The following is a 123615-nucleotide window of genomic DNA, read 5'->3' as shown; positions in this document are numbered from 1 at the left end:
AGAGAGAAGGCAGGGAAATAGTAACATGTCAGCCTGACATTGGTCGTTGGAATCTATCATACATGATGCGGTCAAGGCCATTAGAAAATAATTATGTGATTCAGCAGAGACAACATTGATTTTTGAAAGGAAAATGATGTTTGACTTTAAGGATTGACGTTCTTTGAGGAAGGAGCTTGTGGATGTGGAGTATTTGGATTCTAAGAAGGCTTTTAATGAAGTTGCACACAGGGTTGCTGAACAAAAAGCACATGGATAGACCTCAAAAGCTGGAGTAATAAGTCAACGGGACAGGCAGCATCTCTGGAGGGAAGGAATGGGTGACGTTTCGGGGCGAGACCCTTCTTCAGTCTCGAACCGAAACGTCACCCATTCCTTCCCTCCAGAGATGCTGCCTGTCCCGTTGACTTACTCCTGCTTTTTGTGTCTATCTTCGGTTTAAACCAGCACCTGCAGTTCCTTCCAACACAAAAAGCACATGGAATTGGGTGGCCTTCTCAGTTTGGCTGCTGTGACTGGTCCAGGGTTTTTTTTTTTGGGGGGGGGGGGGGGGGGGTGGGGGTGGTGGGGAGAAGAAGGGTTTAAGTTTTCACAATCTAGCTCAATGATTTGGCTAAGGGAATCAAGATTGCTCCTCTGCTCGGGGAATTTAGAAGCAAGTGACGTGAATTTTCTCGGTGCTTGCCTGGGGAGTTTTGTTGTCTGCATAACTCGCTTACACCAAGCCCACAGCCAACAATGGACTGTTTCCTTGATCATCGCTACGTTTTTGCATATCTTTCATTCATTTGTTCTATATCTCTCTCTCTCTATCACCGTCTAGTTGTGTAGGAAAATAACTGCAGATGCTGGTACAAATCGAAGGTATCACAAAATGCTGGAGTAACTCAGCGGGTGATGCTGCCTGACCCGCTGGGTTACTCCAGCATTTTGTGATACCTTCAATATATCGCCCTCTATATCTCTCGTTTCCCTCTCCCCTGACTCTCAGTCTGAAGAAGGGTAACGACCCAAAACATCACCTATTCCTTTTCTCCTGAGATGCTGCCTGACCCGCTGAGTTACTCCAGCTTTTTGTGTCTATTTTTAGTTTTAAAATATGGGTAAGCCATTTCGAACTGGTATGAAGAGCATTAACTGTCCCTGCAGAGAATGGTGATTTTTCTTTTGGAGATCTCAACCCCGGGGGCTGTGGAAATGTGGTTATTATTTTGATTTGAAGCCGAATGTTTGATTGTTGGAGGAATAAAATGATATGTAGACAGTGCAAGCAAATGGAGTTGGGATAGATCATTTGTGATCTTACTGAATGTTGGAGCAGGCTTGAAAAGCCAAAAGGCCCATATCTCCTATTTCTTGTCCCTCTGCAGCTTTATTGATTTGTGCGAATATTGTAATGTGTAAAATAAATCGTGCCCATCCCTACTTTCACCAGTGAAAGATTATTTAGAAAGATTTTCTACTTGTCTGGAGGGAATATTTCCTTGTTGCACTTGGACAGCAAAATATTTCCCAACTGGATATTTCATCGACTGTAGTACATAATCATCCTGCTAGTAATTATTTTTGAACTGTTTTAATGGCAGCTGTACAGATCTGATCAAAGGGAGATGTTCTAACCCATGCTGACAGGAGCTAGATTTCCAGGCGGTTGACTAAATGTTCATAACGCAGCTATGTATCTGGTATGTAGTCGGACGAAAATGTATTCGTTAGTGCTGTAAACACTGGCTTGGTTAGAGTGCTCTCTGGTGTCTACTGTGGCTCCTGGCATTCTCCCAGGACCAGCAAAAGCCAGCGTAATTTGGAGCTCGTTAAGTCTATAGCGTTTCCCTTCATGTTGCCAGCGAGTGCCATTTGAATCTGGCCTGGCAAAGCTGAGAAGCTGCACAACGTTGAGCAGTGCATGGACTTTCACTTGTTGACTCGGTTTGTTTAGAAAAATGGTGCACTTCGGAAGAAAGAACCATGTCCGTGGAGTTGCACATCAAGATATGTAGTTTTTTTGTTGCAAAGGTGGAATAAATGGAAAATAACTGTCAAAGGCAAAACTTGTATAGCATGGTATTTTACTGTTTGTTATTGTCATGTGCAGCAAGATACAGTGGGAAGCTTTGCTTGCGTGCTATCCAGTCAAATCAAACCATGCTATACGTGAGTAAAGTCAAGCCATTTGCAAGTACAGCAGGTCGTGCAAAGAGAAAAATACCAGAGTGCAGAATATAGTGTTACAGCATTATTGCATTGCAGTTATAGAAAAAGTGTTGATTAAATAAAAGTGTATGGTCAGAAATGAGGTTGGTTGGAAGATTGTGACTGCACTCTCATTTTGATGCTCAGTGCCCTGACTGATAAAAGCCAATGAACCGAAATCCTTCCTGATTACCCTCTCTACTTGTGACACCACTTTCAAGGAACAGTGTACCCTGCTCTCCTAGATCCCTCTGCTCTATAAAAATCCTAAGATCCTGCTGTTCACTGGGAAAGTCCTTCCTTAGTTTAACTTCTCAAAATGCAACACTACGAACTTCTCTGCATTAAATTCCATTAACCATTCATCAGCCCCCTTGCTCAACCGACCAAGGTCCTATTGTAATTTCTGATAACCATCTTTCAATATCACCCACTTTAGTGTCACCTGCAAATGTTCTAATCATGCCTTCTACATTCTCAACCAAATCGTTGATATAAACCACAAACAGCAATGGGCCCAGCACCGATCCCTGAGGCACACCAGTAGACACAGGCCTCCAGTCCGATAAACAACCTTCCACCATCACCTTCTGCTTTCTTTCATAAAGCAAATTCTCAATCCAGTTGGCTAACTCTCCCTGGATCCCAGGTGATCTAACCTTCAATCTACCACGCTGAACCTCATTACAGGCCTCCATATGGACAATGTCCATGGCTTTGCCTTCATCAACGTTTTTGGTTACTTCTTCAAAAAACTCAGTCACATTTTCAATCACGATCTCCCACATACAAAACCATGGTGACTATTCTAACCAGCCCCTGTCTACCCGAATGCATATATATCTTATCCCTCAGGATACTCTCCAGTAAGTTGCCTACTACAGGCGTTAGGCTCACTGGTATATTGTTCCCAAGCTTCTGCCTTGCAGTCATTCTTAAATGGAGGCCAAGCATTAGCCAGTCCTCCGGCATCTCATTTGAACACAGTGATGATTCATATATCTCAGCTGGGGAGCCTGCAATTTTTTTCTGTAGCTTCCCACAGTAACCTTGGATATATCTGATCAACCTTGGGAGATTTATCCACCTGCATATGCTGTAGTACATTCAGCACCTCCTCGACCATAATACGGACTGTCCTCAGGACATTTCCATTAACCGTCCCAAGTTCCCCAGTCTTCATTGTCTTTCCCCAGTGTAAAAACAGGAGAAAGACTCAATGAGGAAAACCGCTACGTTCCAAGGATCGGTGTGTAGGACCAGGGAGATGGAGTCTGCCATAGACCTGTTTCCATAGACTGAGCATGTGAAATACTGAAGATAGACATAAAAAGCAGGAGTAAGTCAGTGGGTCAGAAGATTGTTGAAAGAGACTCTAGGTTGAAAGACTGGAGCAACTAGGCTTGTATATGCTGGAATTTAGAAGGATGAGAGGGGATCTTATCGAAACACAAGATTATTAAGGGGTTGGACACGTTAGAGGCAGGAAACATGTTCCCAATGTTGGGGGAGTCCAGAACCAGGGGCCACAGTTTAAGAATAAGGGGTAGGCCACTTAGAATGGAGATGAGGAAAAACTCTTTCAGTCAGAGAGTTGTAAATCTGTGGAATTCTCTGTCTCAGAAGGCAGTGGAGGCCAATTCTCTGAATGCATTCAAGAGAGAGCTAGATAGAGCTCTTAAGGATAGCGGAGTCAGGGGGTTTGGGGAGAAGGCAGGAACAGGGTACTGATTGAGAATGATCAGCCATGATCACATTGAATGGTGGTGCTGGCCTGAAGGGCTGTATGGTCTACTCCTGCACCTATTGTCTATTGTCAGGCAGCATCTCTGGAGAAAAGGAATAGATGACGTTTCAGGTCGAAACCCTTCTGCAGTCTCACTGCGAAATACAGCGCTTTTGTGAAATACTGCATTTTCACCCTGGTGCGCTTATGGGTTACTGCCAAACTATTGTAGCTGAGGCATCTCCTCACTGTATTTTTTTCACAAATATGTTTGATAGTGAGTTTGTGATAATATTGGAACACTGCAACATCGACTGAAACATCCAATGAAATGTGTGGTTTAAATAATCCTTGTGCTTCTGGGTTAGTTAAACAGAAAGAAAAAAGATCAATTGGGTAAAGGCTGAACTTAAAAAAACAACTGAGCTCTAAAAATGCCTGGCACTTAAAGAAGGTAGGAAGGTAGATGAGTGAAAGGCTTGAATTCTGCTCCTGTATCAGAGTTTAAACCCGTATCTTTTCTCTCATTCTGCAAAATAGCCCACAGATGTTGTTAACTTTTAATCCTAATTGCTATTGGAATTGGTTATTTTTTGTGCTTCATTGTCATTCGGTTGTAGAGAGTCATTGAGTCATACAACAGGGAAACTGGCCCTTTGGCCCAACTTACCCATACCGACCAAGATGCCCCATCTACACTAGTCCTACTTGCCTGCGTTTGGTCCATATCCCTCTAAATCTTTCCGATCCATGCACCTGTTCAAATGCCTCAACGACCTCCTCTGGAAACTCGTTCCATGTACCCACCACCCTCTGTAAAAAATGTTGCCCCTCTGAGCCCTTCCGATTTTATCCATCGGATGAAAATATACATCTTTTTCTGACATTAACATCAAATTATAGACTTGACATAGGCAACGAGGAAAATCACGCACATAACAGTATAACATAACAGGTATAACAGAGCTTTATTTGTCGTTCGGTACCGAAGTACCGAACGAAACTACATAGCAGTCATAGAGAAAAAAAAAAAGAACACAAGACACACAACCCCAACACAAACGTCCATCACAGTGACTCCAAACACCCCCTCACTGTGATGGAGGCAACAAACTTCCACTCTCTTCCCCACGCCCACGGACAGACAGCTCGTCCCCGACCGACCCGCACAGTCCCCGCACCGGGCGCTGAAACGTCTCGCGGCCGAACCGGGCGATGAAAGGCCCGCGACCAAGCCTTGCGCAGCTAAGTCCCGTGGTCGAGCCGCACCGGGCGATGTGAAGTCCCGCAGCCGAGCCGCACCAGCGATGAAAAGCCCCGCAGCCGAGCTGCACCGGGCGATGTAAAGCCCCGCGGCCGAGCCGCACCGGGCGATGTTAAGCCCCGCAGCCGAGCCGCACCAGCGATGTAAAGCCCCGCAGCCGAGTTGCACCGGGCGGTGTTAAGCCCCGCAGCCGAGTTGCACCGGGCGGTGTTAAGCCCCGCAGCCGAGCTGCACCGGGCGATGTTAAGCCCCGCAGCCGAGCTGCACCGGGCGGTGTTAAGTCCAGCGGCCAAGCCGCACCGGGATGTAAAGTCCAGCGGCCAAGCCGCACCGGGGGATGTTAGGCCCCGCAGCCGAGCCGCACCCCGCGCCGTGAGGAAGAGAAAAGTTTCCCCCCCCCCCCACACCCACCCACACCACCACCCCCTCCCACACATACACAACCAAAAAAAAATATATAAAAACCATCCCAACACCGACACACAACAAAAAAAGGAAAAAAAAAGACGGACAGACCGCTAGTCAGCCGCTGCCGTTAGGCGCCGTCACGTCACATTGTACCCCAACTAAAGTTTATCATATGGTTTTATTACTTTCTGTTAAACTTTAATTCAAGGCCAGCAGGGTTATTTAATATGTGTAGAAAGGAACTGTAGCGCACGGTACGGTACGGTAGCGCATCGGTAGAGTTGCTGCTTTACAGCGAATGCAGCGCCGGAGACTCAGGTTCGATCCTGACTACGGGTGCTGCACTGTAAGGAGTTTGTACGTTCTCCCCGTGACCTGCGTGGGTTTTCTCCGAGATCTTCGGTTTCCTCCCACACTCCAAAGACGTACAGGTATGTAGGTTAATTGGCTGGTAAATGTAAAAATTGTCCCTAGTGGGTGTAGGATAGTGTTAATGTACGGGGATCACTGGGCGGCACGGACTTGGAGGGCCGAAAAGGCCTGTTTCCTGGCTGTATATATATGATATGATATGATATGATATGAACTGCAGATGCTGGTTTATACCGAAGGTGGACACAAAGTGCTGGAGTAACTCGGCAGGTCAGCCAACATCTCTGGAGAAAAAGGATGGGTGGCCTACCAGGTTGGTCTGACAAAGGTTCTGACCTAAAATGTCACCCATCCTGTGTCTCCAGGAATATTTAATAGTTCAGAACAAGGTCCAAAGGAAGGATGAAGTATCCACCCAACACTTGCCAGACTTTGCCCCTGGCCCATCTTTCTTTTCCAACTTCCTCCCTCCAATCTGTTGTTTGGAGGGTCCCTCTGGCTCTGTTTATTGTGTGGTGCCCAAGGATGTGACGTTTCTGCACCTTTTCTGGGTGCCGTTGCAATGATGATGAGGAACGCTTGGAGTGGTAATAGTATAAAGAGTCACGGAGTTGTACAGTTGGGTGGCACGGTGGCGCAGCGGTAGAGTTGCTGCCTTACAGCGATTACAGCACCAGAGACCCAGAGATCCCGGGTACGGATGTTGCCTGTATGGAGTTTGTACGTTCTTCCCGTGACCTGCGTGGGTTTTCTCCGAAAACTTCGATTTCCTCCCACACTCCAAAGATGTACAGGTTTGTAGATTAATTGGCTTGGCATAAATATAAAAATTGTCCCAGGTGTAGGATCGTATTAATGTGAGGGGATCGCTGGTCGGTGCGGACCTGGTGGGTTAAAGGGCCTGTTTCTGCACTGTATCTCTAAGGCAAGTGGGACTAGTGTAGGTGGGACATGTTGGCCAGTGTGGGCAAGTTGGGCCGAAGGGCCTGTTTCCATACTATATCACTCTATGACTCTAATACATGATCCACAGTGTACACATAAAGGGCAAGATAAAGTGCAAGATAAAGCCCAATCAAAGATAGTTTGAGAGTCTCCAATGAGGTGGATAGCAGCTCAGGACTGCTCTCTAGTTGTTGGTCGGATGGTTCAGTTCAGTAAGTTCTGGAGAGCCTGTTACTGTGCTGTTTGACTCAATAATCCCAGTTTGTTAAATCTCCTTGACTATGGGTGGTGAGGTTAATTTGAAAGTGAATAAGGAGGAAATATTCCTCTCGTTGGGGGGGAGTCTAGGACAAGGGAACATAACATTGGGCCACAAACAATTCTTCAACAAAGGGGAATGAAAGGCTGAGGCTATCCAGCAAAAGGCAGGTGGTTGCTGGAGGTCAGGTCATTTCAGCCTGAGAGTGATGTACTGGCGTTGGACAGGCGTGCGAGGAGAAATGTCGGATTAGAGACACAGCGTGGAAACAGGCCCTTCGGCCCACCGAGTCCACGCTGACCTGCAATTCCTGCATACTAACACTATCCTACACATACGAGGGACAATTTACAATTTTACCGAAGCCAATTAACCTACAAACCTGTACGTCTTTGGAACGTGGGAGGAAACCGACGATCTCTGAGAAAACCCATGCGGTCACGAGGAGAACGTGCAAACTCCGTACAGACAGCAGCCAGTCAGGATGGAACCCGTGTCTCTGGCGCTGTAAGGTAGCAACTCTACCGCTGCGCCACCGTGCCATCCAATTTATATTTAGCTAGATATTTAGCTGTGGTGCTTCCAAGTTCCAACTGAGGAGTAAATGAGGGACTGAATGTTTGTCTACCTCTGTGGGCTCAGGAGCTGAAAGAAGGGGGAGGAGGCAAAAGAGGGAGTGTGAGTGACGGTCCTCTTAATGCCACATGCGTGAACTACCTTGGTGAAGTTCAAACAGAATCCCACATCAAAGGCGATTCCTAATTCAGTGCAGATGGGGATGGTTCTGACAGGGGAGAAACTCAACAGGAAATTAGTTCAGAGATCCATTGAGTGTGGTCCAGCCGTGTTTGTTTCTTCTGCCCTCCTGCAGTTGTGGATACATTCCAAGTAAAACATTCTTTGGAACCAGTAAGGACGATTCATGTGATCAGCAGCACAGGTTTAAGGTTGGAATGCTTGTGCTTATTGTGAAGTTAATCGAACAGTCGAACTGAAGTTGAAATGTCCAGGGAGGAATTTGGGAGAAACGTGCATCCGAGAATGGCGAGGATCTGATGCTGCCACCATGAGGAATGGGTCAAACGCAGTGAAGAGACAAATAAACTGAAGGAGATGTAGACAGACACAAAATGCTGGGGTAACTCAGCGGGTCAGGCAGCCTCTCTGGAGAAAAGGAATGGGAGAGACCCTTCTTCAGACTGAGAGTCAGGGAAAAGGGGAACGAGAGATAGAGAAGGTACTTAGGGCGTTTGAATGGAAGTGTAAGAAAATAACTGCAGATGCTGGTACAAATTGAAGGTATTTATTCGCAAAATGCTGGAGTAACTCAGCAGGTCAGGCAGCATCTCGGGTGAGAAGGAATGGGTGACGTTTCGGGTCGAGACCCTGAAGGACCCTGAAGGGTCTCGACCCGAAACGTCACCCATTCCTTCTCACCCGAGATGCTGCCTGACCCGCTGAGTTACTCCAGCATTTTGTGAATAAATACTCACAATTGAATGGAAGATACGCAGAAAGCAACGATAATCGATGAAATGTGGAGCCCACAATGGTTCATTGTTGGCTGTGGGACAGGTGATAACGAGTTAATATGGACAGTGTAACTCAACAGGACGACAGTGAAACTAGTATGATGACTATGGTGGGGGAGGGACGGAGAGAGAGGCGATGCAAGGGTTACTTTGAAGTGAGTAGGTTGAGTGGGCCAGAGCAAACTTGGAGGAGGCTCACATGGAACATAAACTCCAGCTTTGGTTTGTAGGCCAAAGGGGCTCTTTTATGTGAACCAGAGTAACTTTTAAAGGACAGTTCTCAAGCGATTAGCTGTAGACGATGCAGTCCATGTGATTCTACAACTTTTCAATTGCTGAGATCCAACGATTCTTTCGCTCCCACAGGGCAAAAATCTGTAGGTGCGGAAGTCTGAAATCAAAACAGAAGATGTTGCAAATTCTCAGCAGGTTAGGCGGCATCTGTGGAGAGAAGAATAGAGTTAACGTTTGAGCTTGATGATCTTTGAGCTAAATTTTGTTCAAATTTTTTAAAATATTAACTCCACACGTATTTTCAAGCTAAATGTGCTGCAAGGCAAACAATTGATATTTGCTTTCTGCAGGGCAGGTTTCACGGTGACATTAAACTTAAATTGATGTCACCTGCCCTGTGTAGGAAAATAACTGCAGATGCTGGTTCAAATCGAAGGATGTCACCTGCCCTGTGCCTTGTTCATATGTAGCGGCACGGTGGCACAGCGGTAGAGTTGCTGCCTTACAGCGCCAGAGACTTGGGTTCGAACCTGACTATGGGCGCTGTCTGTATGGAGCTTGTATGTTCTCCCCGTGACTGCGTGGGTTTTCTCCGGGTGCTCAGGCTTCCACCCACATTCCAACGACATGCGGGTTTGCAGGTTAATTGGCTTCTGTAAATATTAAATTGTCTCTCGTGTGTAGGATAGTGCTAGTGTACGGGGATCGCTGGTCGGCATGAGCCTGGTGGGGCGAAGGGCATGTTTCCGCACTGTATCTCTGAAGTCTAATGTCTAGCACCAGAGACCCAGGCACGAGTCGTGGTCGAGCAGGAAGAACTGTGCAGAATGCTGTTGTGGGTCAAAATATTCTTGGATGAGGGAGTGCAGTGAAGGGTTTCTGGTTCCCGCTCACTGGAGAGGGTGTGGTGGAAGAGAGGTGCATCTTGTCCTGTTGTGCTGCACGCTTCTCTGCAGTATTCCGCAGTCCTACCTCGCAGGCGATAAATGGTCACCGATCATTAATTTAACATACCTGACAATTGTTCTGAGTCTCGCGGCAGAATAGGGGCGGCACGGTGGCGCTAGAGACCCGGGCTCGAACCTGACTATGGCTGCCGTCGGTATGGAGTTTGTACGTTCTCCCTGTGGTCGCGTGGGTTTTCTCCGGATGCTCCAGTTTCCTCCCGTACTCCAAAGACGCACAAGTTTATAGGCTAATTGGCTTCGGTAAAGATTGCAAAATGTCCCCAGTGTGTGCAGAATAGAGTTAGTGTGCGGGGTGATCGCTGGTTGGTGTGGACGGTGGGTCGAAGCACCTGTTTCCACATAGTATCTCTAAACTAAACTAATGGGCGACCATTTTGCTTTCCAAAAATCCCCATTCGTTCTTTGCACGCAGCCTTGAAAATGTTCCTCTTTTTAAAATTCTATCTCGTTGTGTCTGAGCAACAGACAGCTTCCAAGTGACAGCTGTCGTCTTGTAATTATTGGAGCAAACGGGAGAGAGAACTTGTCACACCCATCCAGTCTGTTCTTGATTCCTGCAAGGGCAATTATCTCTTAAATGGCTGCAGGGAAACTAGGGAGGGGCATTAATTATTGCCATGTCAGCATTGCCCAACAACAGTTTTAATAACCTTGTTCTGGGAGGGGCCTGTCATTTTTCCACAGTTGTATTTAAGTGCTGCCAATACTTTGTCACTCTCAGTGTAAATGTTGCTGTACACAGCATGTGTTGCTTCACACATGGAATTTTAAGATCTTGAAGCTAGCAGAATCCAAGCAATGGCCAAGTGTGAGTGTGTGTTAATCTTTGTGGAGTGATACAGCTGGAAACAGGCCCTGAGGCCCATCAAATCCTCACGGACCATCGGTCACCCATTTTTGCATGAATCCTGTTTAGTTTAATTTAGAAATATAGCATCGAAACAAGTCCTTCAGCCCACTGAGTCCAGCGACCATCGATCGCCAGTTCTATGCTGTACCACATTCTCATCCACTCCTGTTACGTCAATGGAAAATTTCAAACTGTGATTGATTTCTTGATCTCAGTATCCACGGGCATCAGGAGTTGTAGAACAAAGATGCAGCTGAGTCGTGGTCTAATTGAAAGGTGTCTGGGGTAGCTGTTCAGAGTCGTAGAGTCATACAGCATGGAAACAGTCCCTTCGGCCCAACTTGCTCACACTGACCAACATGTCCAGCCAGTGTCCTGTGTTCATTCTCCTGTATGATTTGTGTGGTGTTTGTTCATTTTCCATTGACCGCTTGGGTTTCTTCCGGGCGCTCCAGTTTCCTCCCACATCCCAAAGACGTGACCTCTGACATCTGACCTCTGTAAATTGTCCCGAATGTGTAGGGAGTGGATGTGAAAGTGGGATATCATGGAACGAATGTGAACGGGTGATCAGCGTGGATTTGGTGATCCGAAGAGCCTGTTTCCGTGCAGTATCTCCAAACTTAAAAAAATAAAACCCTCAGTTGGCAGTGAACTTCCATGCTGCATAAGTGAGGAAAATGGTGGCTCAAAAAGGGTTCCAGGCAGTAGTTCTGTGCTGAACCTTTGGAGTATGGGAGGCACATTCCCAATCTCGTTGTACCCCTGTACAATGACAATAAAGATATATTGTAGTGTATTGTATTGTATTACATACACGCTGGTCCAATCTTTAATCCCAAATCTCTGACACCCACTTCAAAATGCCTTTCAAATCCAAGGTCTTGCTCGCCTCCTCCCCTGACTTTCTGTTGGTTTTAGTCCACCAGCTCTCCTGTGAAATGCATCAGACCCCGTCACTAAAGCAAGGAGTGACGTCAATTCATATTGACCTTTGTGAACCTCATTACTACTACTCGGTCAATGAACAATAGCCTTGTCAATGCTGTGCACGTTGCAAAGAAGTCAATCCAAACCCCCCCCCCCCCTCAGTTTTTAGGAATTTCTGCAAATAAAATGAGAACAGGTGCTCACTTTTTTACGCAAACTCTCTTTTAGTTTTTAAATATGTTTTTACGTTCTCGCATGTTTGAATCAGAAGAAGGAAGATATATATTTTTTAATGAGGATGTTGCCTTGACAAGGATGTTGCCAGGACTAGAGAGTTTGAGCTACAGGGAGAGGTTGAGCAGGCTGGGACTCTGTTCCTTGGAGCGCAGGAGGATGAGGGGTGATCTTATAGAAGTGTATTAAATCATGAGAGGAATTGATCACGTTGATCCACAGAGTCTCGTGCCCAGAGTGGGGGAATCGAGGACCTGAGGACATAGGTTTAAAGTGAAGGGGAAAAGATTTAATAGGAATCTGAGGGGTAACTTTTTCCACACAAAGGCTGGTGGGTGTATGGAACAAGCTGCCAGAAGAGATAATTGAGGCAGGGACTATAAACAGCGTTTAAGAAACAGTTGGACAAGTACATGGATAGCACAGGTTTGGAGGGATATGGGCCAAATGCGGGCAGGTGGGACTCGTGTAGCTGGGACGTGTTGGCCGGTGTGGGCAAGTTGGGACGAAGTGCCTGTTTTCACGCTGTATCACTCTATGACTCTAAGCAATCAATGAGCATGAAGCAAGTTATTTTGCGTTCGTTATTTTGGTATCTGGGCCGGCTGGCACGACTGGCATTTACTGCCTGTCCCCATTGCCCTTGAGAAGGTGTTGAGCATCGCCTCTCAAAGTCCCTCTGGTGAAGGTGCCTCCTCGGGTGCCTTCCAGCAATGATGAAGGATCGGCAGGCAATACACTTCGAAGTCGCGGTGAAGTGAAGGGATCGCGATGGCCTTGGAGTTCCGGGCGCCTGCTGTCTTTGTCCTTCATGTTGTTGGAAATCAGTAGTGTGGGAGAGAAAACTACTGGAGTAATAACGGCAGTGCGTTTTGTAGATGTTGCACATTGCAGCTGCTGATGTAGTATTAATTCTGCACATAAAGGGACTGCCTATTCTCTCACCTCTTCTCTCATGTTAATTATAATTATGCAGCTTTTCTCAACAATCATTGATGGGCAGAATTATAATTTTCAATATGCATTGAAGATTGCAAAGCTACAGTCTCTCATCAATGAGACACTCGGGTGTTTTTCATCAACCAGCATCTGCAGTCCTTTCCTACACATATTGCTATTAGATTTACCCTTGGTTTGCAAACAACTCAATTTAGGAAGGATTTTGGAAAGATCAGACACCTTGTTCTAGGCAAATGAATCTTGAGCATCCTGCGGTAGCCAGAATTGAGGATACAGTCTCCTATTTGAATGATGAGGCATTGATTTTGTTGCTCATGAAAGGGTTTCAACCGAATCTGTTGGTCCTGTGTAGCTGGAAACCTCCTCCAATTCCTGTCAATTCCACAGCAGCGTTGGTGGACATGAAAGGGAAGGAGCGGCATTGCATCGGTTATGTGGCCACTTTCTCCATCCTTCCATTGCTCTTGACCCTAACACCAAACGTAATCCTCTCCTAGATAGTCACAAGGTGACACAGTGTGGAAACAGGCCCAACTTGCCCACACCGGCCAACCTGTCCCAGCTGCACTAGGGAGCAGACTATGTGCCGAATGGCCTAATTCTGTTCCTATCACTTGAATAGGAACAGAATCATGAATTCATGAACCTGAACCGCTGCCGCTGCAAGGTGGCGCGTCTATTGTTTCGTAGTCCAAATTGCAAATGTCCTCTCTGGTCTGGGCATTTCACCTCAAATTAGTAAATTCCCTCTTGGATAAAGCAACCAAAAAAAATCTAACGCTGCCTTGAAAATATTCAAAGATTCTGCTTCCACCACCTTTTGGAAAAAAATAATAATTCCTCATCTCAGTGTTAAATGGGGATTGCTGTTGTTTCAGACAGTGATTCTTTGCTAAGACTCCACCCCCCCCCCCCCACCCCCACCCCCACAAGAGGACACAGTTTCTCCAAGTCCATCAAGTGAAGAACCCTCAGGATCTTGTGTGTCTGAATCAAGTCTCCTTTCATTCCTTTATCCCCCTGCATGTACAGGTATAAGCTTTCCAAACATTTATCACGAGACAGGTTTCCTCCCACACTCCAAAAACGTACAGGTTTGCCGGTTAATTGGCTTGGTAAAATTGTCAGTTGTCTCCAGTGTGTGTAGGATAGTGTTAGTGTACGGGGATCGCTGGGCGGCACGGACTCGGTGGGCTGAAGGGCTTGTTTCGGCACTGTATCTCTAAACTAAACTAAAAATGTTCACAGCTACTAATGAGACAACGCCAGTTACTGTCAGTCAAGTAGAGCTCTGAATTGCTTTCGTATCCTTGGTTAAGTAGAAAACCAACACTGAACACAGTACTGCAGATGTGATTTCAACAGTGCCCTATATAACTGAAATATAACCTATATTTTTTAATTGAATGTAGGACAAGGGCATAATCAGTGTGCTCAATCATTCTTTCTCACTCACACAAGTCCAAAACATTTTTTTTTCCCCAAGTAAAATGTAGTTGGGAACAGAAGCCGTCAGTTGATGCCCATTGATTTGCCTTGTGCAGCAGTGTGGCACGAAGGAGCAAGAAAAGCTTTCATTCCCGCTGTCTAAACGAGATGAATTTAGTTTTCTCCTGTGTTGTAGAGAGCCTTCATTTCTATTATCTTTAGACGTGCAGCACGCCATCTGCTGCAGGCAGGGTGGTTGGGAGGGCGAGGAGATTGATTACAGGTTAGGCAATTAAATTAATTTGTGACAGATTAGTGCTAGGTTCTTGCCACAGAGGTAAGTGGAGCGCTATCAGCATCTCCACGTGAGTCTTGTTTCCCACACCGAATGCTTCCCTGCAGGCTGGTGCTGAGCAGCCAGAGGTGGAATGTTTGTCACTGCTGTCTGGTCAAAGCGCTGGGAATCGTAGTTGGGTGAACTCGCACAACAGGCTTCATTTCCAACAGCAAACAAAAGCGTGTAGAGAGTCCCAGTTTACACAAGGGAGCAGTCCCTTGTCGTCAGTGGGGAGGATTCACCCCAACAGCTTCCCTCCCTTCTCTCCTTCTCCTTCTATCTCCCTCCTTCTCCCTCTTCCCCCCCTCCCTCTTCCCCCCCTCCCTCTTCCCCCCCTCCCTCTTCCCCCCCTCCCTCTTCCCCCCCTCCCTCTTCCCCCCCTCCCTCTTCCCCCCCTCCCTCTTCCCCCCCTCCCTCTTCCCCCCCTCCCTCTTCCCCCCCTCCCTCTTCCCCCCCTCCCTCTTCCCCCCCTCCCTCTTCCCCCCCTCCCTCTTCCCCCCCTCCCTCTTCCCCCCCTCCCTCTTCCCCCCCTCCCTCTTCCCCCCCTCCCTCTTCCCCCCCTCCCTCTTCCCCCCCTCCCTCTTCCCCCCCTCCCTCTTCCCCCCCTCCCTCTTCCCCCCCTCCCTCTTCCCCCCCTCCCTCTTCCCCCCCTCCCTCTTCCCCCCCTCCCTCTTCCCCCCCTCCCTCTTCCCCCCCTCCCTCTTCCCCCTCCCTCTTCCCCCCTCCCTCTTCCCCCCCTCCCTCTTCCCCCCCTCCCTCTTCCCCCCCTCCCTCTTCCCCCCCTCCCTCTTCCCCCCCTCCCTCTTCCCCCCCTCCCTCTTCCCCCCCTCCCTCTTCCCCCCCTCCCTCTTCCCCCCCTCCCTCTTCCCCCCCTCCCTCTTCCCCCCCTCCCTCTTCCCCCCTCCCTCTTCCCCCCTCCCTCTTCCCCCCCTCCCTCTTCCCCCCTCCCTCTTCCCCCCTCCCTCTTCCCCCCTCCCTCTTCCCCCCTCCCTCTTCCCCCCTCCCTCTTCCCCCCTCCCTCTTCCCCCCTCCCTCTTCCCCCCTCCCTCTTCCCCCTCCCTCTTCCCCCTCCCTCTTCCCCCCTCCCTCTTCCCCCCTCCCTCTTCCCCCCTCCCTCTTCCCCCCTCCCTCTTCCCCCCTCCCTCTTCCCCCCTCCCTCTTCCCCCCTCCCTCTTCCCCCCTCCCTCTTCCCCCCTCCCTTTCCCCCCTCCCTTTCCCCCCTCCCTTTTCCCCCTCCCTCTTCCCCCCTCCCTCTTCCCCCCTCCCTCTTCCCCCCTCCCTCTTCCCCCCTCCCTCTTCCCCCCCTCCCTCTTCCCCCCTCCCTCTTCCCCCTCCCTCTTCCCCCTCCCTCTTCCCCCCTCCCTCTTCCCCCCTCCCTCTTCCCCCCTCCCTCTTCCCCCCTCCCTCTTCCCCCCTCCCTCTTCCCCCCTCCCTCTTCCCCCTCCCTCTTCCCCCTCCCTCTTCCCCCTCCCTCTTCCCCCCTCCCTCTTCCCCCCTCCCTCTTCCCCCCTCCCTCTTCCCCCCTCCCTCTTCCCCCCTCCCTCTTCCCCCCTCCCTCTTCCCCCCTCCCTCTTCCCCCCTCCCTCTTCCCCCCTCCCTCTTCCCCCCTCCCTCTTCCCCCCTCCCTCTTCCCCCCTCCCTCTTCCCCCCTCCCTCTTCCCCCCTCCCTCTTCCCCCCTCCCTCTTCCCCCCTCCCTCTTCCCCCTCCCTCTTCCCCCTCCCTCTTCCCCCTCCCTCTTCCCCCTCCCTCTTCCCCCTCCCTCTTCCCCCCTCCCTCTTCCCCCCCTCCCTCTTCCCCCTCCCTCTTCCCCCTCCCTCTTCCCCCCTCCCTCTTCCCCCCTCCCTCTTCCCCCTCCCTCTTCCCCCCTCCCTCTTCCCCCCTCCCTCTTCCCCCCTCCCTCTTCCCCCCCTCCCTCTTCCCCCCTCCCTCTTCCCCCCCTCCCTCTTCCCCCTCCCTCTTCCCCCTCCCTCTTCCCCCTCCCTCTTCCCCCTCCCTCTTCCCCCTCCCTCTTCCCCCCTCCCTCTTCCCCCCTCCCTCTTCCCCCCTCCCTCTTCCCCCCTCCCTCTTCCCCCCTCCCTCTTCCCCCCTCCCTCTTCCCCCCTCCCTCTTCCCCCCTCCCTCTTCCCCCCTCCCTCTTCCCCCCCTCCCTCTTCCCCCCCTCCCTCTTCCCCCCCTCCCTCTTCCCCCCCTCCCTCTTCCCCCCCTCCCTCTTCCCCCTCCCTCTTCCCCCTCCCTCTTCCCCCTCCCTCTTCCCCCCTCCCTCTTCCCCCCTCCCTCTTCCCCCCTCCCTCTTCCCCCCTCCCTCTTCCCCCCTCCCTCTTCCCCCCTCCCTCTTCCCCCCTCCCTCTTCCCCCCTCCCTCTTCCCCCCTCCCTCTTCCCCCCTCCCTCTTCCCCCCTCCCTCTTCCCCCTCCCTCTTCCCCCCTCCCTCTTCCCCCCTCCCTCTTCCCCCTCCCTCTTCCCCCTCCCTCTTCCCCCTCCCTCTTCCCCCCTCCCTCTTCCCCCCTCCCTCTTCCCCCCTCCCTCTTCCCCCCTCCCTCTTCCCCCCCTCCCTCTTCCCCCCCTCCCTCTTCCCCCCCTCCCTCTTCCCCCCCTCCCTCTTCCCCCCCTCCCTCTTCCCCCCCTCCCTCTTCCCCCCCTCCCTCTTCCCCCCCTCCCTCTTCCCCCCCTCCCTCTTCCCCCCCTCCCTCTTCCCCCCCTCCCTCTTTCCCCCCTCCCTCTTCCCCCCCTCCCTTTTCCCCCCCCTCCCTCTTCCCTCCCTCCCTTGTCCTCCTCCCTCCTTCTCTCACTCCCTCCATCCATTCTCCCTCCTTCTCTCTCTCCAGCTCCCTCTTTCTACTTCCTTCCATCTTTCCCCTTTTGCTGGAAGTCCTGGGTTAATAAGGTGCGGGGCTGACAAGGTGCGGGTGTTGATGCAGGACTCACTAACTGGACCCAGCTGTGGCTTACCTGACTATCGCCTCAGCTCAGTTCAAGGTGCCGGTGTTTTGGCAAGATGCTGGCGCTGTTAGCTGGCTTCTATTGGCCTGTTTGCTGGTGACAGGAATCGGATCGGAGCACCTGGAGATAACCCACATGGGTCACGGCGAGAACAAACAAACTCCGTACAGACAACACCCATCGTCAGGATGGAACCCGGGCCTCTAGGGGTGTAAGGCGGCAACTCGACCGCTGTGCCACTGTGCTGACCTGAGTGAGGTGCCTTCAAGCCAGGGTCAGCTGAATGGTGGGGATGGGCCAGAGCACTGCCTTCCTTTTACTGTGATCCAAAGATGATGGGATCAGGGTGAATAAGTTTCCAATGACTATTTCCATATGTAGGTGGAATCTGGGGCATGCAACTGGATGGAGAGGTTGAGATTCATTCAGGGAGAGCTTGGCTCAGTCCATGAAATAGATCGAAATACAAGGAAATGTGGAAATGAGGTGAAAAAGAGTTGGAGGCTGCTCACGTTGGACGTAAATTCTGGAATCTGCACCAGAGTGGTGTCTTATGTAGAACCACAGCCTCACAGCTCCAGCGTCCCAGGTTCAATACCTACCTCTGGCACTGCCTGTAGTTGGTCTTCAACATTCTCCCTGTGTGGGTTTCCCCAGGGTGCTCTGATTCTCTCCTACATCGCAGACGTAGGTTAATCGGTGATGTGTGCTGGAATCGGGGAAGAGTTGATTGGGTGTATAGCTCACAGGGCAAAGTAGTTGGGAATGGGATTGCTCTGTGAACTGGCATAGACTGTGCGGCACAGTGACGCAGCTGGTGGAGCTGCTGCCACACGGTGCCAGAGACCCAGGTTCGATTCTGACCTCGGGTGCTGGTTTGGCTGTGTGTGGGGAATTTTGCATGCTCTCCCTGTGACTACGTGGGTTTCCTCCGGGTGCTCCGGTTTCCTCCCACATCCCAAATACGAGCGGGTTTGTCGTATAACTGGCTTGTGTAAATTGTCCCTAGCGTGAAAGCAGTGGATGCAAAAGTGGGATAACATAGAACTAGTGTGAATGGGTGAGCGATGGGTGTCATGGACCTGGTGGGCCGAAGGGCCTGTTTCCATGAGGGGGGAGGGAGGGAGGGAGGAGGGGGAGGGGGGGGAGAAACTAAAACGGAGACTTTCATATTGTAAGGCCATATAAACATGTGGGCTGCACAGGCTGTTTCCCAATAATTTGATATCATTCTGTGTATTAATGCTGCTTTTCTTTGCATTGTCTGCTAGGTTAAACATTCTGCTGGGCGGCATGACCCCTCTGTATTTCCACATGGTCAACGTGGGCCTCCACTGCACCGTGACGTCACTGCTGCTCCACACGTGTGACAAAGCCGTGTTCCGGGACACGCGGCCCGCGCTCCTCGCTGCTCTTCTCTTTGCAGTGCATCCTGTCCACACTGAAGCTGTGAGTGGCTGACTGGTATCCTCCTGTAGGATTAGCACACTTTGGACTTAATCCTGTTTTATCGGCTCATAACCCTTTACAACCATGTCTTTAATAGACCCAAAATTAATTCCAATGCTTTGCTTTCCCCCCCTCCCCCACTCCCTCCTTCCATCCCCCTCCCCCCTCCCTCACTCCCTCCCTCCATCCCCCTCCCCCCTCCCCCCTCCCTCCATCCCCTCCCCACCTCCCTCCATCCCCCTCCCCCACTCCCTCCCTCCCTCCAACCCCCTCCCCATTGCTTTATTAGACCCAAAATTAATTCCAATGCTTTGCTTCCCCCTCTCCCCCTCTCCCCCTCTCCCCCTCTCCCCCTCTCCCCCTCTCCCCCTCTCTCACTCACTCACTCACTCACTCACTCACTCCCTCCATCCCCCTCCCCACTCCCCCTCTCCCTTCCTTCCTCCCCCATCGCTTTATTAGACCCAATATTAATTCCAATGCTTTGTTTTCCTCCCTCCCCCTCTCCTCCTCCCCACCCTCCCCCACAAGAATGTGCAAACTCCCCACAGACAGCACCCGAGGTCAGGATTGAACCCGGGTCTTTGGTGCCGTGAGGCAGCAACTCCTGCTGGTGTGCCACTGTGCCGCCACAATAATTTCAAAGAAACATAGAAAATAGGTGCAGGAGAAGGCCATTTGGCCCTTCGAGCCAGCACCGCCATACATTGTGATCGTGGCTGATCATCCACAATCAGTAACCCGTGCCTGCCTTATCTCCATATCCCTTGATTCCACTAGCCCCTAGAGCTCTATCTAACTCTCTTTTAAATTCATCCAGTGAATTGGCCTCCACTGCCCTCTGTGGCAGAGAATTCCACAAATTCACAACTCTCTGGTTGAAAAAGTTTCTTCTCACCTCAGTTTTAAATGGCTTCCCCTTTATTCTTCGACTGGCCCCTGGTTCTGGACTCCCCCAACATTGGGAGCATTTTTCAGGCTTTGGCAAGACTAGGCGCGGCTGGAGTGAGGTGACACTGAGTGGTCACACTTTCCAAGGAGGAAGGTACTTGTGATAGAGAGAGTAGGTTCACCAGATTAATTTAGTTTATTGCCACGTATACCGAGGTACAGTGAATAGATTTTGTTGCGTGCCACCTCAGATTGATGCCTGATTTGGAGGGTATTGACCTAAGGGGAAAAGTGATTCTGCCTGGATTTATCATTGTCAGTGTAGAATGAAGAGAGGTAATCACATTGAAAGTTCCAAAATTCTTATGGGGCTCGACAAAATAGATGGAATAATATTTTCTCTGGTTGGTTGTGTCTGGAGCCTGGGGTCACAGTTTTAATATAAGGAGCTAGCTTTTCTGGATGATATGTGCCGTGCACATGGAAAGAATTAATCACTGGATGTCTAGCTTGTTCATAAAAATGTCCCCGTACAAGATGCCATGAACAGAACTGCTGGAAGCTCTCACCCAATACTTCAGAGTATCATTTTGTTATTTTGGATATTCAGCAATGCAGCTTCTGGCTCCCTGCTCACGGTATCCCTGGGGAAATCTGACCAGCAGCAGCGATAGGAAGACGAGCGGAGGTCTCGGTCGAGGGTAAAAGAAAATAATTTCAAGGAAAACATAATTTTGACCTTGTAATAAAAATTCAGAATGGTTTCAGTTCTGAAGTAATTGGCTGCAAGCGGAGCTATTCCCGAGAGAGCCCATGTTCCAATTCCAACAGTGCAGTCTGCTCCAGGTTGTGTTCGGCAGTATGGTTGTCGGGTTAGATCGCAGGGGATCCAGAGAGAAATGGCCAACTGGATACAGAATTGGTTTCAAGGAAGGAAGGAGAGAGTGTGGTGGAATGGTGCTTTTTGGACTTGAGGCCTGTGACTTGCAGTGTGCCTCAGGGATCGGTGCAGGGCCCATTGCTGTTTATGGACAATTTAGATGGGAATGTACAAGGCATCATTAGCAAGTTTGCAGATCACCCTCCAGTGTGGAAGGCAGATGATCGCGTGGATGGTAAAGCGTGTGGTAATGTAGACAGAGAAGATGAGAAAACATTTCTTCACACAGAGAGTGGTGAGTCTGTGGAATTCTCTGCCACAGAAGGTAGTTGAGGCCAGTTCATTGGCTATATTTAAGAGGGAGTTAGATGTGGCCCTTGTGGCTAAAGGGATCAGGGGGTATGGAGAGAAGGCAGGTACAGGTTACTGAGCTGGATGATCAGCCATGATCATATTGAATGGCGGTGCAGGCTCGAAGGGCCGAATGGCCTACTCCTGCACCTATTTTCTATGTTATCTTGGGCATGCAAGCAAGGAATTTTACAGTGCCTTGTCACATGTGACAATAAAGCATTCCATTCCAAAATTACAACAGGATCTTAATCAGCTGGCCAAGTTGGCTGAGGAATGTTTAATGGATAAGTATGTGAGAGTTTGGGAAGTCAAACCAGGGTAGGATCGTCACAGTGAACGGTCGGGCCCTGGGGAGTGTTGTAGACCAGTGGGATCCAGGAGTGCAGGCACAGGTAGACAGGGTGGTCAAGAACACTTTTGGTACGTTGGCTTTCATCAGTCAGGGTATTGAGTACAGAAGCTGGGATGTTATGTTCCAGTTGCATAAGACATTGGTGAGGCCACATCTGCAGTATTGTGATTAATCTTGCTCACCTTGCTGCAGGAAGGATGTCATTAAGCTGGAAAGATTGCAGAGAAGAACTATGAGGAGGTAATTGTAACTTTCCCCATGTATGTAGGTGAGTGTTAGAATCTGGGAGGAGTTGATGGAAATGTGTGGAGAATAAAACATGGGATTAATGCAGAAAGTTCCCTCTCACCACCAGCTGAGCAAGCCCTTGGTGAGGAACTTTGGGAAAGTTGATGGGAACGTGGAAATAATTATTTTTTTAAAGGATTAATATAGGATTAGTGTGAATGGGTGCTTGATGGTAAGCAGGGATTTGGTTGGCTGAAGGGCCTTTATCCGTGTTGCATGATTCTTTGACTCGACTTCCTTCATCAAAACGTTCAGGATGTTCCACCATCTGCTCTTCCTTCAAACTGTTGTTTTCCCTCTCATCCCCACCTCCTTACCCCCTTCATCATAACCCATGCTTTCTTTGCAAATACCCAGGGAATTTGCAGGCTTAGTCGGTGACTGGGCAAACTCCAGTGTGGCCTGCAACATGATCCAACAAGTAGTCTTCCTGCGATAAACAGGACACGACTATTTTCCTTCAAACCTGGGTACCAGGCAACGATGAGAAAAGGTGTCCTTTCCAATTAAGTAATGCAGCCTTAGTTTAGAGATACAGCATGGAAACAGGCCCTTCGGCCCACCAGGTCCACGCTGACCAGCGATCCCCGTGCACTAGTTCTATCCTACACACAAGGGACAATTTAAAGAAGCCTGCAAACCTACACATGTTTGGAACGTGGGAGAAAACCAGAGCACCCGGAGAAAACCCAGGCGGTCACAGGGATAAAGTACAAACTCCATACAAACAGCTCCCGTAGTCAGGATTGAACCCGGGTCCCTGGTGCTGTATGCCTTGACAGTATGAAAAATACAATAAATGTTCGGTTTAGACTGGTACAATATAACTTTCTGCATCAATTATATATCACACCACAAAAATTAAAGAGAATAAATTCAAGTTTATCTGACCAATGTTTTCGGTGCAATCAAGAAATTGGTACTTTTTTTCATTCTACTTGGTCCTGTTCAAAAATACAACCTTTTTGGACAAACTTAAGAAGTTTTCTAGAACAGATTATCGGAATACAACTTCCATACAACCCAAGATTTTTGTTATTGGGTGATGTTGGAGGAATAAGACCACAACTTAAAATGAATAAATATCAGAAAGAATTTACAAAAATTGCATTAGCAGTAGCCAAAAAAACTATCGCAGTTACTTAGAAATCAGATTCCTATTTAAGTATGGACCTTTGGAATAATGAAATTTCTAACTGTATCCCACTTGAAAAAATTACTTATAATTTAAGGAACAAATATGATACTTTAAAAAAAATATATCTGGCGTCCTTATCTACAAAAGATGGGCCTATATATCTAAAAGAATTGTTCATATTCTCAATGTTTTTTTTGGGAGAGATGTACATATATATACAGTTTATTCTGTTTGGAATTCTGTAAGGCAGCAACTCCACCATCGCGCCACTGTGCCGATAGACACAGTGGAATTCCTTCCCTTCCCTTCCCCGAAAGGAGTTCACGTTTTCTTGGATATTTGGTCTTTGAATTGTTCCCAGGAAGTGCAGAACCTTGACAATTCCAGGGACCTCCACACAGAGAGTGTTCTTGTGCTGCGGGCACAACCATAGCTCTTTGTGTGACTATATTATGCTGCATGAACTAGCTGAACCTTATTAAAGTTGCTGATGTACGACAAAATATTCCCCAGGCAACATAACCTCCATCCTTGCAAATTATTCCCTTGTGCTCTTTGACATCCATTTTATGAAACATCCTCCTATTATTTTTTCTGACTGGAAGGATATACGTATAAATGGGCAGACGAAAAATAAACAGACCATGGTACAGATAGCGGGGATACTCCTGTGTTTGATGGGTGGGGATCCATCCATGATTTCCTATCCGATTTTGAATGTGATTTATGTCTACAGAAATGGATTACTTATGTGAGGGGAACTTGTTATCGGGCAGCCTTGCTAACCTTTGGTCATGTCCATGGATACATGGTACATGATACGAGGTACATGGATAGGACAAGTTTGGAGGGATATGACAGGTGGGATTAGTGTAGCTGGGACATGTTGGCCGGTGTGGGCAAGTTGGGCTGAAGGGCCTGTTTCCACACTGTATCACTCTATGACTATGATACTATGTTATTCGGTAGCGAGACTGCATGCTCTTGCTGGTATTTTGAGTTAATGGTGTATGTGACTCTCAGATGTGCTGTTGGTTGCACCAGGTAACGGGAATCGTGGGCCGAGCTGATGTCTTGGCTTGTGTGCTCTACCTTCTGGCTTTCCTCTCCTACCTCAGGTGTGTATGACTGTGTCTTCTCTTCATCAATGAACCACATCAATGCACGACAGTGTTGTAAACTGACTTTTTTTCTTACGCATCTTGTTTACAGTGACTAACTATCCCGAAATTCAATACAAAATTTAGATTTAACGCTATTTTTTAATACGTAATTAAATTCAGTATTCTAAAAGTTCATTCTAAATTCCATCTTGAAGTCAACCTGCCCACTGTGGACATATTGAGCCTTTGAAGGTGCCGACCTTCTCGTTTTCAGTCCAACGGTGTTCATTTACTCAGTCAACATGTCCAAGTGTTTCATTTGAGATAGACTCAAAATGCTGCAGTAACTCAGCGGGACAGGCAGCAACTCTGGGGAGAATGAATGGGTGCCATTTTGGGTCGAGGCCCTTCTTCAAAGTGTTTCACTTGATGGCAGTTAATTGCTAGTTCAGTGCGTACCTTAGAATCTGACATATGGTGTATGTAGCTAATACCTAGATGAAAAGTTTGAATGGAACCCATTAGGCTTTTAACTCCCAAGCCATGAAATTCAGGCCTTGTACAATTCAGGCCTGACTTCTTGAGCATGTGCTGATCCCAGGATACTAATACTGTCCTGGGATAGCTTGTTTACAGGCTAGTGGGACATATTGTTATTCATAGATATACACAAAATGCTGGCGTAACTCAACGGGACAGGCAGCATCTCTGGGTAGAGGAAATGGGTGACGTTTCAGGTCGAGGCCCTTCTTCAGACTTGAAATTGGCTGGTTCTGGGGTCTGAAGAAGGGTCTCAACCCGAAACGTCACCCATTCGTTCAATCCAGAGATGCTGCCTGATCCGCTGAGTTACTCCAGCATTTTGTGCCTATCTTTGGTTGAAACCAGCATCTCCAGTTCCTTCCTCCAACATATTGTTATTCTCCTCTGTTTTAACTAATGACAAGGAATACGCTGATTTATAATGCAATTCTTAATCTATTGGTTCACGTTGTCTGTGAAAAATGAATAGCATGTTGTTGTGGAATAGGCTGACTCTACCAGGTGGAGTGAACCAGGTGGCACTATAATATAATGGCTGTTTGCCCCCCACATAGGGTTGCCAACTGTCCCGTATTAGCCAGGACATCCTGTATTTTGGGCTAAATTGGTTTGTTCCGCACGGGACCGCCCTTGCCCAGTATTAGGCGAGGGTCACTGTAGGCCCGGACGTTGTAGACCACGACAATGTAGGCCCCGGCGCTGTAGGTCCAGACAGTTTGGGTCCCGACACTCTAGGTTTCCAACATTTTAGCTCCGGACAGTCTAGGTCCGGAGGCCCGGGCGCCGCCTAACGGAGGTTGCTGAGCAACCCGCCTCCCAGCCCGGGCAGCCGCCATTGGTGGAGCGGGAACACGTGGCCGCTGGCTGGGTGAGGTCACGTGGGGCGCGGGGTGGTGACGTCACCTTGTCCTGTATTTGGGAGTGAGATAGTTGGCACCCCTACCTCCACATTTCACCTCCACAACCCAAATTCCCCACAATTGTTTAATACACCATTGATGCAGTGATGGATTATTCCTAACTAAGAAACATCAGGCCAACTTGTAGTCAGTGAACAGTGCTGGTCAACACAGGAATATTTGGGTTCTGAGAGCATTTAAAAGTAGGCCCAAAATGTGAACTTCCACTTTTTTCAGTCTCTTGAGTAAATCTGAATTTGCCCAGCAGTAAGACGGGAGCTATGATTCTGGGCAGAGTTAGTCAAATCCTACCAACCCGAGACCTGCTACTTGTCTAATACAGACCATGTGTGCATTGCTGCAAGGGATGAAAACCCTTGGTTTGATTAAACTGTCCTAAGGAAATTTGTTAATTGAATATTAGTGTAATTAGTAAGAAACTGCCAAAATGGAGGAAATAAAAGTGAAAATATTAAAACTAAATTACTGATGATAAAGAAGGAAAATTGGTATATATTCATGGTAGAACAAACTAACGGCTTTTCCAACAGTTCTATCTTTCTTTCACGGTGCTGTAGGATTTATATTTCCTTTTGATATTGCCGCAGAAGAATATGTGTTAAAATCATCAAAACTTGGCGGCTTTTGCATGTGGACTCAGTGAGCTGTTTCTATACATTCTGTACTTAATCGAGGACTGTACTTATGTATCGCAATAATCTTTCTGATCCTTTATGCTTCAAATGAATTTCACTGTACCTTGCTAGACGAGATAACAAAGATCCTTGGACCATTGATATTGCCACAGTAGATTACGTGTTAAAATTAATTTTAAAATAACTTGAACCATTGCACCAAATGCTTGAATAGTCTTCTCTTTGCAGGAGTGTGAATTGCAGTGACGTTGGAGAAAGCTTTCCGCCGACCAGCTCACCAGTCTACCTGCTGCTGAGCTTGTTCTTTGGCACCTGTGCCATGTTGGTCAAAGAGACGGGAATCACAGTCTTTGGAGTGTGTCTTATCTACGATCTTCTTATTCTGTGTTCCAAAAGACTTCTGACGTAAGTTTGAATAACTTTCTGTCTATCCGAGTGGCAAACACTTTCATAAAAGATGTTGTTTCACAAAAGATAAGATGCAGTTCACCTGGGCGCTCGAGTGAAGCCATCAATTTTTGCTGCATCAATTGCCAAACTGTAGACAGGACAGAAGCATTGAAGGGGAGGGTCATCATGTCTATTTTTCCCGTTGATGAAGATTCACTTTAACTCTGAACAAACTGGCTTCATTTGCTGAATGTGCCGCACTCTTTTCAGAAAGCCGTTTCTATCTGGCTCTAATATGAAGCAAAAATCGCCAGTCGACGAGAAATCCAAGATCCATCGGGATCTTAGTTTGTGCCTGGCATAGATTGTAACTGTTGCCCGATCCTTTCTGAATCCCAACGTCCATATGCCGTGTAGGGCGGCACGGTGGCGCAGCGGTAAAGATGCTACCTTACAGCGCCAGAGACTGGGTTCGATCCTGACTACGGGTGCTGTCTGTACGGAGTTTGTATGTTCTCTCTGTGACCACGTGAGTTTTCTCCTGGTGCTCTGGTTTCCTCCCACACTCCAATGACATGCGTGTTTGTTAGTTAATTGGCTTTTGTAAATCGTCCCTGGTGTGTAGGATAGACCTGGTGTATGGGTGATTGTTGGTCAGAGCGGACTCAGTGGGCCAAAGGGCCTGTTTCCACTCTGTATCTCTAAATTAAACTAAACTAATCTGCCTCCAGATCTCTTTGGGGAAGAGAGTTGCAAAGCCTCACAAACCTCTAATAGATAAATGGGTGAGCTTATTCTTTAAACAGTGACTTCCAGGCATAGATTCTCCCACAAGAGGAAACATCCTCTCTGCATCCACTCTATTCAGAGCCCTTGGGATAGGAAATGTTTTAACCGCGACCCTTTGCACTCTTTCATAAACCCCAGTCAATATAAACCGAACCTATCAATCCTTTCGGCACGGCACAACCCATCAATTCCAGTGAGCATCTGAACTGTTGCAACAAGTAACATCTGTCTTTAAATGAGGAGAACAATAAGTGCATGCTGTGTGAGCCGTGGTCTCGCACATAGATAGACACAAAATGCTGGAGTAAGTCAGCGGGACAGGCAGCATCTCTGGACAGAATGAAAGGGTGACGTTTCGGGCCAAGACCCTTCTTCTGACCTAGCACGCTGTCACTGTTGAGCAGGTGCTGATGAGACTAAACGTATTTCCCACATCTAGTCTAGTTAAATAAAATCCAGGTGGCTGTCCAAATTATGTGGTTGATTATTACACCATGCTGAGAATGTGGAGCAGATTAAGCTCTGAACTGCTTGACAAACAGCGGTCCACACCCCCCAAATGTGAGCTGGTCTCAGTCCGCCGGACTTGTCTGGCTTCTGGAAATAGAGTCACGGTTGTTCTGTTGCCTTAATGCACACCTAAAGGCCTTAAGAAGCCTGGAGAAACCCCCCTTTGCACACAACATAGTGCAGTTATGTTACAAACGTGGCAGGGGAGGCTGGAAGCTCACCACAATTGTTCATAACCTGCAAGGTGTTAATGCATAGGTTTAGCTATACTGAAGCTCAGTTCATTTCCACATTGCAGTATGTGCTAACTAATAATCATCAGGGTTTAGTGCAGTTATGTTACACGCCGTAGGACATGTACTAGTCCCCATTCTACTGGGATCAGGCAAAGTGAGGCAGGCAGAAATCACACCTGTCATCTTAAGATCAGCACATGCCCGCCTTTCTCTCTCGCAACTTTTTATCTCTTTAGCCGATGAACAGAGCTTATCCTGCACCAGATCGGTGGTATAAGATAGTAAACAAAAGTCAGTCCAGATATATTGTAAGTACTTTATTTTAACTAGCTGGAGTAACACAGCGGGACAGGCAGCATCTCTGGATAGAAGGAATGGGTAACGTTTCGGGTCGAGACCCTCATTCAGTGTTTCTTCACCCTTCTTCACCCATTCCTTCTATCCAGAGATGCTGCCTTTCCCGCGGAGTCACTCCAGCATTTTGTGTTTATCTACAATTTAACTAATGTCTACCCTCACACTTCTGACCAAACCTTTTCACCTGGAATTCCCTCTTCCACCAGAGGGTTGTGAGGACTCGCTCCTTGCATATATTCAAGGCACAGGTTTATACATATCGAGATATTAAATAAATCGACGATATGGGGTTAACACAGGAAAATGGCACTGAGGGACAAGTGAGCGGAGGCTGATTATGTGGTGGAGCGGGCAAGAGGGGGGCAGAACGGCTGACCTCTGGAGAGAAGGAATGGGGGACGTTTCGGGTCGAGACTTTTTTCTCCAGAGATGCTGCCTGTCCCGCTGAGTTACTCCAGCTTTTTGTGTCCATCTTCGGTTTAAACCAGCATCGACACATGATGCAGTCACTTTCTTTGTTTGAAGCAGGGTGTGTGACTGGGAATCCGTTGTCTGAAAAGGCGAGTTGGACAAATATTTTGAAGGGAAAATAATGAATTGGCTGTGGGTAAAAGAGCAGGGGAGTGTGGTTAATTGGGTAGCTGTGCCAAAGCACAAGCACGGCTATGATGACTGTTCACTGGCCTCCTGACCTGAATCATTCCATTGTTTGTGTGCTTTATATTTGCATAATGAGCAGGCTTCTTGCCTGTTAGGCCCTTGAGTGTTAAATGCATGTTAAATGTTTAAAAACACTGACATAATCATGATTATGATTGGATGATAGTTCATTGCTTGTATGAGAAGCGATGTTGTCACTGCCCCGCTCTCGACCAGCCATGCTGCCAGGAATTTGTGAGGAAATGCCGGGGATTGTTTCACTGCCTGGGGAACGGGAAGAGGTCAAATGCTGCAGCCAGTGCTGTAGTTTGTCGACCCTTTCAGTCAGAGTTGGCGATGAGCCCGGAGTCTCGGACAGATGACCTCAAAAGTTTCTGACAGCTAGCTCAAGGCCTGATCGTGTCGCCTTGCGAGAAGCCACTCGAACGCTGTTTGTGAGCTTTCCACATTCACCGGGGTCTTGCAGCAGCGGATCTGAGCTCCAAACAGCTCAAATCCATGTACATGAGAGACTTCGGGCGGATGAGTTTATTGTGGTGGACTTGGATCGTTTTTGTTTCCTGCCTCCTCTCACCTCCTCTCAAGTCCCGGTCGGTGAAAGTCTCCAGGGCTTCCTCCTAACACTTGCAGATGTCCAGCCACACCCAAACAGATCGCTGACTGCACGTTCGCAAACACCTTGCACCTGGGTGCCCACGATTACTGAGTCATGAGATTATGGCTTCATTTTAACTTGGAGACAGGAGTCGAGGCAGACACTCCTGAAGGGAGTGCCACACTGCCAGAGGTGCAGGTTCTCAGCTGAGACATTCATCCATTAAATTGCCCTCAAAGAGATGTAGAAGAGTACAGAAGGGGACATTTTCCTGGTGTCTCTCCAACATGTGTTGGAAGGAACTGCAGATGCGGGTTTAAACCGACGATGGACACCAAAAGCTGGAGTCTGGAGAAGGGGTCTCGACCTGAAAAGTCACCCATTCCTTCTCTCCAGAGATGCTGCCTGTCCTGCTCAGTTACTCCAGCTTTTTGTGTCTGTCCAACATGTCTGTCCGGCCTGCTCATTATGCAAATATAAAGCACACAAACAATGGACTCAAAAACAGTTTCTTTCCCTGGGCAATAAGAACAGTGAACAGAAGCACATGATTCGGCTACTATCATTTAAAAAAAAAAGAAACTTTCTTTTAAGAATTTTTAAGTATTTAACCCACTCATTATTTATTAGGTTTTTAAATCGGTTTTTATATGATACTGGCATTTGTTGTGTTGGTTCGTATGTCTGTGCAATTGTCTCTGCACTGTCGCACTATTATCAGTTGTAGCATTTCTAATTTCGTTGTACCTTGTGTACAATGACAATAAAGGCATATTATTATTATTCAGATCAGCCGTACTGAATGAAGCATATTGGAGAGTCATACAGTACATAGAACTTGGAACTAGAACAGTACAGCACAAGAACTGATCCGTCGACACACAATGTCCATGCTGAATATGATGCCAAGTTCATCTCCTCTGCCTGCATGTGATCCATGTCCTTCTACTCCCTGCGTATCCATGTGCCTCGCCAAAAGACTCTTCAAATGCCACTATTGTAGATCCCTTCACCATCGCCTTTGAGTTTCGTTTATTGTCACATGTTCCGAGGTGCAGTGAAAAGCTTTTGTTGGTTGCTAACCAGTCAGAGGAAAGACATCAGTTTTACTTTAGTTTAGGGGATACAGCGCGGAAACAGGCCCTTCGGCCCACCGAATCCGTACCGACCAGTGATCGCCACACATTGACAGTCCTACACACACGAGGGACTATTTACACATACACCAAGCCGATTAACCTCCATACCTGGACGTCTTTGGAGTGGATTACAATGGAGCCATCCACAGTGTACAGATACACGATAAAGGGGATAACTGACTGCGTGGGCTTTGTCCGGGTTCTACGGTTTCCTCCCACATTCCAAAGACATACACGTTTGTAGGCTAATTGACTTCTGTAAGTTGCCCCTGGTGTGTAGGATGCAAAACTGGGATAACATAGAATGTGTGATCGGGCGTTCGTCGGTCGGTGCATACTCGGTAGGCCGAAGGGCCTGTTTCCACGTCTTTTTTAAAAAAAAAGACATTATTAATTGACCATATATATAGTATAAGAAAATAACTGCAGATGCTGGTACAAATCGAAGGTATTTATTCACAAAGTGCTGGAGTAACTCAGCAGGTCAGGCAGTATCTCGGGAGAGAAGGAATGGGTGACGTTTCGGGTCGAGACCCTTCTTCAGACTGAAGAAGGGTCTCGACCCGAAACGTCACCCATTCCTTCTCTCCCGAGATGCTGCCCGACCTGCTGAGTTACTCCAGCACTTTGTTATTAATTGACCATCTGTGTTGGTGAATACATGAATCAGAGCACTGTCTCCAGTGACATAAGATAAACTTTGCCATCGCAAGTCCTAGGGGCGGGAGGTGGGAGTGACGCTGCAGATCTGTGGCAGCTGAGTGCTGGCTGTTACTCTGCACAGTGGATCAGGAGCTGGTGTTCAGCCCTTGCGTCTGCCAAAGCCCAGATCAATACAGGAAGCCCAGATGAATACAGGGCATGTTTGGAAGGCTGAACCTTGTCAGTATTGCTCTAAAGGTAGCTTAACAGTTGGTAGAGTTCATAAGTTCACATGTTCTAGGAGCGGAATTAGGCCATTCGGCCCATCAAGTCTAATCTGCCATTCAATCATGGCTGATCTATCCCTCTCAACCCCATTCTGCTGCCTTCTCCCCATAACCTCTGACACCCCTATTTTAGAGCTGCTGCATCACAGCATCAGAGAGCCAGGTTCGATCCCGACCTCGGGTACTGTTTATGTGAAGTTTGCCCATCACGTTCTGCCCGTGACCGCATGGGTTTCCTCCAGGTGCTTCGGTTTCCTCCCACATCCCAAAGACGTGCGGGTGTGTAGGTTAATTGGTCCTCTGTATATTGCCCCTGATGAATAGGGACTGGATGCAAAAATGGGATAACATTGAACTAATATTACGCATGTGAACGGGTGACCAGCGTGGAGTTGTTGGGCCGAAGGGACCTTTTCCATGCTGTATCTTTCAAGGATAAACCAGAAGAAATCTGAATTAATGACACTAAACATCCAAAACCCCTTACCAATCCAAGTGAATGGAAACGACCTTCCCATAACTGAGGAGTTTATTTATCTTGGTCGTAAAGTCAGATACGATGGCGGAGCACAAAATGACATTAAGAACCGGCTAAACAAGGCTAGGAATGATTTCAGAATGCTAAACAATGTATGGAGGTCCCAGCATTACAGCACCAAGACCAAGCTGAAGATATACGGGAGCTGTGTCCTCTCCACCCTCTTATATGGCTGGGAATGCTGTGGAATGACAGTGAGTGACATCAAGCAGCTGTCAGTCTTCCATACTAAGAACCTGAGAAGAATCCTTTTGGCCAAACACCATATCCAACCAAGATCTCCTTGCTCAATGCCAGCAAGAGAGTACGGATACCATCATCATGAGAACGCGCTGGAACTGGATTGGCGCTATACTGAGAGGAGAACCAGACAGCATCCCAAGAATAGTCAAGTCAAGTCAATTTTATTTGTATAGCACATTTAAAAACAACCCACGTTGACCAAAGTGCTGTACATCAGTTCAGGTACTAAGAAACGAACATACAATGGCACACAAACATAACAGCACATACATAAACAATTCACAGCGCCCCCTCTCAGAGGGCCTCAAACGCTAGGGAGTAGAAATAGGTTTTGAGCCTGGATTTAAAGGAGTCGATGGAGGGGGAAGTTCTGATGGGGAGAGGGAATAGTCCTGCACTGGACACCAGAAGGGAAAAGGAAAAGAGGGAGACCCAAAACCACATGGCGTCGAACTGTAGAGGAGGAAATGAAAACTATGGAATTGACCTGGGGTAGTGTCCAGAAACGAGCTCAGAACAGACAGGAGAGCCTTCGTTGTTGCCCTGCATGCCATGAGGCATAATGGGCAGTAAGTAAGTAAGTATCTTTCATTTAGAACTAAACCTAAGTGTCCCAGCATCTCGGCAGGGGATCGCAATTTTGGGGAAACTATGGTGAGATTTACCTCTCCATCTTGCATTAAAGTTGAAATAATCTGCGTTTAAAATGGAATATATTCAGGCTACGGTTTCTTGAGCTTTGTGTGTGTGTGTGTGTGTGTGTGACAGCTCCTGTAAAAGCATTTTATTTTTTTAAACTGCAGCTCATGGAAAAAAACTTTCATTAAAATTGGTTGCAAAGATTGAATTTCAAGATGCCATATATAATTTAAGATGTTTTATCAAATCTCCCAGCATGCTCTTGGTGTGCTATAAATATTCTGGCTTGAGGCTTTTCTCTGTGAGAAGGTTGTTCCTGTTGAAAGGGGGACTGGTTCTTGTCAACCTGGCACGTATGAGCAACTAGGCAGCTTGGGGGGAAGGAGAGGTTGGAGCATCAAACTGCTGCGTGCTTGCTCGTTTACTTGGGTAATCCACCGGCAGTTGCCCTGTTATCACTCGGGAATGAGTGGGTTGGCATACGATGAGCATTTGACAGCACTGGGCCTCGACTCGCTGGAGTTTAGAAGGTTGAGGGGGGACCTCATTGAAATATACAGAATAATGGAAGGCATAGATAGAGTGGATGTGGAATGGATGCTTCCACTGGTGGGAGAGTCTAGGACCAGAGGTCATAGCCTCAGAATTAAAGGACGTTCTTTTGGGAAGAAGATGAGCAGAAATTCCTTTGGTCAGAGGGTGGTGAATCTGTGGAATTCTTTGCCACAGAAGGCTGTGGTGGCCAAGTCAGTGGATATTTTTAAGGCAGAGATGGATAGATTCTTGATTAGTACAGATATCTGAGGTTATGGGGAGAAGCTAGGAGAATGGGGTTAGGAGGGAGAGATAGATCAGCCAAGATTGAATGGCAGAGTAGACTTGATGGGCCGAATGGCCTAATTCTACTGCTATTCGTTATGAAAGGTGGGGCCGACAGTGGTCCATTGTTGGGTGCGGGCTAGGTGTCAACGAGTTATACAAATAGTGAAACTTCAGTTTAGTTTATTGTCATGTGTACTGAGGTACAGTTTTACTCATTGTTGACCTGTGGCCTTCTCATTTTGTGACATTGACTTATTGTTAGGTAAACTGATCCCATTAAACACTTTAGCTCCTGGCTCAATTCAAAATAAAAAAAACAAAAGCAAATTGCCTTTCTATATCGGCAGCCATAACCTCAGAACACTTTACAGTCGATTGACCACTCTTAACGTGTAGTCCCTGTTGTAACAGAGGAAACTCTGTGCCCAATTTGTGCACTGCAAGATCCCATTAGTAGCTGTTTTGGAGATGGCCAAACAACCTCTGCTTTCATGCTGTGAGTTGAGGGATAAACACTGTCCAGAATACAGTCCCCATACCCCCCTCCCTCCGCCGAGGTTACAGCAGGGTACGGTTCCTCACAACTGTTCGTTACTGGCATGTGGGTGGCACAGCGATAGAGTTGCTGCCTCACAGCGCCAGGGACCCGGGTTCAATCCTGACTACGGGCGCTGTCTGTTTGGAGTTTGTACGTTCTCCCTGTGACCGCGTGGATTTTCTCCGGGTGCTCCGATTTCCTCCCACACTCCAAAGACGTAAAGGTTTGTAGGTTAATTGGCTTGGTACAATTGTAAATGGTCCCTCGTGTGTGTAGCATAGTATTAGTGTGCGGGGATCGCTGGTCTGCATGGACTCGGTGGGCCGAAGGGCCTGTTTCTACGCTGTATCTCTAAACTAAGCCAAACTAAACTTGAATACGAGTCGGAAATGCAGCCATGTACCATGTTCATAAGATCATAAGTGATTGGAGTAGAATTAGGCCATTCAGCCCATCAAGTCCACTCCATGTTTCAATCAAGGCTGATCTATTTCTCCCTCCTCACCCTATTCCCCTGCCTTCTCCCCATAACCTCTGACACCGTACGAATCAAGAATCTATCTATCTCTGCCTTAAATATATCCACTGACTTTGCGTTCACAGACTTCTGTGGCAAAGAATTCCACAGATTTACCACCCTCTGCCTAAAGAAATTCCTACTCATTTCCTTCCTAAAAGAACGTCCTTTAATTCTGAGGCTATGACTTCTAGTCCTAGTCTATTCCACTAGTGGAAACATCCTCTCCACATCCACTCTATCCAAGCCCTTCACTATTCTGTACGTTTCAACAAGGTCGCCCCTCATTCTTCTAAACTCCAGCGAGTGCAGGCCCAGTGCCGTCAAACGATCATCATATGTTAACCTACTCATTCCTTGGATCATTCTTGTAATCTCCTCTGGACCCTCTCCAGAGCCAGCGCATCCTTTCTCAGATACGGTGCCCAAAATTGCTCACAATATTCCAAATGCTGCCTGACCAACATCTTTCAGAGCCTCAGGACACATGTTCCCAAACGACAGAGGTTGCCTGCAGCAGCCGGCAAATCCAACCCCCTCCCATCCCGAATTCCCGTTCATATCTACAGGCTGGACGTGACTTGGGCATTCGTAAACTGCAGGGGACCTGCATAAGGAACATACTCTTGGTCTTTAAACTAATCCCGTGCAATCTTTTACATTTGACGGATAAAACAAAAATACACTGGCATTTGCAGGATTTTGTGTGTAAATCTAAGGAGTGGGAGTGAGGGAGCTATCAATAGACAATAGACAATAGGTGCAGGAGGAGGCCATTCGGCCCTTCGAGCCAGCACCGCCATTCAATGTGATCATGGCTGATCATTCTCAATCAGTACCCCGTTCCTGCCTTCTCCCCATACCCCCTGACTCCGCTATCTTTAAGAGCTCTATCTAGCTCTCTCTTGAATGCATTCAGAGAATTGGCCTCCACTGCCTTCTGAGGCAGAGAATTCCACAGATTCACAACTCTCTGACTGAAAAAGTTTTTCCTCATCTCAGTTCTAAATGGCCTACCCCTTATTCTTAAACTGTGGCCCCTTGTTCTGGACTCCCCCAACATTGGGAACATGTTTCCTGCCTCTAACGTGTCCAACCCCCTAATAATCTTATAATAATCTTATAATCGAGAGATGTCATGTCGCAAGTGTGTACCGCACTGCTTAATAACGTGCGTGTGTGTGTAAGAGCGTGGGCAGTCTGTCTCTTCCAATAAAAATTTGATGCAGAGTAAGTTTCTGTTCATGCAGTCTAATCAATCGGCGAAACGAACACAGACACAATGCAGCGCGAGATGTTTCCTTTCACCTTATGATGTTATTCCTTTGTCCAGAAGGAAGTAATCCGGTCGAAAGGAGCCTATTGAGACATAATATCATTTTAAGTAGGGTTGATTTCTCTTTTGATGGTCAGAAGCTTCCAATAAGATAATAAGTACTTCAGCGTGATTTGACACAGTGCATCAGAATGGCTTCTTACTGTTTGCTGACCACAACATCATTAAAAAATCATTTTCTAAATTGAGCGAATATTTTAAAAAAAAAATTAATTGAATCATTTCCTCCAGTCACGTACCATAGAACAGAAAGCAGTAACAGAGCAAGGAATCGCATAGACTTTCTAAGCGATGCTCAAAGTGATGTGTGTATAAATATTTATAAGGATTGCCTGGAGCTATCATTGGTAGCTTGATTTGCAGCTCTGATTTAATATATCCCTTCTTGGGAAGAGCTGGGAATTGTCCAACTCCTTTTTGGTCATCGTTGGTGTTTCGTTTAGTTTAGTCTTGAGAAACAGCTTGGAAACAGGCCCATCCGCCCACCGAGTCCACACGGACTTTCAATCACCCACGCACGAGTTCTGTGTTATCCCAGTGCACAAAATCTACTGTACACCCGTAGAAGTCCAAGCGAATATTTGTCGACATACGGAATCTCCTCATTCTTCTAAGGCAGACATGTCCAAAGTCCGGCCCGGGGGCCAATCGCGGCCCGAGGTCAGATTTTATACGGCCCGCAGCTTCCGTCTTAAAATGTATTATTTATGGCCCGCCGGCACTGTCTAACAGAATGAAGGTAGGGGGAAGGGGGGAGAGGAGAGGGCGACCATACCTCCCGGCGGTCAGCGCTGCCCGACCTCCCCCGCCCCGCCCCGAGCGGGCGAGGCGACGGCGACTACACTTCCCGGCGGTGGGGTTGAGGGCGTGCGAGGGGGGACGGGGGAGACGGGAGAGCAGCAGCTGAGCTCTCATCACCCCGCACGCTCATTGGCAGGCTCTCCCGTCAGTCGGGCGGGTGCCGCATCCTCCCCCAGCGGGAGAGGCGACGGCGACTACACTGACTACACCTCCCGGTGGTCAGCGCTGCCCGAACTGCGGATTGTCATACGCGAAGTCCGGGGGGGGGGGGGGGAGGAGCGCATTAGTTAAAGGTCCGGGGGGGGGAGCGCATTAGTTAAAAGGTCCGGGGGGGGGGGGGGGGGAGCGCATTAGTTAAAGGTCAGGGGGGGGGGGAGCGCATTAGTTATAGGTTCGGGGGGGGGGGGGGGGGATTGGCCCTTGGGTATTTTCACATTATCAAATCTGGCCCTCTTTGAAAAATGTTTGGACACCACTGTTTTAAGGCGTTAATGGGCTTTCTTTATGTTTGCCACAATGTGTTGAGTCCAGGACTCATTGGCCTGGAATCCAGTCCAGTCCGGTGGCCCCACACTCTGCTCCCCAGCACTACTCAACACCCTGCCATTTAGTGCAGCAGCTCAGTGTAAAGAGACACAACGGGCCGAGACAGACAATGGGTTAAAGTGGACAATAGGCTAAGGCTGATCAGCCCAAGATGCAAGATGATTCTTAAGCTGGGTCAAGGGCTTCACTGAAAACTTGTTGAAACTGGATTATACCAATCTTGGAGATCAGTTGCAAATAAAGTGACCTTAAGTGAGCCCATGGCTGGGCACCTCCGAGCAGCCACTCCACAGACTCCAGGGGAGGGGAATGTAGATTAGGGTTGGTATTCAAAGTAATGATTGTGTTGCTTCTGTGAACATCTGCCATAGGACAGGAGAGCATCTGTCCCAGGACACATATATCCCAAATTGCGCAAATTTGTAATATTGAGTTTAGTTTAGAGATACAGCATGGAAACGGGTCCTTCGGCCCATCGAGTCCACGCCATCCATCGACCATTCATTCCAGTTCCCATGTTTTCCCATTTTCTCATCTACTCCCGAGACCAGCGTTTCTCAACCGGGCTTCCCAGGAACCAGGGTTCAGCGAGAGGTCGCCAGGGGTGCCAAGAGAAATAGTGATAAATAGGCTAATCATATGTAAATGCATTTTTGAGTCATTTTTTGTGTTTATTTTATGTTTATTTTTGTTAGTTTATGAAAAGTTTTGGTTTGTGTATGTGTTTGTTAGTTTATGAAAAGTTTATGTGTGTTGTTTGCCTTATGAACTTTAAGTTTATGAAAGAGAAAGAAAAGAGATTAATAAAGACATATAATAATTTTTATGTAGGGGTTCCCTGAGACATGAAAATTCTTTCAAGGGTTCCGCAAGGGTAAAAAGGTTGAGAAAAGCTGCCCTAGACACGATAGAGGCCAATCAACCAACAAACCCAATGTGTAGGAAGGAACTGCAGATGCTGGTTTACACCGAAGAAAGACACAAAGTGCTGGAGTAACTCAGCGAGACAGGCAGCATCTCTGGATGGAAGGAATGGGTGTCGTTTCAGGTCGACACCTTTCTTCAGACTGAGAGTCAGGGGAGAGGGAGACACAGAGATAAGGACGGGTAAGGTGTGTAAACGAGACATCAAAAGAGATGGAGAACAAGGAAAATGTAGAATAGATCATAATTAGCTTGGAGAAGGTGACAACGAGGCATACAGAGATAAAATTTAATCGGGGGGACTGTCTCCCTGTCTCCCTGTCCCCGACTCTCAGTATGAAGAAGGGTCCCGACCCAAAACGTCACCACCCATTCCAGCATATTGTGTCAACCTACAAACCCATACATCTTTGGGATGTGGGAGGAAACCTAAGTGGTCACAGAGAGAACATGCATACTCCGCGCAGACAGCACGCAAGGTCTGGATTGTACCTGGGTCTCTGGTGCTGTGACTAGCATGCAGAATTCACCAGTTCATTCGGCCCATCAAGGCCTCTTGGCCATTCAGTCATGGCTGATCGATCTTTCCCTCTCAATCCCACTCTCCTGCCTTCTCAACCATGACCTTTGATATCGTTACTTATCAAGAACCCGTCAATCTCTGCTTTACAAATACCCATTGACTTGCCTTCCACAGCCATTTATGGTAATGAATTCCATAGATTCACCAACCTCTGACTAAAGAAATTCCTCCTCATCTCCTTTCTAAAGGTACGCCCTTTTATTCTGAATTGCCCTGGAACACCAGTCTATAATTTGTGCTTTGGTTCCTGGGTCAGTCTTCAACCAACAGCCTTGGATTTGGGGGCCTTTCATGAGATTTTGCTCTCAAGCCTCTGATGGTCAAATTGTTAATTATAGCTCCAGCCTCTGGCAGCTGGGACAGCCATCCTGTGTTTAGTTGAGTTTTGTTTTGTTTAGTTTAGAGAGACAGCATGGAAACAGGCCCTTCGGCCTACTGAGTCCGTGCCGACCAGTGATCCCCGTACATTGGCACTATCCTGCACACCAGGTCACCGAAGCAAATTAACCTACAAACCTGTATGTCTTTGGAGTGTGGTAGGATCTTCTCCGAAGATCTCGGGGAAAACCCACGCAGGTCATGTGGAGAATGTACAAACTCCGTACAGACAGCACCCGTAGTTAGGATTGAACCTGGATCTCTTGAAACATATAAGATAATTAGGGGATTGGACACATTAGAGGCAGATAACATGTTCCCAATGTTGGGGGAGTCCAGAACAAGGGGCCACAGTTTAAGAATAAGGGGTAGGCCATTTAGAACGGAGATGAGGAAGAACTTTTTCAGTCAGAGGGTGGTGAAGGTGTGGAATTCTCTGCCTCAGAAGGCAGTGGAGGCCAGTTCGTTGGATGCTTTCAAGAGAGCTGGATAGAGCTCTTAAGGATAGCGGAGTGAGGGGGTATGGGGAGAAGGCAGGAACGGGGTACTGATTGAGAGTGATCAGCCATGATCGCATTGAATGGCGGTGCTGGCTCGAAGGGCTGAATGGCCTACTCCTGCACCTATTGTCTGGCGCTGAAAGGCAGCAACTCTACCGCTGTGCCACCATGCCCTGTGGCTCAACTCTGAGATGTGGCTGATCCTCTGAGGCAGTGTGTAGCAGAGATGTGAGATCAGACGCCTTTGTTCAATTTGATCTCCATTGGTTTGGCAGCACAGTAACAATTTTGTCAGTGAAGCGAAAACGCTATGGAATCCTGCCCAGAAACACTGATTCTGTGAGGAGGTGCCAGCATTTTTATTTTCTGTCAACAAAAGAAAAACAAGACCTTGATCTTTTAAAACAAAAGCAGAGCAACGTGTTCGGTGTTGTGTGGAAGTAGGATAACATAGTACGGCACAGAAGTGCAATGGTAGAAGCGCCAAAGACCCGGGTTCTGCACGGAGTTTGTACGTTCTCCTCGTGACCGCGTAGGTTTTCTCCAGGTTCTCTGGTTTCCTCTCACACCCCAAAAACGCACAGGTTTGTAGGTTAATTTCACTTCGGTAAAATTGTAAATTGTCCCTCGCGTGTAGGATAGTGATCATGCACGAGGTGATTGCTGGTTGAATTGCTCAACCAGGTGATTGCTCATTGGCGGTTGAATATCCTGCATTGGAGCAAGGGTGTGGACTTCAGATATACTTTATTGGTCAATGAGCATGCTGGCACATAAAAGAAGCTATAATCTATATTTCCTGCTTTGATCTGTCATTTTCACACTTTACCCTTCCGTATCTCCAGACTTCCCCGTCCCCTGCCTCTCATTCTGAAGAAGGGTCTCGACCCGAAACATCACCCTTTCCTTCTCGCCAGAGATGCTGCCTGTCCCGCTGAGTTACTCCAGCATTTTATGTCTGTCCTATATAAATGAAAGCTCTCCAATTCATCCCTTCTATATACTTCCATTCTCTGCAGATCTAAAGGTTGTGTGGTCTTGCAAACAAGAGGGAACCCATGTTGAGTGGAGGGAGCTGTTGCAGGGCTTTGTCACCAAGCCTTTGATTTCCTGTCTTGTCCAAGGAATTTACTGAATAGTTCCCCCAAAGGATTGGCTCAAAGAAGCACAATCTTTCAAAACTAAATTGTATTCATCCATTTTTTTAAAAAGTTGATTTAATTTCACATTGTGCTATAATTTCATCAGTGCATTGTTTAGTTCTCAACATGTTGACTGTCCCTGGAGACTCATCCCATGTTTTCATCTGGGGTCGCCAATGTTGGATTAATTCTTCAGCCTTTACATTTAAACAGGAATCTTTCAATGCGTCATTGAGGGAGGGGTTGATCCATGGAACAGGCTCCCTGGCAAAACATTAAAAAAGCAAACTCAATATCTTGTACTTCATGACGGTGCCAAAACAATATCAGGAAAAGGGAGTGCACCACAGCAGGTTGTTCTATTGGGGGGGCTCCCAATCTGGGCTGGAAACCGATGAACACTTGGCAATTTTCAAAGTTCTCTCTTTGAGCAGTGATTCAATTCAGCAGAGAATATATTGAAAAGCTGGAGTAACTCAGTGGATCAGGCAGCATCTCTGGAGAAAAGGAATAGGTGACGTTTTGGGTCTCGACCCGAAAGGCCACCTATTCCTTTTCTCCAGAGGTGCTGCATGACCCGCTGAGTTACTCCAGCATTTTGTGTCTATCATTGGTTTAAACCAGCATCTGGAGTTCCTTCCCACACGGAAAATATGTTTAGTTTGGTGGCAGCCGTTTGCATTGGACAGGCACCGATCATCTTCGTGGAATTAAACAATTTGCCTCCCTGGTTTTATAAAAGGGCGGCACAGTGGCTCTGCGGTCGGGTTGCTGCCTTACAGCGCCAGATACCTGGTTTACTCCTGACTACGGGTGCTGTCTGTACAGAGTTTGTACGTTCACCCCGTGACCATGTGGGTTTTCTCTGGGTGCTCCACATTCCAAAGACTTGCCGGTTTGCAGGTTAATGGTTTCTGTAAATTGTCCCAAGTGCGTAGAATAGAACTGGTGTACGAGTGATAGTTGGTTGGCGCGGACTTGGTGGGCCGAAGGGCCTGTTTTCCACGCTGTGCCTCTCAATTAAAGCAGCAAAGCCCTGAATTTACTTTGAACTCCCATTTACTGGGAGATCGACCAATCTTTAATTTAACATATGAAAAAAAAAATGCATAAGTTGGCAACGATATGGGCACTGAATTGTAAGAGAGATTATTTTGCATTAGAAATAAGTAAGGCTCTGATAGAGTAAAGATGTGTTGATCGTCTGAAGAAGGATCTTGACCCGAAACGTCACCCATTCCTTCTCTCCAGAGATGCTGCCTGTCCTGCTGTTACTCCAGCATTTTGTGCCTATCTTCGATTTAAACCAGCACCTGCAGTTCCTTCCTACACATGTTGATCGTCACATTGGTCTTAAAATTATTTCTCGGTTTTTAGTTTATAATCCCGATGTAGATGGTCTTAGGAATTGCACGTCGGTGGGAATATGTAATAGCAGGATGTTGGAAGCAAACCTGTCCTGGGGACAGTGTTGGGAATGAAATCCGAGTAAACTTGCTGAGGATGTGAATCGTTCCAAGGGTGTCCAGTGCTTGGTCTGGAGGAACCAAGGCTTCAGCTTCTAAAGGGTTTTTGCAGCTGGCCGTATCGCAGGGCTCATTAACTTCCACAGATGCTTCCAGGAGGGGGGGGGGCGGGAGGGGGCGGGAGGGAGCGGGACTGAGAGTTGAAAGTATCCACATTGGGGTCGGATGCTGCATTTCAGCAGAACATGTGCCTCGATAGCGTTACACAACCCTGAGAAGGGGCCATGTGTAACTCTGCCGCCCTGCTGTGTTATACTTTGATGAGTGCTCCTGCCATGCAACCTTCTCAGAATTTATTGAACTCGGCTTCAATTAGACCTCGTGTTTCTAAACTGGAATAAACTCGATTCTGATGCAAGATGCCGTTGGTGCTGAACTTTATATCAGTCAGAAGATGGCTCCGTGGCAATGGATGGAGAAGAGACACTTGCGTTAAGGAAGAGTAGAGAGAAGCAAATAAAGGTGATTTTACGTGTGAACGAAGGATTTAGGAATGACTCATTCCATGCAAAATATTTATGTCAGGAATATATTTGTGTACCAACCTTTGGTGCACCACCAAGACCTCTGGGTATGAGGTTCTATAGGTTTAACAAGGTGATTATTCAGCAGCAATGTAACTCAAAAATGCGAAGGGAAATGACATATGATGGTGAGAAGCAATTTGTAAATGCCTTCTACGTGAATGGTTACTATCTCAAATCTGCCTGGCGAGGAGGTGAAAACTCACAAAACAATCAATAAATAAGCTCAGAAGATAGACACAAAAAGCTGGAGTAACTCAGTGGGACAGGCAGCATCTCTGGAGCAAAGGAATGGGTGACGTTTTGGGTTGAGACCCTTCTTCAGACTCTGGCTCAGTCAGTCAGTTCAGTTTATTGTCACGTGTACTGAGGTACAGTGAAAAGCTTTTTGCTGCGTGCTAACCAGTCAGCAGAAAGACAATACTTGAAAGACAATAGACAATAGACAATAGGTGCAGGAGTAGGCCATTCAGCCCTTTGAGCCAGCACCGCCATTCAATGCGATCATGGCTGATCACTCTCAATCAGTACCCCGTTCCTGCCTTCTCCCCATACCCCCTCACTCCGCTATCCTTAAGAGCTCTATCCAGCTCTCTCTTGAAAGCATCCAACGAACTGGCCTCCACTGCCTTCTGAGGCAGAGAATTCCACACCTTCACCACCCTCTGACAATCGATCCATTTACAGTGTGTAAATACATGATAAGGGAGTAACATTTCGTGCAAGGTAAAGCCAGCAAAGTCCAGTCAAGGATAGTCTGAGGGTCTTCAAAGAGGTAGATAGTAGTTAGGAAACTGGAGAGAGAGACCTCACAAGTCTGATTTCCATTTTCCTCAACCGTGAGTGTTTCTGGCTGTGTCGCTATTCTGGGAATGTGGGCCAGATATCTCAGCCAAGAACAAATTCTTAGGAAGTGTCCAATTGTCAAGTACAGGGTTGGGTGAATGTCTTCCCCAATGGTTATTTGAATAGGTTGCAGGGCCCCCGCAGTTAGAAACATAGAAACATAGAAAATAGGTGTAGGAGTGGGCCATTCGGCCCTTCGAGCCAGCACCGCCATCCAATATGATCATGGCTGATCATCCAAAATCAGTAAACGTTCGAGTGAGTGGCACCACAAGTCATATTAGCTCCTTCCACCTCCACCCTCAGTGGCTCAGGAGTCCGTGCCAGTTGCATCCATTGGTGTTTCTGAGTCGAAACTCAAAAGGAAAGTTGGAACTTTACCAGCTGATCTTTCCAAGTTTTATTATTCTGACTCGGGGGGGGGGGGGGGGGGGGGGGGAAAGCTGGAGGCAAAGCAACAAGGAAATCCGTTTCTAAACTTCCTGCCAAATATATTATCGGAATTGTATAGCAGCAATGACATGGAGTCAACAGTAAAACCTCTCAGTTTGGCCACTGGGACCAGAACTGTTTGGAATGGGGAGGTGAGGGATTTGATAGGAATATGGATCCAGGGAAGGGGAGGGGGAGGGAGGGGGAGGGAGAGGGAGGGGGAGGGGGGGGGGGGGAGGGAGGAGGGGAGGGAGGAGGGAGGAGGGGAGGGAGGAGGGGGAGGGAGGAGGGGGGGAGGGAGGAGGGGAGGGGGAGGGGGGGGGAGGGAGGGAGGGAGGGGGAGGGAGGGGGGGAGGGAGGGAGGGGGAGGGAGGGAGAGGGAGGGAGGAGGAGGAGGAGGAGGATTATTATTATTATTATTATTATTATTATTATTATTATTATTATTGATGGTGATTGATGATGGTGGTGGTGGTGGTGAGACAGAAGGCTGGGAGGTGTAAGGTGGTACAGACAAGAAGGTGCAACTTTAGGCAGATGGAGCCAGGTGGGGGAGAGGGAAAGGAAGGATGGAGGCAGTAGATGGCAGGTAGAGCAACATAAGGGAGGAACGATCGTGCAGATAGAAGCAGGTAAGGAGGTGATGAGTATTTGTAAAGAGTTGGAGGGGTGTGAGTTGGAGAGATGGAAAAGATAAATAAAGGGAGAGAGAACCTGAGTGGACTGGTGGGAGCCAGATATGCAGACCAAGGTGATCCTGGTGGCAAGAGTTGCTTTTGGTGGAATAAATGCTGGGTCATCACAGTTGCTCTGTCGGGAGGAGTGTATTTTGAAGAAAGTGACTGAGGATGGCCGGAGAGAGAAACAACGGCTTGGAAACCTGAAACGAAAGGGGATGGTGAAAATATTCAGCAGATCAGCTGACTAGTATTAACCTCACTCAAAACGGGGGGCAACTGGACTGACGACTAGGGTACGAGAGGGGCATTGGGCCAAGAATCTCATTGCCAAATCTTACCCTCCAACCCTTGGTACAGGCCAACATAGTGTGTGTGCTCTGTGATGTTCCCTCTGTGGTGCGGCAACCTCGTGTCACGAAGGGAGCTTGGAGGCGGCTGCCACATAGGTTCATAAGTCATAGGAGTGGAATTAGGCCATTCAATCCATCGAGTCTACTCCGCCATTCAATCATGGCTGATCTATCTTTCCCTCTCAACTCCATTCTCCTGCCTTCTCCCCATAACCTTTGACACCCGTACTAATCAAGAATCTGTCAATCCCCGTTTTAAAAATACCCAATGACTTGGCCTCCACAGGCAATGAATTCCACAGATTCACCACCCTCTGGCTGAAGAAATTCCTCCTCATCTCCTTTCTAAAGGTTTGTCTTTTTATCCTGAGGCTGTTTCTTCCTGTCCTAGTCTCTCCCAGAAATATCTCCTCCACATCCACTCACTATTCAGTAAGTTTCAATGAGGTCCCCCCCTCCCCCCCACTCTCATGCTGCTCAACTCCAGCGAGTACAGGCCCAGCACCGTCAAACATTCATCATACGTTAACTGAATCATTTATGGGACCATTCTCGTAAGCCTCCTCTGAACCCTCTCCAACTCCAGCACATCCATCCAGAGATATGGGGCCCAAAACTGCTCACAATAACTGTCCGTCTAGTCCTTGGTCGTTGCCATTGGCCAGTTCTGTTCAGGGGGAGGTGGGTAAAAGAGCAGCAATGGAGATGTGCTGTGCAAATGTTTTTAACACAAGAGCTAGCAAAGAAGCGCAGGGGCCCATTTAACAGAAATCACACAATCTAATCATCATGTGAAGACACAAGAGAACGGATGATACAAATGGGACAGAACAATCTAACTATAAAGAACACATTTTCCCTCTCATAACCTCATTTTTAGCTCAATTGCATTCTATTATCTGACTGCGTTTCAATTCAGTGCAGTGTTACGTGTTATCTTGCAGTGCGAATAAATGGTTGAGTGGGATGCTGCAGGCGAGAGCATTCAGGAGCTTTAATGACTGAATCTTTAAGATAACTTTTGAAAAGGTCTAATTAATTGAGTGCTCTGCCCCTGGGTGGCAAGTGCGGCTGAAATGTCACCCTTGGTTGGCCGACTCTTGGTATCTGAATGATGCTGACTCCCAGCAGGGCGGATGGCCACAATGGTCCCAACATTTAGTTGGAGACGGTAGCACAGCTTGGCTCCAAACGCGTACCTTTTGTTTTCAAATCCCTCTTTCAAGCTGCTCTCATCCCCTCTCTAATCTCCCCTCACATTTCTCTCGGCTACTGGGCTCTCACCAATGCTGGCCTCTTGACCGCTCCCAGTAATAATCCCGGATGAAAAGACCCAAGGCTCTGGAATTCGCTCTCCTAAAGCCCGCTCCTTCCTTGAAGAGTAAGAAAATAACGGCAGATGCTGGTACAAATCGAAGGTATTTATTCACAAGGTGCTGGAGTAACTCAGCAGGTCAGGCAGCATCTCAGGAGAGAAGGAATGGGTGACGTTTCAGGTCGAGACCCTTCTTCAGACTGATGGCGAGACCCTTCTTCAGACTTCTTGAAGATATTCCTTGAAGATATTCCTTGAAGACCTTCCTTGAAGATATTCTTTTAAAACCTGCCTCCCCGATCACATGTGTGGGAAGGAACTGCAGATGCTGGTTTAAACTGTAGATAGACACAAAAAGCTCGAGTAACTCAGCGGGCCAGGCAATATCTCTGGAGAGAAGGAATGGGTGACGTTTCGGTTTTTGTGTCTCTCTCCGATCATATGTTTGCACTGGAGGGCAAAGCTATAAGGTGATAGAAGGAAAGTTTAATGGAAGATAGACACAAAATACCAGAGTAACTCAGCAGGGCAGGCGGCATCTCTGGATGGAAGGAATGGGTGACGTTTAGGGCCGAGACCCTTCTTCAGAAAGTTTAATGAAGATGTGTGGGGCAAGGTTTTTTTTACAGTATGTGGTGGGGGGGTGGGGAAAGCACTGCCAGCGGTGGTGGTGGAGGCATATACGATGGTGGAGGTTTAGGGACTTCTCGACAGGCACATGGAAGTGCAAGGAATATGGGGATATAGATCACGTACAGGCAGATGAGATCAGTTTAATTTGACATCATATTCAGAACAAACATTGTGCGATTCGGTGTCAGCTTTTGCTAATGATCTCTCAAAGCTTCAGTTATGTTGCCGTGCCGAAGGTGCGATATAAATAGAAATGATTGTTGACCGTGTTCAGATGCAATATTCACAGTGTGCAACAGCAATAAAGGTGGCGGTGACCAGAAGGGTTAGTATCATAATTGCATTTGTAGGAGGCCATTCACCCCCTTGTCCAAGCCTGTCCTTTGCAGAGCACAGCAGTCAGACCCACTCCCTGCATTTTAGAAACATAGAAAATAGGTGCAGGAGGAGGCCATTTGGCCCTTTGAGCCAGCACCGCCATTCATTGTGATCATGGCTAATCATCCACAATTAGTAACCCGTGCCTGCCTTCTCCCCATATTCCTTGATTCGGCTAGCCCCTAGAGCTCTATCTAACTCTCTTTTAAATTCATCCAGTGAATTGGCCTCTACAGCCTTCTGTGGCAGAGAATTCCACAGATTCACAACCCTCTGGGTGAATTTTCCCTGCAAGGTTCTGTTGTATTGTCAGGGTGGTGGTAAAGGCAACGTGATTGTGGTGTGAATTTAGAAGGATGAGGGGGGATCTTATTGAAGCATATAAGATAATTAGGGGATTGGACACAGTAGAGGCAGGAAACATGTTCCCAATGTTGGGGGAGTCCAGAACAAGGGGCCACAGTTTAAGAATAAGGGGTAGGCCATTTAGAATGGAGATGAGGAAGAACTTTTTCAGTCAGAGAGTGGTGAAGGTGTGGAATTCTCTGCCTCAGAAGGCAGTGGAGGCCAGTTCGTTGGATGCTTTCAAGAGAGAGCTGGATAGAGCTCTTAAGGATAGCGGAGTGAGGGGGTATGGGGAGAAGGCAGGAACGGGGTACTGATTGAGAGTGATCAGCCATGATCGCATTGAATGGCGGTGCTGGCTCGAAGGGCTGAATGGCCTACTCCTGCACCTATTGTCTATTGTTTAGTGGTTTTCAGACATGGATATCCAGAGAATGGAGGGATATGGATCACGTGCAGGCAGGTGAGATTAGTTTACCATGACATCATGTTTAGCTCAGGCATTGTGGGCCAGGGCACCTACTGTTCTATGTTCCATGCAGCCTTTGTCAGACCTGGCTACTGTTCTCGCTGCACCTACATGCAATATGTTCTGAAGCATCTCCATCTGATGTTCTCATCGATGCGATTTCCCTGGCTCATCCTCTGATCTCGACTACAAAGTGCTGGAGTAACACAGGGGGTCAGGCAGCATCTCTGGAGGACAGATAGGCAACGTTTCGGGTCGGGACTATTTCACTGAGTTACTCTGAGTCACTTTGGGTTCTACTCAAGATTCCAGCATCTGCAGTTCTTTGTGTCTCTCTCATCTATACGATGGTTAGGCCTGGCCTCAACCGTTCCAAAGCAAACCTTTCAGATCCTAACATTTGGAGAGGTTTTTTGGTTTGGTGTCTAACCTTCATAATCCTGTGACGTGTCCGTGGGTGTCAGGGGCTCTGGAAGAAGGCAGGAGAATGGGGTTGAGAGGGAAAGATTGATCAGCCATGATTGAATGGCGGAGTAGTCTTGATGTGCCGAATTACTTAATTCTGCTCCTATAACTTATGAACTTATGAAACGGCTTGGATGTCGTGCTATGTCACAGACACTGTTGCGGTTGTGGGTGTCATCCTATTGGACTCGACCAGTGAACTTCTCAGTGCCTGTTTCTTTTGGCACTGATGTGGGAACATTCCTCGAGCAAGCAAAGGATATTTCCCAACAACAACATGCTTTAATCAAACAGGCCTGATTACATTATTTTACTGTTTTCACAAACACTCACGTGATATCTGTTTGCTGGCAGTCCTGAGATCGAGCTGTTAACCCGTTCGTTTTGATGTTGTGCAATAGACTTTTCCTCGTCAACCGAAATCTGAACATGTCCCAACTATGGCAGTGTCAGTTCATCTCCTCAGTAATACAGGGAAAGAAACTAAAGAGTGACAGAGACAGAAAGAACAAAGCACATGCATCCAAAGAACAACTTGCCTGATCTCAGGTTAGCCTGGTGCCTTCTGATGGCAATTAAATACTTGTGGCGAATTTAAAAAAAAGACACAAACTGCTGGAGGAACTGAACGGGACAGGCAGGCAGCATCCGTGGAGAACATGAATAGGTGATGTTTCAGGTCGGGTCCCTTCTTCAGACTCGTAGTCAACTGTGCTCAAGTTGTGTGCACCAAGAAAATTAATCACCAGATCATTTTCTATTTGTTATTAACGCTGCAGGCTGTCTCAGTCGAAAAGTGTTGCTGAGGGAAAAGAATATAATATAATCGGTTATGAAGACACAACTGAGAAATATCCCACAAATGAGCTCCGATCATATCATTAAATTTAAAGGTCTGATGTACATACCTACAATCATTCCAACAAGCAGTAGATTTTTTTCTTCTTTCTCTTAATGATTGTTCTTTCTCTCTCCACTTTTAATAACTGTTCTTTCCCATCAGTCATCTGTGCATTTGATGCCATTCATTACAATACTATGGAGTTATGATCACTATGAGGCGTGTTTATTGTGTATTTTCCGACATACGGACAAAATCAACTGAAGGACGTCTGTAAAAATGGGCCCCGTATGTTGCCTCGGTACGGCTTGTAGTTGAGGAAGTCAGGCCACAACCAACCATTTATCGACACAAAATGCTGGAGTAACTCAGCGGGACAGGCAGCATCTCTGGATAGAAGGATTGGGTGCCAATTTGGGTCGAGACCCTTCTTCAGACTGAAGAAGGGTCTCGATCCAAAATGGCACCCATTCCTTCTCTCCAGAGATGCTGCCTGTCCGATGAGTTACTCCAGCATTTTGTGTCTCTCTTCGGTTTAAACCTGCATTTGCAGTTCCTCCCGACAACCAATCCCATTTGATCTCAGAAACAATTTATGTTGTGGATTGCTTGGTCCTCGGGTGGGAGACTGGCCAAGAATATCAGGTGGTGTCATCTGTAGCTAGAGATGTGGTGAGAGCCACTAGGTCACCTGCCCTGAGAGGGGGTTACTTGAAATTCTACTTCACTGATGACAGGACTCATCTCCATTTGATTGTGGGGGTAAACCACACCACTTGTTGAAATAAAGATCGAGACCAGTACACAGTACTGAGCTGCACTGTCCAAGTTGTGGTCCTTCAGATGAGATATTAAAAATAGATTTCATCTGCCCTCGCCGCTGGATGTATGCAGGCTCGGTTCTAGCTCGGTTCTAGTTCTCGGATCTAGCAAGAGGATTTGAGTTTAGGAGCAGGGAGGTTCTGCCGCAGTTGTACAGGGCCTTGGTGAGACCGCACCTGGAGTATTGTGTGCAGTTTTGGTCTCCTAACCTGAGGAAAGACGTTCTTGCCTTAGAGGGAGTACAGAGAAGGTTCACCAGATTGATCCCTGGGATGGCGGGACTTTCATATGAGGAAAGACTGGATAGACTGGGCTTGTACTCGCTGGAATTTAGAAGACTGAGGGGGGATCTTATAGAAACATATAAAATTCTTAAGGGGTTGGAGAGGCTAGATGCGGGAAGATTGTTCCCGATGTTGGGGGAGTCCAGAACCAGGGGTCACAGCTTAAGGATAAGGGGGAAGTCTTTTAGGACCGAGATGAGAAAACATTTCTTCACACAGAGAGTGGTGAGTCTGTGGAATTCTCTGCCACAGAAGGTAGTTGAGGCCAGTTCATTGGCTATATTTAAGAGGGAGTTAGATGTGGCCCTTTTTGCTAAAGGGATCAGGGGGTATGGAGAGAAGGCAGGTACAGGCTACTGAGCTGGATGATCAGCCATGATCATATTGAATGGCGGTGCAGGCTCGAAGGGCCGAATGGCCTACTCCTGCACCTATTTTCTATGTTTCTATGTTTCTATGAAATCTTCCAGCTGCACGTTGAAGAAGGGAAAGTGGTTCTTCGTAGTTACTTGGACTATGCGTGATGCATGTCGATGTATGTCCATGACTGTTTCAGGTCAGCTTATTGTTTTACAAGGTCCTTGGAGTCCTTTACTCTTTCCAAGTGCAGACTTTGTAGAGACTCATTGTTCGCAGTTACTGCTAGAAAAAAGATTTGTGAGATTTCAGGGACCTTTAATCCCTTATCCACTATCCATTTAAAAAAAAGATCTTGGCAATATCTTCCTTCATGGAGAGGTGCCACAGCCTGCCCTGATCTCGCACTGGTCTGCATGCACCAGAGTGTTAGTGATGACGATCAAGAACCAGGCCTGGCTGACATTCCCCTCTAGTTTAGTTTAGTTTAGTTTACTTTAGAGATGCAGCGTGGAAACAAGCCCTTCGGCCTACCGAGTCCACGCCGACCAGTGATCTCCGCATACTAACACTATGCTACGCACTATGCTACACACAATTTTACCAAAGCCAATTAACCTACAACCCTGTACATCTTTGGAGTGTGGGAGGAAACGGGAGCACCCGGAGAAAACCCACACGGTCGCAGGGAGAACGTACAAACTCCGTACAGGTAGCACCCCGTACTCAGGATCGAACCTGGGTCTCTGGCGCTGTAAAGCAGCAACTCTACCGCTGCACCACCGTGCCCAGGATTAGTCAGCGGAGGCTCCAAACAACAGCACAGTGAGATTAGCCCAATGAGTGCTGCACATGAGTGAACTCTTATCTGTGTGGATCGGTTGCATGGAGATCTGTTTGGGTTAATCGGTCTGGTAGAGTCCTGGCTGCAGGCTTAATACCCGATTCATGATGCCAAAGACCAAAATGTTCTGTTTTGACAGGCCTTCCTCCACAGACTGTAGTAATAAGGTACTGCAGATGCTGATTTATATCAAACATGGACACAAAATGCTGGAGTAACTCAGCGGGTCACGCTGCATCTCAGGAGAACACGGATGGGTGACGCTTCAGGTCGGAACTCTTCTTCCGAATGATGAAGGACCCCGACCCAAAATGTCACCTATCCACGTTCTTTTGAGATGATGCCTGATGTCTGTGACTCCAGCATTTTGTAGTCGATCTTCCCCCTCGGACATTCTGTTTATTATAAATCAATCTTGTTTTTCCATTTCAGAAGCCTGGCAGCTGAAAGGACCAGAGGAATCCTCAAAGTCTCTGCGCCCTACCTAAAGAGAGCTGTGCTGGTAACTCTGTATGTAAGTGCCGGCTATTGTTATTTTATTTGTTATCTTAATTCAAACCTAAGCATTCATCAATTTAAATAGCAAGGGAAAGGAGATTGAGCAACTTTCTTGAGCGAAATTTGGTTCTGATTTTCAGGGAGCGATGTTTTCAATTTGTAACTGGTTAATCCTCTGGTAACCCTCTCCTAATCTACTAACCCTCTAATCTGGTAACCCTAATCTGGTTACCCTAATCTGGTAACCCTCTCCTAATCTACATGTTTAATTTCCTAAATTCTGCTAAACCTGGTCTTACCACCTGTTCTGTCCTTCTGGTGAATCTGCATTGAACTTTTTTACATTGCTGAGGAACCTGAGCAGGCGAGTTAAACCATAGATCTCGTTTCCTCTTTCAGTTAGATCTCAGCTTTAGATTTTACTTTAAACTTTTGTGATACAATGCGGAAATAGGTCCTTCGTCCCACCGAGTCCTCACCCACCAGCGATCACCCATTACACTAACGCTAGGGACAAATTATTTTACAACTTACCGAAGCCAATTAACCTACAAACCTGAGGTAGACACAAAATGCTGGAGTAACTCAGCGAGTTAGGCAGAGTCTCAGGAGAGAAGGAATGGGTGACGTTTCGGGTCGAGACCCTTCTTCAGACCCGAATCGTCACCCATTCCTTCTCTCCTGAGATGCTGCCTGACCCATTGAGTTACTCCAGCATTTTGTGCCTGCCTTCGATTTAAACCAGCATCTGCAGTTTTTTTTCCTAGACAACCTACAAATCTGCGCGTCATCGGAGGGCGGGAGGAAACCCATGCTGGCACAGGGAGAATGTACACATGACACCCGTAGTCAGGGTCGAACCAGGGCCTCTGACGCTGTAAGGCAGCAACTCTACAACTGCGCCACTGTGCGGCCAGTATATCCTAATCCACTTTTCCTGACTTTGCTTCATGTCTACTGTTCACAAAGAAATTCATCTTGTTGTAGAACTGATGAACTCAGTCGCTTATTTCTCTTAGAAACATAGAAAATAGGTGCAGGAGGAGGCCATTCGGCCCTTCGAGCCAGCACCGCCATTCATTGTGATCATGGCTGATCATCCACAATCAGTAACTTGTGCCCAACTTCTCCCCATATCCCTTGATTCCACTAGCCCCCAGAGCTCCATCTAACTCTCTCTTAAATTCATCCAGTGATTTGGCCTCCACTGCCCTCTGTGGCAGAGAATTCATTAGAAATAACTCATTTTCGTTCCTTTGTTCTTCTCCTGATAAAGTTGTGAAAATCCTGAGGCAGTTTCTTGTGATGACTTCGGCTGTTGTTAAAAAAATGAATTCAGACCGTTTCTACCTTCATCGCCACCAATAAGTAAAGAGCCAAGCAAATACTTTCTCCGATGGTTGTAGCTCTCCCAGCTCCGATGATTTCACTGCCTTTCACCCTCAGGGTGTAGATAAAACTTGCTCCATTGACTTGGATTCAATGGTGCAATTCCTGCATTGCTGTCTACCACTTAGATTCACACAGCACAGATACAGGCCCTTCAGTCTACCAAAAGCCTTTTTTACCACCCTGTCTACTTTCAAGAAAGGAGGGAGAGAGAAAACGGGTAATTACAGACCAGTTAGTCTGACATCAGTGGTGGGGAAGATGCTGGAGTCAATTAAAAAAGACGAAATTGCGGAGCATTTGGATCGCAGTAACAGGATCGTTCCGAGTCAGCATGGATTTACGAAGGGGAAATCGTGCTTGACTAATCTACTGGAATTTTTTGAGGATGTAACTAGGAAAATTGACAGGGGAGAGCCGGTGGATGTGGTGTACCTCGACTTTCAGAAAGCCTTCGACAAGGTCCCACATAGGAGATTGGTGGGCAAAATTAGAGCACATGGTATTGGAGGTAGGGTACTGACATGGATAGAAAGTTGGTTGACAGACAGAAAGCAAAGAGTGGGGATAAATGGGTCCCTTTCAGAATGGCAGGCAGTGACTAGTGGGGTACCGCAAGGCTCGGTGTTGGGACCGCAGCTATTTACAATATACATCAATGACTTGGATGAAGGGATTAAAAGTACCATTAGCAAATTTGTCGATGATACAAAGCTAGGTGGCAGTGTGAACTGTGAGGAAGATGCTCTGAGGTTGCAGGGTGACTTGGACAGGTTGTGTGAGTGGGCGGATGCATGGCAGATGCAGTTTAATGTGGATAAGTGTGAGGTTATCCACTTTGGTGGTAAGAATAGGAAGGCAGATTATTATTTGAATGGTGTCAAGTTAGGAAAAGGGGACGTACAACGTGATCTGGGTGTCTTAGTGCATCAGTCACTGAAAGGAAGCATGCAGGCACAGCAGGCAGTGAAGAAAGCCAATGGAAAGTTGGCATTCATAACAAAAGGAGTTGAGTATAGGAGCAAAGAGGTCCTTCTGCAGTTGTACAGGGCCCTAGTGAGACCGCACCTAGAGTACTGTGTGCAGTTTTGGTCTCCAAATTTGAGGAAGGATATTCTTGTTATTGAGGGCGTGCAGCGTAGGTTTACTAGGTTAATTCCCGGAATGGCGGGACTGTCCTATGTTGAAAGACTGGAGCGACTAGGTTTGTATACACTGGAATTTAGAAGGATGAGAGGGGATCTTATTGAAATGTATAAGATTATTAAGGGGTTGAACATGTTAGAGGCAGGAAACATGTTCCCAATGTTGGGGGAGTCCAGAACCAGGGGCCACAGTTTAAGAATAAGGGGTAGGCCATTTAGAACAGAGATGAGGAAAAACCTTTTTAGTCAGAGAGTTGTGAATCTGTGGAATTCTCTGCCTCAGAGGGCAGTGGAGGCCAATTCTCTGAATACATTCAAGAGAGAGCTATATAGAGCTCTTAAGGATAGCGGAGTCAGGGGGTATGGGGAGAAAGCAGGAACGGGGTACTGATTGAGAATGATCAGCCATGATCACATTGAATGGCGGTGCTGGCTCGAAGGGCCGAATGGCCTACTCCTGCACCTATTGTCTATTGTCTATTCACGGAACTATGTACCTGTACTCCTAGATCCCTCTGGTCTACAACACTCCCCAGGGCCCTACCAATTTAACCACAGTTTGTGGAGCCCACTCTGTTCTACACTCCATGATAGGGACTTCCAGAAGAAATTGGCTGTAATACAATGGAGACATTTTTTCCTTTCTTGATAGGAAATGCTGAGTTCAGTTCTGATTATCTCAGCTGCTGGGGAGGTGGGACTTGCTAACTCGATACAGGCCAAAGATTAATCTGTGACTGCACTTTCCCCTGATGTAATGAAATGCTCAGTGGCCCATGAATGATTGAACAGACATCACATGGATCTGTAAGTCATTTTCTTCAGCAGGCAAATGGATTCGTCCTTTCTGCTCAGTGGATTTAATTCCATTCCAGTCTGTCGATAAACCTTGAAATTAATTAAGTTTCAGAAAAACTGTGGGACTTGAACTTCCGTCAGAATTCCAAAACATTGGGCTGCCTTTTGAATCTCTCCTCGGAGCGCAACAGATCTGTGAGAAATGTTGGAGTCCATAATGGACGGAAGAAAGAATTGCATTAATGTCTGTCCTTTTCATGGCCTCAAGCATTTTTACTATTCAGCAACTTTATTACTCAGCAGCGAATGGATAGAACAGGTTGAGAGGGACATGAGCCAAATGCAGGCTGATGGGACATGTTGGTCGGTGTGACCAAGTTGGGCCGAAGGGCCTGTTTCCACACCGTATGTCCAAAATAAACTAATACTCTGCGAGCAGCTACCTTTTGTGACGTAACAATGTAGGGAGCCAAAAAACTAACACCAAGTACTGGAGTAACTCAGTGGACCAAGTACCTTCTCTGTAGGACATGGATAGATGACGTTTCGTGTCAGGGCCCTCAGTCTAAAGAAGGGTCCTGACCTGAAACGCCACCTACCCTTGTCGTCCAGAGATGTTGCCTGACCTGCTGAGTTACTCCAGCACTTTGTGTTGTTTTTGTAAACCAGCATCTGCAGTTCCTTCTGTCTGAGGTGCAGGGAGCCAATTTGCCCCAACCAGTATATGCAATCATGGCTGAAAAATGTATCTTAATTGTAATGGCTTTACCAGCAGAGCTACTTTTCTCCAAGCAGCTTTCTTGTCCATCTGGAAGCAGATAAGACCTTGATTTCACATTTCATCCAAACGGCGATGCCCGTCTCAATACAGAATTCCTTCAGTGCAGTCTTGGGGAGATCAGCTAGACCTCCGAGCTTGGGCTCTCCTATCTCGTGCTTGGGCCTCTGGAAGTGGGACGAGGGGCTTTGAACGTATGCCTTTGACCTCAGCAGTTGGTGTGCGGCAGATTGAGCCGCAGTGCTGACACCAGTGCCACAAGCTTGACTTTGCTGCAGTGTTGACACATAAAAGAGCAATGAACTAAAAAAACGGCGTTTCTAAATCCACAATCGACAAACTTTCAATTGCCTAGGAGGCCACAGTCTAATTTTGAAATATTCTCTCAGCTGATGAATTGTCAGGATATTTCTTGTCAGAAAGGCGATCGTAACTCCCGTAACTTCCGCTCAGTCAAAAGTTCCCATTCTTAAACATGAGATGTGCTGGTTTTATCCAAGGATCTGCATTTTGCTGCATGCCTCAACTTTTGCTACAATTACTTCACCACTTTACTGTGAGTCCAGCAGAAATAAACTGCTCAAAGAAGTCCGCCTTTTGATCATGACTTCTCCAGTGCTTTTAACACCATCCGCCCTGCACTGCTAGGGAGCAAACTGACGAAGATGCGGGTGCATGATCCATTGGTGTCCTGGATCACCAACTACCTGACTGGACGACCACAGTATGTCAGGGTACAGAACTGTGTCTTGGACATGGCAGTGCGCGGCACAGGGGACGGTCCTCTCTCCCTTCCTGTTCATCATCTACACCTCGGACTTCATATACAACTTGGACCCCTGCCACCTGCAGAAGATTTCGGATGACTCTGCAACTGTGGGCTGCATCAGCGAGGGGAGGGAAGCTGAATATGTAGAAACAAAGAAAATAGGTGCAGGAGTAAGCCATTCTGCCCTTCGAGCCAGCACCGCCATTCAATATGATGATCGTGGCTGATCATCCAAAATCAGTGCCCCGTTCCTGCTTTTTCTCTATATCCCTTGATTCCGTTGGACCTAAGAGCTACGTCTAACTTTCTCTTGAAAACATCCGGCGAATTGGCTTCCACTGCCTTCTGTGGCAGCGAATTCCACACATTCACAACTCTCTAGGTGAAAAGGTTTTTTCCTCATCTCAGTCCTAAATGGCCTACCCGTTAGGCCATCCTGTGACCCCTGGTTCTGGACTCCCCCAACATCGGGAACATTTTTCCTGCATCTAGTCTGTCCAATCCCTCAACAATACAGAGGTATAAACAACGACTTTGTTGAGTAGTGTGCGCTAAGGAGTTAGTGGTGGACTTTGGGAGGAGAGAAACATCCCTGCCCCTGTCTCCTCATGGGTGTGGATGTGCAGGTTACCAAGGAGTACAAATACCGTGGAGTTTACCTGGACAGTAAACTGGACTGGTCCAGGAACGCTGAGGCCCGGCTCAAGAAGGGACAGAGCCACCTGTACTTTCTGGGGAGGCTCTGCTCTTTTAACATCTGCAGTAAGATCCTGCAGATGTTCTATCAATCAGTGGTGGCCAATGCCATCGTCTACGCTGTTGTGCGCTGGGGTAGCAGGGCGAAGGCCGCGGATGCCAACAGAATCAACCGGCTCATCAGGACGGCTGGCTCGGTCCTGGGAGTGGAGTTGGATTCATTGGAGGTGGTCTTGGAGGAGAGGATGCTTCTCAAATTGCGGAGCATTTTGGACAATACATCTCACCCCCTCCACGACACACCGGTCAACCTAAGGAGCAGCTTCGACTGGTCCCACCAAGGTGCAGCACGGAAAGCCACAGCAGATCCTTTTTCTCTGTGGATATCAAACCGTCTCAACCAACCTGATCTCCCGGTGGCTCAGCACTTCAACTCTCCCTCCCATTCCCAATCTGACCTTTCTGTCCTGGGCCTCCTCCATTGTCAGAGTGAGGCCCAGCGCAAATTGGAGGTACAGCACCTCATATTTTGCTTGGACAGTTTACACCCCAGCGGTATGAACATTGACTTCTCTAACTTCAGGTAGTCCCTGCTTCCCCTCTCTATCCCCTCCCCCTTCCCAGTTCTCCCACCAGTCTTCCTGTCTCCGACTGCATCCTATCTTTGTACCGCCCCATCCCCTGACATCAGTCTGAAGAAGGGTCTCGACCCGGAACGTCACCCATTCCTTCTCTCCCGAGATGCTGCCTGACCCGCTGAGTTACTCCAGCATTTTGTGTCTACCTTGTACAACTCCTCCCTCTCCTGTCGTGGGGTAGACTGACTCCCCCTCCCCCTCCCATCTTTGCACATCCCTCATCCTGGGCTTTTCCACTCGACACCGTTATTTCCTGTTTGTGCAATATTACACGTGTGCTGTGCAGTAACTGGTCACTTTGATTTCATTGTTATTACAATGCACACCACACTTTCAATGCCTTGGCAGACCAATTTCCCTCCGGAAAAAATAAAGTTATATCATATCGTATTGTATGGTAAGCCCTCTTGTGGCGGGAATCTAGCAATGGTCTTATGATGTTCACAGCTCCAGGACGTGTCAGTCCACTTCACCTCCAATGAAGTCTGAAGAAGGGTCTCCATCCGAAACGTCACCCATTCCTTCTCTCCCGAGATGCTGCCTGACCCGCTGAGTTACTCCAGCATTTTGTGTCTACCTTGACCTCCAATGAAACACTGTCAAACTGCTGCACAGGAAATGTTGCCAGCCAAATTATGAACATAGAAACATACAAAGTAGGTGCATGATTAGGTCATTCGGCCCTTCGAGCCAGCATCGCCATTCAATATGATCATGGCTGATCATCCAGAATCAGTACCCTGTTCCTGCTTTTTCCCCCTTACCCCTTGATTCCTTTAGCCCTAAGAGGGGAAAAAAACCGCTCCCTTGAATAGATTCCAGTGAATTGGCCTCCACTGCCTTCTGTGGCAGAGAATTCCACAGATTCACAACTCACAACACAGTGTGGTTCCACAAAAGGCAAGATGCTGATCAGAAATATACCGTACACCCCATCAGGCACTGAGAAGGGGTAGCAGATTCCAAAGGTTTGAACCTCCCACCCCCCTTTATTTTATGAGGAATATGTTTTGAGGTGCAGACATCAGCAAGGTCGTAGGATAAATCCCTTACTCTTCCTCAGGATAGTGCCTTGAAAAAAACCGTGCTTAAAAAAAAGTTTTGCACACCCTGTTACAGGAAAGATGTCGTTAAGTTTTAGCACCCTGTTATGGGAAAGATATTGTTAGGTTTTGGTCCTGTGGAATCTGTGGAATTCTCTGCCTCAGAGGGCAGTGGAGGCCAATTCTCTGAATACATTCAAGAGAGAGCTAGATGGAGCTCTTAAGGATAGCGGAGTCAGGGGGTATGGGGAGAAAGCAGGAACGGGGTACTGATTGAGAATGATCAGCCATGATCACATTGAATGGCGGTGCTGGCTCGAAGGGCCGAATGGCCTACCCCTGCACCTATTGTCTATTGACTATTGTCACCCTGTTATAGGAGAAATATTGTTAGGTTTTGGTCACCCTGTTTTCAGAAAAATATTGTTAAGTTTTGGTCACGCTGTTATAGGAGAGATATCTACAAAATGCTGGAGTAACTCAGCGGGACAGGCAGCATCTCTGGAGAGAAAGAATAGATTCCTTCTCTCTAGAGATGCTGCCTGCCCCACTGAGTTACTCCAGCATTGTGCGTCTATCTTCGGTGTAAACCAGCATCTGCACTTCCTTCCTACACATAGGAAAGATATTGTTAAGTTTTGGTCACCCTGTTAATGGAAAGATGTTGTTAGGCTGGGAAAGGTGCAGAAAAGATTTTCGAGGGTGTTGCCAGAACTTGAGACCCTAACCCAAGGTGGGCCCAAGATGCACATCTGTGCTATTTGCTTTTGCCCATGTTTGACACACATTTTCTTAAACCTTTCCCATCCATGTACATGTCCAAATGTCTTTTAAAAATGTTGTTATAGTGCCAGCCTCAACCACTTCCTCTGGCAACTCATTTGTTAGTTTAGAGATACAGCGTCGAGACAGGCCCCTTCGGTCCACCGAGTCCGCACCAACCAGTGGTCTCCGCACTCTAACTCTATCCTACACACACTAGGGACTATTTACATTCATACCAAGCCAATTAACCTACAAACCTGTATGTCTTTGGAATGTGGGAGAGAACCGGAGCACCCGGAGAAAACCCACACAGGTCACGGGGAGAACGTACAAACTCTGTGCAGACAACACCCATGGTCAGGATCGAACCCGGGTCTCTGGTGCCGTAAGGCAGTAGCTCAACCTCTGTGCCACCACGCTACCTTGTCGAAATGCACCATAACTGCGACTTGTCGGTCTTGGGAAGGTAACGTTGATTCTTGTCTTTAAATTCTCTGCTTGCCGACGGGATGCTGCCCACTGTGGGTTGTGCGGCTTCAACCATCTCTTCCCTCTCCCTCTCCTTCCAGGTGCTTCTCATCCTGTTTTTACGAGTGTGGATCATGGCCGGCTCCATGCCCAACTTCTCCGAGCAGGACAACCCAGCATCATTCTCCCCTCACCTCCTCACCAGGTACTGTGCTGTACAGCCGCAAGGCCTCTGCTTTTCCAAAACTTCCACATCTGGAAGCGGGTTGCCACGTTGGAGGCATGCGCGATCCCATTGGAAATTGCACACTCCCTTTCTTTTTTTTCTCCCCCTCAATTTCCACTGCATTTGAATGAGGCATAAATCAATCTCATCTTTGTAGCAAGTAGTCAGGAAACTACCAGATTATTATTAAAAACCCAGCAGCTGACTGCAGAAGGAAATTGGTCTGTCTTGCCCCTTGGCCAACATGCTACTACCGGCCCACATGTCTGATTGATCCAATCTGGTTCCTCAGTTCAGATGTGTTTGGCGATGAGGAATAAATGCTGCCATTGCCAGTGACGTCCACGGGCGAGTGGGTAAATCACAAAAAAGATTGGGGTTGTGTGCTCCTCAAGTAAACATAAGGGATGGTCCCAATTGTTTGAGGATGCGGGGGATCTCAGTGAGCTGGCCAGAGTTCGGCAAGGTTTTCTGGCCGTCGTTGAGAGGTTTGTCTGTGGCAGAGTAGCTGGCACATTGCCCACGTTGCACCTTTTGACGTACTTCAGTTTAGTTTGGCATGGAAACGGGCTCTTTGGCCCACCGAGTCCACGCCGACCATCGACCACGCCGACCAGTTCACACTGGTTCTATGTCGCGCCAATTTCCCATCCCCACTCCCTACGCACGAAAGGCAATTTCCGGTGGTCACTTAACTTACAAAACCACATGTCTATGGGATGTGGGGGTAAACTGGAACTCGAGGAGGAAACCCACGTGGTCACGGGGAGAATGTGCAACCTGCAAACAGACACAGCACTCAAGGTCAGGATTGAAGCCGGGGACTCCATCTCTGTGAGGCAGTAACGTTGTCGGCTGCATCATTGTGCCACCCACGTGATGGCAGTAAGATGCTTTTGGAACCATGATCTCATGGAAGACCTGGTAGAAAGTTCACTCTTCCTTTCTGTTTGTGCCGCAGGTTTCTTACCTACTCTTACCTGCTGACCTTCAATGCCTGGCTGCTGTTGGCGCCCATCACGCTCTGCTACGACTGGCAAGTGGGCAGCATCCCTCTGGTGGAGTCTCTCTGGGATGGGCGCAATGTGGCAACTGTGGTATTCGGTCTGGTCATGGTCCTTCTGACTCGGAACTGCCTCCTCTCGCTGCTGGTAAGTGTGAAGGGGACGCAAGGATTTGCTTTCAGTCTCTGTTGAGCTTCCATTTCCCACATGGTTTGTGTATAAGATCATGAGAGGAATAGACGCACAGAATTTTTTACCCAGTGTGGGGGGATCAAGAACCAGAGGACATCAGTTTCAGGTGACGGCGGAAAGAGGGGCAACTAGCTTGAGGGGCAACTATTTTTTACACTAAGGGTGGTGGGTATGTGGAATGAGCTACCATAGGAGGTAGTTGAGGCAGGTATTACCACAATACTTAAAAAACATTTGGATAGGTACATGGATAGGACAGGTTTAGAGGGATATGGGCCAAATGCAGGCAGGTGGGACTAGTGTAGATGGGACATGTTGGTTCGAATGGGCTGTTTCCAGGCTCTATGACTATATGATATGGAGCATCTTTGTGCACTCATCAGTAATATACCTTGCTATCACTGGCCTCCATTCTCCTATCATCCTTGAGCTTGCTCCCATCGCGACTCAAGGCAGGAAGCTTACTGCCCACGGCAGCTCCTCGTCTCCCAGTCTGGCACCGCCTTGGTTTTTAAATTCTGGTACTTGTTTTCAAATCTACTGCCTGACACTCAAACATTTTCTCCTCTGGATCTACAGCCAATCCAACATCTCAAGAGTGTTCTAGTTCGGCCCTCTCATTACCTCTGATTTTAGTTGTTCCACCATGAATGGCAATGTTGGCACACCTAAACACTGCCACTTATTGTAGGTCAGGGACACAGGATTGAAACAGACCCTGCAGCTCACCAAGTCCACGCCAACCATTGATCTTACCCTCACACCAGCCCACGGCAGCTTCTGCCTCTCCTTCCCTGCCACTTCCTAGACACTCGGGCCAATTCAGGTGCGGTCTATGTGGGGTTTTGTGGGGATTTACAGACGCCTGTGTGGGGATTTACAGAGGCCAATTAACCTACAAACCGCACGTCTTTGGGACGTGAGAGGAAACCCATGTGGTCACAGGGGGAACCCCGTGCAAACCCCACACAGACCGCACCTGAGGTCACGATCGAACCTGGGTCTCTGGAGCTGTGAGGCAGCAGCTCTACCAGCTGCGCCACCGTGCCGCCCTTTCCACTGTCCCTCTGTTACGTTCCTTTATGATAATTATTATAACCTTCCACTCTGACCAAGTCCTAATATGCGATGAGGTGATAGATTTTAAAGTAATTGTAATGCGTCTTAAGTTTTTTTTATAAAGAGTCTTAACTGGCATCAGATAAGCACAATGTGTCGTTGTTGTAATGCGTCTGCTCGGCACCACTCCATGCACGGCGTGGGGCAGCTGGCGTTTAGTCACAGTCATCCTCGAACTAGAGGAACAGCACACAGAGAAAAAAGCTGCCCTGGTGGGTCACTTGGAGAGGTTGACTGAGCCACTCACAAAGCAAAAGCTCGTGCCTGATTGCTGTTCTGCACCAAGTGGCTGCCGTCTGCCATGGTGACAGCAGGAGGTTCCCCACAGCTCAGCACGTCTCGTCTGGCAAAGGCAGCACTGAACAGAAGCATCTGTATTGCCACTACACGGCAAAACAATAAAACCTTACAGCAGCAGCGTGCTGAAATGTATGCAGTGATTTTCCATACATGCCTTTGCATTAATTGCCTGCTCTAATTTTTCTTCAGTTCTTGCGACACACACTCACTCCCTTTTCCTGTTTGTGCTCCCGTTCGCTCTATCTGTTCACCCCTCTATCTTTCCCTGTGTGTATGTCTCCACATCTGTCTCTCTTATCCCGATTCACTCTCTCTCTGGGTCTCACTTCTGTCTCTGTCTGTGTGTCTGCCACTCTGCCCCCTTCTCTCTCTGCCCATCCCTCCCTCCCTCTGACCGTCCCATCCCTCCGTCTCTCTGCCCCTCCCTCCCTTCCTCCTTCTGCCTCTCCTTCCCTGCCACTTCCTCCCTCCCTCTCTCTGCCTCTCCCTTCCTCTGCGCCCCTCTATCCCACACTTTTCCTGCTCCGACTCCCTCTCTCACTGCCCCTCCCTCCCTCCCTCTCACTGCCCCTCTCTCCCTCCCTCTCTCTGCCCCTCCCGCTGCTCTCTGCTCCCTCCTCTCTCTCTCTCTCTGCCCCCACTTCTCTGCTTCCCCCCCCCGACCCGACCCTCCCTCTCTCTGCCCCTCTGCTCCTCCCTCTCCCCCTCGACTCCCCCCTCCCTCTCCCTCTCTGTTGCTCCTTGTTAATTCTCTATCACGTCTTCACGTCTGTTTTCTAAATATTTCAAGTTTGGGGATTTTGCACTCCTTTTGACGGAACAATAGGTAGTAATGTGGCAGGTTTCCCTCAAATATCCAAACCAGTCACTGAATTTACAGCAGGATAAGACTTCCTGTTCCACACCTAATCGCGGTCACCCAACACGCGAATACTTGCCATGAATGTGTAACTAAGGGCATGCCCAAGGACACCTAGTAAATGGTTGGATAGCAAATTAGATCAGACAAGAAAGGAAACAAAATTAACTGTGAAGCACATTATTTGTGAGTTTGGTGGGGAAATTATTTTTGTAATGGATCAATTTTACAGCCATATTATTACTTTGTAATGGATCAATTTTACAGCCATGTTATTACTTAATTATTTTAAAACTAAATGAAAATTCTCAGAAATCAATGGCATAATTTGTCTTCTCAATATCCAGATTATGATGACACAATAAACTGCAGATAGACATAAAATGCTGGAGTAACTCAGTGGCCCAGGCAGGCAGCATTTCTGGAGAGAAGGAATGTGTGATGTTTTGGGTTGAGACCCTTCTTCAGACTCCCCGAAACATCACCCATTCCTGCTCTCCAGAGAGGTTGCCTGTCCCGCTGAGCTACTCCAGCATTTTATGTCTATCTTTGGTGCAAACCTTCATCTGCAGTTTCTTCCTGCATAATAAGCTGCAGATGCTGGTTTACAAGAAAAGACACAAAGCTCTGGAGTATCTCAGCGTTATCCAGCACTTTGTATCCAGTTTATGAAAGTGGTCAGCTGGCAACTGGACTGTTTTTGCCTGCCCCAGGTGCCCACATCATCTCTAACTCAATACTGCACCCGTTCCACAAGACAATTGACAGACTTCGTTGACTTAACACAGACTGCTCTCAAGTTTTACCCCTCTCTGGTTGCACTTTACACTTGGGGCTCTGTGGGAATATGACATTGCCTTTGAAAAATTGATGATCTCCATTCACTGAGACTAACCCTGTTAGATGCCTTCAAGTGTGCCATATGGCTACTCAAGAGAGAGCTGGATAGAGCTCTTAAGGATAGCGGTGTCAGGAGGTATGGGGAGAAGGCAGGAACGGGGTACTGATTGAGAATGATCAGCCATGATCACATTGAATGGCGGTGCTGGCTCGAAGGGCCGAATGGCCTCCTCCTGCACCTATTGTCTATAATGTACAGTCACCAGGTCTTATGCCATTGTTGCCTGGGACAAAGTAGATCAAAAACAGTTCAGTTTAATTGCCAGTCTGAAGAAGGGTCTCGACCCGAAACGTCACCCAATTCCTTCTCTCCAGAGATGCTGCCTGTCCCGCTGAGTTACTCCAGCCTTTTGTGCCTATCTTCAGTTTAATTGCTAGTGGACAATGCAAGTGGAACAGGATAAAATATTTTGGGTAGGACATCGAAAAAGGAAAAAGTAATTTAATCTCAAAAAGGAAATGTTTTATTTTCTCTGAAAGAATTCCAGTGACTGGTTTCTAAATATGAAGTAAATCCAGACAATGGGGTCATAAGGACATCTCTGGAGTTTGATATCCCAGTTTCCTAGGTTTGCTTCACTCTTGGAACGTTTGTTTATCTGGAGATGATGTTCCAAATGCCTAAAATGGACAGGTTTTGTATTTTTTAAGTCTGAATGAGCTGCATTGTCATTTATGGGCTGGTGGACATAAACAGTTTGATTCTGCCCCCTGTAGTCCTCCAGTGTTGCGTTCACTATCCTATCTTGTGCCAAGTCCTGCTCAGCCATCTTACAACCCAGCGAATAATTGAATGAATATTGATTTCTCTATTTTCAAGTAACCCTTGCATTCCCTCTCCCTCCGTCCCTCCTCCACTCTAGTTGTCCTGCTAGTCTTATTGTTCATTTCCCTTCATTACCACCTTCTCCACAGCTAACAATAGACCATTGTGGGCTCTTTGGCTATCGGTGCTGCCTCTGATTTGTTCTGGGTTGCTAAGTTACTCCAGCATTTTGTCTATCTTCAGAGTAAACCAGCATCTGCAGTTCCTTCCTACACACCATGTCATTGTGGACCTGGTCCTTCATGATCTTGGCTGGGCTGTTCAGTTTAGTAGTTCTCCCTTGTGGCTATCATTGTGCCTCATCTCTACCTTTCTCTGCAATCTTCTCCAAACAGTCCTCTCCAAGTATGTACAACGTGTCTATTGGTGGCCAGGCCATGTGTTGTTCATCCCCTTGCTCGAAATTGTCTTCCCAAACTTCCCCGCTTAAGAACAAACTGTAAAATCTTCCATAGATGTGTGAACAGAAAGGACAGAGACAGGAAAATGTATAATGGGATACATGGAAAGGCAGTGAAATTAAATACATATTCTTTCTGTCTTTATGGGTCAAGACAAAAATATCCCAACGTCCCCGAAGACCCAGAGTTCTGAGCAAAGAAGGAAATTAAATAAATGAATTTAAATATATTTTTAGAGAAGTTAATGAATGAAAACGAAACACGAAACATCACCCATTCTTTTTCTCCAGAGATGCTGCCTAATCTGCTGAGTTACTCCAGCACTTTGTGCTTATCTTTTGTTATTTATGTTGCTTTGTTAATAGCTTTTCTTCTTTACTGCCTTGGTGCAGGAGAACATTCCTCCACCACGCATATTTCAATCCGTATAAAAGATAAAGCTCGTTAAACCTTTAGCAGCAAAGCAATTGACCAGGGATGACGTGGGAAGTTATTTCAAAAGAAGCCGGAGATGGGTGTGCATGGGAAATGTAATTTGATAAGGACCTCTTGTTAATTGAATGAGGAAGACATGATTGGGAATGGATTGCCTGCAGCTTTGTCATTCTGTTCTTGGTATACAATTACTGTCCTTTTCACGAAGCCACCTACAATGGAAACGTGCAGCATTAGTGGAGAGCTTTGAACTAATGGATCTTCATTTTCCACATGTTACTTCAATTTTCCAAATAATTATTGTCAGACATTCACTGATACTGTCTGCAGCTGGGACAAGGTTGAGCGTGTGTCGAAAACCATTGTCTATCAGAATTCTCTGCCTCAGAAGGCAGTGGAGGCCAATTCTCTGAATGCATTCAAGAGAGAGCTAGATAGAGCTCTTAAGGATAGCGGAGTCAGGTGGTATGGGGAGAAGGCAGGAACGGGACACTGATTGAGAATGATCAGCCATGATCACATTGAATGGCGGTGCTAGCTCAAAGGGCTGAATGGCCTACTCCTGCACCTATTGTCTATTGTCTATTGTCTATCATCTCCTTGGTCTTTATCCCGGCATCCCAGGGCACATTCATGAGCTGCTTCCCGAGTGACTGTTATTCACGTGTGAAAATGAGCAAGAGTGGGGAAGGCGGCCAGAGCCCTTTCACCCAGGGTGGAAATGTCAAGGACTATAGGGGACAGCTTTAAGGTTAGAGGGGGAAGGGTTTGAAGGGTATGTGTGGGGCAGGGTCTCTTCCGCAGAGAGTTGTGGGTGCTTGGAACATGCTGCCAGGGGTGGTGATGGAGGCTGACACAGTAGTTTAGTTTAGGGATACAGCGCAGAAACAAGCCCTTCAGCCCACCTAGTCCGTGCCGACCAGCGATCTCCGCACACTTAACACTATCCTACACGCTCCAGGGAAAAGTAGCTCCAATTAGCTTACAAACCTGTACATCTTTGGAGTGTGGGAGGAAACCGGAGCACCCAGAGAAAACCCACGCAGGTCACAGGGAGAACGTGCAAACTCTTTACAGACAGCACCCGTAGTCAGGATCGAACCCGGGTCTCTGGCGCTGTAAGGCAGCAACTCTACTGCTGCGCCACCGTGCCACTCCTGTGGCAGTGGCAGTGTCGTTTAAAGTAGTGTGGTTTAAAGGGTTTTAGATGGGCACATGGATATGCAGGGAATGAAGGGGTGCAGCAGGCAAAGGGGATCAGTTGATCTTGGCATCATGTTGGGCACTGACATTGTAGGCCGAAGGGTATGTTCCTGTGCTGTGCTGTTCTAAGTATTCAAAGCATTTGAAATCCAAATCGTAAATAACCTTGTGCTGAGCATCCAACTCCATCTTCTCTTGAATATCACCTGCGTCCCCCTCAGTAATATTTATTTTGCGAAGTTCATCTTGTACTGAATCCCGCGTCTGTGCTTTAAATGCCTTAATTCTCCTTGATTACAATGCCAAGCTTGCCAGCCTCCCAACTCCCTCCCTCTCATACTCTCCAACTCTCTTGTGTTCAAACTCTGATGAAGTCCAGCTTTTGCACCACTCCAATGCAGGCCATGACATTGGATGTTGGTGCCAACAAAGTCCCAAGTTAAAAAATTCCATTTGAGGTTTAATACAAATGTAAAGTTCATAAGTTATAGGAGTAGAATTGGGCCATTCGGCCCACCAAGTGTACCCTGCCATTCAATCATGGCTGAGCTATCTTTCCCTTCTCCCCAAGACCCCTGACAACCGTACTAATCAAGAATCTATCAATCTCTGCCTTCAAAATACCCAATGACTTGGCCTCCACAGCCGTCTGTGGCAATGAATTCCACAGATTCGCCATCGAAAGTGATTTTTAGGTTCAGGGTTTAGAGTCAACAGGCAATTTATGTGAAGGAAGCTATCCAAAGATGACACTGCTGGATAGCAAACGAGACCTCTGGCTAAGTTTCACCTCCCTTACCGAGTGGTCCTGCGGTTAGTTGTAGCAGCCATTACTCAGACCAGCGAAGGTATAGAGGAACTGGTCCAAGTAATGGAGCCTCATTCTTTGTCTAACATGAACTATTCCTAATGTAATAAAAAGGGACTGCAGCTACTGGTTTATACCAAAGGTAGACACAAAATGCTGGAGTAACTCAGCAGGTCAGTCAGTGTCTCTGGAGAAAATGGATAGGTAGCATTTCGGGTCGGGACCCTTCTTCAGACTGATTATAGTAGGGGATGTGGCTGAAACTGGGAGCAAGAAAAAAACAGGGCAAATCGGGGCCGGCAATAGGTGGCCTCAGGCAGGGAGGTTCTTTGATAGGCTGATTGTTGTCCAGTATGATCAAGGAACTGTAATTGAGAAGCATAGGGCAAATAAATGACCCTAACATTTTTTTTTTAAACTTTGAGCTTGAAGGGTACAAGATGGCATCTGAAATGCAGCGACCCTCGTGTCGTGACCTAGTGCGGTTTACTGTCTTACACACTTGTTCTTAGTATGATCGTGCATGTATAGTTGTAGGATTGTCACCGAAGTAAATGCAAAAAAAGAATTTTACTGCACTTGGGTACACCTGACAATAGCGTACCTTTGAACCATTGAACCACTGACTTTCAATACGTAGCAGATCAAGGGCAGGTGGCATATGGGAACACTGCCACCTTCAGGCCACCTTCAAACCACTCACCATTATCGTTCCTTCATTGTTACTGATTGAATATCCTTCCACTTTCCCACCAGCCAGCACCGTTGGAGTGCCTTTACCTTATTTACAGTACCACTATTGTTGGAACACTGTTTAAGATAGATAAAATTACCAAAGAAGCCCAAAACTTGTTACTGAACTAAATTAAATCAATTCCAGCAGTTTCAATTCTAACAGGTGGTGTAATCATAATCAGACAGTGATCCAAATCCACGTTCTCCAGAGATGCTGCCTGACCCGCTGAGTTAGTCCAGCACTTTGTGTCCTTTTTTATGTGACTGGATCATTGCCGGTCTATCTCAAGTCTTGACTTCTTCACCATCAAAGCAATTTAGAGGAAGTGCTTCCTCAAGAAGGCAGCTAATACAAGTCCACCCCCCGATTTTATGGCACCTTTCATTCCAAAGCCTTGTTGGATTATCCATTGTGCCAGAGTAACAGAGGTCATGGCTTCTGAGAGGAATCCAATGGTCCCAGAACGGTCCTCCTAGGTTGCTGGAGGGCCGAGATTCCAGCTCGCATAGTCGGCCTCGGAAATTGGCTATGGGAACGAATCAGCCGGCTCTGGCCGGGCCGGACTTTCACAGCCACAGCCACAGGGGGATAATTCGACCCGCCAATCGGCTGCGGAAGTCCCAATGAGGCCGAGATCGGCCGCCTCACCTGGCCTAGGTGACACATATCCGGGCAAACTTTGGGGGAGCGGATTTCAAGTGCACTCTTGTAATTTTGTCCGGATTTAAAGGAGGTGCCGGAAAATCGGCGATGGACTTGTATCATCAAAGACCCAGCCCACCCTGGCAGGGCAGCCTGACAACCATTACCTCCAGGTTCAAGAACAGCTTCCTCCTGTGCACCAACCACCTTGAACCACCTTGCACAATCCCAACCACAACCCTACCTCAGCACCAACCACCACAGACTTTGCACTACTTTGCTCCATGTACTTTGGTTTCTGCACCTTCATGGTCTGGTTTACTTAGAATGACTGCTAATTTTTTTGTAAATTTACTGTTGTTGGCGCATCAAATATGCTTTTGAAACTGCAGCAAGTAAGAGTTTCATTGTTCTGGTTCATATCCAGTGCATATGACAAATGGACCTGCCTGGCACTCTCATTATCTCGAGGCAGATCAAACTGTCCGTAGAAAATGTGACAGAAAAGTGACAAAAGTTCTGTTAAAAGTGTCTCGACTCAATGCAGTATCATCTGTTCGTAGATCAAGTGCCTGCTCCCTTGGTGGCTGTTTAACCAGAAGGCAGCTGTAATTCTGTCAGTTTAATGGATTGTGCATGAAGTGTGGCAAGAAGTGTCTTAAATCCTCACGATACCCTGGCAAAGGAATGAGCAGATCTGCAGATCGTCTTGAGCTAAATGCCAAGCTCTGGTGCCAGCACCTCACCACGATACGTTGCTGTGCTTGAGGGGAGAAACTCTACATGCTGAGATGATGACGTGTTCCAAGGTCTCTGCCAGTTTAGTTTAGATTAGTTAAAGAGACACAGCATGGAAACAGGCCCTTCGGCCCACCGAGTCCGCACTATCGATCCCCCGATGTCCTACACAAGGGACAATTTTTTACATTTATACCAAGCCAATTGACCTACAAACCTGTAGGTCTTTGGAGTGTGGGAGGAAACCAAAGTTTTTGGAGAAAACCCACGTAGGTCACGGGGAGAACGTACAAACTCCGTGCGAACAAGCACCCGTAGCCAGGATGGAACCCGGGTCTCTGGTGCTGAAAGCGCTGTAAGGCAGCAATTCTACCGCTGCCTTACAATGCCCCCCACTCTCAGTCAGTCGCCAGTCACAACTGTCCAAAGATTTTACCACTCTGTGGATAAAAATGACTGGCATGGGGGGGGGGGTTGCTGAGACCAGTGGTAGCTGACAGATGACTGCGGAAACCTCCTCTGAGGTTTGGCAGATTTTATTCCAAAGGGAGTGTATGGTGCATCACAAATGACAAATGAGCATCATTAGCCGACACTGTGGAAGACTATAAAAATAGGCCATTGAAAGAACATTTTCAGTCCTGACCCTTCAAAGGCACGTAGTGGTGGACAGATGTATACTCAAGGGCAGTTCCAACTTTCACCGTCCGGCGTGGCCTGGAACGTGGCGTGGCCCGGCGGAGGCTTCAATGTCGGGAGCACCCGACCGCCCCGACGTGGCAACTTCAACAGCCTGACCGTGGGAGAAGACGGCAGGGGAAGAGAAAAGACATTCTGGCCTTCCATCACAGTGAGGAGGTGACTGGAGGAGACTCATTATGATGGATGTTTCTTTTTGTTTGGTGTTGGTTTATGATTGTGTGTGTTATTGCTTATTTTTATTGCTTATTTTTATTGGTCTTATTGGTGGACTGTGAGTAATCTTTCATTTCACTGCACATTTATGTGTATGTGACAAATAAATTAACTATTGCAAATGCATGCACACTTACATAAGACTAGATGCAAGCTTGTCTACTGCAATCCTATGCAAAACCCGAAAAGTGCATATTCAGGAAAACTAAGTACCTTGGACATCGAGACTCTTTATTCCTGTTGCTCATTGAATTTGGGCTCAGGGCATCCAGCTTACAACGTGTACACAGTGCAATTAGATCTGTACAGGGAACCATTAAAGTCTAACCATATAGAAAGCCATCATGCCACTGCTGGCTCACCAAGTCAACAATACCCTCAATCTCACTCTTTGTGCCTAGTGTACATTGCCAATGTTTCCGGCCTTTTCTTATCTTATCTGGAGATCTTATCGAAACGTATAAGATTATTAAGGGGTTGGACACGTTAGAGGCAGGAAACATGTTCCCAATGTTGGGGGAGTCCAGAACAAGGGGCCACATTTAAGAATAAGGGGTAGGCCATTTAGAACTGAGATGAGGAAAAACTTTTTCAGTCAGAGAGTTGTGAATCTGTGGAATTCTCTGCCTCAGAAGGCAGTGGAGGCCAGTTCTCTGAATGCATTCAAGAGAGAGCTAGATAGAGCTCTTAAGGATAGCGGAGTCAGGGGGTATGGGGAGAAGGCAGGAACGGGGTACTGATTGAGAATGATCAGCCATGATCACATTGAATGGCGGCGCTGGCTCGAAGGGCCGAATGGCCTCCTCCTGCACCTACTGTCTATTGTCTATCTCTGTTATAAGTTCTGCTTCCACCTTTGGCTCCTGGTCTATCCGGACAATATTATCTTCAGAATCCATTGAGATACAACAAATATATCCAAAGGGGCAGAAATCTATTTACCAGATGGTCTCCAAGCCTAGTGCAAAACTGAATGGCTGGAGAATTATTCATTGTTTGAGGAAACACAACATGATCCTGCTGTCTAATAGTACAAACACACACACAGAAACCAAGACAGTGCAGGCAGCATGCTCCTTGCTTGAAGATACTTTAAATACTCTCAGAATTAAAGGATGTTCCTTTAGGAAATAGATAAAGAGGATTTTCTTTCGTCAGAGGGTGGCGAATCTGTGGAATTCATTGCCACAGAAGGCTGTGGAGGCCAGGTCAATGGAAAAAAGAGTCAAGTTAAGATAGAACTGGATAGGGACAAACAAAGTGGCATCTGTGGAAGTGTTCAGAGTGAATGGGCTGCACCCATCATTGGTGTGCCTGACTTGGTTTTGAAACTCTCTGCCACTTGATGCAATGGAATGGTTTCCTCTAAGTCCTTCCATTAATCACCCTTGCAATTGCTGCCAACATTGGCTCCCAGATATGCAAGAACTGTATCTTCAAATTCTTATTCCCACGTTCAAATCCCTTCACAGTCCAGTACCTCCCTTTCTAATTTTAAGAGCATTCGGTCAGACCATAAAATAAAGAGGTTTTGCTTTCCTAAAGAACATGAGTGAGCTTGTGAATTATTGCAATTGTCAGCCACAGCTTTGTGAGATTTGTTTTCAGCTGATTCAACATCTCTACCTACTGGGATAGAATTTGAACCATTGTCCGTTTCTTTGCGCTCTGAATTTATATTGCAGTGCTTAAATTATTGATCAGTTGTGTCCTCTAAGATTTGATCTAATATTTTCTGACTGCTCCCTTAGTGCTGAACTCCCCTTGTAGTCTCGAATCTTCTCAGTAGCTTCTCTATGGGAAATGGTGCTGATTCATGAAGCCCATTGCTTCATTGTCATTGCAGCTCAACCTTTGGACTGATTTGATTATTCTTTGACGAGAATGAGGGCAATTGGTTTTGTAAGTGGAAGCATGGATGAGACTATAAATTCAATGGCAAGCCAGAATTCAGAGAATAATTCTCTTTGACAGCATGCATTCTAGTGGGGTAATCTGTCCAGGAATCCTCAATCCCTCTACTTCCCAAGTAGAAAGCATCTGTTAAAGTCGATGATTTTCCTGGATCATATCAAAATAATTAAGATAGTTATGAAAGTAGTGACGGTGATATTTGTTTCAAGCGTTAATGTAAATTTCAACAGCCAGATCTGTTTTTTCTCTTTCTTTCTCCATGTCAATATTGCTCCTGCCACAACATATTCTACCATAGTTCTCCCCTCACTTGGAGAAGTTGCCAAGCAAAGGGTTATTCTGAAGAGTTCAGTTTAGAGTTACAGTGCGGAAACAAGCCATTCGGCCCACCGAGTCCGCGCTGACCGGCGATCGCCCACACATCAGTACCATCCTACACACGCGAGGGCCAATTAACCTACAAACCTGTGCTCCTTTGGAGTGTGGGAGGAAACCGGAGCTCCCGGGGAAAACCCACGCTGTCACGGGGAGAATGTACAAACTCCGTACAGACAGCCCCATAGTCAGGATCAAACCCTGATCTCTGGCGCTGTAAGGCAGCAGCTCTACCACTGCATCACTGCTGTTGCCCTTCATGAGTGTCACCCAAATTGCTGCAATGTATATCTGTCTCTATGTGTTATGAATGCACGGATGCATATATGTCACTGCACAGTCTCGAGAGTAGTTACAGAGTATTTGGTGCACTGCAGTTCTTGGTAAAGATAACACATGTCAATTTTTTTGGAGATACACTTCTTTTGGAGGTATTACTCAGGGAGAAGTCTAGCAGATCTGGGCCACTGCCTAGTTGGGTGTGAGGATAGGGGTTGGGGCAGGAAGCTATAAGAAGCACAAGCAACAAGGAGCATAGCCTTGTCAACCTTGTCTGCTATGGCAGAGAAATGGAACTGAAAAATCATGAGCTCTTACACCATTCAAGCTACATAAGCAGTACCGATGAGGTACTACACTCTAACCAGTGACAGCATTCAGTTGCGATATCTGAGTGAGACCTCAACTCTCATCTGGGTCAACTCTCCAAAAATGTTCTAGGAACATGTGCAAAATCTATCCTGGTTCCATGGGGCACTTACATTGCGTTAATTGTTCCATCCAGGTTTTATTTGTTATTTCAGGAAACGTTCATATTCGGCCACGTTTACAGCGTTGAAACTGAATTTGCACCAGAGTGCACATTTTTGAGCCTTGTAGACTTTTGTTAAATGCTGTTTGTCAAAGTAATCAATGAGTTGACACCTTTCTTCTCTCTCGTGGCTTTCTCTGCAGAAACAGGAGCACAGAGAGGTTTTAGTGGGTCTGCTTTTCCTGGTTTTCCCATTCATCCCGGCCAGCAACCTATTCTTCCGAGTGGGGTTTGTGGTGGCGGAGCGGGTACTCTACATGCCCAGGTAAGGACCGCCTGGAGATGAGAACGGTGGTGTACAAATAGTAATGTAGCTGTTAAACTTCGAAGGCTAACAGCCAGAATCATTGATCCAGAGCCACGAGTTCATATCCCACCACGGCAGCTGGGGATTTCCATTTCCAGTCACTAACTAAATCCCGAATTTTATTAGAAAAAGCAGGATTGTCCAGATTGTCAATAAAATTCCGTCTGATTTCCTTATGTCCTTCAAGGGATGAAAATCTGCTATCTTTATCCACTGGCTGAGATGTGACCACAGGCTCACTAATGTGGTTGAATCTTAAACTGTTACCTCAGTTCGGGGATGATTGAGGATGGACAATAAGTGCCAATTTTTCTGCACGGTATTCCATCTTCCATGTACATCCCCGCTCAATTAGTTTGTCTGACCTCCTGCCACCTTTAGTCTGTCAAACCTGCATCGCACAAGTGCCCAGTTCATTGGTCAGCAGAATAATTTGCACTTTTATGATGCTCAACATTACGGAAAATTTGCCAGCAGAACTCATGTCAACAAAGGTTGAGAGACAAAGAAACATCAGAACGATGCGTGGTTAAAGAGGCAAGTTGTAGGATGGATTTGTACGGCAAGTAATTGGCTGCTGAGCTTTCAAGCAGAGAAGATAGACACAAAATGCTGGAGTAACTCAACAGGTCAGGCAGCATCTCTGGAGAAAAGGAATAGGTGACATTTCGGGTCGAGACCCTTCTTCGGACTGAGAGTCAGGGGAGAGGGAAATTAGAGGTATGGTGTTGGCCGAGCAGGTGTTGGAGTTATAGGTAGCAGAGTACGGCAGGTACAGGACTCTTAATTGGTGATGATTCCAATCTCTGTCTCTGGCATCCACAGATTGTAACAGACATTAACTTTTAGATTTTACTTTAGACTTTAGAGAACAGGCCTTTTGACTCACTGAGTCCACGTCAACCAGCAATCACCCCTAGCACTATCCTACACACTGGGGACAATTTACAATTTTATACCGTAGCTCATTAACCTACAAACCTGTAGGTCTTAGGAGTGTCTGGGAGGAAACTAGAGCACCTGGAGAAAACCCACACGGTCACAGGGAGAACGTAAGCTCCGTACAGGCAGCACATTACTTACAGACAGACGTGCAAAACAACATGAAGCTGTTGTTTTTTTAGCAGGGGTATAGAAGACAAACTTCTGCCCTCAGCCACCCCTTGCTCTTCCAACGTAGATTTCTGGATGATGAACACATGGATGCTTTACTTACAATTAACTTTCATTATTGTAGATTTTTGAAGGCTTTGTACAACTGTACCACCACAATAAACACACTCTGGGTCCTTTGTGACATTTCACTTTGATGCTTCAGTGCCAATGCACTTGAGCTGTTTGTAGATAATTTGAAATGATTTTTGTTATTCCACAGACCGTTGCAGTTACTGGGTTCAATTAGAGTTGCCTTCCTGCCTTTCTCCATTATCTCCTCCATTCCTTCAATACTTCCCCTGCACACAGTCCCAGTCCCTTCACCCCACCATTGGCTGATCCTGCCTACAGTTGTGTAGACTATGTGTCATGGAACCGTCTCCCAAGGCACACCTCTTTGACCAAGCCAAATATGGGCGACCCAGTGGCGTAAAAGTAGAGTTACTGTTTAGTTTAACTTAGTTTAGTTTAGAGACACAGCATGGAAACAGGCCCTTCGGCCCACTGAGTCCACGCCAACCATCGATTACCCGTTCACACTAGCTCAATGCCATCCACTCCATATGCACGAGGGGCAATTAACCTACAAACCTGCACGTCTTTGAGACTGGAGCACCCGGAGAAAATCTATGTGGTCACAGAGACGAGGTACAAACTACTGGTTAAACTAAACTAAACTAACTTAGTATTACTTCACTCAACCCTCTAAGTTTGATTATGTTTGCCTGATCCATCTTGGAGCACTTTATTTAAAACCGGGCGACATTAATAATGGTCAGCACAGTGGTGGAGTTGACGCCTTACAGTGCCAGAGACCTGGGTTCAAACCTGACTACGGGTACCCCTTGTACAGACTTGGTACGTTCTCCCTGTGATCGCGTGGGTTTTCTCCGGGTGCTCAGGATTTCCTCCCACGCTCCAAAGACGTACAGGTTTGTAGGTTAATTGGCTTCAGTAAGATTGTAAAACGTCCCGTGTGTGTAGGATGGTGCTGGTGTATGAGGTGGTCGCTGGTTGTTGCGGACTCAGTGAGCCGAAGGGCCTGCTTCCGCGCTGTAACTCTAGTCTGAAGACGAAAGTGACTGTGTACAATTTGATACTGTAGATCAAGCCACAAAAACAAATGATGTTAGAATCTGCAATGTGCTTGGGAGCTTGATTTTCCAGTGCTTTCACGTGTATTTCTCCCTCCCCACCCCCCCCCTTTACATACAGCATGGGCTACTGCATCCTGGTGGCCCACGGATTGAACCGGCTGTGTGGAGTCCTCAGTAGATGGGGAGCCAGTGTCGTCACAGTGTCCACCTTGCTCGTGCTTGGGCTGTTCTTCTGGAAGACTGTGCGTCAGAATGAGGTGTGGCTCTCCAGAGAAGCCCTGTTCAGGTGAGCTTGAGTCGAACAACCAGCCAGGTCTCTCGTGCGGCCTGGAGCGCTCCATTACAGAGAGACGTAAGGCCTCTTTATAAACAGATGGGTTTTCATATGGATTGCATGTTCATAAAGATGTCTTTCAAGGTATTTCTCGATGGAAGGGGAACAGTGGAAATGAAAACGATTAAAAAAATTAATTCTGCTCGTAATTCATAGAACACTCAGGACTTGATAATCATTTATAATTATCTGTTAAGCCAGACAACTCTCAATCTGTTATTTGATAGCATGCAGGCAATATTAAAACATAGAACAGTACAGCACAAGAATGGGGTGTTCGGCCTACTCTGTTTGTGCGGAACATGATGCCAAGTGAAACCGATCTCATCTGCTGGAATACAATCCATATCCCTCTATTTCCTGCACTTCCTTGTGGCTATCCAAAAAGCTTCTTAAACGCACTATCATACCTGCCTCCACTACCACCTCTTCCACGCCCCACCACCCTTAGTGTAACAGCACCGATCTAAATGATTGTGGTTTTCTATACCTCGATCACATATTCTCTGGTTTAGCTCCAGCTTCCCCAGTCTATCTCTGGAACCATGCTAGTAAATCCTTCCTGACCCTTCCTTTCGGGTGGCACGGCGGTAGAGTTGCCTCATTACAGTGCCATAGACCCGGGTTCGATCCTGTCTACAGGGACTGCCTGTATGGAGTTTGTAAGTTCTTCCTGTGACCACGTGGGTTTTCTCCGAGTCCCTCTCGTTTCCACTCACATTCCAAAGACATACAGGTTTGTAGGTTAATTGGCTTCTGTAAATTGTAATTTGTCCCTAGAGCGTGGGGGGGGGGGGGGTACGATTGCTGGTCGGTACGGACTTGGTTGGCCGAAGGGCCTGTTTCCACGCGTATCTCTGAAGCTAAAGTCTAAAGACCTTCTCTCAAACTCACATCCTTCCTAAAGTATGGACACAATATTATAGACTTGGTCTAACAGTGTTTTGTACAGACTCTACGTAACATTCCCAGTTCTGATGGGGGTCAAAGGTGTGTAGCACCCAGAAGCTGCAGAAAATAAAAATGCAATTTCCATGATTGTTTATGGCATGGATGGAAGCCATCTCGGCCCATCGAGCCCAGGCCAGCTCACAGAACAGTCCCATTCACCAATGATTTTAACTTGTTCCCCCGCAACATTCCCATCAACACCCGCAGATTATAGACAATAGGTGCAGGAGGAGGCCATTCGGCCCTTTGAGCCAGCACCACCATTCAATGTGATCATGGCTGATCATTCTCAATCAGTACCCCGTTCCTGCCTTCTCCCCATACCCCGTAACTCCGCTATCCTTAAGAGCTCTATCTAGCTCTCTCTTGAATGCATTCAGAGAATTGGCCTCCACTGCCTTTTCATCTCCGTTCTAAATGGCCTACCCCTTATTCTTAAACTGTGGCCTCTGGTTCTGGACTCCCCCAACATTGGGAACATGTTTCCTGCCTTTAACGTGTCCAACCCCTTAATAATCTTATATATTTCGATAAGATCCCCTCTCATCCTTCTAAATTTCAGTGTATACAAGCCTAGTCGCTCCAGTCTTTCAACATACGACAGTCCCGCCATTCTGGGAATTAACCTAGTAAACCTACGCTGCACGCCCTCAATAGCAAGAATATCCTTCCTCAAATTTGGAGATCAAAACTGCACACAGTACTCCAGGTGCGGTCTCACTAGGGCCCTGTACAACTGCAACTAGGGTGTTGCACTAGGATTCTACCATTAGGGTGACTTACAATAGCCACTTAACCTACCAATTACAAGCATTAAACAAATATAAAAAGATATTAACTTTAAGAATGAAAGAGAAAGCGAGCAAAGTCCTTGCGGAGACAAGTGGCACCTAGAATCTATCAGCAAATTTAATGACTTTGCAATGAGGCGAATCTGGGTAAATACACGAGTTTCTCTCCAAAGTTTCCACCCAAATTCCAGTGCGGATAATAAAGTAAAAAATTGTAAAGCAAAGGGAGAATATTGGAATTAGTCAAGATGTTCTCTTAAAACCTAAACCTAAATCTTAATTTCTTTTGTACATTAGTTGGTGGGTGTTGCTACGTTAGGGTAGACGCTTTTGATAAACAGATTAGTTCATTGAATTGTCTAGTATTGGTGTTATTGAATGTGGTTTACAGTAAAACCCAACCCGAGTCTTCAGTCCCACATCTGCTCCCCCTTCTCTCTCTTTAGATCTGGAGTTCAGACTTTGCCCCTGAATGCCAAGGTGCACTACAACTATGCCAACTTTCTGAAAGACCATGGTCGTCATGACGAAGCAGTCTATCACTACAAAACCGCTCTGAGGTAAGCAGCAGGTTCGGTGTTTCTCTCACACACTTTACCTTCAGTCCTCATTTCCCAATAGAGTGGTTAATTGAAAAATGCATGGAAACAGGCCCTTCTGCCCACCGAGTCCATGCCAACCATCAACCACCTGATCGCACTAGTTCTATGTTATCCCACTTGCCCACCCACTCCCTAGGGGCAGTTTTAATGAGGCCAAAAAACCTACAAGCCCGCATGTCTTTGGGATGTGAGAGGAAATCCACAAAGCCGTGGAGTGCCTGAAAACTTTACAGAGACTGCACCCGAGGTCAGGATTGAACCTGGATCTCTGGCGTTGTGAGTCAGCAGCTCTACCAGCTTGACTCAACTGTACAAAAGTTCAAAGGGAATATCTGGCCTCCGTCCAACTCCTTTGTGCTCCCTGATGAAGGACAGAGTAAGGTTACCATAGCAACAACTTTTATTCTTCAGGAATAGCCTGCTGCCATTTAGCAATTACAGGGTGTTTGCGTTGTTTGGTGCTTTGTGGCCAGCCAACGAAAGGAGTTTGCTTTGAAGTCTGTGTGTGTGGCGTTCCAGACAGACTCGTTGTTCAGCACAGGCCTGATCTCAGGTAAGAAGGAAGGCATAAGGAAAAGATCAAACCATAGTGGGGGGGGGGGGGGAAAGCGAAAGCTCTTGAATTTCAGACGCATTGTGCCAAACTCACAGGGTGTCCAAAAGCATTTGACAACCAGTGAAAGGTTCAGGAACTGCAGGCAGCGGCCATTTTGTACACAGCTAACTCCTGCAAACAACATCACAGGCACCTTCACATCTTCTGCCTTTGACGGTGTTGATGAGGGAGGTATGGTGGTCAGAGATCCCTATACATTCATGTAACCTGCCCTTAAATGAATGGAAGCTGTGTTACGCAGCAATTCCACCTGGTAGCGAGTAAAATATTCCAACCATTTCTAGAAACTCGCTTCCAATATCTTTTTGGGTTTGTTGGTGGTTAACTTATTTTTTCGATCGTTCTCATACACTTCTTCTCAGGTTTCGAACGTCTGACTCATGTCCAGCCCGTACACGGGGTCGAGCCGTGGGGTGACCGGCGGCTGGGATTTATCGGCTGCTGGAGGGCTGCTGGCATCTTCTGACGCCTTTAACCTCAGTTCCGACTCGTGAACTGTTCGGATGATTAACAGTTCACAGGGACAGAACCCGTACCGTTACCTGGGCAGGATCTGTTATTTGGAAAATTGGCTTACAAAATTGTTTGCAGCTTTTGGCGTTTAATGTATGAACTGATAGTTAAATATAGTTGGCTGTCTACGATATGGGGCAAAGAGGATGCTCGATTTGTTTGAGTCCTTTGTGCATGTGATACATAAGTATTAAGAGGTGCGTAGAAAAGCATGGTCAGGTTTAAGATTGGATAACTTGTACAACATTAATTTTCACAAGTGGTTGGGGAGGGAGTGTTGCACGCAACCATACCAAAGCAGATTTCCACAGGGCAGGTTCAGTCAGACCAGTACGACTTTTGTGACGCTGAACAGTATCTAGTTCATTACCTTTACCCCTACCGTACCAAACCAATTCATGTTTATTCGGTTGTGCCTAAGCCCCTTTATCATTGCCTAACCGTACCATCTCTAGTCTACTGGCACTGTGCTACTAGTACTTCTGTTCCACCCACCTGACCCGATTCTGAAGTTATTTATTGCATGAGTTCTCTGACACTATGTCCTCTTTCAAACTTTTACTTATTCTTCAGTTCCAGAACCATTCTCATTAGACAGTCTCATGAGCCTTTAGTGACTACAGAACAGGATCTAGTTCATCACTTTTGCACCTACCATATCAAACCAATTCAGAAGTTCATTCAGCCTCTTTCTCATTGTCTAACCTTACCATGTGTGGACAATATGTTCCCAGGACAATGTGTTCAAAGCATCACACAGCACAGAGACATGCCCTTTAATTCATTGAATCCATTGTAACCATAAATCACCAATTTATACTCATCCCATTTTATTCTCCACATTCCCACCTATTTGCAGATTCTATCTATAACTCGCCTACACACCAGGGGCAAGGGTCTCGACCCAAAACGTCACCCATTCCTTCTCTCCTGAGATGCTGCCTGACCTGCTGGGTTACTCCAGCATTTTGTGAATAAATACCTTTGATTTGTACCAGCATCTGCAGTTATTTTCTTACACACCAGGGGTAATTTACATTGGGCAGTTAGCGTACTAAACCAAGCTTCTTTGGGTGTGAAAATCAGACCACGCAGAGGAAACCCAAGTGGTCACCGGGAGAACTTTAGAAATTCCACACAGAGCTCAGGAGGTCAGGATTGAACTCTGATCGCTGGAGTTGTGATCGCTGATCTCTGACCATTGTGCCTGCGATGGACTTGACGAGTAATGGTTCTATTTGCACTTCTGTCCTCATTCTGCAGGCTCTACCCTCGACACGCCAGTGCGCTGAATAATCTTGGCACCTTGACCAAGGACGTGCCTGAGGCAGAAGACCATTACAGACAGGCCTTGAAGCTGAATCCTCAACATAACCGAGCTCTCTTCAATCTGGGCAACCTGCTAAAGTAAGTCTAAATGTTTGACGGATGCACTTAAAGAATGTCGAAGTTTGGCAGTGATCAATTTTGAGTCTTCATTGGAATTTCAACATCGTCTGTCCCTCCAATAATTGGAACTTAAGTTTCATATTAACCAGCGAGTACATTTCCTGACCAATTTCTAATTAGCAATGACAAAAGCTAGAGCTGTTAGAGCTTCTCAGTGCGTGATACTAAATGTGCTGCCATGGTTTGGAAGGCTAATGAGACCAGAGCAATTGCAAACCAATTACTTTTACTCAACGTATTGATTGGGCACAATATACCTTTGTGAGATTATCAATTTGTTTTTGCTCCTATACCATCAAAATAATAAATTATCCAACTATGCCTTTTGATACGGGTCAGATGCACTTCGCAAATCAATATTTTCCTCAGTAATTTGCAAAATTCTTATACATCAGTGTCTCGGTCTGTGGTTATTCTCCACTCCAAACTAAACAGGACTTGCTTTATCAAGGGAGAGGTAAAAAAGAGGCAGCTTATTTGCGAACTTCACTCTCGGCTCTCTATGTTATAAGTCAACATGCTGTGTTGATAATTACAACCATTGGGTTGAATGAGCAATTGTCCTTTATTGCAAAAGGGCTTGGAGTTTAGAAATAGAGAAGTGTTGTTATAATTGCCTTGGTTGTTTGCAAGGCCCTGCCTGAAGTATTATGTAGAGTTTTGGGCCCTTTATTTAAAAATGGATGTACTCGCATTTGAGGCGACCCAGAATAAATTTACTTGGCTAATTCCTGGCGCGGAAGTGTTTTCCTGCCATAACTGGCAAAAATAGTCAGATCTATATGTGAGAAGAATGAGAGTGATCTTCTTGAAACGTTCAGATCCTGAGGGAGCATAATAGGATCAATATCAAGATGTTTCCACTGTTGGGAGTTTCTTGAATGAAAGGACATGCTTACAAGATAAGGTAAGAGGTTGATAATCATTTATATTGGTTGGAATTCTCCAGGGTTGTGAAGTCCAAAACACTGGAGATATATATATTTTTTTTTTTGGAAGACCAGGGATATGAGAACTAATGCAGAAGAGTGCAGGCCAGAGCTTGATCAGCCATGATCAAATTGAATGGTGGGACATGGAAAATCATTATATTAATCAAATAGAATTATAAAGTATTATAAAATTATATACCACGGAAACAAGCCCTTTCGCCCAACTCATCCATGCTGACCAAGATGTCCCATCTACACTTGTCCTACCTGTTCGTGTTTGGCCTATAACCCTCAAAACCTGATGTGTAGGAAGAATCTGCAGATGTTGGTTTAAACCGAAGATAGACACAAAAAGCTGAAGCAACTCAGCCGGACAGGCTGCATCTCTGGGGAGAAGGAATGGTATGAAGAATGGTCTCGACCCGAAACGTCACCCATTCCTTCTCTCCAGAGATGGCTGCCTGTCCTGCTGAGTTACTCCAGCTTTTTGTTTCCCTCTGAACCATCACAGTGTAGTGTGTGTTCTAATCTGATCTTTATGTTACTGCAGTTTACATTCCATCCATCTCAGTCCACGTATGAAGGGCAGCATCACTTTGCTATCTTGAATGTTTTCTGTCCTTGACATAGTGGAGATTAATCCACACAGAACCGAACCCCGGTCTCAATCTCAACCAGGACTCTTTGGACCTCCATCACTCCCACGTTTAAACAGCACTGTGCTATATATCCGAAGTGGATGATATTGTATTCCCCTTCATTGGCATCCACCTATCAGTTTTACATACTCCTTTAATCTGTGAACGTCACGCTTCTATGAATACTGCTTACTCTGCTTTTCTTGGTATCATCCCCAATCTTAGATGATGAGATAGAAAGTAGTTTATGATAATAAATTGTAATTAGTGCGAGCAGTTCTAGTTCAGACATTAAATGGTGTTGACTCTGCTATTCACATCGTTACAGTTTCTATACTTGCTCATTATCTCAACTCTGACTTTGCCATTCAATCATTTGCTTGGCCAGGCCAATAAATTGTGGCTTGTCCCAAGAATGCGAGCACGTTGCCCAGAGTAGGGGAATCGAGAAACAGAGGACATAGGCTCAAGGTGATGGGGGAAAGATCTAATATGAGCCTGAGGGGTAACGTTTTCACCCAAAGGGTGGTGGGAGTATGGAACGAGCTGCCGGAGGAGATAGTTGAGGCAGAGACTACTGCAATGTTGAAGAAACATTTAAACAGGTGCATGGATAGGACAGTTTTAGAGGGTTGTGGGCCTAATGCAGGCAGGTGGGACTAGCGCAGATGGGACACGTTGGTCGGTGTGGGCAGGTTGGGCCGAAGGGCCCGTTTCAATGCTGCATGGCACGGTATGAGAAGAGCAAGTAGAATAAAAGTGAATAAAAGAGTAGGCTTGGGGGGCCAAACACCCTCCTGTTACTATTTTTTATGTTCAAAGTTTGACTAAGGTTCTGTTAGTTAAGCTGTGCCTCAAGCCTCCCATCAGCCTCATTGCAAAGCAACAGTGCGTGCAGCATTGATTTATTTCAGGGAAAGCTTAATCGCAGTCTTCAACATTAAGAGGCTCTGGTAGAAATAGGCGGGGAGAAAGTGTTGCCATTGACAGGTGGGCCATGCGTTAGTCAACACAGATTTAAGATAATTGGCGCAAGACTCGGAAAATAGATTCAGACAGCAGTTTTGTGATCTGAAATACCCTGCGTGCAAAGGTGGGATTCAACGGTAACTTTCAAAACTTAAAACTAAAGATTCACAGGGTGCACAGGGAATAAACAAAGCATGTGGGACTAACTGATAGAACGGAGAAGAATGATCTCCTTCAGTGCATGTACAAATAACCCTCATTATAGCGGGCTATATTGGAGGGGGGGTGGAGAGAATGGTGTGCGTTATTGCCGATTGTCCACTATAACCGAGTAAGTGAGGGTAAATATTAACTAGTTTAACCCAAGGTTGTGACGAATTCTGGAGTTAAGTTCCAGTGGTGAAACACAGGGATGGATCATTTCTAATGCAGATACATGAGGGGTTATGGAGGATAATTTTTTTATATGCTCTCCTCCGACCAAAGTCCTCTGTAATCAACGATGATCTAATAGACTCTGGCCTCAAGGGGATGAATGCCCTGCTTCCATCCTGACGTAAGTGTAGGGTTGAGGTCAGGACAGAAGCCTCAGCAATGAAAATTAGCAGCTCCAGTCTAATGAGCCAAATAATTTGATGTATGACGTGTCGTTTGCCGATAATTGGAAGGCGAGAAGAGGAGAGTGGCAATTGGGTACAAGGCAGCTTAAAAAGAAATGAAATGGAGCTATAAATGGAAAATGATGAGGTGTGAGATTTTTAGTGGGAAGCTATTGGCCTGAGATTCAAGCAGTAATCAAACCTGTCGCTTTCAATATGGGTACGTTGGCTAAACACTTTATAAATGCGAGCAGGTGCTGATGTTAGCCAGGACTGTTGCATGTGGAACTTCCCCAGCTCTGGATTCTGAGTCTTTCTTAGGTTCCAGCTATTCTATTGGAGACAGATTTTTAGACTTTAACAAAATCGGTGTTTGCAATTTTACTTTTTGTGCAAAACAGCCATCAAGTCTGCCACATTACGCTGCTCCCTGGTTGAATAGGACTGCTTTATAGGTGTTCGGATTGTATGCCAGATCTCCTGAAATTTTAGTGTTTAGTTTAGAGATACAGCGCGGAAACAGGCCCTTTGGCCCACCGAATCCCTGCCGACCAGCAATCCCTGCACAACTGACACGAGACTATACACACACTAGGTTCATTTTACAATTTTACCAAAGTCAATTAACCTACAAACCTGTGCGTCTTTGGAGTGTGGGAGGAAACCAGAGTACCCGGAGAAAACCCACACAGGTCACGGGGAGAACGTACAAACAGACAACATTCATAGTCAGGAAACCATTTCAAAGGATCCATTGTGACATTCTCCCACAGAGTTTCTGGGACTTCCTGTGCTGACCATTGACTCATGGATGTGGTCAAAGGCATTTTTCTGCAGGGACCTTTCTCTGAAGGACAAGGCCCAACTGAGTGGAACATTGCAGGGCAAAGAAGTCAGACCCATCCTTCACGACACCAGGTACAGGTGGAACCCCAGTGCACAGTGACTCTTGTCTGCATACTCTGCCTCTCTATATAGCTCGTGTAGCCATGCACAGTGCTGCCAACTGATTCTTCTGTTAAGCTCCCCAGGCCCGACAGGTGTCTTGGAATCAAGCCACCAACTCCCCACAGACCAGCAGTTGAATCTTGAGCCTCTCTGTGAGTTACTCTTTCACCACGTTAATCTCTCTGGGGAACAGCGCTATTTTTCTTTTCACCTCAGGTTGTCATGGTTACAAGATTGGTAAATAGAGCCCAACCCTTTGCTCCAAATCCTATTTGTGAAAGAGAAACTTCCTATGGTACACAGAGACTCCCCACTTTGTCCGTCCCACTGCGGATCAGTAAATGGACTGCACCTGTCCCAACAAAATGCATAATTTTCAATCTTACTACAGGCTTCAAACCTCTTCCCTTGAGCTAACAATGCGGTTTCTTTCAAATAGCAGCAATTAACTGAGAGGCAACGACCCCCAGTGGGAGTCGGCAACATTTCCTTGATATCCTGAACTCCCAGAATGGGGGAACCACTCGGGAAGCCCACGTTTTTTCGCGCTAAGCTTTCTCTGGCCTTAAACGCCGCACGTCAATATTAACCCCTTCGTATCAGTGGTTTTACTTTCGAGCCTCTGCTGCAGGCCCAAGAGTCAAGAGTGTTTTAGTGCTGTATGTTCCGAAACAGAATAATGAAATTCTTACGTGCAGCAGCACACCAGATATGTTTACATAGTACCCAGTAGACACCATAATTTAAAAAAAGTTTGAAATATAAAAACAAACAATAGCAGTTCGTAGTTCGGAGTTTAGTTGGAGTTTAGTGTTCAATGGCCTGATGGTGGTTGAGAAGAAGCTGCTCCTGAACCACGTTACAGGCTCCTATGCCTTCTTCCCAATGGCAGGAGTGAAACGAGAGTGCGCCAGGGTGCTGTGGGTGTCTGATGATGCTGCTTGCCTTTTTGAGGCAGTGCCTCCTGTTGGACCCTTTGATGGTGGGGAGGTCAGCACCCATGATGAACTGGGCAATGTTTACCTCTTTGGTAACCTCTTTCCTTCCTGGGCATTCGAGTTGCCGAAGCAGGTCGTGATGCAACCAGTCAACGTGCTGTAGAAGTTCAAGAGGGTATTCAACGACATACCAAGTCTCCTCAATCTTCTGGGGCAGGTCTTTGAGATGAGGTATCATGGTTATCAAAGTGAGAAGGAAAATATTTAATAGGAAACTGACGACCAACCTTGCACACAGAGGGCAGTGGGTATATATATATATTTTTTTAGATTTAGATTCTACAGCGCGGAAACAGGCCCTTTCGGCCCACCAAGTCCGCGCCGCCCAGCGATCCCCGCACATTAACACTATCCTACACACACCAGGGACAATTTTTACATTTACCCAGTCAATTAACCTACAAACCTGCACGTCTTTGGAGTGTGGGAGGAAACCGAAGATCTCGGAGAAAACCCACGCAGGTCACGGGGAGAACGTACAAACTCCATACAGACGGCGCCCGTAGTCAGGATCGAACCTGAGTCTCCGGCGCTGCATTCGCTGTAAGGCAGCAACTCTACCGCTGCACCACCGTATGCCACTCATCATATGGAATGAGCTGACAAAGTAGGTGAGGTAGGTAACATTCAAAAGACATTTAGACAAGCACATGAGTAGGGAAGGTTTCGAGGGGTATGGGCCTAGCGCGGGCATCTGGGACAAGTGTAAATGGGGCATCTTGGTCGGCATGGGCGAGTTGGGCCGAGGGGCCTGTTTCCATGCTGTATGACTGTGCTGTGACGAGAAGAAAGTACCTGCTCATTATCACTTCCCAATTTGCCATGCCGATTACAGCAAAAGATACACTCACAGTGGAAATAAAGAACTGGCGATGTTGCTTAATAGACGAAAGGACACAACGTGGTAGAATAACTCAGCAGCATCCCCGGGCAACATGGATCGGTGGTGTTTCGGGTCGGGAATGTTGGAATCTTCAGGATGTCGCGAGCTGGAATATTTTTGAATCATCCAGGGGATTTTGAGGGTGCTACATAAAGGCAACTGTAAGAAGTGTAGATTTCCACAAATCGTTTAACTTCTATATAAGCGTTTTATTACAAATACAATGCAGAGAGCAAGTGAGAAAACCTCTGCATGGCACACCTCATGGTTACAAAGTGAAACAAATTTAATCACTTGCTCTCTGCATCGTATTTGTAATAAAACGCTTATATAGAAGTTAAACAAATTTAATCAGCAGCATAATACAGGTAACACCACCAAAACCAGGCATGGATCATAGATCAGGTCAGCAATACGAAAGTCAGGCATGGATCAATCCGCCTAGGGGATTGATCTACAGCAACTTCTGCTTTCTTGAACATAAACAAAATCATTCCATCTCTGACAGTTTTCCAGCAAACCAACAGATGACTGTTGTGTGGAGATAGTCCATTCTTACAGGGGCAGGGGAAACTAAATCAGGAAATCAAGGATGGCCAAAGAAATTAGTTAAATATTTTATGTCTATCTTCAGGAGTGGTATTGATTTATTATTTTCACGTGTACCGAGATGAAATACTATCAGTCAAATCACACAATACAAGACAGGCAGTCTGAAAAAGGGTCTCGACCTGAAACGTCACCCATTCCTTCTCTCCAGAGATGCTGCCTGTCCCGCTGAGTTACTCCAGTATTTTGTGTCTATCTTCGGTTTAAACCGGCACCTGCAGTTCCTTCCCACACATACAATAAAAGTACAATCAAGACAAAAGAGAAGAAAATAACCATAGTGCAGAATATAGTGCGTCAGCTTCAGAGAAAGTGCAGATTTAAAAAAAAGTGCAATGGCTGCAACGGGGTGGGTTGTGACTTCGGGGCTACATGCCTCGCTTATGAGAGGTTTCGGTAGTCTGACATCAGCAGGGAAAATCTGTTCCTGAATCTCTTGTTATGTGCTTTCAAGCATTTGTATCTTCAGCACAATGGGAGAGGGGAGAGGGGAGATGGAGGAATGACCGGTGTGAAAACGGTTGTTGATTATGGTGGCTGCTTTCCCGAGGCAGCGTGAAGTGCAAACGATGTCGGGGCGGGTGGGGCACGAGAGGGCAGACAGGAGATGGGTCATTCACTGCACAAGGCCAAGTCCTTGACCTGCCCTTGCAGCCGTGGCATGTTTTGTGGCGACTTGAGTTGAATTTCTGCTAAATGATTACACACAGACTGAAGAAGGGTCTCGACCCGAAACGTCACCCATTCCTTCGCTCCTGAGATGCTGCCTGACCTGCTGAGTTACTCCAGAATTTTGTGAATAAATACCTTCGATTTGTACCAGCATCTGCAGTTATTTTCTTACACACAGATATGCATCTGCTTCATAGCCTTGTTACTCTGCTTGAACGAAATCAATACAATTATCTTTATCATCTTTTAGAGTACCTTTACCTCTTTACCACTTCATGGTACCTCTCCCATTTGTTGACATGGGCAAACCCTGGCTCCCTTTATGGAATAAATACATCTTGGCGTTTAATTAGAATGGAAAAGTTAACTGACTTCAGGATTTTGAGGGACCCTGTTAAGATTCGTGAAGAATAAGATTGATGCTGGATTCTCACTCTCTCTTGGCACATAGCAATATGTGTTGCAATTTGCAGATGTTGTATATAAATATAGTCCCCTGCAGAATGCTAAATATAGCCTCTTCATTCCTTCCTGGACAGGGAGAGAAGAGTCATCAAGATTTCTGCAATGGGCACCTCACCACTGTGCCTGGCAGATGGTCCTTTCTGCCATGGTTGGGTTGTCAGTTTATCGTCAACACTCAAATGTAAAGGGACAGCTCTACGTGATCTTTTGCCTTGAGTGGTGAAGGAGAAAAGAGAGGAAACAGACTGACGGATGTGGATTTGCTCATTCACCTTGCTGTATTTAAGTGAGCTGGAAGAGTCCAGGTTGCCTTTGATCTGCCTTTTCAGCATGGCCGACAGCATGTTTTATCAATCATTGTTTGGAGTGTACAGCCGTACCAATTGATTCCAACCATTTCCAATTGCCTGTTCAGATTGCTGACGGTTTGTGAACAGTCCATGAAGCCATCCCTGGTCCCAATGGCATTTTGCACACAATCGTAACAGAGGGATGTTGACAAGATCCATTACTCGCCGCGTTAATAAAAGAAACATTCCATCGATGGTTTGGTCAATCCACCATCTTGAGTTCAACATTCTTGCATCTGACTTAGAAGGTCAAGGGTTCAAGTCCCACTCCAGAACCTTGAGCACATTGTGACTCTCCAATCCTGCCGTTGATATGGGAAACTAAACCAAGGTATCATCTGTCCGAGTGTAGAGATTCAAGAGCTCCGGGCACCATTTCAAAGATTAAGCATCATTTGTGTCCCTCATCCGTTATTGCTAAAGCAGAAAATCTTTCCTTTAATTGCAGTTTGTGGGAGCTACCACATTAATCCCCACGTTTCCAGATTCAGGGTGGCACAGTGGTGCAGCTGGTAGAGCCGCTGCCTCACGGCGCCAGAGACCCCGATTCGATCCTGACCTCGGATGCTGCCTGCGGGGAGTTGGCACGTTCCCCCTGTGACCACGTGGGTTTCCTCTGGGTTCCCCGGGTTCCTTCCACATCCCAAAGACGTGCAGGTTTGTAGGTTAATTGGCCTCTGTAAAGTTCCCCTGGTGTGTAGAGAGAGAGAGAGTGAGAAAGTGGGATAACACAACTGGTGTGAACAGGTGATCGATGGTCAGCGTGGATGGTGGGCCGAAGAGCTTATTTCCATGCTGTGTTTCTAAATTCTCCTACAATGCAACAGGGAAGCATTGCTTCTTTGGGTCAAAGGCCTTCTGTGAATGCCATTCATTCTTTAAAATAGCTAATCAGTAGATGAATGGAAATCTATGCACATTAGAAAGAGGACTATGAAATGCAAGAACAATTAAGATTATTAAGGGGTTGGACATGTTAGAGGCAGGAAACATGTTCCCAATGTTGGGGGAGTCCAGAACCAGGGGTCACAGTTTAAGAATAAGGGGTAGGCCATTTAGAACAGAGATGAGGAAAAACTTTTTTAGTCAGAGAGTTGTGAATCTGGAATTCTCTGCCTCAGAGGGCAGTGGAGGCCAATTCTCTGAATACATTCAAGAGAGAGCTAGATAGAGCTCTTAAGGATAGCGGAGTCAGGGGGTTTGGGGAGAAAGCAGGAACGGGGTACTGATTGAGAATAATCAGCCATGATCACATTGAATGGCGGTGCTGGCTCGAAGGGCCGAATGGCCTACTCCTGCACCTATTGTCTATTGTCTAATGTATAACGTCGGATGATCAAAGGGATCAGCAAGACCTATGGTAACTCAATACGGACTATGTCTCGTCTGGAGCAGTGAACTGCAGGCGATTTAGACGTTGACCTAGGTAGGTTAAAGAACAAGGTACAATACAGTGAGTCGGCATTCTATGGAGGTCGTAGAATAGGTTAGTGGGTTCCGTCTCCCATCTCTTGCATTCACAGATGCTGGTAGAGTGGGCCTGATCATGAGGCCATGCTTGTTTTTGCAAAGCCAATGTTCTGAGTGTGTAGGAAGGAACTGCAGATGCTGGTTTAAACCGAAGATAGACACTCAAAATGGTGGAGTAACTCAGTGGGACAGGCAGCATCTCTGGAGAGAAGGAATGGGTGACATTTCGGGTCGAGACCTTTCCTCAGACTAGAGTCAGGGGAAATGGAAACGAGCGTATTGGGTTGAGACCCTTCCTCAGACCAGACTATGGCCTGAAGAAGGGTCTCGACCTGAAACGTCACCCATCCCTTCTCTCCAGACATGCCATGCTGCCTAACCTGCTTAGTTACTCCAGCATTTTGTGTCTATCTTCGTTCTGCATGTGTCACCTTATTGCAGTCTGTAGGATTCCGACCTGAAACGTCATCTATCCATGTTCTCCAGAGCTGCTGCCTGACCTGCTGAGCTACTCTAGCAATATGTGTCTCCTTCTGAATATGCTTAATTTGTAATGAAGTTAAATAAATGTAGGTTATCTGTCTAAATAAATATTTGAGAAGTACTTTTATGAACAGGTTGATTTGATCATCTTAGGACTGATGTTCAGCGTTGCAGTTTTCCTTGCAAAAACTTTGATAAGGCTGTCAAAATTAAGAGCAAACATTTACCTTGAAATTCAAATGAATAGCGCTTCGTGTTACAGGATTATTTTTTTTTCTGGAGCAAAATGCACTAACATTTTCAAGTCATGTGGAGTTACTCCAGAAATTCAACAGCACACTTCCAGTTGTGGGTCATCTTTGTGCTCTGGTGAGGTTCTGCTTCAGGGATATCAGCGAGTGACGATATTCCCCGTGCATCGTTCCTCTTGGAGATCTTCAGGCAAACCAGAACCAGTGTGTCCAGGGAGACCCCCAGGAGCATCCTTGAGATGATGGGACCTCCTCAGCACAGTGCTGTACTGGGAGGTCCAAATATTTACATCCATCCTCCAGGACATCTGCAGCCCCGATCACCACCCTAGTGACTCTGTCAGGTCTGGTCCTCAGTTTGCAGATGCCTACTCCAGCCTTGCAACTCTGCTGGCTGAACAGGTAAGTCATTGCATTGATTAGAGTGGTGGGTTCATCCATCAACTCGTGCCTGATTTTTTGGCTTCAGCTGGAACAGCCTAAGTGGCTACTAACATGCAGCATGGTTTTGATCTTGGATACATTCAATTCGGATCAGCAGGGGGGGTGAAGGAATTACTGAAAGGATTGTTGATGTTTCGTCCATTCAATGGTATTTTGGGGAATATCTGCCGTGTTGTACTTGCACGGAGGGCCAGTTTTCTGGCATTTAAGTCCACAAGAGGCAAATACTAAGTCCACCTTAAGGGCGGCACGGTGGCGCAGCGGTAGAGTTGCTGCCTTATAGTGCTTGCAACGCTGGAGACCCGGGTTCGATCCCGACTGTGGGTGCTGCCCATCTGGAGTTTGTACGATCTCCCCGTGACCTTGTGGATTTTCTCCGGGATCTCTGGTTTCCTCCCACACTCCAAAGACGTACATGTTTGCAGGTTAATTGGCTTGGAATAAGTGTACATTGTCCACAGTGTATGTAGTATAGTGTTTGTGTCCCTCAGATCGGCCGACTTGGGCTACTGACTGTCCCGCGGTCTAGGCTTAAGCTCAGGGGTGACCGCGCTTTTGCGGTTGCAGCTCCAAGACTGTGGAACAGCATCCCTCTCCCCATCAGAACTGCCCCCTCCATCGACTCCTTTAAGTCCAGACTCAAAACCTATTTCTACTCCCTAGCGTTTGTGGCCCTCTGAGGGGGCGCTGTGAACTGTTTATGTATGTGCTGTTATGTTTGTGTGCCATTGTATGTTCGTTCTTAGTACCTGAACTGATGTACAGCACTTTGGTCAACGTGGGTTGTTTTTAAGTGTGCTATACAAATAAAATTGACTTGACTTGACTTGACTTGACTTGTGTGCAGGGATTGCTGGTTGGCACAGACTCGATGGGTCGAAGAGCCTGTTTCCACGCTGCATCTCTAAGCTAAACTAAACTAAACTAATCTAAACTAGCACAGGGATTGGTGTTAGCCTGAACTCTGGAGCTGCTGCTCATCAGAGAGAGATAGAGAACGAGAGGTGCGTGCTTGTTCCTTACAATGCCACACAAATGCAAACCTCTTACCAAGCATTTCATGTCTTGCAGATCTCAGAAGAAGGTGCCTGAGGCTGAACAGCTCCTGCGTGACTCTGTCAGATCTGGTCCTCAGTTTGCAGATGCCTACTCCAGCCTTGCAGCTCTGTTGGCTGAACAGGTAAGCCATTGCACTGATTAGAGTGGTGGGTTCATCCATCAACTCGTGTCCTGATTTTTTGGCTTCAGCTGGAACAGCTTGCACGAGTTCTTAATCTGCTTCACCCACCTGGCGGAGTTTCGGATTGATAAATGTGACCAGGTCACCTGAACGATCCATTGGGTCGCACTTAGTGACGCCAAAGTTTAGAAAATCCTTGGGATCCAAAAGACTCTTGTTCAATTTTAAACCCTTATAGTTGCTTGTCTGGTTTATGAAAACAAACTAGAAATCTAGAAGCTAGAAATCTGAAACAAAAACAGCAAATGCTGGAAAGATTCAACTTTCAACATCGGCAGGAGAAGCAAAGTATCTGGCCCTTCGACCCATAATGTCCGTGCCAAACATGATGCCAATTATCCTTAAACTAACCTTCTCTGCCTGCCCGTGATCTATACCCCTCCATTTCCTCTACATCAATATGCCTGTCTAAAAGCCTCTAAGATGTCACCATGGTACCTGCCTCCACCACCATCCCTGGCAGCCTGTTCCAGACACCCACCACTCTGTGAAAAAGAAAACTTGCCCCACACATCATCATTAAACTTTCCCCCTCTCACCTCAAAGCTATGCCCTCTGATCTTTGACATTTCCACCCTGGGGGAAGAAGGCTCTGACTGCCCACTCTGTCTATGTTTCTCATAACTTTATATATTTCCCTCAGGTCTCTCCTCAGCCTCTGACGATCCAGAGAAAACTATTCAGGTTTGTCCAACCCCTCCTCATAGCAAATACCCTCTTATCCAGGCAGCATGTTGGTAAACCTCATCTATACCCCCTCCAAATTCTTCACATACTTCCTCTAATGGGGTGACCAGAATTTCACACGATACTCAAAATGTGGTCTAATCAAACTTTTATAAAGCTACAGCATGACTTCCTGACTCTTGCACTCTATGCCCCACCGATGAAGGCAAGCGTATGAAACGCTTTCTGTACCACCCTCTCCTTGTGTTGCCACTTTTCAGGACTTGGATCCTAAGATCCCTCTGCACATCAGTGTGGTTAAGGGTCTTGCTATTAACTATATACTTTCCCCTTAGATTTGACATCTCAAAGTGTAACACCCCACACTTGCCAAGACTAAACTCCATCTGCCATTTCTCCACATATTTCGATAGCCCGCCGTATACTTTGAAGGCCTTCCTCACCGTCTGCCATCATCTGCCAACTGTGAAACCAATGCATCTACATTTTATATCCACATTGTTTCTATGTATCACAAACAATAGAGGCCCCAGCACAGATCCCAGTGGAACTCTTCTCCCCTCTCCCATCAGGCAAAAGGTACAGAAGTGTGAAAATGCAGAGGGATAGTTTCTTCCCAGCTGTTATCAACTGAACCATCCTATCACCAACTAGAGAGTGGACCTGACCTACCATCTACCTCATAGAAGACCCCTGGACTATCTTTAATCGGACTTTATCTTGCATTAAACAATATCCCCTCTATCCGGTATCTACGCCCCGTGAACGGATCGAATGTATTCATGTATAGTAATTTTCTGACTGGATAGCTTGCAGTCCAAAGGGGTTTACTGTACCTCGGTACACATGACAATAATAAACTAAATTAAACTAAACTCCACTGGCCACATATGACCTCCTGCTAGAATAATAGCCAGAATAGTCATTGACCTGAAACTAATGCTGTTTCTCTCACCACAGACACTGCCTAGGGTTCTCAGCATTTTCTAATTGAGCTGCAGCTCCACTGTTTGCCATTGACAGGTGATGATGGTACATTGAGCAGTGTGGAGGAAAACTGCTTAGTTTTTCCATCCCCCATTGTTCATCCACCATTTCCATGCTACCATGGGTGGCCTAGCAGTAGAGCTACTGCCTTACAGGGCCAGAGACCCAGGTTCAACCCTGACTACTACTGCCTGTCTGTTCTTCCCATGACCTCCCAGTTAAAACTGAGGTGAGAAGATTAAAACTGAGGTGAGAAGAAACTTTTTCACCCAGAGAGTTGTGAATTTGTGGAATTCTCTGCCACAGAGGGCAGTGGAGGGCAAATCACTGGATGGATTTAAGAGAGAGTTGGATAGAGCTCTAGGGACTAATGGAATCAAGGGATACGGGGAGAAGGCAGGCACGGGTTATTGATTGTGGACGATCAGCCATGATCACAATGAATGGCGGTGCTGGCTCGAAGGGCCGAATGGCCTCCTCCTGCACCTATTTTCTATGTTTCTATGTCTATGTTTCTATGACCTGCATGGGTTTTCAAGATCTTCAGTTTTCTCCCACACTTCAAAGACGTACAGGTTTGTAGGTTAATTGGCATGTTACAAATGCAAAGTTGTCCCTCGTGTGTAGAGGATAGTGTTAGTGTGCAGAAACGTCTGGTCAGCAAGGAATCGGTTGGCCGAAGGGCCTGTTTCCATGCTGTACAACTAAACTAAACTAAACTACCCCACAACGACAGCTGATGATTTATCGCCAGTAATTTGTTATCATCCACAAAGGAAATAGCCATATATTTTGAATGCAATCTTGCTTTACCTTCCTCTGCCTCATGTATTGACTTGTTATAAGCCTTCTTTGTACAGAAATACTCAAAGCCTTCGAGCCCCAGTAGTTGAAACTTCCCATTATATTTTAGCAGGAGGATTCCTGGAAGATCAAAAACCAAACCATAGCCCATTTATCTCGGGAAATAAATCAAAATGAATATAAACCTGTGCGTGTTCTCACCACATGTAAGAGCTTTTGAAATGTGGACTGATCAGTGATGTCACATGAGTAGTGGCCACCAAACCTGAATATCAGCAGATTTTATTTGGTTTTTTTGGCCATCAGAACTGTTGTGTTTAACTCTCCGCAGTTACAAACAGTTTAATAGTCTCTGCCTCAGGTTGTTTTATACTTGTCAAGAAATGCTGCTCTTTTCCCAATTTTTTTTTTTTAATAACTTAATTAATGGTTCTGGGATTCCCAAATGTAAAGGGTATTCCTGGTTGACCTCCCAACGTCCTACGATCTCTGCACTCCTACAATTCTGTCCTTTCTATTATTTCTGAAATTATTTGCTTCCATTTTGGTGACCTTGCCTCTGCAATTCCCCCCCCCCCTAATCCTCCACACACTCACTAATTAACTCCACACTCACTAATTCTCTCTCTCTCTCTCTCTCTCTCTCCCTCTCTCCCTCTCTCTCCCTCTCTCTCCCTCTCTCTCCCTCTCTCCCCCTCTCCCTCATGTGATTCATTCCTTGAAGTGTAGGTCTTTGGCCATTGCTCAAATATCTCTGAAGGGCAACACAGGTGCGCAGCAGTTAGTGCTGCTGCTTCACGTCTCCAGCAGCTTCGGCTTGATCCTTGCTGCCTCTGGAGGTGACACATTATCCTTGTGAGAGGAAACCTCTGTACTGCCTCTTTGGAGTTTACACATTAATTATCCTTGTGGGTTTCCCCTCAGGTGATCTGGTTTCCTGTCACAATTCAAAAGACTGATGGCAGGTTAATTGGCCGCTGTAAATTGTCGTTAGTGTCGGTGTGTGGCAAAAGAATCAAAGGGGAGGCGACGAATGTGTGGGAGGGAATAGATTCTGGGGAAATAATTGGAGGATGGATTGAATGGCTTATTTCCAGGTCATATCAAGCTCCAATCTAATTTTCTGATAGCTGGTTGCCACATTTCATCGGATAACACTGTAATGAAACACTTTGTAAATGTGATATAAATGCAGGCTGCAGTTGTGCCTACTGTGGCTTTACGCTGGTAGAACTCAGGAGATGAGTAACGATATTGTGAAACAAAAATCTGCAGATGTGTAAGGAGGAACTGCAGATGCTGGTTTAAACCAAAGACAGACACAAAAAGCTGGAGTGACCCAGCGGGTCAGGCAGCATCTGTGGAGAAAAGGAATGGGTGACATTTTGTGTCGAGACCCTGACTCACTCTTTGTTCTGTTCAGAGTCTGAAGAAGGGTCTCGACCTGAAACATCACCCACCCATGTCCTCCAGAGATGCTGCCTGACCCGCTGGGTTACTCCAGCATTTTGAGTAACCATTATTTTAGTGAAAGTGCTGAAACTGGATGGCATGGAAATAATTGGATGATTCTCCTTTCTGTTAAACCTGTGGACTATACACCTAGAAATAAAAAACAATTGATTTTATGCACTTCATTGCTATTTTAACTATCTTCCATCTACTGTTGAAACAAGGAATTGCAGATGCTGGTTTACAAAAATGGACACAAAGCTCAGGAGTGTGAAGAAGGATCCTGACCTGAAACATCATCTAGCCATGGATGCTAGTTCTCCAGGGATGCTGCTGAGTTTAGTTTAGTTTAGAGATACAGCGCGGAAACAGGCCCTTCGGCCCACTGAGTCCACACCGACCAGCGATCCCCGCACACCAACACTATCCTACACACACTTGGGCCAATTTACACTTATACCAAGCCAATTAACCTACAAACCTGCACGTCTTTGGAGTGTGGAAGGAAACCGAAGATCTTGGAGAAAATCCACGCGGTCACGGGGAGAACGTACAAACTCCGTACAGACAGCAGCCGTAGTCGGGATCGAACCCGGTTCACTGGTGCCCCAAGCGCAATAAGGCAGAGACTCTACCGCTGCGCCACCGTGCCGCCCAGCACTTTGAGTCCTTTTTTCTCCACCTTCTGTATTTTTCTGGAGAAACTGCCAAGCAGTTGGGAATAGTTGCTGTCGTTCCCCTTCCCTCCCTTCTTCAAGCCGATGCTGCTTCTGAGTAAATGGAGATTGCCTGACATACTGACTGCTATAGACAATAGGTGCAGGAGGAGGCCATTCGGCCCTTCGAGCCAACACCACCACTCAATGTGATCATGGCTGATCATTCTCAATCAGTACCCCGTTCCTGCCTTCTCCCCATACCCCCTGACACCGCTATCCTTAAGAGCTCTATCTAGCTCTCTCTTGAATGCGTTCAGAGAATTGGCCTCCACTGCCTTCTGAGGCAGAGAATTCCACAGATTCACAACTCTCTGACTGAAAAAGTTTTTCCTCATCTCAGTTCTAAATGGCCTACCCCTTATTCTTAAACTGTGGCCCCTTGTTCTGGACTCCCCCAACATTGGGAACATGTCTCCTGCCTCTAACGTGTCCAACCCCTTAATAATCTTATACGTTTCGATAAGATCCCCTCTCATCCTTCTAAATTCCAGTGTATACAAGCCTAGTTGCTAGCTGTGAATCATCTTTTCCGCTCGGACTCATTACCTGACGAAGTGTTGTCAATAACTGCTCCGCTATTTATATGTGGAATAAAGGCAGAGGCTTGTTCTGGTCCAATTAACAGGAGATTTAATATGGGTATTCAGAATTCTGAGCCATTTTAATTAAAACAAGATAAAGTGAAGTATTTGTAAGCACCAAATTGTTTTGACAAGCAATACACTCACTAAAAGAAGATGAAGGCAGAGTCAATCCACTGGAAATTACAGTTTTCACTTGACTGAGATAGTTGAGCTGGGAAATTGCTTGATTAACTTTTAGAGGCATTAAGACAATGTTGCGTGTCACCCTAATGCTGTTTGAGAAGGCCCCATAAACATTGGAGTCTTCATTTGCAAGGCTCACAGTTCTCTGTGCAATGCAATGAAAAGGAACTGCAGATGCTGGTTTAAACCAAAGATAAGACACAACATGCTGGGGTAACTCAGCTGATCAGGCGGTATCTCTGGATAAAATGGATGGATGATGATTTGGGTTGGAACCCTTCTTCAGACTGATTGGGGGGGGGGGGGGGGGGGGCGGTGGGGGACTGGAAGCAAGAATCAGAGACTGTCTGGGGGATAATCGCCCGGTGTTCATCCATAATCAGAGCCAGTCTGAAGAAGGGTCGTGACCCAAAATGTCACCTATCCATTTTCTCCAGAGATGCTGTTGACACTCTGAGTTACTCCAGAATGTTGTGTCTATCTCTCTCTGCAATGCCTCTCTTTGGCAATTTCAGTGCACCACACTTTATTGATGGATTACTGTCATTGATCCGTTTCTTCATTGATCCATCATCCGCAGCAACCAGCATTTAACCTCCTCAGTACAATTCCTGCTGGGAGATCTTTGGGTCGGCACGGTGGCGCAGCGGTCGAGTTGCTACCTCGCAGCGCCAGAGACCGGGGTTCGATCCTGACTACGGGTGATGTCTGTACTGAGTTTGTACATGACCGCGCGAGTTTTCCCCGGGTGCTCCGGTTTCCTCCCACACACCAAAGACGTGCAGGTCTGTAGGTTAGTTTTCTTCAGTAAACAGACAGCACCGGTAGTCAGGATCGAACCCGGGCCTCTGGCGCTGCAAGGCAGCAGCTCTGCCACTGCGCCACTGTGCCGTTTGCTCCTTTCAGTCACAGTCAGAAAGTCGTACAGCATTACAACAGGCCACTGAGTTGAGACTGACCATCAATCACCCACTTAACCCATTCTGCACAGCCCCACTCGTATTCTGCCACTCATCTACGCACTAGGGGCAACTGGCAGTGATCAATTAACCGACCAACCCACAATTCTTTGGGAAGTGCAAGTAAACCGGAGTACCCGAAGTAAATCCATGCAGTTACAGGGAGAATCTGAAAAAATGGCATTGGAGTTTGGGATTGAACCCGGATCACTGGAGCTATGAGGCAGCAGCTCGACCATCTTTGCCACAGTCACCAACATCTTTGCACCGCAGTGCCTCCTGTTCTCGTTGAGATGGAGCGTCGTACACAAAGCTACGACTGAGCGTTTACTACCAGGAATGTTTGTCCAAAAAGGCTAGCCTTATCTGAGCAAGCTGAGTCGCTGAATGGTGGAAGGCACTAAATTGTGTCGTGTTAAGAGTTAATAATAATAATATATTCCTTTATTTGTCCCACACCGGGGAAATTTACAAAGTAATTTAAAAAGTAATCGCAACTTTTTCAAAACACTGTCTGCCCCTCCTCTGTCCTCCCAAGGAGCGATTTGAAGAGGCCGATGACATCTATACAAGAGGCATTGATAACTGCCCCGAGAATTCAGATCTACATAACAACTATGGTGTCTTCTTAGTCGATCGAGGTAAGCAATAGAGTCATTTTTATCTGATGTACATCAGCTGAGCTTGTTATTAGTGGGACAATTTTACTCCCTCACTGGAGATGTTGGCTTCAGGGGTGTTACTCCATAGACCTAGTCAAACCAGGAGGGTTATTCCATATGTCTAGTTGACTACCAGGGCTGTTACTCCAGGGATATTATTCCATTGACCGAGCCCATTGCCAGGAATTTGACTCTTTCGACCCAGTCTACTCCCAGAGAGGTTACCCCATTGACCTAATCTACTGCCAGGAGTGTTGCTCCTTCAACCCATTCTACTCCTGCTAGTAGATTAGTTACTCCAGGGATGTTACTCCAGAGAGAAAAAAGACACAGAGTGCTGGAGTAACTCAGTGGGTCAGGCAGCATCTGTGAAGAACATGGATAGGCGACGTTTTTAGTGTCGGGGCCCTTCTTCAGACCCGAAACATCACTTATCAATGTGTGCTACAGTGATGGTGCCTGACCCGCTGAGTTACTCCAGCACTTTGTGTCTTTTTTAGTAACCAGCACCTGCAGTTCCGTGTTTCCACCTGTTATTCCATAGATCCAGTCTATTGCCAGGATTGTTACTCCTTGGACTAGTCTACTATAAGGAATGTTAAGGGCCTGTCCCACTTAGGCGATTTTAAGGCAACTACCGGTGACTGGGCTGTCGCCGACAGTTCGCCGGGGTGTCGCGGGCATGATCGTGAGGAGTCTTCCAAGAATCGTAGTGGATCTCAGCGCGTCGCTGAGAAATCATCCGGAGTTAAATTTCTCGGCGACAGCTGGCTTGTCGCCAGGTATCGTTGCTTATTGTGGGCGCTGTCGCACGCTGTCCTCAGGTTTGCTAGGTTGTCTTAGATGCATTTAGAAGCACATAATATTAAAATAAGTAAAGTCATTTCAAAATACCATAAAATGCTTGTCTTTAACCAATTTATTTACCGTCAGGACATTTGACAGGTAGATTGGAGGCAACAGTTTGACGGTCTGGTAAGTGTGGGAATTTTCGCGATGTTTATGGCCATCAGCCATTACATTTAAAGTGGGCTCCCAACCCAGATATGCAACCCAGAAACCAGATGTGCATCTCCCGTACATTTTCAAAGAATGCCCACACACTTTTCACAAAAATCCACTGAAACACTTTTTAAATTTTTTTTTTAATACTGCTATTAGTAAACTGGAAGTAAATCCAGTTTATTCCTTGTTACAGTGAAGCTTGGTTTTTAAGTAACCCATACAAGATGTTATAGTTCAAAACTCTCAAGTACTTACCGACTTGTCAGTGATTTCAGCAAAAATTAGGACGCCGGAGAAGCATTGACAGCGTGGGAATTTCACGATGTTTCCGAAGATGGTGTAATCACGACCTGACTCGGCATTGTCGTGGTCATTGTTGTCGGGTAAAAGAAAATTTTGGCGATCTGCTACAACTGCAGTCGCCTAAAAAATCGCCTAATTGGTACAGGCCCTTAACTCCAGGGTTGTTACTCCATCAAATAAAAACCTTTCAACCCTTTAACAGAATAGATCAATTGGACTTAAATCTCTGCTCTCCTTGAAGCCCTGTGAATAAACTACCAGGGGTGTTATTTCCTTTGACCTCGTCTGCTGCCAGGAATTTTACTCTTTAGACCCAGTCCATTACCAGGGATGTTACTTCATTGACCTAATCTACTGTCAGGAGTGTTCCTCCTTCAATCCATTCACTTTGTATGTCTCTGGTTCTGTTAAGAACTCTCTGGCCCTGACCACTGACTGTAGGGTTTTATTGGTCTTTGCAGGAGATGGGAATCCGGCCTCTGGTCATTACCTCCATGCCATCCGGTTAAACCCCAAACATTATGTTGCCATGTTGAATCTCGGCCGGCTGCTGCGGTCAGCCAACAAGAACAAAGAGGCGGAAACCTGGTACAAACGGTAAGTTCACAGTCATTGATTCAAGGAGTGATACAGTGTGGAAACAGGCTCTTCGGCCCAACTTGCCCACACCGGCCAACATGTCCCAGCTACACTAGTCCCACCTGCCTGCGTTTGGTCCATACCCCTCCAAACGTCCTTTCCATGTACCTGCCTTACTGTTTCCTAAAATGTTGGGATAGTCCCAGCCTCGACTACCTCCTCTGGCAGCTTGTTCCATACACCCACCAGCCTTTGTGTGAAAAAGATACCCCTCAGATTCCTATTAAATCTTCTCCCCTTGACCTTGAACCTATCTCCTCTGGTCCTCGATCGTCACGTTGCAATCCCGGGAATGATGGGGAAACGCTGCCGAAAACATGGAGGGAGCGCGCATCTGTCCAAGTTAGTGAATCCCCGTTCAAGTGGTGGCCTGGTTAGTTTGGTCAGTTGGCTTATGCTGAGTCAATATAAAATCTCCTCTTCCTGGCAGAGTGAAAAGCCTGTATTTTTCTTCAGTTGAACAGCAGAGGATATGTGTGGAGGGAAAGCAAATGTTGCAAGAGGGTGTGAACAGTAGCATGGAACTAGGACACAAACGGACCTCCAATTCCCATGGGCCGCAATCTGCCCCACAACATGCTGCCAGAGGGTGTGGTGTAATCAGATATGATTATTACTTTTAAGAGGCATTTGGACAGACACCTAAATAGTCAAAGCATTGAAGGAAATGATCGTAATGCGGCAAATTGGATTAGTGCAGATTGGATAAAAGGTCGGCGTGGACATTATGGGCCAAAGAACCAGATTTTGTGATCATTTCATCAGTTCTACGAGCAGAATTAGGCCATTCGGCCCATCAAATCTACTCCGCCATTCAATCATAGCTGATCCATCTTTCCCTCTCAACCCCATTCTCTTGCCTTCACCCCATAACCCCTGGCACCCCGTATTAATCAAGAATCTGTCAATCTCCGCCTCCACCACTGCCGTCTGTGGCAATGAATTCCATAGATTGAACACCCTCTGACCGAAGGAAATTCCTTCTCATCCCCTTTCTAAAATATCTCCTTTTATTCTGAGGCTATGGCTTCTGGTCCTAGACTCTCCCACTAGTAGAAACATCCTCTCCACATCCACTCTATCCACGCCTGATCTCTATCCTGCGCTGAACAGCACTCTGACGACAATCTGAAGGAGAGCAATCAGGTAACGTTACGTGCCCTGTAGACAACAAAACACCTTCAGCATGTGGACAAACTCTCCGATAAGCTAAGCCTAAAGCTGACAATCTCGGCAAAAATAGACACAAAATGCTGGAGTAACTCAGCGGGACTGGCAGCATCTCTTTAGACTGAAGAAGGGTCTCGACCCAAAACGTCACCCATTCCTTCTCTCCAGAGATGCTGCCTGTCCCGCTGAGTAACTCCAGCATTTTGTGTCCATCTTCGATTTAAACCAGCATCTGCAGTCCTCTCTTACACAATCTCTGCAAAGATATCTCCAAACTCTACAAAGTCCAGTAAGTACAAATGAATCTCCCAGATATTACTGTGAACCATTTAGGAGAAAGGTTATAGTGGTATTTAAAAAAGTAGAAGAAATTATTTCTACCTCTTTATTTCCACCTGGTCAGAATTTATCTTTGCTCTTTAAATGGCTGCAGTCTTTTCAATGATTATTTGGCACAGATATTGGAAAGTGGATATATTGGAAGGAAGTTTAGATAATAAATAGCGGGTCAGCAAAAAAAAAAATCAAAGAGAAACACTTTGTTGTATGTTGTTTGAACGTGTTGCTGGCTTTCAGGGATTAAACTATCAAATTGAAACCATGCTGTTAAAAGAAAAACATAGGCAGGAGAACAAAAAAAAATCACTATGTTCCAGATGCTGCAAATGTAAAACAAAAGGAAAATGGTGAAAGTACTTGGCAGATCAGGCAGCAGCTGGAGAGAAAAGAGTGTTAACAATTCAAAAAATACTTGGTTTAGTTTTGTTTCGAGATACAGTGTGGAAACAAGCCCTGCGGCTCACCGAATCCATACTGACCAATGATCCTCGCACATTAACACTACACCAACCAATGATCTTCGCACATTAACACTACCTTACCTACACACACTAGGGACAATTTTTACACTATACCGACGTCTTTGGAGTGTGGGAGGAAACCGAAGGTCTCGGAGAAAACCCGCATGGTCACAGGGAGAATGTACAAGCAGCGTACAGACAGCACCCATAGTCGGGATCGAACCAGGGTCTTGGATGCTGCAAGGGCTGTAAGGCAGCAACTCTACCACCGCGCCACCGTGCCACCCCCAGCCTCACCATGTGAACCTTGCACAGAAACAAGCAGAAACAAGCACCTTCCACACAGAAAGGTGACAATTAATAACACGTGAAAGGTACTTTTAATATATTCTTACTGACTTGGGGACTATATCAACATTTAAAAGACATTTGGACAGGTACATGGATAGAAAAGGTTTAGAGGGATACGGGCCAAACGCGGGCAGATGGGACTAATGAAGACGGAGGCATCTTGGTTGGCTTGGGCAAGTTGGGCCGAAGGGCCTGTTTCTGTGCTCGATGACTCTGTCTATGACTTGCTGTGACTCAGAATGAGGAGAGTTGGTTGATCTGATCCCAGCTTCAAATAGCACAATTCTATCAGTTAATTGGCTCGTTTCCCCGCTCCTTATTTCCTTGTGGCCCTGCAAGTTATTCTCCGCCACATGGCTAACAACACCCTCTTAGACTGTTTGGCCTCTTGCCGAGACTAATGGGAAATGTAGCCAACCATCCCCGTAGCAAACCTTTAGTATCTGGAAGGAAATCAGAGCAGCCAGAGGAAGTCTGCAAACACTCACCACACAGCACCTGAGGTCGGGATCAAACCAGGTCCCTGGAGCTGTGAGACAGCAGCACTAACAGCTGCGCCACCGTGCCACTCCACACACAAAATGAGACCTCAATGAAGAGGAGATAAGTTTTCATTCTAACTTGCCACGACGTCCAATCTGGTCGACCAAACCTTGTCTATGCTATCGACTTGTGTTTCTGTCTCGGTGTGCGTGACGTACAGAAAGCTGAAGAGTTTGTCCACATCCGAATATCGTGTGGATTGGTCAGTTAAAAGGCGACACAATCGCTCAAGAGCTGCTCTGATTTTGGTCTGATTTTGATTATGCCTCTCAGCACCAAAGGCCCAGGTTTGATCCTGACTTCGGGTGCAATCTGTGTGGAGTTTGTACCTTCTCCCTGTGACCACGTGGGTTTCCACCCACATCCCAAAGACGTCCGGGTTTGTACATTAATTGGCCTCTGCAAATTGTCCCCAGTGTAGAAGGGGTGGATGAGAAGTGGGATAACATAAAACAACGTGAATGGGTGATCGATGATCGGCGTGGACTCAGTGGGCCGATGGACCAGTCTCCGTGCTGTAGCAGAATGCGTTTCGTGTAGGATGAGTGTAAATGGATGCTCGTTGTTTGGCATAGACTGAGTGGGCCGAAGGTCCAGTTTCTGTGCTACATGGCTGGATGTTGAAGGCGTGCTGTTGGTTTTTGCAGGGCTCTCAACGTTACTCGGACCGTGGATGTTCTGTCTCCACTGGGAGCTCTCTACTACAACACAGGGAGATATGAGGAAGCCCTTCAGATCTACAAAGAGGCGATCACAATGCAGCCCAAAAACAGCGAGCTGCAACTGGCAGTGGTACGTACAAGGCCGGAGGAAGCATAAATGTGAAATATCCTCTAATTTATCACTCTGGTGTATCACTAATGTGTTAACTTTATTAATTTAAGGCATGATCTCTGCACAACGGAATGGGCGTGAAGCAATATTTTATGCAGTTATCTGTTGTTGGCAATTCTCCAGAGTTCTTTCTACTCATTAACAATGTATCTTCCAGACACTCTTGTGAGCAACCTAGCAGAGAACCTGTATGGGAGTACTAAAACGAAAGCTGCCTTAAAAAAAACTCTGAACATTGATGATTTGAACAAAATGGTGATTTAAATTATTTACTCAGTGGTCATGGTGAAGTGGGAGATGAAATATCCAGCCTAAGTCTCCCCAAAGGGTGGCACGGTGGCACAGCGGTAGAGTTGTTGCCTTACAGTGCTTGCAGCGCCGGAGACCCGGGTTCGATCCCGACTACAGGTGCTGTCCGTACGGAGATTCTAAGTTCTCCCCGTGACTGCGTGGGTTTTCTCCGAGATCTTTGGTTTCCTCCCACACTCCAAAGACGTGCAGGTTAATTGGCTTGGTATAAGTGTAAATTGTCCCTAGTGTGTGTAGGATAGTGTTGGTGTGCAGGGATCGCTGGTCATTGTGGACTTGGTGGGCCTGTTTCCACGCTGCATCTCTAATCTAAACTAAACCATTTCTTGGCTATTTTCCGGGAGCGTAGCAAGGCATGTCCATGGTGTATCAAGGATGGCCCTTAAATGGATTGAGGGAAACGGGGGCTGCATTTGGTCCCGGGAAGGTACAGCAGATCCACAGAGCCTGGCCCACATCCTCTTCTGTAGACTTGATTGTCATCCCTGTTTTTAAACTGATGATTTCAAAGGGAGTTAATGAATAATGTCTTCCCAAGTAAATCTTCCATCATCTTTTTTTAAACTAGGTGTGCAGCTGCTCTTTTACACAGGCTGTTAAATCCCATCTCAGCCATTGAACGGGATCACCGCTAATCTTTTAGGTCAGTCTTAATCGGTCTGAAGAAGGGTCCTGAGATGCTGCCTGACCCGCTGAGTTCCTCCAACACTGTGTCTTCATTTAGCTCAGTGCCATTTTCCAGCTCTGATTCCATGCCCCTTGATTCCCCCTGAAATCTATCAATCTCTGAATTCTAGCTCAATTTTCAAAAGTCGCTGGGTAAAAACCAAGATTTTGATTGTCTTGATCTTGTTGATAAATGTTAATATATGTCACTGGATATTTTTAAAGTGGTGATTGACAGACTCTTGATTGGTAAGGGTGTCAACGGTTGTGGGGAGAAGGCAGGAGAATGGGATTGAGAGGGAAAGATAGATCAGCCATGATTGAATGGCGGAGTTGACTCGATGGGCCGAATGGCCTACTTCTGATCCTATGAACTTATGAGCATATAAATTATAATTGTCATTGCAAGGCATAATGGTTGAACAAATCTGGTATAATTCCCTTATCTTAGAACATATGTGATTCCTTACTGACAGAAATATTCACTCCTCACAAATACACTGACCAATCACATGATTGCCCATTTCCCATTAGAAGTGAGTTCATTTCATAAGTGATAGGAGCAGCAAATCTACTCTGCCATTCGAACATGGCTGATCTATCTTTCCCTCTCAACCCCATTCTCCTGCCTTCTCCCCATTACCCCTGACACCTGTACTAATCAAGAATCTATCTATCTCTGCCGCAAAACAATATCCATTGACTTGGCCTCCACAGCCTTCAGTCTGGCTTTGAAGTGGGTGGGGGGTAAATTCAAAATTCATTTGTGGAAACATTATTCGGGTGAACGAGCGAGTGGTCAGTCAATTAAATGAGATTCCTAGGGAGACAGTAAAAACAAGTGCCAACTCATCCAATATGCTAGATATATGAAACTTCCAGAAAATAATATTTTGGAATATCACACATGAGCAGTTTGAGATTTGTTAAATTTAACACACGAGAGGAAGAGAAAAATAAAGAAGGCGGCGTGGTGGCACAGCGGTAGAGTTGCTGCCTTACAGCGCCAGTGACTCAGGTTCGATCCTGACTACGGATGCTGTCTGTACGGAGTTTGTACGTTCTCCTTTGACTGTGCGGATTTTTTCCCAGGTGCTCCGGTTTCCTCCCACACTCCAGAAATGTACAGGTGTGTAGGTTAATTAGCGTAGGTGAAGATTGTAAACTGTCCCGAGTGTAGGACAGTGCTAGTGTATGGGGACCGCTAGTCGGCGTGGACTCAATCTGAAGAAGGGTCTCGACCCGAAACGTCACCCATTCCCTCTCTCCTAGATGCTGCCTGACCTGCTGAGTTACTCCAGCATTTTGTGATTCCTTCGATTTGTACCAGCATCTGCAGTTATTTTCCTACCCATCTTAAGACGGGGTATATTACATTCTTCTAACATCACTGGGTCTAAATGCAGAAACTCGCTCCCCAAGAGCATTGAGCACCTTTACTATAAACCGGTCAGCCATTCAAGTAGGCACGTCGCCATCACCTTCCCAAAAGGAAGATGAGAATGGATCGCACATAGCAGCCTTGCCAGTGATACCTTGACCCCCACAAGTGACTGAATTTTAAAACCCCAATAACATGGAGAAGGGGAAGAATTTCTTCACTAAGAGTGGCTAATCTTTGAAATTTCTCTGCCCAGAGCTGCAGAGGCAGAATCGTTGAAAATGTTTAAGGCTTGGATAGAAAGATCTCTGGTTAACATGGGGAACAGCCGTGATGGTGTCGGGTTAGTGTAACAGGCAGGTTGACAGTCAGCATGAGGGGGCCTTGGTAGTGTGGAGGTCCTGTTTCCGTGCTGTAGGCGTCTCTGACTCTAAAACCCAATTGACAATAAATTGAAATTCTCACAATGATGCTGCAAATCACACGTTGGACATTTTTTCTGACCAGGTCGTTGTTGTCCCAAAAGGTGGACTCTATTCAAGATGAGAGCAGCTGTGATTTTATTGACTGGAAGACCAGGCTTGCGGGGCTGCATCGCCATCACTTGCAATTATACTTAATTTTTCCTGCATTAAATGTTCCCCTTCAGTGCCACGTTTTACTCATCCACTTCATATAATTCAAGTTTTTAGTCCAATTTGTTTTGTCCCTGATTGGAGGTGCCCTGGAACACCAAAGGACCAGGTTTGGCACTGACTACGGATGCTGTTTGCACAGCATCTCCCTGTGACCCCGTGGGGCTTTCTGGGTGCGCTGATTTCCTCCCACATTCCAAAGACGTGCAGGTTTGTAGATTAATCAGTTTCTATAATCTGCTTCTCGTGGGTAGGACATAGAATTAGTGTAATCAATGGTTGGAGTGGACTTGGTGGGCCAAAGGGCTTTTTTTTCCAGGCTGCATCTCTAAACTAAGATTGTAAAGGCTTGGATTAGACCGTTTTTGTTAGTCGTCTGGGCTGGAGCATGAAGATGTTTCCAGATTTGGCATTGACCGTTCCTGGGTGGGCCACACACACCCCGGCCTGCGGCTGGAGCTTTCTTTTGGTTTGGCCTTGCGGTCGGTTCTCTCTTCATGTCTGGACTGTAGCCAGCTCTGTTCAGGTCTGGACTGTCACAGGTTTGACTCTCTGCTTGTTTGTTAGGCTCAGGTCCTGTCCGTGGCCGGCAGGCCCAGGGATGCCGAGAGGCTCATCAACCAGGTGGCAAGTGAAAGGAGCAACTGCCTGGAGTGTCAGCGGCTCTTGTCGGTCATCCACAGTAAAAGTGGGAACTTGAAAGAGGTGAGGATCGTCATTAAACCGTGCATGCACTCGTTTACCAGCGTATTAATGGAGATGAACAGCATCTAAGCCTCTTTCAGGGGCTTTATGAGGTATATATATATATATATATATATATATTTATATGTATGTACACACATAAATACACACAGATAAATACACACACACACACACACACACACACACACACACACACACACACACACACACATATATATGCCTGTGTCTTTAGAATTTGGATTCTTTATTGCACAGTTGATTTTAATTTTTTCAATCAATAATCTCTCCTCCTTTCACATCAGGCACTTGAAGCTGTGAAAAAAGCCGTCCAAATGAAGCCCAAAGACCCAAAAGTACTTGCAGAGCTATATTTTTCTGAAGGGAATCTTCTGAGGGAGCTGAACAGGCTGGATGTGGCCTTTGAGGTGCATAGTTTACCGAACCATAAACGTTGGACTTGTCAGTGCCACCCTTAAAATGACTTTAAAAAAATAGAATAAGTAATAATACAGCATGGGGCATAAAATTAGATGGAATACATACTGCAGTTATTGCTAATAGAGACTTGTATTTCTAGAGTGCCTTCCACAACCTTAAAAATCTCAAAGGTCGCTAAATTCGTGATTTTTTTTTGCGTGCAGTTCGAGAATAGAATCGTAGAATTTTTGTGACAAGGAAAATGTTAATTTGATATACAAGTATAATGCACTAGTAATATAAGAAAATAACTGCAGATGCTGGTACAAATCGAAGGTAGTTATTCACAAAGTGCTGGAGTAACTCAGCAGGTCGGGCAGCATCTCGGGAGACAAGGAATGGGTGACGTTTCGGGTTGAGACCCTTCTTCAGACAAACTCTGCAGCCAAACACGTGTATACTGGCATACACTCGTATAGCTGCGGTGTGCAGCAGTATAGCTGGGATGCATTGCAGCTAGACAAGCTCGCTGCAGCTGCAGCTCTCTGCAGCTTGACAAAATCAACTGTGCATTCCAGTCAGTCTTATTAACCTCTCCAGAGCTTTGCAAATTCTTTCCTTACAAGTGACTATCTAATTGCTTATTGAGCAATTTGATTGATTCTGTTTGTTCCATCCTCCGAGGCAGTGCATTTCACATTATCACCACTTTTATTTTCTTAAATACTTTCTTCATTTTTTGCCCATCACTTTAACTCTGATCACTGGCCCTTGATTCATCCGGGTACAGCTTCCTGATCCAATCCAGTTATGATCTTGTCCACCTCTACAAACTCTCTCTCCACCTCTTCTCCCATGAGAACAATCCTGGCCTCTCCAGTCCCCCTCATCCTCGGAAGCGTTTGGCAAATCTCCCCTGTACCTTATCACAGACAGGGTACGCGCACAATCTGACATGCACAGCTGTGAGGGAGGTGCAGACGCCATTTGACGTCTCATTCAAGAAATGATACCTCAGGCTGTGCAGCATTTTTTTATTGCTGCATTAAAGCACCAGCCCAGATGTCGTTTTAACATTTTTAGAATAGGATGAACTCCTCATTCCCTGAATCAGAGATGAAAAGCTATCATTGACCTATAACTGTAAGAAAATAACTGCAGATGCTGGTACAAATCGAAGGTATTTATTTCACAAAATGCTGGAGTAACTCAGCAGGTCAGGCAGCATCTCAGGAGAGAAGGAATGGGTGACGTTTCGGGTCGAGACTCTCGACTCGAAACGTCACCCATTCCTTCTCTCCTGAGATGCTGCCTGACCTGCTGAGTTACTCCAGCATTTTGTGAAATAAAATTGACCTATAACGAATGCTTCATTGAAGAATAATTGCCCGGAGATGCAAGAGAAAACTTCTCCAAATTTTCCGTCAAGCTGAAGATGATCGGTTATGTCCTCCTTTGGGTTAAGACCTCTTCATCGTCCTGGTTAGTGTTCCTACATGAACAGGAGTGAGTGGAGACATTGAGGGAGGAGAGGTTTGGAAGCATTTGTGATGCCCCTTGCAGCTATGCGACCCTTTCTATGTTTGGGCGTAATGTTTGGGCAGGGGGATAAGGTGAAAATATGAGCTGATATGGAGAGGGAGTAGATATTATCAACAGGGTAATGATCAAGTAGTTCCAGTCTCTCAGCACAGCCACCAGGAGGTGACGTCTTAAAGATGGTAGAATGGGAATCTGTGAAATATCAGTGTTCATTCCACCAGGAATAGACAACTGGTTTGACCGAGCTCTGGTGTCTGTGCGCAGGGAGGAGTTCAGAACATGTCCTCCTGTTGAACCTTTGGCTGCGTCGCTGAAGTCTGTATTTTTTTCTGTTTTGAATGCCCAGAGCTACAAGCAGGCGGTAGAGCTGAGCCCAGACCTGTCTCAGGCTTGGATGAACATGGGTGGCATCCGACACATAAGGGTGAGTGGAAAATCACCCCGTCCCTCGATACTGCCTCTTTTATCTCTGAAGGTGGATAAGTAGAGAGAGAATGTTTTCACTTGTGGGGAAGAGCATCAATCTATTAAGAGACCATCAATATGTTAGTCACCACGAAATCCACTCAGGAATTTAAAAGAGTCTTCTTTATACAAGGAACAACCTCCCACAGGGAGTGACTGAGGTGAATAATCTCCATGCTCTTTATGGGGAGGCTGGACAACAAGTGAGGTCGAATGGGAAACGGTAATGCTGATAGATTAATGGAAAGATGGGAGGAGGCTGGAATGGGCCATACACACCAGCATTGACTGGTTGGGCCGAATGGCCTGTTTCTCTGCTGTACATCCTGTGCAAAAGCTGGAGATCGGGGTTGAAGCAGATCACTTACTCTGCAGGCACAAGGAACTGCAGATGCTGGTTTACAACAACAAAAAAGACACAAAGTGCTGGAGTAACTCGGTGGGTCAGGCAGCATCTCGTTCAAACAGGGATAAGCGGCGTTTCCCGTCGGGTTCCTTCTTCGGGCTAAATGTAGTAGAAGAAGGTTCCCATTCCTTTTAACATTTTTAGAATAGGATGAACTCCTCATTCCCTGATTCAGAGATGAAAAGCTATCATTGACCTATAACTAACGCTTCATTGAAGAATAATCGCCCGGAGATGCAATGAAGGGTGGCACGGTGGCGCAGCGGTAGAGTTGCTGCCTTACAGCGAATGCAGCGCCGGAGACTCAGGTTCGATCCTGGCTACGGGCGCCGTCTGTACGGAGTTTGTACGTTCTCCCCGTGACCTGCGTGGGTTTTCTCCGAATTCTTCGGTTTCCTCCCACACTCCAAAGACGTACAGTTATGTAGGTTAATTGACTGGGTAAATGTAAAAATTGTCCCTAGTGTGTGTAGGATAGTGTTAATGTGCGGGGATCGCTGGGCGGCGCGGACTCGGTGGGCCGAAGGGCCTGTTTCCGCGCTGTATCTCTAAATCTAAAAAAATCTAAATCTAAAATTCCAAAACATTGCCTATCCATGCTCTCCTGCGTTGGTGCCTGATCTGCTCAGTCACTCCAGCACTGTGTCTTTGTTCACTCACCGTTTAATGTGTTTACTTGCATCAGGCTTCTTTGCTGCTGATGATAGCGAACAGAGAAACATGAGAAACCTCTGCACTTTGAGCCTGCTCCACCATTCATTACGATCATGGCTGACCCTTTAACTTTTAGTTTGGTTTAGTTTAGAGATGCAGTGCGGAAACAGGCCCTTCGGCCCACTGAGTCTGCACCGTCCAGTGATCCCTGCATACTAACACTATCCTCTACACAAACTAGGGACAATTTAACATTTATACCAAGCCAATTAACCTACAAATCTGCACGTCATTGGAGTGAGGGAGGAAACCGAAGATCTCAGAGAAAACCCACACAGGTTACGGGGAGAACATACAAACTCCGTACAGACAAGCTCCTGTAGTGTGGATTGGACCCGGGTCTCTGGCGCTGTAAGGCAGAAGCTGTACCGCTGTGCCACAGTGCCGTCCTTATCTCACTGCTCTCTCCCTATATCCTTTGATGCCAATGTACTGGTGTACACACTGTGGTTGATCTCTAATATGTGGCCGTATTTAATGGCCTTATCTGTGTCCTAATCTGGTAGGGGGACTACGTTGCTGCACGGGGCTACTACGAGAAAGCCCTGGAGCTTGTTCCAAACAGCAAGATTCTGCGAGAAAACCTCGGCAAACTGGACCGCCTAGAGAAGAAGCTGCAAGAGGACAGGAGGGTGGAACAGAGCCCTGGAGACCAAGGCACAAGTTGACAGAGGACACTGGCTCTCCACTTTCACATGGCACGACAAGAGGCGACAGTACTTTGGTGCTCCTTGGGATGCCCAAGATGACTGAAACGACAAAGGAATTGGTCGACATGAAGAAAACAGGGAGGTATCGATTGTGTTACAGCCGGCATCTGCCGTGACTGATACACAACCAAAAGCCTGCACTGCATTTGGGAATTACAAGCATCTGCACTTTGAGATTCACCTTCGCAACCTCTTTTGTTTGGTGAAGCTCCACATGACAAAGCAACTCTTAAATTTAATGCAGAATCATTCAATTTAGCCTTCCTTTCAATGGCTCTTGTGCTTAATGAGTGGCAGGTTCTGACTCAGTCTAATACAATACCTGGAAGGAAAATTTATCAAATGAAATCAGGTTGGAATCTAGCAAACAATTGAAGAAATCCACTATAGATTTATTTTTCTCCTGTTTTTTCAAACCAAGCTAGCAAGATGGCTGAGGCTTTCGACCGCCTATGTGGCGTACTCTTACCAGGCGTTGTGAATAGCATGCAGTGAAAACAGTCAAGGCACAGTGTCCATCACAATGCATTGGATATTGATTGCAGTGTACAGTGTGTCTGTGTTAATTCTCAGATCGTTTTCTTGTTTGAGAAAGTCAACATGAAATGTTCGCAGTGAGATCCAAGATCAGACGTCAGCGAGGTGGATCACAAAGGCAGAAATGGGCACGTTTTGTTTCAAGAGTGAAAATAGTGAGACTTGGGAGTCTGCTTGGTGTGGTGTTGGTTTCCATAGTGTTTATCTGATGCTGTGGAGCTTTGAGGCTGTGGGCCATTAACTTACTGTCAGCACTTAGATAGATGGCAGTATATATATATATGGGAGTGTCTGAGTCCTGCTAAATGCAGGAATAGATCAATTTGAAGGTTACTAGGAGCACCGTCCTGATAGGCACTGAGACAACTCTTGTATCGTGGAAGCTAAAATGCTGAAACTCATCGGCCTCCCTGGATGAATGTGCAACAGCAAACCAAAAAGCCTTCTTGATCTTACCTGCCTTTGAGAAAGGGGACCACAATATCAGATTGTTCATTCTTGCAGTGGGAGAGCTCTTATGGATGTTAGCGATGTTACCACCTCTGTGTTGTCTTGCTAGTTTGAGCTTTCTCTCGCTGAACATGCAGAGAGAGTTATTCATTATTCATTTCAATATTTAAAAAACTTGCCTTGGTTCTTCTCGATGGGATTAACTACCCTCCAGGTGCTGCTGATGATTCTGTCTGTTCATGCTTGTTGGCATGAGATTCATCTTGCATGGGTTGGTGTTTACCATCTTCATTGCTCTCCAGTATCTCACACTGTGAGTGTGTAGCTAGGTTAGTGTAAGTAGACGGGGTCGACAGCAGAGAGAATTTCTTAGACCTTGTATGGGCAAATGGCTAGTTTTCCCTAAAGTGCGTGATGTCCATAGAATTGTACCATGCCTAACGGCCAGCAGGTTAACAAGGGAAACGAAACTGGCAGAACCTGTTTTATTAAAGGGGGGAAAAAGTTTACTGGGCCTAGATTTCTTGCGGAAAATTAGAGGCATCTCGCATGGAGTTAAATAGGTTTGTTTCCAATTTATAAAAAATAAGTATTGGGAAAATGGAAAATTTGGTTCTGATACCATTCTTACTCTTTGAGTGATCCTTTTCCGTATGGTTTGAAACTGGAATTTTATGCTTAGTTTGGAGACGGCACAGTGATATTGTGTAGGTGAACAATGTTTGTGGCTCTCCAGTCTTCACGCCTCTCCCCTCCCTTCACCCATCCACCCATGGTGCTCCAGTCGCTGGTAATTGGCGTCTCAGGCCCCCATCTGATCTACAAATCCATGCACGTTTACCGGAAGTCAAATCAGCCATTCGTACAAGAGCACATAATGTAATTGAAACGTCGTGACGTTACTGAAATGGCAACTATAGAAAAAAATAACCAATTGGCAGGTGAACAAATGATTATCGTTGGGTCATGTTGAAGTTAGATTTCTTACTTAATCTGAAAGTGGTGACCCATGATCCCTGTCATTTAGACATTATATTATACTGCAAATCTGTTCTCAAGTATTTCTATTTTTACATAAGATGTATAATTTATTTATAAAAAATATTAAAGCCATAATATATTTCATTATTGCTTTGTATAGACATTTGATTGTGTGCATTGTACATATTAAATGCAATGACGGCATTGATTTTAAATGCAAACATTTTATAAAACTGAAATGATAAACATAGAACCATAGAAACAGGTGCAGGAGTAGGCCATTTGACCCTTCGAGCCAGCACCGCCATTCAAAATGATCATGGCTGAACATCCAGAATCAGTACCCTGTTCCTGCTTTCTCCCCAAATCCCTTGATTCCGTTGGCCCTAAGAGCTATATCTAACTCTCAGCACAAGTACCTTAGGGAGGCTTTGTGCAGTGTGAAAGTTGTTGGGGACTGGTTTGGGATTATTTGTTCTCATTGAGGTGAGATCCCTCCTCCCACGACTGCTATATAAATGAAGCTTTTCATCCAATCTGTCTGGGAATCTGTGCCAGCTCACAGTAATGAAAAATTACTGACTAATTCATTTTGCTTCCAATTTTGACTTTGTCCGGTCATTAGGTGGGAATATGCTGCTGCGTGACATATTGAAGTTGTATTAATGTCAAAACCATTAACTGGAAGACATAACAAAAATACATTTATGAAAATATTGCGATGCTAATTGTGCAGAGATGGTTGTTAAATTTACATAATGCGGCAGACTGCATAATTATAAACTATTGATGCTAATGCTCATGTATACATTTATAAGTAATGGAGAACTATGGTACTCTCTTGGGACTTGACAGCTGGTGATTATAGAGGGTGCAGACATGACAAGGATGAGGCCAGACATGCAAGGGACTTAGTGCAGCGCACGCGTGCAGCAGTTAGTGTTGCTGCCTCTTGGTTGTAGGACCCCAGGTTCAATCCTAACCTTGGGTGCTACCTCTTTTGGAGACTGTGTAGGTTGGAGCGCAGGGGGATGAGGGGTGATCTTTTAGAGGGGTATAAAATCACGAGAGGAATAGATCGGGTAGACGCCAATCATAAGTTCCCCTTGCCCATAGGGGAATCGAGAACCGGAGGACATAGGTTAGGTGTAAGGTGGGGGGGTTGTAAAGGATAATAGGATTCTCAAAGGGTATCTTTTTCACACAAAGAATGGTGGGTGTCTTTGGAACATCCCGAAGATGTACTTGAAGGTGAAGATGACTAAAGTATCCCCAGTGCAAGTTAAAGGCTCTAGTCAAAGGTGGTGGGAATGTAAGAGAGGAGATATTGCAGAGCTGCAGGGAAAATGAGGAGAGGATGAATGGGACCGATGGGCCAAATGGCCTCTTGTGCACATAAGTGCACATAATCAGATGAAGGTGATCATCTCAAAAAAATGTAGTTTAGAGTTAATGTAATAAAGGTCTTTAAAACACTGAACCAAAGGTCTTCATTTTCAGGTGGAAACGAAAAATCTAATCGGGAACTCTGAAGTAACTTCATTGCCATTTCTGGGTAAATTTGTTCAGTCGTGATCTTGGGGTGGTCTGCATGGAGTTTGCATGTTGTTGTGATCGTACGGGTTTCTACAGGTGCTCTGGTTTCCTCCCATATCCCAAAGGCATGCAGGTTTTTAGGTTAATTGGCCTCTAATTGGCTACAAGATTATATGGGTGCCTGGGGTTATGGGGAGAAGACAGGAGAATGGGGTTAGGAGGGAGAGATAGATCAACCATAATGGAATGGCAGAGTAGACTTGATGGGCCGAATGGCCTAATTCTTCTCCTGTCATTTATGACCTAGTGTTTCGGGTGTGATTGTCAAATTGGAATAGCATAAAGCTAGTGTGAACGAGTGATTGATAGTCAGCGTGGACTCGGTGGGTTGAAGAGCTTGTTTCAATGATATATCTCTCAATCAACGAGAAAGTGGTACTCACTCCCACTGGGTGTGGTTGAAACAAATGGTGCCGATGCATTTAAGCAGTGACTGGACAAGCAATGAAGGAAAAAAGCAATAGAGGGCTGTACCAATAGGCTTGGCTGTGAGAGAGAGCCCGACAGCACAGATACAGGCACAGAATAGACCCTCTAATGCTTTTTTACTTCATTGCTTGTCCAGTCACTGCTTAAATGCATCGCCACCAACTGGTCCAATGCGATCAAGATGCCCCATCTAAGCTAGTTCCACGTTTGGCCCATATCCCTCTGAATCTTTCCTATCTACGTATCTGTCCAAGTGTCTTCCAAATGCAATTATAGTACCTGCCTCAACTACCCCCCCTGGCAGCACGTTCCTATACTGTGCCTTCCAGCCTTTGAGTGAAAAAGCTGCTCCTCTAGTTCCCATTAAATCTTGCCTCTCTCACCATTAATGTAAGTCCTCCAGTTTTTAATTTCCCTACTCTGAGTAAAAGACTCTGTGCATTCACCCTACATATATTGCCCTCGGGATTTTATACACCTCCATAAGATGACTCCTCAGCCTCCTGCCCATGGCCGACAACTCCGCCCCTCGAGTCCTGGCAACATCCTCGTAAATTTTCTCTGCACTCTTTCCAGCTTAGTGCCATCCTTCCTTTGGCAGGTTGAGGAAAGATTTGAGAAGGTTTGAGTGCACACATATGCTGACGTAGACTGGTTGGGCCCAGTGACATATCTCTGTGCCGAGATTCATGCGTAATACAATGGATTCTGCAGGATCTCGTTACCTTCTATTCCAAAAGAGATGATATGTTCATTCCAAGTAAATTGCATTGTTTACGATACGATACGACAGAACTTTATTTGTCCCAGGAGAGAAATTGATCTGCCAACAGTCATAAAAACACAAAATACACGAAACATGAAATTAAAGTGATGAGTGGAAAGGATTGGGGATGTGCAAAGATTTGGGAGGGGTGGAGGGAGGAGGGGAGTCATTCTCAGTCTACCCCTCAACAGAAGGGGGAAGAGTTGTACAGTTTGATAGCCGCAGGGAAGAAGGTTCCCCTGTGACGTTCTGTCGTGTATCTTGGTGGAAGGTGCTCCTCAGGTCGACCAGTGTGTCATGGAGGGGGTGAGCTGTATTGTCCAGGATGCTCTGCAGTTTGAATTACATGTCAGAATTCATAACTAAGCACAATAAGAAAGATATCTTGTAATTATGAGACCATAACTTAAAAACCATGAACAGTTTTGATCTCCTTAGCACTTATCCTACTTGACAGAAGACTGATGCCTGGTGTGATGGGACCAAAGAGAGACTGAAAAGAATGAGTGTTTATTCTTTTAGGAGTAAAGAAGAGCCTTTCATTTAGAAGAGGTGGTTGTGGAAATGTATAAAAACCTAACCCTAATCCAGCAGCCCGGTGGCGCAGCGGTAGAGTTGCTGCCCTACAATGCCAGAGACCCTAGTTCAATCCTGACTACGGGTGCTGTCCGTATGGGGTTTGTACATTCTCCCCGTTATAATCCAACTTTAAGCACAGGCAATGAATATTAATCTCTACTTTTCCCTGTAGCAGGAGTCAACGCGGATTACTTGAACCAAGGAATATAACTGGGCGCAACCCTAAATTATAATTAAGAGCCTTGACAGGAAAATAAAATGAACAATGTTAACCCCATCTTGAGTCTTGCACTAAATATGGCTCTAAATTCAGAATGAATGCCTGTTAGGATGAAGTCTAATTCAGTGAGAAAATGTGGAGCCGAATGAAGGCAGGTGGATCGTGGGCCAGATCAAAATGGCAGTCCCTAGTGAGACTGAATCTCCTGTAGCGAGAACTGCGAGCACAAGAAGGATGATTATTGCACTGCCTAACCCTAATGTTGATCCCGAGGGGCTTTTATCCCCAGACTGATGCATGTAGTCTAAGGGCTCATAGATTTGGCACAGTTAGGATTGGGTTTGCCTCTGAAGGCCATGAGTTCCTTACCCAATGGAACTGCAGATGTTGAGTTGATGAGGATTTTCAAGGCTGAGATAGATCAACTTTTGAAAAAAGCAGGTTTGGGTTTGTTATTGTCATGTATACCAAGGTACTGTGAAACGTTTTGGTTTGCATGCTGTCCAATCAGATCAGATAATACTGTGCATAAATACAATGGAGCCAAACTCAAGTGCAATAGGTAGATGGAAAGGGAAGACTCAGAGTGCAGAATATTGTTCTCAGCATGACAGCACAACAGTTCCAGAGACAAAGCCCAATGTCTGTCATAAGGTCAAGGAGAATTGGACTGAACTCTAGTTTACATAAAGATCATTGAGAAGCCTGATAACAGAGGGGAAGAAGCTGTTCCTGGGTCTGGCATCGCACGATTTCAACCTTCTGTATCTTCTGCCCGACGGAAGTGGGGAGAAGAAAGAATGACTGGGCGGGAGAGGTCTTCGATTATGTTGGCTGCTAACATCACAGAGAATATGGGGATCGGATGGGAAAGTGAGAAGATAATGTCATTGAATGGGAAGGCCAGTAGGCTACTCTTCCTCCTCCAGCTTATCTTACTCTCTTCAATTGCTGAACTCCATCCACGTTTTGGTATTTGGTCCCTCTCTCTCTTTTCAATAACTGAATACAATTCTACCGTTGTTTTTTTTTGGTCAATTTTTATTGATACTTCCTGATTGGATTGAATATGGAGATTGAGCAGAACATTTCACGACAGCCCTGGGTTTGGTTGATCTTCCTCAAACCATGTTTGTTCCATTTCTTTAATTTACAAAATGTTTGCATTTAATCCTGTGTGTGTAAAATGAAACTCTTCATTAATCTGTTCCCTCTCCTTGAGCGTTGATGCGAATGGGAGATAAATCCACTCCAAAGGTTTTCAACCGATGGACTAAACAGTCTTGCCAGCTGATATCAATCTGTAGAACCACTTTTCATTTTCTTTTGTATGTGGGTGTGTTGAGATGCACTTGGGCCGTGTGTGTTTAAATATATGCAATGTTCGCTTGAATGAGGCACAGGGGAAGAGTGGATTTTTTTTTAAGGAGGAGCCCAGCCTTGTCACTGATTTAACTCACCGCCATGAAACAGTATGAATCCAGTTGCATGTGTAATTATTGAAGTTTCCTTTCTGAAATAACACATGTGTAACACTGTTTGTTCGGGTGGTTTAAAAAAAAAAGTGAAATCAAAGTAAAATTGTCAATGCATGAAAGATACCAACGTAACTCTTACAAGATTATTGTGTCCTATTGTAGCTTGCACTAAAATAGCCACTTTCATGACACCAGAATGTCTCTGAGGGCAAAGTGTCATGTAAGGAAACGTGGCAGCCAGTTGGTGCACATCTGGGTCTGACTGTAGATGAATTGATACCAATTGCTGTCGAGTAAACCCTCGTTATTGCGACCTCTATAATGGATTTCGGTTATAGCGGCCCTACTGACCTTCGCTGCCAGACTGAGCTGTCGACACCACTCCCGGCACGCATCGCCACCCCGGCCGCTTCCAGCTGGGACCTACTGGTGCC

The 123615-nt window shown here is 46.4% G+C and overlaps 1 protein-coding gene across 1 annotated transcript; it reads left to right on the top strand.

Moving 5' to 3' along the window:
• Positions 1–18846: 18846 nt before the first annotated feature.
• tmtc1 (transmembrane O-mannosyltransferase targeting cadherins 1) lies at positions 18847–123289 on the top strand. Its single transcript, XM_078416970.1, has 18 exons — positions 18847–19029; positions 23977–24050; positions 26362–26538; positions 52789–52870; positions 61445–61548; positions 62531–62720; positions 75891–76012; positions 78425–78592; positions 80829–80942; positions 83377–83520; positions 95345–95453; positions 102427–102529; positions 104320–104455; positions 108009–108153; positions 111754–111891; positions 112194–112316; positions 114197–114274; positions 115942–123289. The coding sequence occupies exons 1-18, from the start codon at positions 18874–18876 to the stop codon at positions 116101–116103; spliced, it is 2325 nt and encodes a 774-aa protein (XP_078273096.1). The 5' UTR covers positions 18847–18873; the 3' UTR covers positions 116104–123289.
• The last annotated feature ends 326 nt before the right edge of the window (positions 123290–123615 follow it).

Source organism: Rhinoraja longicauda, chromosome 20, assembly GCF_053455715.1.
Source record: "Rhinoraja longicauda isolate Sanriku21f chromosome 20, sRhiLon1.1, whole genome shotgun sequence".
Classification (NCBI taxonomy): Eukaryota; Metazoa; Chordata; class Chondrichthyes; order Rajiformes; family Arhynchobatidae; genus Rhinoraja; species Rhinoraja longicauda.
Note: the sequence above shows the minus strand (reverse complement) of the source record. Positions and strands in the feature narration are given on the sequence as shown.

Bases quoted from the DNA above. Each gene is read 5' to 3' on its own strand.
- tmtc1 (XM_078416970.1), top strand. From the start codon at position 18,874: ATGACCCCTCTGTATTTCCACATGGTCAACGTGGGCCTCCACTGCACC. The intron at 24,051-26,361 runs GTGTGTATGACT...TTCTCTTTGCAG, and splicing joins GCTTTCCTCTCCTACCTCAG to GAGTGTGAATTGCAGTGACG. The intron at 114,275-115,941 runs GTGAGTGGAAAA...CTAATCTGGTAG, and splicing joins GTGGCATCCGACACATAAGG to GGGGACTACGTTGCTGCACG.